Source organism: Ranitomeya imitator, chromosome 8 (genome assembly GCF_032444005.1).
Source record: "Ranitomeya imitator isolate aRanImi1 chromosome 8, aRanImi1.pri, whole genome shotgun sequence".
NCBI classification, from domain to species: Eukaryota; Metazoa; Chordata; class Amphibia; order Anura; family Dendrobatidae; genus Ranitomeya; species Ranitomeya imitator.
In genome coordinates, this window is record NC_091289.1 from 161,695,105 (window position 1) to 161,839,283 (window position 144,179).

Consider the following 144,179-nt stretch of genomic DNA (forward strand, 5'->3'; position numbering starts at 1 on the left):
AAAGCCTCCACTGGGGTCTGATGTTAGTAGAGAAAGTCTCCACTGGGGTCTGATGTTAGTAGAGAAAGCCTCCATTGGGGGTTTGACGTTAGTAGAGAAAGCCTCCACCGGGGGTCTGATGTTAGTAGAGAAAGCCTCCACTGGGGTCTGACATTAGTAGAGAAAGCCTCCACCAGGGGTCTGACGTTAGTAGAGAAAGCCTCCATTGGGGATCTGACGTTAGTAGAGAAAGCCTCCACCGGGGTCTGACGTTAGTAGAGAAAGCCTCCACCGGGGTCTGACGTTAGTAGAGAAAGCCTCCATTGGGGGTCTGACGTTAGTAGAGAAAGCCTCCACCGGGGTCTGACGTTAGTAGAGAAAGCCTCCATTGGGGGTCTGACATTAGTAGAGAAAGCCTCCACCGGGGTCTGACGTTAGTAGAGAAAGCCTCCACCGGGGGTCTGATGTTAGTAGAGAAAGCCTCCACTGGGGTCTGACATTAGTAGAGAAAGCCTCCACCAGGGGTCTGACGTTAGTAGAGAAAGCCTCCATTGGGGATCTGACGTTAGTAGAGAAAGCCTCCACCGGGGTCTGACGTTAGTAGAGAAAGCCTCCATTGGGGGTCTGACGTTAGTAGAGAAAGCCTCCACCGGGGTCTGACGTTAGTAGAGAAAGCCTCCATTGGGGGTCTGACATTAGTAGAGAAAGCCTCCACCGGGGTCTGACGTTAGTAGAGAAAGCCTCCATTGGGGGTCTGACGTTAGTAGAGAAAGCCTCCATTGGGGGTCTGACATTAGTAGAGAAAGCCTCCATTAGGGGTCTGACGTTAGTAGAGAAAGCCTCCATTGGGGGTCTGACAGTAGAGAAAGCCTCTACCGGGGTCTGACGTTAGTAGAGAAAGCCTCCATTGGGGGTCTGACAGTAGAGAAAGCCTCCACCGGGGTCTGACGTTAGTAGAGAAAGCCTCCATTGGGGGTCTGACAGTAGAGAAAGCCTCCACCGGGGTCTGACGTTAGTAGAGAAAACCTCCACCGGGGTCTGACGTTATTAGAAAAAGCCTCCATCGGGGTCTGATGTTAGTAGAGAAAGCCTCCATTGGGGGTCTGACAGTAGAGAAAGCCTCCACCGGGGTCTGACGTTAATAGAGAAAGCCTCCACCGGGGTCTGACGTTAGTAGAGAAAGCCTCCATTGGGGGTCTGACAGTAGAGAAAGCCTCCACCGGGGTCTGACGTTATTAGAAAAAGCCTCCATCGGGGTCTGACGTTGGTAGAGAAAGCCTCCACCGGGGTCTGACGTTATTAGAAAAAGCCTCCATCGGGGTCTGATGTTAGTAGAGAAAGCCTCCACTGGGGTCTGACGTTAGTAGAGAAAGCCTCCATTGGGGGTTTGACATTAGTAGAGAAAGCCTCCACCGGGGGTCTGATGTTAGTAGAGAAAGCCTCCACTGGAGTCTGACATTAGTAGAGAAAGCCTCCACCAGGGGTCTGATGTTGGTAGAGAAAGCCTCCATTGGGGGTCTGACGTTAGTAGAGAAAGCCTCCACCGGGGTCTGACGTTAGTAGAGAAAGCCTCCATTGGGGTCTGACAGTAGAGAAAGCCTCCACCGGGGTCTGACGTTAGTAGAGAAAACCTCCACTGGGGGTATGATGTTAGTAGAGAAAGCCTCCACCGGGGTCTGATGTTAGTAGAGAAGGCCTCCGCCGGGGTCTGACGTTAGTAGAGAAAGCCTCCACCAGGGGTCTGACGTTAGTAGAGAAAGCCTCCACCGGGGGTCTGACCTATAAAACCCTTGTGGAGAGAGCATACGAGGGACAAAACCGGAATGAAAAAGCAGCTGAATGAGGCACAGTCATACTCAATTATTATAATACTTTTCCTACATTTTATAAATTAATCTACAACCCTTAATAATATCATTAGTTTAAGTAATACCATTGGCCGATCCTCGACCATCCAGCAGCATTTACATATCCATCCAGACTGTGCAGAAAGTGCAGGAGGACCTAGGACACGTCAGATCAGAAGTGGCAGAAAATTGGTAAGAACATTTTTAGATATTTCAATAACACCAAATCAAATCATGTCTAAGCAAAATGTCCCAAATCACATGTGTTGATTCCAATATTTTATTCTAGATGGCTTAGACTTGGTGTGGCGCGAGTCCCAGCGATGGGAATCCCAGCAGTTATACATTTATCACTAATCCTTTGCATTGGATCTTGTAGGTTACCTCCTTTCAGTGGCTAAAAAATGCACAAAGCTTTTTTACTTCTGATTTTTAAATTAAACGTTAGTCCCAAGGTAGTAAGTTTTCCCATATCCAGGAGCGGATAACGACAGATGTCGGCTCCTGCGCAAAAACAGAATACGGGTCCTTTGCAATCCAATGTGACAGAAGCTGCATTGGAAGGGGAAGAGGGCCCCCTGCAACTGCATAGGCTGAACCAATGGTATGTCCTCTCCTGCCCCTAAGGGGTATCTTACAGGATCACTGGGGATCTGCTTGAGAACTAAACTCCAGAACCTCAAGACTGCACTCCAGAACCTCAAGAGTGCACTCCAGAACCTCAAGAGTGCACTCCAGAACCTCAAGAATGGAGCTTTACAGGGTGTCATCTTGATTGGAGTGAAAATTGACAAGCTCAACATTGGTTCCAATCATTGTATAGGGGACTGCTGGAGAAAGCAGAGCATATCAGACTATTTAATCCAGTCCCATAGACAATGACTGTAGTGGAGGTGGATCGTGTACCTCTCCACTCCATTCAAGACGTGGCTCTACAGAGCCCAGATACTGGTCCCAGATTCTCATTTTCAGTATCAGTGGGGTTATCCTCCATCCTACAGCTAGCGAATAATTTACTACCTTGGGAATAACCCTTTAATTGCTAGACATGTGGAGGTACAGTGGCGCTCCAATAGCCTAGAGTTGCCCTCGGCTCCATAAGTTTTGGAGATCATACCAAGCTGTGATATGGTGATGTGCACGAGGGCCTGGAGACTGCAATTTCAATTCACCCAATTTGACTTATGTAAAATTCATGTGATTTTCTTCTTCTGTTGCACTTAATGCACATAATTAAGTTTGTGATTTCAGCTTCCAGAGAAATGTCTTGCAGACACAGTCACCATCTGGCCTGTATCAAACTGTGAAAGGAGCAAAAAAAAAAAAACAACAGAAAGAAAAATGTTATCATAAAGGGGTATATGGAGTATTTTGCCAGGTTCCAATAATTTAGTGGTTGACGATATTTTAAAATATGAATAAATGACATTTAAATGTATTGGCTTTCAGAGATTATCTACTATGAGAATACACGAATAAATACATTTTGTGTGCACATGTCAGGATTTCTTGCAGAAAACTCCTGAAGAAAACCGGACATTTTCTGCAACGAATCCGCATGCGTTTTTCTTGCGTTTTGATGCGTTTTTTGCGCATTTTTGACGCTTTTTTTGTGCGTTTTTTCCAGAGCTCCCCAATGCATTAAATAGCAGGAAAAACGCGAAAAATCCGAAAAATTAATGAACATGATGCGTTTTTTACCGCGATGCGTTTTTTTGGCGGAAAAAAACACGTCATGTGCACAAAAATTGCAGAATACATTATAATTGATGGGATGCATATGTATGCGTTTTTTATGCGTTTTTATCGCATTTCTATAGCGAAAAAACGTGAAAAAAACGCAACATGTGCACACAGCCTTAATTCCCATTCCTACATAGTTTTATTCAGTTTTCGCTAATTCGATACAAGCTGATAAATTAATATTATCTACTTGTTTTATGTATTTTTTCTCTACTCTATTTCAGTACATATATATAAGGAGCTAATGAGGGAGGTTTATCACGAGGGAATTTTTTAGTTTTTCATGAGGCTGAATTACCGTTATTTGCTAAATATTTATCATGGTGTCGCACAATGTTAAATAATTTTGACTCATCACTGAATATAAAACTTCCATCTAGGGAGGTGTTTCCAATGTAACACCTCCTTCCCCTCTGGATTCTCAACTTTTTGTAACTCCTTTTAAAAAAGTCACCACAACTACTTTCCCATCCACTTTTTAAGTGCCAAGAGTGCTGTCAAATTGTAAAAAGGCCTTTTTTCACACACAAACTCTGAGCGCAAAAGCCTTGGTAAACTAAACGTCCCCCATTAACTCTTTTTTTGCTATAATGCACAGTATACTTTACAAAAGAAAAGATATTTTTTCTGGAACTCTAAAACCCCTTGAAGTAGGTAGCCAGTGTGCCTTTATGGGATATATTTCCTCAACAACACCACGCAGACCACTAAGTGACACATCGATAGGTACATTATTCTGCTCTCAGATTACATAACACAAACCTGCTGACATAGTCTCTCTAATCTGGGCCCATAGATCATATTCTGTTACTTTGTGCCTCATGGGCTGGATAGACATACTATGTGTAGATGGTAAGCGCAGTATAGCAATGCAATTTTTTATAACTATTTCTTTGCCACAATCACTACTTTTGTCATTTGATTTATTACACAATGCTCTACTCTTTTCCCTATCTACCTAATCCCTAAAGGTGTTTCTTTTTACTGCACTTCCTGTGACATCACAGGAAGCTGGGGCTGCACTCACTTCCTGCAGCATCAATCACCCCTCCTGAAACAGGACGTTACAGGGGGCATCGCTGCAGTTACTTAGTAGTTTTTTGCATCTCTGCCCCCTCTGAAGATGTCTTGGATCCTGGATGATGTACGCTGTGGCAGATGTGAGTGCAGCGCTAGCATTCTCTTTTGTCACTGCCGTAGCTTCCAACTGAAAGAAGACATTGTCAGGGGGAGGAGATAGATGCAGTGACACCAGCGCCACCCCACTGCTTCTAGCACCATCCTTAAAGGGAATCTGTCACCTGATTTTGGCAGGCTATGTAAATGCCCTATTTTCGGTCTGATTGGTGGTGTTTCTTCTTTTTTCCTCCACCTCATCCTTCCCCGCTGTCCGCAATATTTTCCATAATTGGAGTAGGTGTCCTCCATAGTTCGCGCGTGTGCAATGCAATTGTGTCTCGCACGCGCAGTATGCTTTGCCCATCTGTGGGCAAAGCTGAAAAGCATTACTGCGCATGCGCCGGTGCACTATGTTCCGGAAGTATTTCTCTGTGTTCCGGGACATAGTGCGCCGGCGCATGTGCTTTTCGGCTTTGCCCGCAGATGGGCAAAGCATACTGCGCGTGCACGAGACAAGATTGCATTGCGCACGTGTGAACTATGGAGGACATCTACTCCAATTCCGGAAAATATTGCGGACAGCGAGGAAGGATGGGGTGGAGGAAAAAAGAATAAACACCACCCATCAGACCGAAAACAGGGCATTTACATAGCCGGCCAAATTCAGGTGACAGAGTCCCTTTAAATGAATCGTAGAAGCAAAGCTCTGGAGCTGCACTCACATGTCACCCAAAGTCCATCACTTAGGACTCAGAACATCTTCAGAGGGGGCAGCGATGCAAGAAACTTGTGAGTAATTGCAGCACTGTGCCGTGTTCCAGGAAGAGCGGTGGACGCTGCAGGGAGTGAATGCAGCCCCAGCTTCCTGTGATGTCAAATTTAAGACTCCTCTCAAACAAACCGCCATAGGAAGGACATTAAAAAAAACAACACAGATTATCTGGACAGGGAAAAGTGTAGGGTATTGTGTAATAACGCAAATTACAAAAGTGGTTAGGATATAAGGCTATATATTTATACATTTTATACATTTAGGTACCCCTTTAATGGAGTAGGATAGCAGATACCGTTCCTATGGCTGGGGATCCAAGCACTAAGATCCCCACTGATCCCCAGAACCAGGGTCTGAAGAGCCCTATGTGACTGGGGCAGTAGTTGATAATGCGCACTGCCACTACATTCATTCTTATGGGAGTGCTGAGGACCAGCTGAAAGCTGCGCTTGGCTATCTTTGGTGGTCCCATAAAGAGTAAATGGAGCGGAGGTGGAGATGATCGACCACCGCTCCACAAATATTACAACTGTGTAGTGACCACATTATATCTCTATGTGGTGATTCTATAATACAATTCTATAGTATAGTATTCTATATACAACATCCCGTGTTTGAATAGCAGCCATTTCTGTGTAACTATAGAGAGAATAAATAATACAGCCATACCGTGACTGCGCAATACCACCATACAGTGAGTATAAAGTAATCATATGCAGTGACTGAATGATACAATGTCCAAATGATCCAATCATGCCTTAACCCTTTGAGGGTAAGTTGGGTTTCGAGGACACATTGTTTTTTTTCCGTAGTTTCGTCACCGCATTTTGAGAGTTGCAACTTTTCAATCTTCCTTTTCATAACCTGTAGATTTGTAGACCGGTTAGACAGGTGGTCTGTCCCAAGGGGGCTATCAGTCACAAGGGATTTAATGAGCTCCAGTCTGAAGGAGCCGCGTCCGTACATGATCTGCCCTTCTTATAGATTCTGGATCAGCACACGGAGCATGTCAGCCTGGACCTCCTCTGAAATCCCCTATGAGACCAACAGAATACAATCCATTCTCCGATCTCTCTTCTGAATAAACCACATGAACTTCAGAACAGACCTCTGATTTCTGAACCTGATACATAACGGATAAAGTCATCTCGGAGCCAGGAGACCTATTGACGTTAGCGGCCATAGTGACACGAGTGACATCCTAACTATCTATCCATTGATCAACGAGCAACCGGAGAAGAACATTGGAACATGTGTTACTGTGGCACTTACAATCCTTCAATCAGTGGTTTGTGGTTAGCTCGTGCCAATGATTTCCAACAAGGGTTTCCTAAATCTGTAGTCAGCGGCGGGAAGAGCTGTCACTTTTACAAAAATGGCAGAAAACCCAGACTGGTCACTTCTTTGGGGAAGGAATAGTAGTAGTTTCCTCCAGAAGTGAAAAAGTATCACAGGGAGCACAACGTTGAAAATAACATATCATTTTGTTGCATATTTGTAAGTTACGGTGATTTTTCTAGGACTATAACATCCATGCCTTTATTTTGATCATCAATATCAGTTCAGTGAGACTGAGAGCAATTCCCGGGATCACAGTTGATCATCTGATTGACCATAAGTACAGCGCCATGCATTCTCTAGTGGCTGTGCCCGGTATTGCAGCTCTGTCCTATTGTTTGTGGCGGGTAATGAAGGGCATAGCGCAATTACTGAAGAGCCACAGTCTTTTTATTCAGAACGGCAGAAGTGCTGGGCGTCAGTCCCCACCAATCTAATATTAATATCACGGCCGGCCATCAATATTATATTCCTGGAAAATCACTTTAATTACAAGATTACAAGCTCCATACACTGTGTAGTGGTCGTTTTCAGGTGCTGCAGCTCAGCGGCCATTCACTTCAATGGGGGTTCAAAGGTAGAAAGAGCTCATATGTTTGTGTCACTTGTGAAGACATTAAGTTTGAAAAAGGCTCAGTTAGAGCCGATACGTGTCATTGATGATATTGTATTGAATGGTACTGATGGAATAAACCTTTCAAACTTCTTTAACTACGTGAGTGCCTGTCTTTCTACCTTTGATTTCATATGGGACACCTTCCCTAGACATGAGCACCACCAACCTATTGATGTAGCTTCAGTAGGAGCTGAGGTGCAGTACCGAGAATGGCCACTAGGCGCTGTAGGAATCTGTGTTGTGCTGGGTCTGCACACTGTGGATTTCCAGATCCCTGTGAAACATGCAACAGCTCATTAGTAGGGGTGCTGAGGCTGAGTATCGGACCCTCACCAATCTGATATTCCTGAACCGTCCTGAGGATAGGACATCAATATTGTATTCCTTGACAGACCATTTATAATATTAAAGGCAAAATGTTGTAAATGGTGTGCTCTGAAAACTCATGAAAGTTTGCAGTGTACGAGCCTGATTCCTAGGTTGTTGGTAAAGATACAGAGGTTTTTAACATTTTCTTTAAAATAATGTCAAATACAGTACAGACCAAAATTTTGGACTCAACTTCTCATTTAAAGATTTTTCTGTATTTTGATGACCATGAAAATTGTACATTCACACTGAAGGCATCAAAACTATGAATTAACACATGTGGAATTATATACTTAACAAAAAAGTGTGACACAACTGAAATTATGTCTTATATTCTAGGTTCTTCAAAGTAGCCACCTTTTGCTTTGATGACTGCTTTGCACACTCTTGGCATTCTCTTAATGAGCTTCAAGAGGTAGTCACCGGGAATGGTTTTCACTTCACAGGTGTGCCTTGTCAGGTTTAATAAGTGGGTTTTCTTGCCTTATAAATGGGGTTGGGACTATCAGTTGTGTTGTGCAGAAGTCTGGTGGATACACAGCTGATAGTCCTACTGTTAGAATTTGTATTATGGCAAGAAAAAAGCAGCTAAGTAAAGAAAAACGAGTGGCCATCATTACTTTAAGAAATGAAGGTCAGTCAGTCTGAAAAATTGGTAAAACTTTGAAAGTGTCCCCAAGTGCAGTGGCAAAAACCATCAAGCGCTACAAAGAAACTGGCTCACATGAGGACCGCCCCAGGAAAGCAAGACCAAGAGTCACCTCTGCTTCTGAGGATAAGTTTATCCGAGTTACCAGCCTCAGAAATCGCAGGTTAACAGCAGCTCAGATTAGAGACCAGGTCAATGCCACACAGAGTTCTAGCAGCAGACACATCTCTACAACTGTTAAGGCTACGTTCACATTAGCGTTTTGCGTGTTTGCGTCGGGCGACGCAGCGGCGACGCATGTGTCATGCGCCCCTATATTTAACATGGGGGGACGCATGGACATGCGTTGTGCGACGCATGCGTTTTTTTTGCCGCAAGCGTCAGGCGCAGAAAACGCAACAAGTTGCATTTTTCTTGCGTCCAAATTTCAGCAAAAAACGACGCATGCGTCGCAAAACGCAGCGTTTTTGCGTGCGTTTTGGTGCGTTTTTATTTGCGTTGTGCGTTGCGTCGCCGACGCAGCGGCGCACAACGCAAATGTGAACGTAGCCTAAGAGGAGACTTTGTGCAGCAGGCCTTCATGGTAAAATAACTGCTAGGAAACCACTGCTAAGGACAGGCAACAAGCAGAAGACACTTGTTTGGGCTAAAGAACACAAGGAATGGAGATTAGACCAGTGGAAATCTGTGCTTTGGTCTGATGAGTCCAAATTTAAGATCTTTGGTTCCAACCACCGTGTCTTTGTGCGAAGCAGAAAAGGTGAACGGATGGACTCTACATGCCTGGTTCCCACCATGAAGCATGGAGGAGGAGGTGTGATGGTGTGGGGGTGCTTTGCTGGTGACACTGTTGGGGATTTATTCCAAATTGAAGGCATATTGAACCAGCATGGCTACCACAGCATCTTGCAGCGAGCTGCTATTCCATCAGGTTTGTGTTTACTTGGACCATCATTTATTTTTCAACAGGACAATGACCCCAAACACTCCTCCAGGCTGTGTAAGGGCTATTTGACCAAGAAGGAGAGTGATGGGGTACTACGCCAGATGACCTGGCCTCCACAGTCACCAGACCTGAACCCAAGGTTTGGGGTGAGCTGGACCACAGAGTGAAGGCAAATGGCCAACAAGTGCTAAGTATCTCTGGGAACTCCTTCAAGATTGTTGGAAGACCATTTCCGGTGACTTCCTCTTGAAGCTCATCAAGAGAATGCCAAGAGTGTGCAAAGCAGTCATCAAAGCAAAAGGTGGCTACTTTGAAGAACCTAGAATATAAGACATAATTTTAGTTGTTTCACACTTTTTTTGTTAAGTATATAATTCCACATGTGTTAATTCATAGTTTTGATGCCTTCAGTGTGAATGTACAATTTTCTCAAAAATGTGACAACTTTTTTTTTTACTGATAAACTCCAAATTTCCTGTATAGACAGTTTTAAAAGATGACATGCTTACTACATAAGGCCACCACTAGAGGGAGTATATTGTGCTACTATTGAGATCAATGTATAACGCTATACAGCAAGCTCCCTCTTGTGGTGGTTGTAGGAAGCAGCATGTTATCTTTAAAATGTAAGAAATTAAAAGTCCCACGAACAACACTTATTAATCAGTAGGACTGTCCAACTTTTGGGACCCACACGAGTCCAGAGAACAGGGTTCTCAAAGTCCTGTGTGAATGAACACGTAGTACACACACTTCAATTCTGCTCTCGCAGAGAATGAATTGAGTGTTTGTTGTGCACGGGCACAGCTGTGATAAGGGGGACAACCCCCCCAAAAAAAAACTACAATGCTACAGTGTGTCTTGTTTTGTTTTTATTTGTACATTCAATTTTTATTGTATCTGATTTGGTTCTGGTTGCTTTTTAATTAAACTGAAGAAAAGAAGAAATTTAGATCAGCAGCCGACCTTTACACAGGGGTGTGCATAGAAACCATGGTACTCCATAGCAAAAGTCCAAATTTTGTTATGCTAACACACCCCTTTAGCCCCTTCCGATCCTTTATGCGCATCCAAACAGAAATAGTGGGCTTTGATCGTCAGGCATGATCTAGCGATGTATTCACACCAGACTGATGCACAAGCTGAATAGTGGAGCTGGGAGCTGAGGGCTCCCTGCTCCACTATTGTCATGAAAATGATGTTCAGCTCTAAATACATGCAAGTAAGAAAAAAAATGGAGAAACCCTTTAAGTACAGTAGACCATCAATTCTTCATAGACTCTTCATAGACCACCAGGGGTGCAAAATGTGGTCAGATGGCTAAGAGATTCTATTGGTTGCTCTGAGATATCTGGGTGCTGCGATCAATACTAATCTGGAAACTTTCTAAAACTATTTATCTCTGGACGATGTGCGACAACTGTGCACCGTACGGAAACCTACAACAGGAAATATGGTCTTAGGGTGAAAACAACCAACACATGAACTGAATCCCAATCTTCAGTTTGTTTCTTTTATTTAGAATAATAAAATACATCTCTTACAGCCATTGTCATTATAGCAGGAGCCATTGTCTCAGGAATATAAAATTACATTCTGCCGTGGGCTATACAATAAGATGAAGGAACATGAAGGCTTTGTACTCACATTGTCGCCTCTGTTAAGAGATTTGTAGATAGTCCACCTGCATAGAACGTGTATCTCCCATGTGAGGGTAGTCATCCCCTATGAGGGGCTAGTCCTCCCCTGTGAGAGGCTAGTCCTCTCCCATGAGGGGCTAGTCCACTCCCATGAGAAGCGACTCCTCCCCCATGAGGGGTTAGTCCTCTCCCATGAGGGCCTAGTCCTCTCACATGAGGGGCTAGTCCTCTCCCATGAGAAGCTACTCCTCCCCCATGAGGGGCTAGTCCTCTCCCATGAGGGCCTAGTCCTCTCCCATGAGGGGCTAGTCCTCTCCCATGAGAAGCTACTCCTCCCCCATGAGGGGCTAGTCCACTCCCATGAGAAGCTACTCCTCCCCCATGAGGGGTTAGTCCTCTCTCATGAGGGCCTAGTCCTCTCCCATGAGGGGCTAGTCCTCTCCCATGAGGGGCTAGTCCTCCCCCATGAGGGGCTAGTCCACTCCCATGAGAAGCTACTCCTCTCCCATGAGGGCCTAGTTCTCCCCCATGAGGGGCTAGTCCTCTCCCGTGACGGGCTAGTCCTCTCCTGTGAGGGGCTAGTCCTCCCCTGTGAGAGGCTAGTCCTCTCCCATGAGGGGCTAGTCCACTCCCATGAGAAGCGACTCCTCCCCCATGAGGGGTTAGTCCTCTCCCATGAGGGCCTAGTCCTCTCACATGAGGGGCTAGTCCTCTCCCATGAGAAGCTACTCCTCCCCCATGAGGGGCTAGTCCTCTCCCATGAGGGCCTAGTCCTCTCCCATGAGGGGCTAGTCCTCTCCCATGAGAAGCTACTCCTCCCCCATGAGGGGCTAGTCCACTCCCATGAGAAGCTACTCCTCCCCCATGAGGGGTTAGTCCTCTCTCATGAGGGCCTAGTCCTCTCCCATGAGGGGCTAGTCCTCTCCCATGAGGGGCTAGTCCTCCCCCATGAGGGGCTAGGCCACTCCCATGAGAAGCTACTCCTCTCCCATGAGGGCTTAGTTCTCCCCCATGAGGGGCTAGTCCTCTCCCGTGACGGGCTAGTCCTCTCCTGTGAGGGGCTAGTCAGTGGTCTGTATACAGCACAAGAAGCTGCAGAACCTAATCTCTTCTCCATTCAGGCTAAAAAAAAGTAAGCGGAAACCCTTGGAGTTATTTATTTTCTTTGCCTAAATTGATGTATTTTTGGCTAAAACTCATTTTTACAATTAGGTTTCATTAAAAATGTTGCACAATTCGCCTTCCAGAGCCTCTGTGTTGGCTGCAGAATGAGTTAACTGAGGACCTCCTAGAGAGCTTATCCTGATGGAAGATTTTATAACTCTTATCTTCCTACTTCTGAGCTCATCTCGAGTAATATATTATTATGAAGTTCAACTCAATTTTTTTTGTGATCATAAACCAGCTGAGAGGAGAAGGAACAATAAACGTTATAAGATTTCCCATCAGAATGAGCTCACTGCCAGATCCTCAGTCAACTCATTCTGCAGCCAGGAATTTGATAGTGCAGCGCAGAAGCTCCAGAAGTCAAAGAGTACAAAATGTTTAATGAAACCCAGGTGCAAAAATGAATTTTAACCCAAAATATAAGCATTTAATCAACAGAATAACATCCAAAGGCGTCCACGTAACATGTTTCTACTACACTGGTGAAGGGATAGTGAGTGATATCTATTGCTATATTTTCAGGGATCACTGGGAAAGATGTGATCTGTGATCCTCAAATGATGCATTAACTAGTAGGGAATGGCAAATGCAGGAAACAGGAGGAGGGAAGGACGTAAATAGTTATTTTGGGGGGATATTGTTTTGTCGGAGGGGTTATTTTTCCTTTTCTAGATCTTAGATGCTACGTTGGAGATCTTGGTTATATATTCTTCAAGGCAATGGTGGTTTTACAATCTTGTCAAATGTATTTTGACAGTTTCCAAAAGTCACACTCCCTTCTAACCAAGTTTTCCATCCCGACTACAGGGCGCTCACATCCTAACATGACCTCAGATGGAGACAAGATCTGTCCATTTGTACCTCCCGCTGAAATGCAATGGGTCCAGGACTAGCGCCAGCGCAATTAGGTTCAATATTTACATGTGTGCATGTTCTGGTTCTGTTAGTGCTGGAGACTAGCACTGGTGCATTGTGTATTACTGGGAAGTGCCGATGGACAGATCACATCACACGCTCCTCCGTCATCAACTATTTAAAGGGATTGTCCACTTTCAAGAATGTGGACCTCAAACTCTGTAGCAAAGCTAAAATAGCAAAGTCAGCAGGTACTCACCCTCCCTGGGTCCAGTGCTGACTCCCTGACGGTATTTTGGCTGCAGCGGTAACGACGCATCAACACCATGCGTCACTGCTCTAGCCAATCACTGAGCTCAGCTGCACATGCAGTCAACCGTGGCACTGCTGCTGAGCTCAGTGATTAGCTGCAGTGGTGATACGTACTGTCACTGTATCCAAAACACAGAGACCGGAGCAGCAACAGCGCGGGACCCAGGAAGGAGGAGGAGGATGAGTACCTACTGTGATTGGTACAAGTCTGGAGCCCACTTTCCTGAAAGTGGATAAACCCTTTAAGGACAGAAAATTTGCTGAAAAAGGAATGATGACTCCAGGAACCGTCAAAACACATTTTCCAGAACTTTTAATAAAGACACATTAGTAAGTTGATGACATACAGGTTGATAACACAGGCTAATATGTAAAACAGCGCGTTCTTGTAACTTACCCACTGATCCAGGCGGTGTTTGTGAAAATTGTGCATTTTTAATGCCTTACTTATAATGCAGCACAGGGGATCACATAGATAAAAGCAGCACATTGGTGAACTCCGCGGTCACATGACAAGCGCCCCTCATTTATAGGGCCCCCGTGTGCACGTGAGTAGGGGCCTACCAGAACGTTTCTGCAGGGAGAGGAGGCCCAGGCACACTTACTGCACATGGTGTCAGCGGCCGCCCCTGGGTGACAGGCGACTAGGGATCATGACGAGGGGGTAACAGCTTCACCCCAGCAGCGCTTCTTTATTACACAGTTATTATCGCTATAGAATAAAAACTGTTATGAACAAATCGGAATATTCCGTCTAAACCATTGGCACACATTGTGGCCATCATTGGAGAACGTGATGAATTTGGCATTTGTGTATTTTCTGGTTTTTAAGGACCAGATCCAGATGACACATGGAGTTAAAGATCACATACATGCAGAAAAAATGTATAAAAACCACTGACATAGTGATGATGATTGGCTTTTAAGAAGAAAAAAGAACATTTTTAGGCCACGTTCAGTATTTTCCATCAGTATTTGTAAGACATAACCAGGAGGAACAATGAGAGGAGAAGGACAATAGAAACAGGTCACCGCTTCTGCATTTTTCACCCACTCCTGGTTTTGGCTTAGGGTTAGTGAACGTGGCTTTAGAATATGTTCACACATTGCGTTTTTGCAGCATTTTTCACCCACTCCTGGTTTTGCTTACGAATACTGATCAAATACTGAACGTGGCCTCACTCTCGTGACTCTACAACAGAGGTCCCCAACTCCAGTCCTCAAGGCCCACCAACAGGTCATGTTTTCAGGATTTCCTTTGCATTGCACAGGTGATGCAATTATTACCTGGGCAAGACTAAGGAAATCCTGAAAACATGACATGTTGGTGGGCCTTGAGGACTGGAGTTGGGGACCTCTGCTCTACAAGACCCGGTAATGACTAGTGTCTGTCTCCATCCATCGCCCCATTGAAGAGTAGGATGAATTAGGAAGAACTCGTGCACACTCCAAGGGGCGGACTAGGAGCTAGCAATGTCTCTGTGCCTGCTATGGCCTATAATGCCCGTAGTAATAGAAAAATAACATGTAAATGCTGCATTTTTCCGTTAGAATAGCACCTTCAATATGGTCAAGATAATGCAGCTGATTATTGACTCCGCCGTGGGCAATCTGTGGGTCTCTGGAGCTCCTGACCAGCACACGGAGAGGAGAAGATATACAGACATGGAGGATCTAGTGCAATAGAGGCATCGTATTCACATAACAGCAGGTTGGTGACTGCGCACCATAAAATTCTGTTAAAATAAAGAGGTAAAAAAATAACCTTTGCCAAACACACCTTGTACTACCATCTAATACACCTCAAAAGTGTGACAGGAGGGCTATCAAAATAGAAGCACTTGGCACCATCCATAATGTACAGAATTTACAAATGTTAGGGGCAAACACTTTAAGAGACTGTAGTCAGGAGGCTTTTCCCCCGCAGGCTCGGCAGCAGGCCTTCCGGTAATACCAGTGGGAGCACAGCTTCACCTTTAACACCAGGGAGCAGTTAGCGGTCGCCTTGTCTTCACAGCTTTCATCTGGATGGAAACAAAACAATCGGTTAGGACGTAACAGAAGGTTAATGTTAACTTTTTAAGTGAACAGGACATTCCTAAAGACCCTCAACCACATTAGATGAAAATCGGCAGCCAATTTCACTGGGATCGGCCCGCCAACCTGATGTGTTTGGGGGTCTTCTGGCTCTCCCCCAACAGATGATATGGGGGAAGAGACCAATCACGGAAATTCAATGTCAATGTCTGATCCTTTACTTTTCCCATTGGAAAAGCATTGCAGTGCTGATCATGGAAAAGAAGCTAATCTTTTTTTTTTCTAGTTCTGGACAACTATTTTAAATATGGGAACATTTTTGGGCGCTAAAACTTTTTTTTTTCTATTGGCCTGATCGTTGTATCCTTGGGAGGGATTTACTGTAGAGTTTACATTTGTTGTGTTTAGGTGCTATTCTATGTTCTTCTACCTTCATCTTTCTACCTTATGCCTATTGGAAACAGGTTAACTCTCGCCGGAGCCAAGCAATCAGACGAACTACGCCGGTTCTATAACTCCCATAGAAATGAATAGGGATTAACATGAATGAGAAATAGAGTAGCATATTGAGTACATTGAGGTATTCTGTTACCACAACTCCTAAGCAGCTCAGCCGTTTTCTTAGGCTCCACTTAAATGCTCAGAGCTGGACTTAGTTATTCCTGACTAATTGAGATGAGGATAACTCTTTAAAGTCATCCTTACCAAGCAGTCCTAGGGGTCTTCTCCATTAAAGCCCCCATAGACATTAGACTAACGTAGTCTGAACCCGCCTATAGCGGTAGAGTCTGGCAGTGGCTCTATCATAGTGAACACAGGAACATTGAGAGATGGCTGATGGCCAAACAATAGTCTGCAATGTTATCTCCTACACTATGAACTGCCACCAAACTGTAATTATCATTTATATGGTGCGAAAGTAAAATATTCATATTCTTGTAATGTCACAAGAGCTTTTAGGATACAACAGAAAAAGCCCAATCAACATTTTCTTGTAGAACGCACATTATTCCAGCCCTACACATTGAACTCGGTTCTGTCTGGTGTAAGGGAAACTATAACATCAGTAAAATAACAAGTTAGGTCTGGATCCACATTATTGTCTCTACACGAGGACATAACCTCTCTTACTACTACTCAGGTCATTTGTTTACAGCTGTCACTGATCACCAATTATGTTGTTGATGCTAATATTTACTTATGTGTATGTACCGTATGTCTTAGGCTACGTTCACATTCGCGTCTTTGGACGCAGCGTCGTCGCCGCAACGCACGACGGATGTGAAATGCACGCAAAAACGCATTGTTTTGTGACGCATGTGTCCATTTTTGGCTTGATTTTGGACGCAAAAAAAATGCAACTTGCTGCGTCCTCTGCGCCCTGACGCTTGCGCCAAAAATGATGCATGTCCATGCGCCCCCATGTTAAATATAGGGGCGCATAACACATGCGTCGCTATGCGTCGCCGAACCTGCGCCCGACGCAACGAAAATGTGAACGTAGCCTTACAAATTATGCACTGTAGCACATACTATGGATTATTGATTATCACATTATGTCTATGCCTTATGTATATGATTGGGATATAGCATAAAACTGTTGTAATTGCTCCTAAATACCTACTGTATGTAATTTGGTTGCCATAAATACCATGCACTTGCATTTTTGGATTGCTTGAAAACAGTCTACATCTTGGACCGAAACGTCGATGATGGGCCATTAAATTGCACGTGAATCTTTATCTACTGGTGTGCTGCCTTCATTTTTTCGATTTATTTACAAGGTTTGGTGTATGCCTGGGAGGCTTTTGCACCCAACAATCTATTTTTTTGTGCTGCTTTTTGTCTTTCTTCTCTCTCTATAAATATACCGTACATTATATATATGCACTGCTCAAAAAAAATAAAGGGAACACTTAAACAACAGAATCTGACTCCAAGTAAATCAAACTTCTGTGAAATTAAACTGTCCCCTTAGGAAGCAACACTGATTGACAATCAATTTCACATGTTTAAAACCTGGACGGTGCCAAGATGCATCTGTCAAGGCTGAGAACCACTGGGGAATGAGCTGCTGGTGACTAATGGTGATGTCATTGAGGTTACCTCAGGTCACTGAGGCTGCGTTCCCAGCCGGGTTGAACTGTGGTGACCTCGGTGAGATAACCGCTTGCACATTGTGCAAGCAGGGATCTCACCGAGGTCACCGCAGTTCAGGGGCCCGGTTGGGAACGCAGCCTCAGCAAAGGCTAATTCACACTAAGCGAGGTCCCTAGCGAGATAGCTGCTGAGTCACAAGTTTTGTGACGCAACAGCGACCTCAGTAGCGATCTCGCTATGTTTGACACGTAGCAGCGACCAGGCCCCTGCTGTGAGATCGCTGGTCGTGTCGGAATGGCCTGGACCTTTTTTTGATCGTTGAGGTCTCGCTGGGTAGCACACATCGCTGTGTTTGACACCTTACCAACGACCTCGTTGACGACTCAGACACCGACACATAGGCGTGCATTTGCGTTGCCTTTTCCCCACCCCTCCGCTCCGATTGGCGGTCGCTACTGCGTTCTGATTGGCGGTCATGCCTTCAACAGAAGGCGACATAGTAGCGCTTCCATCCTTTGTTCCTAACCGCGTGGTGGTTTGCAGATCGTTGTAGAGTTCTCCGGCCTGCGACTCCTCTTCGATTTATCTATTCTTCAACGGTTCTTCTGACACCTATATTTTGTGCACGGTAGGCATTGTTTGGGGTCTCAAATGCGTTTTCATTTTTCCTTAATCTGCAAACCACCACGCGGTCAAGAACAAAGGACGGAAGGGCTATTGTGTCGCCTCATAAGGCAAGGCCGCCACCAATCAGAACGCAGTAGCGACCACCAATCGGAACTGAATGGGCGCGGAAAAGGCAACGCAAATGCATGCCTGTGTGACTACAACATCACACAGGACGTCCCTTATCGAGGTCTGAATCGTCATAATAGCTGCCATGTGACAGGGTCACAACGACCAACGACATCGTTGTACAGGTCGCTACAGGTCACTGCATCGCTGCTGCATCGTTGGGAAGATCTCACTGTTTGACATCTCACCAGCGACCAAATAGCGACGCAGCAACCATCCCTGACAGGTCGTATCGTTGTCGGGATCGCTTTAGCGTCGCTAAGTGTGATGGGGCCCTAACCGGCGGTAATCTTGATGACGTCACTGCTAGTCTCTGACGCTGCACTCCCAGCAGCTCATTTCCCAGTGGTTCTCAGCCTTGACGGACGGGTGGGGGATTCAATGGAATGGGCGTTAGGTGAATATAACAGTGTTTTTTTATTTTTAAATAAAAAAGTAAAAGTGTACATGTGGCAAACACTGGATGTTCGCCCATCCCCCCCCAATGGGGTCTGTGTTCGGGTTCAGGGTCGTGTACTGTTCAGGTTCAGGTACTAGAACAGTACCCAGACCAGAATCCAAACCTGGACTTTTTATTAACTGTTAAGCTGAAGCTACCGGACCCAAACAGCCAGGGGTCCGCCCATCTCTAGTCAGACACAGAGCTAGCACACACACTTAACTTAAGCAAAGCTACAACTGACATTGGACTACAGACAGCAACCCCGCTAAATAGCTTGCAAATAATGAAATACCGGAGGCACCTGGGGAAATGTCTGCAGGCTAGACCAAATTGAGCAGCAGGACTGTCAATCAAAATGCTGACAGCCCAGCATGCCCCAGGAAGGAACAGACTGAATGACTGGACCGGCACTCACAGAACCGACAGTCCAGCACACTACATATCTCATAGTGCGGCTTAGCTGGCACTCAAGGAGTCCATAGGCCACAGTCAGATATGAAACAGTGACATTATCTTTACAGAGATATATAGAAGAATTAAATGTCTACATCCAGCATGCCTCATCCCTCTGTCCCCACATTATCCGATGGGTGAGATTTAAAGGTGATGAATAGAGACTGATGAGCTAAAAGATAAGCACTTGGATAAGAACTGCAGGCAAGACTGCAGTATATCAATACAAATGAAGATCAGAGAATGATAGAGCAGTGTGCCTGAAGACAAAGATGCTCATACAGGCATATAACTGATCCACGTGTTGTATTCCCTCTGGGATTTCTGTCTGTATGTTTGGATGTTTTCTGCCCACATTATCAGTATACAAACAGTTTACCTTATCTCCCGTCTACAGTGATGTAAAGCCGTCAAATCTGTTTCCTTGTACTGCGTTTCTTCTGGTTCTGAGTGGGTGTACGTTTACATACATCTCTCACCAGGCTCTGCCTAGGGCTTATCCCATTTTATACTTATGATGTGGGTTGTAGGACATCTCTGCCTCTTCAAGAATCAGCACCACTTTTGTCTACAGAGGAGTCAAGTATTGCAGCTCCGACCCATTTAAAGGGGACCTGTCAATTGCTATAAATATGTAATGGTTTTTTAACTGGTATAAATCCCACCGTTCTCCTGAATCTGATGTTATTCTTATTTTGTTTTTGTACCGCTCTGTTCCTGAGATATGGTCTCCTCTTCCCTGTATCTAGTCTATTTAGGCAACTGGGTGGGACCCTCAAGAAGACACTCACAGAGAAGAGTTGATTACCGCACCCCTTGGATAACAAAATTAGATTTACAGTAGATACATGAAAGAGAAGGCCATATAGGCACAGAAGAAGTCATCAGAAGAAAACTTCCTTTAGCAAAGGCATCAATTTAATCCGTGTAATAGCGCCATTATGGCCAAACCTTTATACTGATAAATCCTGCTGACAGGAACTCTTTAATTTTGTAAATCTCCCTCTATTTGTTTTGCAAAAGCTATTAGCGTTACAATTTTATATGCTTTTTTAAAGAAAGGAGATATTTTTATGCTGACAGGTTCCCTTTAGGGTGCCAAATATTCAAGAAGCGTACGTCAACTTCCTGCTGTAAAACTGCTTCACATATAGCAAGTTTTGCAACCTTTGGCGTTATGTAGTGCAAAGTAGGCACAGCTTCAGCAAGAGGGTATGGGGCAACAAATCTATGACAATTTATGCCGCAAAATTGACAGAAATTACGACAGAAATATAATACAGTCCCTGACTAGACAGCAGCTGAAAGATGTACCAAATTCATTAAAAAGCGTGCGCATCTTAAAGGGGTTGTCCAGGCTTGGGGTTCAAGTCTGCAGTCACTATATGTGACTGAAGACTTGTCAATCTTTACAGCATGCACAGTGCATGCTCTCAGGATTCTCCAGTGCCGGCACCAGGAAAGGCAGTCATGTGAGTGCGCGTATGTGATTTGCAAATTTCCAATCACATTCCAACTAGACGTGTCCAGACTCACTCAATTCACTTGTATTGAGTGAGACCATGTACGTCTAGTCGGCATGTGACCGCATGCAGGCAAATCACATACATGCACTTGCCCACTGTAAGTGGCTTGGATAATGCTTTAATGGATTTGATGCATCTTACTCAAGATCACTCTTCATCAAAACTGACATGTAAAACCCCGGTCTTAATTAATTCTGTGTCAATTCTTACAGTTAGGTCCATATATATTTGGACAGAGACAACATTTTTCTTATTTTGGTTATATACATTACCACAATGAATTTTAAACAAAACAATTCAGTTGCAGTTCAAGTTCAGACTTTCAGCTTTCATTTGAGGGTATCCACACTAAAATTGGATGAAGGGTTTAGGAGTTTCAGCTCTTTAACATGTGCCACCCTGTTTTTAAAGGGACCAAAAGTAATTGGACAGATTCAATCATTTTAAAAAATATGTTCATTTTTAATACTTGGTTGAAAACCCTTTGTTGGCAATGACTGCCTGAAGTCTTGAACTCATGAACATCACCAGACTCTGTTTCCTCCTTTTTGATGCTCTGCCAGGCCTTCACTGCGGTGGTTTGCAGTTGCTGTTTGTTTGTGGCCTTTCTGTCTGAAGTTTAGTCTTTAACAAGTGAAATGCTGCTCAATTGGGTTGAGATCAGGTGACTGACTTGGCCATTCAAGAATATTCCACTTCTTTGCTTTAATAAACTCCTGGGTTGCTTTGGCTTTATGTTTTGGGTCATTGTCCATCTGTTGTATGAAACGACGACCAATCAGTTTTGCTGCATTTGGCTGGATCTGAGCACACAGTATGTCTCTGAATACCTCAGAATTCATTCGGCTGCTTCTGTCCTGTGTCACATCATCAATAAACACTAGTGACCCAGTGCCACTGGCAGCCATGCATGCCCAAACCATCACACTGCCTCCGCCGTGTTTTACAGATGATGTGGTATGCTTTGGATCATGAGCTGTACCACGCCTTCGCCATACTTTTCTCTTTCCATCATTCTGGTAGAGGTTGATCTTGGTTTCATCTGTCCAAAGAATGTTCTTCCAGAACTGTGCTGGCTTTTTTAGATGTTTTTTTATTCTTGATGCTTATGAGTGGCTTGCACCGTGCAGTGAACCCTCTGTATTTACTTTCATGCAGTCTTCTCTTTATGGTAGATTTGGATATTGATACGCCGACCTCCTGGAGAGTGTTGTTCACTTGGTTGACTGTTGTGAAGGGGTTTCTCTTCACCATGGAGATTATTCTGTGATCATCCACCACTGTTGTCTTCTGTGGGCGCCCAGGTCTTTTTGCATTGATGAGTTCACCAGTGCTTTCTTTTTTCTCAGGATGTAGCAAACTGTAGATTTTGCCACTCCTAATATTGTAGCAATTTCTCAGATGGGTTTTTTCTGTTTTCGCAGCTCAAGGATGGCTTGTTTCACCTGCATGGAGAGCTCCTTTGACCGCATGTTTACTTCACAGCAAAACCTTCCAAATGCAAGCACCACACCTCAAATCAACTGCAGGCCTTTTATCTGCTTAATTGAGAATGACATAATGAAGGGATTGCCCACACCTATCCATGAAATAGCCTTGGAGTCAATTGTCCAATTACTTTTGGTCCCTTTAAAAACAGGGTGGTACATGTTAAGGAGCTGAAACTCCTAAACCCTTCATCCAATTTTAATGTGGATACCCTCAAATGAAAGCTGAAAGTCTGAACTTCAACTGCATCTGAATTGTTTTGTTTAAAATTCATTGTGGTAATGTCTATAACCAAAAGTAGAAAAATGTTGTCTCTGTCCAAATATATATGGAGCTAACTGTACATACATGCCATGCAACACAATTGCGTTTTGGGCTTTTTCTCTGTCTCGTGGGACAAGGAAATGTAACCTTGCGAAATGGGAATATACGTAATTACCATCACAAAATAATTCAACTAAAATAGATTTATTTACATTGACCCAATGGCTAGCTGATAACATTTCTAGGTGATATATACAACTAAAATGTAAAGTTAGACAAACATGTCTAAGGATTAGCCAAGTGTATCAAACTGCACAAGCTACTGAGATAACTTTGACTAAATTATGCAATTTTCAAAAATCTGCCACAATGTTCCCTGCGTGACGCTACAAACATGACTTTGCGCCAAGCCTACAAATAAGAAGAGGCGCCAGGAATACTGGCAAGTAGGAGGCATCTCGCAGGGTTCAGTGGCCGCGGAATACTGAATTGGCCACTGGACCACAGTCATGTAAATCGTTTTGCTCAACTCTATTCCGGGCATGTGTGGTTTAGTAAATTCTTGTACTCCCTGTGAAATAACAACATTGGTGGTTGTGTTGTACAACTCTTTATCCTTTGTTACTCCTCCTGTATATGTCTGAAAACATTGACAGCTACATATTACCATTGCTCTTGTTATTAAAGTATGACCCTGCTCTCGCTGACACTGTCAGCATGAAATGAGACAGTATCACAGAAAATAGCCAACAAGATGAATGGTAACACTTAATTTTCAATTAATTCACACGTGTTCAGAAGAAATGGCAAAAATAGAGCTCTAAGAAAAGATTTTTCCAGAACTGTTATTTCATAAGAAATGTAAGTATTTACTAATGCGGATAGGTCGGGAGGGTTGAGGAGTCCTGTTCAAGCAAAAAAATATTAATTTGGCCAGAGCAGAATATCGGTGCACAATCATACGTGCACATGCTTCTTACAATATCTAGAGAATTATAGCAAGGCTTCTTACCTGGGGCTTCAGTTGGACATGAATGAACTTGGCAGACCTGTCCACTTTCTGGCTTTGTAGACTGATCACATCCCTGGCTTAATTCTTCCCCTTGGTAACATTTCACTTCTCTAAGCTGGTGTCCTGCTCCGCAGGTCTTACTGCACTGTATATAAAAAAATATTTGGATGTAAAAAATATACATTCTTATTTAAATACAGTTTGAGTTTTAATATTGCCAGTACTGTGAAATCCCTGAAGAAGCCATATTTGGTTGTCTTGCCCCCTAATTCCCACTATTTATGTTGGTATGAGTGTTATATTTTGACATCTTTCAGACATTTATTACCTTGTTTCTCCCATTACTATAGGGTATATTTAGCCAATACATTATACAGACATGACTGAAAATGTTGGCACCCTTGAAACTGCTCCAGAAAATGAAGTATCTCTCCCAGAAAAAAAAACAGCGAAAAATACAAATTGGACATAATTTCACACAAAACACCCAACATAGGCTGGACAAAATTGTTGACACCTTTCCAAAATTGTGGGTAACCATCTTTGTTTCAAACATGTGATGCTTGTTCAAACTCACCCATGGCAAGTAACAGGTGAGGGCAATATAAAAATCACACCTGAAACCAGATAAAAAGAGGAGACGTTGACTCAATCTTTGCATTGTTTGTCTGTGTGTGCCACACTAAGAATGGAGAACAGAAAGAGAAGAGAGCTGTCTGAGGACTTGAGAACCCAAATTGTTCAAAAATATCAACAATCTCAAAGTTACAAGTCCATGTCCAGATATCTTGGAGTTCCTTTTTCCACGGTGTACAGCATAATCAAGTTTACAACCCATGCCACTATAGTTCATCTCCGTGGATGTGACCGTCAGAGAAAAATTGATAAAATGTTGCAAAGCAGGATAGACCTGATGGTGGATAAGCAGCCCCATTCAAGTTCCAAAGAAATTCAAGCTGTCCTGCAGGTTCCGGGTGCATCAGTGTCAGCCTGAATGATCCGCTGACATTTGAATGAAATGAAACGCTATGGCAGGAGACACAGGAGGAACCCACCGTGGACATAGAGACATAAAAAAGCTGGATTGCAGTTTGACAAAATGTATGCGAGTAAGCCAAAATCTTTCTGGGCAAACGTCTTCTGGACAGATGAGAATAATATAGAGCTTTATGGTAAAGCACATCATTCTTCTGTTTACCAAAAACAGAATGAGGTCTACACAGAAAATAACACAGTACCTTCAGTTAAATATGGTGGAGGCTCAAAGATATTTTTGGGTTGTTTTGCTGCCTCTGGCACTGGTTGCCTTGACTGTGTGCAAGGCATCCTGAAATATGAAGATCACCAAATGATTTTGGGTGGTAATGTAGTGCCCATTGTAGCTGGCCAAATATTATCATTTCCCAGGCCAGATTTGACCCGCAGGCCAGAGTTTGACACAAGTGATATAGAGAGATTACTTTCTGCAAGGAATAATATAAGCGCATTGGCAGCACATATCATATTTAAAGTGGGATAAATTATGGGATTTGAGTAAATTTGCAAATAAATTTTTGCAACTGTTCTATTTATTTGAATGCGGCATGAATAAAATCCATGTACCCGCTGCAGAATATTTTGGAATGGAAAGTTGTGAATCAAATCTGTAGTGTTAAAGCAGATTTGTGTAATTACAGTCGTTATTCCTTCCCCAAGTATTTACATTGCGGGAGGAGAATGACCAGATGTGAGCTACTGACCCCAATCCTGCTTTACTTGCATCTCCAGCAGGTGCTACTAGGGATGAGATTACAGTAGAGCACCTGGTCAGGATCTGTATGTTAGGTCTAAAAATCCTTACACATGTAGAAACTATGTGTATTTCTAAGAGCAGAAAGGTGGTCTTTTTTTAGAAGAAGGGGGTAGCTATAATTTTTTCTCCAAGGCAAAATGAAACATGGTTTCTATGAAGCTTTCATGGGGCCAGATGCTGTTACATATCTTGGATACAGATTTAGATTGACATTTCTTGACGAAGTGTACTTTATTCAGGAATGTTTGGCTCTAGTGATAAGCCAACGTGCTCGGATAAGGCATTATCCGAGCACAGTCGTGTGCTAACCGTGTGCTCAAAAAATATATTAGAGTCCTCGTGGCTGCATATCTTGTACCTGTTCAACAGCCGCAACAGATGCACGGATTGCCTAACAAACAGGTAATCCCTCCCTCCATGTGTTGCGGCTGTCAAACAGCTGCGAGACATGCAGCCGCGGGGACTCGAACATATTTTTTGAGTACGCTGAAGACACTCGGTTAGTACCCGAGCATGCTCAGGTAACACCTTATCCGAGCACGTTCGCTCATCCCTACTTGGCACCTCAGGGATAATGAAGTCTAAAGTGAGTAGTAAGTTGTCATGGCTTGTTTCCAAGATGATGTTTCATTTGACCCATTGTTGACTTTGTAGAAATGCAGTAGATTTTAAGAAATCTAGCAGAAAGTTGACAAGTGCTATTATGGAAAGAGTAACTAAACTTTTTTTTACCTATTTTTTTTAATCATTTAATTCAACATGGAAAGTTTCAAACTTTGCAAATCACTTTACTAGGAGATTATTCCTTATTTGTTCACAGGAATGAAGATAACTTCCTTAATAAAGTGATTTGCAAACTTTCAGAACTTTCTATGTTGGACAAAACTATTTTAAAAAATGAAAGTTTAGTTACTCTTTAAAACCCAGAAGAATCATATTATAGAACCAAGAAAGACTGCAAAGTTCTTCCTCACTTCTGTGAGATTATTATTATTATTATTTTCATTTATTTATATAGCACCATTGATTCCATGGTGCTGTACATGAGAAGGGGTTACATATAAATTACAGATATCACTTACAGTAAGCAAACTAAGAATTGCAGACTGATATAGAGGGGCGAGGACCCTGCCCTTGCGGGCTTATATTCTGCAGGATGGTGGGAAAGGAGACGATAGGTTGAGGGTTGTATTATTATATATATAGATGCTATTATAATACACATCATACAATCACCGATCAGCTATAACATTAAAACCACTGACACTTTAATCTTGTGACAAATGCACTTGACAAGGGGGGATATTTTGGCCATAACTGAACAGTCAGTTCTAGAAGTTCAGGAAAGCATGAAAATAGACAAGCATAAGGACCACAGTGACCTTAACAAGTTCCAACTAGTGATGGCTAAATGACTGGGTCAAACAACTCCAAAATTTCAGGTCTCGAGGGCTTCTCCTGGTACAGGGGTTAGTACTTACCAAAAGTGATCCAAAGAAGGACAGATAGGAAAGCAGTGTCAGGGTTATGGGTTCCCAAGGTTTACTGATGGAGGATTGAAGACTAACCCATCTGGGCTGATTATATAGGGGCGTTATGGTAGCGCAAATTGCTGAAATAGTTAATTCCGGCTGCCTGTGACAGAAAGCTGTCAGAACAGACAAAGCAATGTTTTTGGTTGAGTAGGTGCTGATCGGTCAGAGCGCCATTGCTGAGCCCTGTCCACTGCTACAGTGGTGGAATTCCTGAGATCAGAAGCTGATCAAGCATCTTATTTAGGCCGCACCTCCCGATTTATAGGACTTAAAATTTCTGCTGCCAAAGTCTTAGTTCCAGTTACCATAGGACACCTTCAACGTTTTTGTGGTGTGCCTGGCTCAACAGTTCAATGGTGTCTTGGCACCATATTGGGTCTGCACAATATTAGTGGGGTAGTTTTATTGTAAGGGTTGCGTTCGGTGTAAATAAATCCAAGAAAACAAAGTAGGAAACAAATTAAGAAGACACAATATACACCACCAGTACTGCAATAACACTCACTGGCCCCCATTCTGCTGTCGTCCAGTGATGATCACAGGGTGGGCCCAGGCATGTCTTCTCAGTCGGAGGCTTAACACTTTCATCACACTGGTTGGATTCTGCCGAGCATTTTACTTCCCTTTTCATTGCTCCCTCAGTTCCGCAGCCTGCAGAGCACTGAATAAATAGGAAAAACATATTATATGGTGAGGAGCGAAGAAAAGGGTAACCCTCAAGAAAGTGATGAAGTAATTAAAGCTGAAATTTCAAAACATATTAATTATATTAAGAGTGTGAGTCAGTGGCCAAAAGGGAAATAATTAACAAGAAAAAAATAACTTCTAAACAGCTCATCTACCATGTCTCCAGCTATCATGCCAACTTAGTGACCAAAGAAGAAAGAGGTTGTCTCATCACCAACCCTTTTCATTTCGTACTGACTTTGTTAAAGGGACTGAAAATGTAGGCATTCATGTCGTTTCTTTCGGAATTAATACATCAATCACCAATAGAGTTGTATGCAAGGTCCTAAACATACCTCTGACCAATCTGAGAACTCCCACTGAGGTCCACATGGTTTATTCTTGCATACTTTCTTCTGTGGTGGTCTTTGGAGCTGTGCACCTTCACATTGTTCATCATATACAGAACTGTCCAGGCCTGGCGCAAGCATCTTCCAACAGCGTACAGAGCGCACTTGGACTCCTTGACCACAGGTTCGCGAGCACTCGCTCCAACCACTTGACTCCCATCTCCAAGAAAGAATAAGAGACCAGAATATAAGGCAAGAAGGCAAGCATTCACTGTAGTTAGAAAGAAAGCATACTTTATAAACCAAAGGACTACATCTGGGTTTCACAGCTAGACATCTCCACTACAATGGAAGGAAACTTGGGTTATCACTATGGTGCAGTCCGGTGTCATATATGAGGCAGAAGGAAGATTGGAAACTGAGAAAATGGAAAGTGGGATAGAAGGGAAGAAGCCGATAAGATGGAATGGCTTTGTCCAATTGCTCTAATGTCAATCAATCATCAAAAAGAAAGAACTGTTTTGGTGCTGTTTTAGCCCATTGAAAGAAGATCAACGCTCTCAATAAGAGAAACAAAATCATAATATTGTAGATATGATACCTTTTAATTGCTAAAAAAATAGACAAACAGTGAGTAAAATAATTGATTTTATTTTTGCTAGCCATTAAAAAGTACCATATCTATAAGATTATTATTTGGTTTCAATCATGCCGGTACATTTGTGTTCAATCAGCATAGTATTTCATTTGGCTTTCATTGTATGAGCTGCAAGAAAGATGTACAAAATCAATTTACCAAAAACCTTTTGGTGAATGGGCCATTGAGAAGAGTCTTTGTGGGTATCCAAAGTAGGTTAAAATTCAAAGTATAGTAACTTTGAGGTATTGGGACATTGCCACTAGGTGTGATGAATGTAAGACACCTGTCCCCGGTTCCAAGCGTGGCCAGCCAGTCCTGTCTTCTGCCAATGTGCTATGATGATGTACTCTACTCACATCATTTTATATCCATCTAGTTGGGTTTTCCTGCTGCTGCACTGCATCACACCTGCAAACTCTGCTATTTGGGTCTTCATTTTGTAGAAACAGTATATGAAACCACCCCACTGTCCAAACTCGGTCTTCAATGGTTCCAGCACGGCTGCATTTTGCCAGAGTTTGCTGGACAACTCTGCTATTTCGTGGTTCCAGCACGCCTCCATTACAAACTCAACTCTGCTACACCCGTCCCTTATTGCTGTCTCAACATTGTTACACCATTGTGCTGTGTCTCCTAAATTGATGTTCCATTGCAAATTCTGCTCTACTACACTAATTCCTCATTGATGGGTCAACTCTGCTTCGGCACTCCAAACAGGTAAAATATCCAAAATTTATTTAAGCCATTTTAAAAGACAAACAAAAATTTAAAAAAAAAAGCTGACGCGTTTCTGGTCGCGGTAGTTGTACACTTAGTCAAACCTGTTTGGAGTGCTGAAACAAGTCCTTCTCCTTCTCTCTTCTCTTGAGGATCCACCTCTATAGATGAGACTTGAAGTTCCAGGAAATATTAATAGGTAGGCCAATGTTCCATGATGGGATGTTATAATTGTAAATGTTCTATCTAGCACCAGCATCCTCTAGTTTACTGATCCATCAGCTTCGAGATCCAAGTTATTTGAACATTGTGACTTTCATGTGTAACTATACTATTATTTTTCTTAGCAAAGTGAGAAATATGATTTATTTTTCACACATAAACTTTATCTAATCCAAAGTGAATGGCAAAGTACAGCGTGCCCTTCTCCCATACCTTGGCATACAATCTCGCCCTGCACAGAATTCCTGAGTAGGTTCTGGCCTCATCACCGGGTCACAATGTGACTCATCTACTTCCCTTCCATCATAACGGATGCATAAAGCATATGTAGAACTGAGACCTGAAAAAGAAGTAATGCAAACTGTTTCAGATGTACAGTAAAAATCAATAAAGTGTAGGGTATAGAAAAACCTGTAAATGAGTCAGTAATGTTACTGGCTTAGATCAAAAGGTGTTGTATATTTGTAATAAAAAAAAAAAAATTATCTTCACCCCCAAATTCAGACTTCGGGCAATTAGAAGTTTTGCCTTGGTGATTCCAATGTATATTTTTATACCAAGGAAACTCATTTCAATAAAGAATTAATCCAACATTACCGGAGCTGCAAGTGGAGCTGCAGGGTGAATAGGCAGAAACCTTCCAACGATACATATCGGCTCGGCTGACGTCATGACTTGATAATAAATCACTGCAATTAAAAATATACATGGAGGTCAGACCATGAAGCTTGTTACATCCTTGTAAATTAATGTAAAGTTTTAAAACTGAAATCTGTTCATGCCGGTACCCGTCCATCATTTGGGAGTGGAGAACCGCTCTACCACAGGCCACTTCTTCCTGCGTTATACTTAAAATGGGACAATATCTAATCCCAAATTATGAGAAGAATTTGGTAACCCAACTCTAATTAAAAATGACCTTTCACGTAATTATACAAATTATTACTTTACTGGCGCTTTCATATGGCTGCAAAGGCGGGCCGAAGAACTCAATCGTCACTGCCACCTCCATCACCGCAATTCTTTACACTTGCCCCTGTCCTACATTGCAAAACACATATTGAGCAACGGAAGTAGAACTTAAAGAGGACCTCTCTCCAGGTCAAAAGTGACCAGCTTTTGCTGCTCTTATTTAATTTCCTCTCCATCCCTAGGTAGTACCTTTAGGCTATGTGCACACGTCAGGTTTTTTTCCTGACAAAATCCGGAGAATTCTGGCAGAAAATCGCGGTTTTTTCCGCGCTGATTTTTTGCGGTTTTTGCACGTTTTTTGCGCGGATTTTTTGCGGATTTTTTGCGGATTTTTTTTTTCCTGAAAGTCATTTTGGCTTATAAATCCGCAAAAAATCCGCAAAAAGAATGAGCATGTCCATTTTTTTTGCGGAATGCGTTTTTTTTGCGGTAAAAAACGCATCCATCTGAACAAAAAATCCGGAATACATTCTAAATGATAGGATGCATATTTTTAGCGTTTTTGATGCGGAATTATAGTGTTTTTATAGCGTAATTCCGCAAAAAAACGCTATAAATCCGGACGTGTGCACATACCCTTAATACGGCGTTGATTAACAGCAGAAAAAAAAAAAATAATAATTAAGAGTATACAAATTTGTGTCCAAGTACACAGTGCACAGAGGCGTACCTGCTGAACCCGGGTGCTTGGAGCGGCTGTGTCATGGAAACTGATCCAAGATGTTCATAAGCAGCTGGCAACATCAAACTGTCCCTGAGTTGTTCTGCTTCCTGTGTGGACTCTGCCAGGGTCGGACCCCCAGGACTGCCACCAAAGAGAGACTGGCAGAGAACAGAGTGGCTATGCTGATCACAAATTCTCCATAATTCACTCTGCAGTAACCCCTGAGGAGCATCTGTGCTGGGCTGGAGGCCTGAAACAGGGAAATGGAGCAGTGATGACATTTACACAACATTTGACATTGCATATGGAGAAGGGTGAATCATTCCGCAAAAAAAAATTTAAAAACCCAAGAAGAACTTTAAAGCTGATGTCTTAAAGCAAAATGTGCTTAACTACGCAAATGTATCAGCATGTGTGTTTTATTTCTTGCAGAGGAGCTGAGATACACAATTTGGTTGGGCTTGCAGATAAACATGTGGATATATTTATAATAGCATTGCTGAAAGAACTTAGTCCTCACTTAACAATCAGTCAGAAAAGATCTCACTTGAAGTGGCAGCATGTTGAAAATGCTTCATTTGAGCAATGTCTTACAAGTCATGTGAGGCTTGATTTGCATTGCTCAACCCAGAAATTTGTATGTGGGTCCTTGTACACGGGCAGATAACTTACCCGCAACGAGAGATGATTGTAGATTGTAAAGTGCTGCGAATTTGTTGGCGCTATATAAATAAAAGTTATTATTATTATTATTATGATCAACAAGCTGATCAATGATATAGCAAGTCAATCTGCAGCCCATTGATGACTCAATTTGGGGTTTCCGTCGTAAATCCCCCCAAAAACATGTGCCCAAGATGGAGTCATTGAGATGATTCAGTTAAACGGACTCCAAAGCATAAAACTTTGAACTCTGTTTCATCTTCATTCTGGTGGTGTCCGTCTTGTCAGACGGACTCAATAATGTAGTTTATTACCCTATTGTGTCTTCCTGGATAGGATGGACACCACAATTTGATGTGTTAAATGTTTTTCTGTGTTGAGATAATCTTATAAATGAACTGTGTAATGGCTGTGTCTTACCATGCAGAGCTGCTCCAGTACATGGTAGTTAAAATACCATAACTTCTGGACAGGGGGAGGCATAAGTCCCTAATGATAAGTGAGTATACAGACAAAATAGCAGGGGCTTGCAGCTGATGCTTTTTGAGGTAATACATTTTCCTGCCTGAGGTAACACATTTTCCTGCCTATTTTATCACAGGAGAGAGTGTTTCTGCCACCTCTCTCCAGCCCTTTAAGCTCATCATAAGTGAAATTAGTGACATAGTCACTCCAGTGACCACTGAGCTTATATGTCACTGACTCGATTTATGATGAGCTCACAATATTAGTCACATGGCAGAAACACTCACTGTGAAAAAACCAGCAGGGAAATGTTTTACCTCAGAGAGGAGCAGCTGCGAGTCCCTGCTATTTTGGCTGTATACTCACTTATCATAAGTGACTTATGCTTCCTCTCCTAACTAGGAGCTGTTATATGAGCCGGCCATGAACTGGAGCAGCTCTGCATGGCCAGACATAGCCATTACACAGTATATAGTAGCGGTCTATTAATTAGATTAACCCAATACAGGAACATTTTTTTAACACATCTAATTGTGAAACGTATTATTATTTCACGATCTATGTACCGTACTTTGTTCATGGACAACCCCCTTAAGTTGTCTGTACACCACAGCCATGGTTCCTGAGTCCCCTATATGCATAAACATTCAGCCCGGCTGAGCATGTATTTGTTTTTAATGGGCTACCAGACATTTCTGGCACTAAGTTTATCTTCTGGGAAAAAGGATCTGGTGGTGTAAATCAACATGCCTGATCCTTCTCTGTCCCAGCATTATATGTCAGGAGATAGTTTTGACGCCCCTATACATATTATATAGTTCTGCTGAATTGAATTGAATTGAGTCAATTTTAATCTATTTTTTTCCATTTAGCACCAGTTTGATAATAATTTACTCAATCCAAACTAGAGGGTTCATCAATTAGGTAACAGACAATAAATCGAGAAAATCTATGTTCCAATATCTCCAGGTTTAGCAATCTCCAGAAACATCTACATTCTCCATTATAGCACCACTGAAGGATCAATGGACATTGAGCTTACTGTCTGTTTGGTCTTCTACAATCACTTGTTCTTTTGCAGCGCCATCTTGGTGTACAAAGGATCTTTCTGTGTCCTCAGCGTTTTCCCAGTTAAAAGTGTCCATAGACTCAGACTCAATCTGAGCTCCACTTTGCATATTACTTGGAGCTTGAAGAATAGGTTGTATTGGTTCGGAAAGAAGAGGCAGCGGTGCTTCTGGGGCACGAGGTACTGTGTATTCATAGGTAATGTGTGGGATCTTTCCGTTGAAATTATAGTACTAAAAAAAATAGAAGAATAAATTATTATTTCTAAGAACATTGATGATAGCAAACATTTATCAAACACATTTGTTTTTCTACTGCAAGATATTGAGCAGGGGGCGGACCCGATGACCCCGGAGGTCCCATCCAACTCTAACATTCGATGATTCTACGATGACACAATCAAGTTACAGATAAGTGCGGGCTGGACCTTTTCATCGATTATTTGAGATGTAAACCTACTGCCATATTTTATATAGCAGTTATAGAAACTTGATTCCAGCTCACCCAGTTGCTCTATGCTCATCCACCTGGGGCTCAGACACCGGCCTCAGCCAAGGATAATAGAAAAAATTGAAGTCCGGCTCAACAGGACTGGATTTTCCTTTTCTTTTTCAAAAGAATATATGGTGCATACAAAGGAAAAATTGACATGGCCGACATGACCCAGTCGACGCTTTTCAACTGCACTAGGCAGTCTTACTCATGAGTAAGAAAACGAAAAGTGTCGACTCGGTCATGTCAAGTCGACCATGTAAATGTTTCTTTTGTATGCACCATGTTTTCTTTTGAAAAATAAAAAGAAATGGAAAATCCAGTCCTGTTGAGACGGACTCCAATTTTTTATATTTTACATAGCAATTGATACCACCTATCCCTATATGACTATACGTGCTTGGCTAAACCAACAATTTATAAGCGATTATAAGAGAGTGTAAAAAAACAAACAAATAAGAAGCATAAAAACAGTACTGAACTCTTTAGCCCCTCACCAATCTCAATACCCCCATATACATTAGATTTAATTATCCCGAACCCACTGACTTGTATTTGATGTGCATGGGGGTCTCCCGACTCTCCCCTGACAGATGATTTTGAGGGAATGAAGAATGGGGGCAGTTGGAATTTCAACAGCCAATATTTTCATTTTAAGAGGAGATAAGCCACCGCCAGAAGTCTTGTGTCAGCTTTCTCCTCTCTCCTCATTGAAAAAAGCATGGAGGAGTCAGGAGAAAAAGTCTGCTAAGGTCAGCACACTGACAACTGTAACTCACCAGGTGAAAAATATTTTCGCAGCATGCACTACTCTTTGCTGTATCTCGGACAAGACTTGACCATTTAAGTCTATGGGTGCTCAAATTTTTTTTTATCCCATATGGAGCCTTCCTTATGGTATCCGATTTTTATGGATAGATTGCCATTATTAACCTAGGAAACTGTATTAAAACATACAGTGAAGAGCAAAAGGGTAACAACATTTTGAACTTTTGACTTTCAGGCTCCATATTTCATTATCCACTTCAGCTTTGAACTTGAGACTGCCATCATTTTATAGACAATCATCTTGGATATCTCATACATAAATTTGTCTTGCAACTATTTAGCATATGATTAGTTATCCAGATTCTTGCCATGTCACAGCATTGTTACTGTTTTTCTCCTAAAGATATAAATTTAATTTTTATTATTTTGTTAGTATTTTGTAAATCCACCTTTAGCTTTCAACACTGTCTGAATCCTCTGCTCGCAATCAGATTTAAACATGTGTAGACCGAAATATGATCTCAGGTCTCTTCTACACTTTCCCAAGGTTGGCGCATACTGGTCAACTCAGTTGGGTATGTATACAGATTGTTCTTCGATTGTACCCACAAGTTTTCAATTGGGTTGAGATCTGGGGACTGTGTGGGCCAGTCCAGCACCTCTACTTCACTGTCATTGAACCATTTCTTTGCCAATCTCGACATATGCTTTGTGTAATTGTCCTGTTGGAACACTACGTCGTTCTTTTCATACCCATAGTACTTGAGTGTATGAAGTAACTCATCTTGTAGGATACTCACATATATCTCAGCATTGAGTCCACCATCGATCTTGATCAAGTATCCAATGCCTTTGACTGTGAAACAACCTCATATCAGGCTTCCTCCACTGAACTTGACATTTCCTTCAATTTCTCGATCCGTTAGCCCCTTTTTCCCTTGTTTCTTAAAGACCCATTTGCACCTATCAGAGCCTAGTCTACTGACTTTCGTCTCATCGCCCCAACTCACTCTTTTCAAATCTTTGAATGTCCACTTTTTATACTTGTGTGCAAACTCGAACTGACGCTTCTTATGACGATATTGAAGTTGAGATTTCATCACCTTTTTTTCGTGCCACCATTCCAGACTTGTGAAATGTGCGTCGCACGGTGCTTGCATTGACATCTGTGATCTCATTATTATGAAGTATACGAGCCACCTCCAATGCCGTGTTTGTCGCACCTGAACTGACAGACCTTGTAATGAGCTGACTTGAAAATTGGATGATTTTTTATATGCTCATCCGACCCCGGCCTAACGCAAGTGTTCCAATGGTCAACTGCCATTCTTCATTTATAGGCTGCCAGTGATAACGTACTATACCGATATTTGAACGCTGCAACCAATCACTTGCCTCATTGGCCAGGCGTTATATTTACTGATATGTCATGTCATCACAGGTAGCCTGTAGACAACAACAGGAATTTGCAGTGAAGCAATTTGTCTGTTTTTAACTTTATGATTTGGTTCTTTTTTTTTGCATCTTTCAAAGTCTGCGGAGGTAAAAGACACCAGAGCGGCACCAGAGGATTCTTTATGGGTTGATCTCCAAAAAAACTATTTTGGTTGGGAGCTCAGAATCATTTCCTCTGGTATGCAAGATGCTCATAGTCCAACACTAAAGTTATGGCTTAGTTGAAAAACTCATAGTCCCAGATTCATGATTTGCAATTCTTTTAAGTCACTTTTCTGTTTTGTCTTGTGGTATTCGTTGTAGTTTTTGGCACCAAATTCTTCAAAATGGCTTCACGAATTTTGCACACAGACAAAAAAAATATATTTATTTTTGTCTTTGACCTGTTTGGTGATGTTTAGTAGAAACTGTCGCACATTTCAATAAATGGGGTAAACATTGTGCCAAAATATCTGATGTATATAAGATAACTTCATGGGAAGACTAAAGTACATTTGCGATAAATTTTTGAAAAAGTCATTAATAATGAATCAAGCAGAAACCCTAAACTATGTCCACAGTGGTGAACATAAAAAGAACACTACATATTAAATAGACCTAAAAAAAGGTGCAAATTGAAAAAATTAATATGGGGCAAACAAAACAAAAGGAACAAAACACTAAAAACGTTTGTAGAAAAAAAACAGGCACAAATGCAACAATGAATAAATCCCATAGTTGTGATATGACCCGTTTCTATATGCTACATGTATATTTTTTCTATCTGTTTTATGACAGAAATTCTAAAATCAACATATATAAGGTATAAATCTAAGATATCTCACAAGACACAAAACTACCGTATATAAAGAAAGCACAAAAACAGCACACTAATACAACTTTATGGATACACAAGAAGTGTGAGCCTACTCAGTTTACTTTCTACTGACAGAATACCAAAACCTAAGAGCACCAAGTGTCAATTCTTAATTATGGCACTGATCAGTTCAGTTCTTTTTAAGGCCACCTTTATGCAAAGTGTCTAAGAGTAAAACTGGCTTTGTTGCCCATAGCAACCAATCATAGTTAAGCTTTCATTTCATAAACTGCTCTGGGAAAATGAAAGCTGCTCTGTGATTGGTTGCTATGGGAAACAAAGCCAGCTTTACTCTGTTTTGATAAATGCCGCCATTACTCGCTCGCAGCATCAACATAAAAGAATGCAAATTATTTTAATAACTAATTTTTCTGATGTCACAAGGAGGTTCACAAACTTTAACGCTTATTGAAGCACCAAGAAAAGTTAGAAATTAATCTGTGTGCTGTGGGGGGAGCATAGATGACCTTTTTTTTAATGTTTTGCAGTTTGTAAAAAAGTACCAAGAAAATAACCATTTATGTCCATAATATACAAGACAACGTAGGCCCACTAAGATTTATCCTTTATGCCCTTTAATCCTGGGCTACCTGTGATGTCTGTATCTATAAATGTATAACTACATGATGTTTATAGGCATGCAGATGGGCTGGGGTCTCACACACACACCATGACACTGAGGGACTGGTTAGTAGGTCCTGGCGTAGTTAGGTATTCCAGTCCCTCACTGTGGACATTTGGGGGTCGTCGATACTTGACCAAGGTCCCAGCAACACGAAAGTTCTGAGGATTATCCATCATCATGTTTCCATTAATGTAGAAATTCCCGGCGGAGTCTGCAAGAGCTAGGGAGAAATAAAAAGGATATGAAATAGAATAAAAATGGGAAAATTATATCTGTTATAAAAAAAAGAATCAGTAACTGTAACCAGTAACCGGCTCAGAGTTTATCCTGTGATGCACATTTAGGATTATGGGGGGTTTTCAAAGACATTCATTTAAAGGTCTTGCCCAGTTAAAAACAAGTTATCACCTATCCATAGGATAGATAATAACTTATTGATCAGTGGAGGTCCCAACACCAGTTACCAGAATGGGGCACTTTTATCCCCATTAGAATGCAGCAGCAGTGCAAATGCGTCACTACAGCTCCATTTATTCCCTATGAGGTAGAATGAACGAATGAAGAAGCAGTTGGGCATCTAACTTGCCGCTCTATTTTGTAATGGGGACAAAAGTGTCCTGTTGGGAGAAAAAAATTCCCAATCTGCCGATCAGTTCATTTTCCAGAAATTGGATTGCCACTGATCGGTAAATTATCACCTATCCCAGAGGTCTGCCAGGTTAGGGACCCACTGAGAGGTTCGCTGTAATGCAGTGGGCTTACACATTCTGATCAAAATGTTAACTAAGAAATTTGGCTTATAAATTCTGATGTAAAATACTGATCAAATATTGACAGTGTGAACGTGACCCAAGAGTTTTAATGCTTTTGTCCATATAGCTCATATATAATGTGACTCTGTTCACGCCAATCATTTTAAACTACGGCATACTGAATCTTTGCATGTGAAGGATAGCCTGCCTACAGCTTTGCTCTATATTCTTAGAGGGTTAACTTTTCTGTACTCTTTGTGCTAAAATAAATATGAGATATTTTGGAGCCATAAATAACACCTTCTACCAAGACAATAAACGACTAAAACAAATGGCAAATATGTATATGTACATCTGCAAAGAGTTTGTATGTTCTCTCCGTGTTTGCGTGGGTTTCCTCCGGGCACTCCGGTTTCCTCCCACATTCCAAAGACATACTGATAGGGAATTTAGATTGTGAGCCCCATTGGGGACAGTGATGATAATGTATGCAAAACGGTAAAGCGCTGCGGAATATGTTAGCGCTATATATAAATAAAGATTATTATTATTATAAACTCCTTCAAACAGTTTAATCTAATTTAAATTTCTTATCATCACATACGTTATCATTTTATTCACAAAATGTGATATAGGACGCACCACACCGATAATTGGATAGTTCATACATAGATATAAATCTGTATAGGAGAAACATCTTCACCTCTACATTTTCACTATTTTTCATTAACAGATAAGGAGATATCAAAATGCATACTAATATGTAGCCAGAATGAACAAAAGACTTTTTATTAGGAAATGAGCAAAGGACCGTAGTTTCTGACTCTCACCTAGAATATTTTCAGTATTTCTTTTTTCTGTGATAAGGATGTCAAACGCCTTTGCGGGAATTGTTGTGATAAGTGCATAACCTGGAATTTATGAGAAAAAAATGACATAAATAGAATGAGATGGCATGTATGTTTAAATGAAGAAAAAAAAACAAAACCCTTTCTTAACATTATATGACTTGTATTCTGCATTTTTAGTTAGCACTTTTACCTCTCTGAAATCTATGACTATCATCTGTCCCTGAGCTCAGCTCGAAAGCAGGCAGAGACAAGATTCTATGATATCCCCCATAAACGGCACACAAAGAAAAAAGAAAATCTTGCTCCCCTATTTCTCTGTAACACACCCTGAAAAAAGAAATAGAACCGAGGACATTAAGAAACAGTACTGAGCAGTCTAGCTGTGAATCCATCTGTTGCGCCAAGCAGGGCCGGCGTCAGCACCCGGCACACCTGGGCAAATGCCGGGGCCCTAGAGAGAGAGGGGGGCCCACTCACGCTGTCATAGATACAGCTGGGAGAGCAGAGCAGGAGAACATGCTCTCTCCGCCCACAAAGTCACTGCTGGCTGCGTTCTCTTAACCCCTATGTGCCAGCTCTGACACAAGCATCTTCTCACTCAGTCAGTGCAGCCAGGCAGGCACACATAGCGGTTAAGAGAAGGCAGCCAGTGTGACATTGTTTGTGGGCAGAGAGAGCACGTTCTCCTGCTCTGATCTCCGCCCCTGGCTGGCTGCAGTGCTGCTGAACTTATCAGACAGATTCCGGAAGAGCTCCTATCAGTGCCTGAGTGAGTGGCACTTGTTGTGAATTCCGCTCTTGGGCTCCCTCCGGTGGTTGTAAGTGGCACTTTTGTGAGTTCTGCTCTTGGGCTCCCTCCGGTGGTTTTAAGTGGTATGGCTGCTCCTTGGATTTAGCAGTCTGCTGCTGCTTCCACTAATTGTCTTTCTGCTCGGCTATTTATGCCTGGCTCTTTCCTTCAGCCAGTGCCACTTGTCAATGTTTCCTGGCTGGATTCACATCTCTGCTTGGATTTTCCTGGTTTCCTGACCAGTTCAGCAAAGATAAGTTCTGGCTTTGCTCATTTCAGTCCACTTGTTGTGGACTTATTGTTCTGTGCATTCTACATTTGTCCAGCTTGTCAGTATGGATTATTTCTGTTAGCTGGAAGCTCTGGGAAGCAGATTTACCCTCCACACCTTTAGTCAGGTGTGGAGATTTTTGTAAACTCTGTGTGGATTGTTTTGTAGTTTTTATACTGACCGCACAGTATCCTTACCTGTCCTATCTATCAAGCTAGACTGGCCTCCTATGCTAAAATCTGATTTCATTTCTGCGTATGTTATTTTCCCCTCCTCTCACCGTCAATATTTGTGGGGGGCTATCTTTCCTTTGGGGATTTTCTCTGAGGCAAGATAGGTTTCCTGTTTCCATCTTTAGGGGAAGTTAGATCTTAGGCTGTGCCGAGGGGTCTAGGGAGCGTCAGGTACCCCCCATGGCTATTTTTAGTTGCGCTGCTAGGTTCAGGGTTTGCGGTCAGTACAGATACCACCTCCTTCAGAGCTTGTCTCATGTTGTTCCTAAACCACCAGATCATAACAGTAAAAACACAGCCTATTCTGACGTCTGAATTCCTGCCGTTCTGTTCTAGTCAAAATCCTATCACATTGCATAGGCTCAGGACTCTGCTCAGAGGACACTGCCATATGGTGCACAGCTTTGCGCTCGCGCAGACGCCGATCAATCTGAATGGCTAGAGACATAGATTCGCTCAAACCGACAGGCGTAGAGAAGCCCACTATAACATCTTTAAGGGCTTCAGAAAGACCTTTTCTGAAAATAGCAGCCAGAGCCTCCTCATTCCATTTAGTGAGCACAGACCATTTTCTAAATTTCTGGCAGTATAATTCTGCCGCTTCCTGACCTTGACACAAGGCCAACAGGGTTTTTTCTGCATGATCCACAGAATTACATTCGTCATACAATAATCCGAGCGCTTGAAAAAATGCGTCTACATTCAATAATGCCGGATCCCCTGATTCAAGAGAAAAAGCCCAGTCTTGAGGGTCACCCTGCAGCAAGGATATGATGATTTTTACTTGCTGAATGGGATCACCAGAAGAACGGGGTTTCAAAGCAAAAAACAATTTGCAGTTATTTTTAAAGTTCAAAAACTTGGATCTGTCCCCAAAAAACAAATCAGGAGTAGGAATTCTAGGCTCTAAAGCCGGAGTCTGGACAACATAATCTTGGCTACTCTGTACTCTTGCAGCAAGTTGATCCACACGAGAAAACAAACCCTGAACATCCATGCCAGAGCATAAATCCTGAACCACCCAGAAATCAAGAGGAAAAAAGAGACAAAACAGAGCACAGAAAAAAAAAATGGTTCAGAACTTTCTTTTCCTGCTTTTGAGATGCGTTTAATTCATTTTTGGCCACTTGTACTGTTATGATCTGGTGGTTTAGGAACAACATGAGACAAGCTCTGAAGGAGGTGGTATCTGTACTGACCGCAAACCCTGAACCTAGCAGCGCAACTAAAAATAGCCGTGGGGGGTACCTGACGCTCCCTAGACCCCTTGGCACAGCCTAAGATCTAACTTCCCCTAAAGATGGAAACAGGAAACCTATCTTGCCTCAGAGAAAATCCCCAAAGGAAAGTTAGCCCCCCACAAATATTGATGGTGAGAGGAGGGGAAAATAACATACGCAGAAATGAAATCAGATTTTAGCATAGGAGGCCAGTCTAGCTTGATAGATAGGACAGGAAAGGATACTGTGCGGTCAGTATAAAAACTACAAAACAATCCACACAGAGTTTACAAAAATCTCCACACCTGACTAAAGGTGTGGAGGGTAAATCTGCTTCCCAGAGCTTCCAGCTAACAGAAATAATCCATACTGACAAGCTGGACAAATATAGAATGCACAGAACAATAAGTCCACAACAAGTGGACTGAAATGAGCAAAGCCAGAACTTATCTTTGCTGAACTGGTCAGGAAACCAGGAAAATCCAAGCAGAGATGTGAATCCAGCCAGGAAACATTGACAAGTGGCACTGGCTGAAGGAAAGAGCCAGGCATAAATAGCCGAGCAGAAAGACAATTAGTGGAAGCAGCAGCAGACTGCTAAATCCAAGGAGCAGCCATACCACTTAAAACCACCGGAGGGAGCCCAAGAGCAGAACTCACAAAAGTGCCACTTACAACCACCGGAGGGAGCCCAAGAGCGGAATTCACAACAGGCACTGCTATATACTACATGGGCAGCTGGGCTGCTATATACTATGTGGGCTGGGCTGCTATATACTACGTGGGTTGGGCTGCTATATACTACGTGGGCTGGGCTGCTATATACTATGTGGGCTGCTATATACTACATCTGCTGCGCTGCTATATACTACGTGGGCTGGGCTGCTATATACTACGTGGGCTGCTATATACTACGTGGGTTGCTATATAGTACGTGGGCTGCTATATACTACGTGGGCAGCTGGGCTGCTATATACTACGTGGGCTGGGCTGCTATATACTACGTGGGCTGCTATATACTACGGGGGCTGGGCTGCTATATACTATGTGGGCTGTGCTATATACTACATGGGCTGCTATATGCTACGTGGGCTGCTATATACTACATTGGCTGCTATATACTACGTGGGCTGGGCTATATACTACATGGGCTGCTATATGCTACGTGGGCTGCTATATACTACATTGGCTGCTATATACTACGTGGGCTAGGCTGCTATATACTACGTGGGCTGCTATATACTACGCGGGCTGCTATATACTACGTAGGCTGCTATATACTACATGGGCTGCTATATACTACCTGGGCCAGGCTGCTATATACTACGTGGGCTGGGCTGCTATATACTACGTGGGCTGTGCTATATACTACATGGGCTGCTATATGCTACGTGGGCTGCTAAATACTACATTGGCTGCTATATACTACGTGGGCTGTGCTATATACTACATGGGCTGCTATATGCTACGTGGGCTGCTATATACTACATTGGCTGCTATATACTACGTGGGCTGTGCTAAATACTACATTGGCTGCTATATACTATGTGGGCTGTGCTATATACTACATGGGCTGCTATATGCTACGTGGGCTGCTATATACTACATTGGCTGCTATATACTACGTGGGCTGGGCTGCTATATACTACGTGGGCTGTGCTATATACTACATGGGCTGCTATATGCTACGTGGGCTGCTATATACTACATTGGCTGCTATATACTACGTGGGCTAGGCTGCTATATACTATGTGGGCTGCTATATACTACGTGGGCTGCTATATACTACGTAGGCTGCTATATACTACATGGGCTGCTATATACTACATGGGCCAGGCTGCTATATACTACGTGGGCTGGGCTGCTATATACTACGTGGGCTGTGCTATATACTACATGGGCTGCTATATGCTACGTGGGCTGCTAAATACTACATTGGCTGCTATATACTACGTGGGCTGTGCTACATACTACATGGGCTGCTATATGCTACGTGGGCTGCTATATACTACATTGGCTGCTATATACTACGTGGGCTGGGCTGCTGTATACTACGTGGGCTGCTATATACTACGTGGGCTGCTATATACTACGTGGGCTGCTATATACTACATGGGCTGCTATATACTACGTGGGCCAGGCTGCTATATACTACGTGGGCTGGGCTGCTATATACTACGTGGGCTGCTATATACTACGTGGGCTGTGTTATATACTACGTGGGCAGTGTTATATACTACGTTGGCAGTGTTATATACTACGTGGGCTGCTATATACTACGTGGGCAGTGCTGTATACTACTATGTGGGCAGTGCTGTATACTACTGTGTGGCTGTGCTATATACTACTATGTGGGCAGTGCTGTATACTACTATGTGGGCAGTGCTGTATACTACTGTGTGGGCTGTGCTATATACTACTGTGTGGGCTGTGCTATATACTATTGTGTGGGCTGTGCTATATACTACTGTGTGGGCTGTGCTATATACTACTGTGTGGGCTGTGCTGTATACTACTGTATGGGCAGTGCTGTATACTACTATGTGGGCTGTGCTGTATACTACATGGCTGTTCTATAAACTATGTGGGCCGTGTTATATACTATGTGGCTGTGCTATATACTATATGGGCTGTTATATGATACGTGGGCTGTGCTATATACTACGTGGCTGTGTTATATGCTACGTGGGCTGTTATATACTACATGGCTGTGTTATATACTACGTGGGCTGTGTTATATACTACATGGCTGTGTTTATATGCGATCATGAATCGTGGTATGTGTTAAAGGGGGGGCCCACTGAGACTCTTTCGCCCGGGGCCCTCAAAAACCTGGAGCCGGCCCTGGCGCCAAGATAAAATACTTATAACTAGCAGCAGCATCTGCGTGAATGTCTCCGCCTCTGTCTCTCTCTACTGTAGTATGTCCCTCTTCCTCCTCTTTTCCCTCCTAATAGAATCTATGGGCATCACCTCTAATCTGATCCTTCCATGTATGAACTTCTTTGTATAGATCAGGAAATTTAGACAAAGTGAATAGTGCAGGAGGGAGGGGAAGAGTTTTTAAGTGGAGATAAAAAGCATTTTTCTGCAGTCAGCTATACCATCACACTCTTACCTTTGAGTGTATCATTGACTCTAACAATATTTTTCGCCTGAAAACGAGTCCTCGTAGGCTTACATTGTAACAGGGTATTCCAGCTCACATAGACCCCCATATGAGCCAGCAATTCGAAAAATAAGTCATGTGACATATATATCTGTGTAACCTAATTTTTGCTGATCCCACTACATTTACAAACAGAACAGTATGTAGTAAGCTCCTGAAAGTGCAATTTTTGTGGTTGAAAGCAGAGAGATTTTAATATTTTAAAGGGTTCATCAAGATTTTTTTTTTAAGTTGATTGGTGGTGAATGGTGATATAACTCAGCACTGAGGATGATCCGTTGGAGAACCATGTATCAAACTTGCAATGATCTAATATAACAGTAGTGATTTATTCTAAGGATAGATCATCAGTTTTAAAAACCTGGTTCACCCCTTTAACATTATGTCTATGAAGGAGATTTGGGGCTGTGTATAAGAAAACATGCTAGTAAGACTAGAAATAGATATTCAAGGAATCATTCTACTTATCAGTGAAAGTCTAGATCAGAACCAATGTGCCAAATGTATTACTACATCACAGCCCTTAAAGGGAATCTGTAGGCAGGTTTTTGCTATGTAATCTGAAAGCAGAATGAGGTACGGGTTAAAACGCAGATTTCAGCGATGCCTCTTATCAAGCTCTATGGCACCTCACTGTCTATGGAAATTGTATATACAGAGTCTGGTGTGGGCGGGGTTAGCTGTGGTGTGGGCGGGGTTAGCTTCCTCAGCTCTGCTGCATTGCTTAACCCCTTCATGACCTTGGGATTTTCCGTTTTTCCGTGTTCGTTTTTCACTCCCCTCCTTCCCAGAGCCATAACTTTTTTATTTTTCTGTCAATTTGGCCATGTGAGGGCTTATTTTTTGCGAGACGAGTTGAACTTTTGAACGACATCATTGGTTTTAGCATGTCGTCTACTAGAAAACGGGAAAAAAATTCCAAGTGCGGTGAAATTGCAAAAAAAGTGCAATCCCACACTTGTTTTTTGTTTGGCTTTTTTTGCTAGGTTCGCTACATGCTAAAACTGACCTGCCATTATGATTCTCCAGGTCATTACGAGTTCATAGACACCTAACATGACTAGGTTATTTTTTACTTAAGTGGTGAAAAAAATTCCAAACTTTGCTAAAAAAAAAAAAAAAAAAAAAAAAAAAAGAGCCATTTTCCGATACTCGTAGCGTCTCCACTTTTCATGATCTGGGGTCGATTGAGGGCTTGTTTTTTGCATGCCGAGATTACGTTTTTAATGATCGCATTTTGGTGCAGATACGTTCTTTTGATCGCCCGTTATTACATTTTAATGCAATGTCGCGGCGACCAAAAAAACTTAATTCTGGCGTTTCACATTTTTTTTCGCTACGCCGTTTAGTGATCAGGTTAGTGCAATTTTTTAATTGATAGATCGGGCGATTCTGAGCGCAGCGATACCAAATATGTGTAGATTTGATTTTTTTTTATTGATTTATTTTGAATGGGGCGAAAGGGGGGTGATTTAAACTTTTATATTTTTTTTATTTTTTTCACATTTTTTTTAACTTTTTTTTTTTAACTTTTGCCATGCTTCAATAGCCTCCATGGGAGGCTAGAAGCAGGCATAGCACGATCGGCTCTGCTACATAGCAGCGATCATCAGATCGCTGCTATGTAGCAGAATTGCAGGTGTGCTGTGAGCGCCGACCACAGGGTGGCGCTCACAGCTGCCGGGGATCGGTAACCATAGAGGTCTCAAGGACCTCTATGGTTACTATTCTGAAGCATCGCCGACCTCCGATCATGTGACGGGGGTCGGCGATGACGTCATTTCCGGCCGCCCGGCCGGAAGTGGTAGTTAAATGCCGCTGTCTGCGTTTGACAGCGGCATTTAACTAGTTAATAGGTGCGGGCAGATCGCGATTCTGCCCGCGCCTATTACGGGCACATGTCAGCTGTTCAAAACAGCTGACATGTCCCGGCTTTGATGCGGGCTCACCGCAGAGCCCTGCATCAAAGCAGGGGATCTGACCTCGGACGTACTATCCCGTCCGAGGTCAGAAAGGGATTAATCTAAAAACTCCGATTGCATCAGAACGTCAGCACCCAGAAAACTAAGTGATACATGGCTGGATTCAGATTCTCTTTGCCTACATCAGGCTGCTCTCAGATGAGGGAGCCAAAACCTGCTGACAGATTCTCTTGAACTACTACTTTATGGTGACATGATTACAAAACGTACCCAAAACACATTTCCTGAAGCTTCCAGATACCCTATAGCATGTACTACCATCACCACCGCAAACACCACATCTGTCTGGTGATCTGGATGAATACAGATTTCCATCACATCCTACTGGCTGCAAATAAAAATATACATTTATTGGAGGCAATAAAACCATAAAAAGCATAATATTAACAAGAATATAGAGCAATACAACTAAAATATAGAAATCAGCTTTGGTAAGGAGTTTAACATATTTTACAACCCCCTACCCTTTGAGGGTCATTTGGATTTGTAAATGTATAAATATATTGTGGCTGTCACTGACGAATGTGTACGGCCTATCTGGGAACAATTGCTAGTTGGTACAACTTGGTGCCATTGCTTCATCTATGTTCTAGACTTGTTTATGACACCATATCTATGCAGTAATTGCATTTTTGCACTGCACATTTACACGTCTCACTTACATTTGCAATTAAAATTATTCAACCCCTTTTGCAAGTTAGGTTTATTAGTAAAATTTTACAAACCTCCTGCTGTTTTCACTAAACCAGTCAAACAAAAACTATTTAAATTGCTCAACAAAACTAATAAAACAACAGGCATCTACAGATTCAACACAAAATACCACTTTTAAATGACTACTGCAATCTCACGGTAAATATATATATATAACTTGGCACTTGAAGAGGTAACGTGAAGCAAGAAAATTATATGATTCATGCTATCCACAAAATATATCCAGCATATTATTTAACGTTTCGACCCTGAGTCTGGACCTTCATCAGAATGGTACTGAATGAAATGTAGAACAAACATGTAAGTGCATAGATATATACAAAATAGAACAAAAAAAAAAGAAAACAATGGAATACTTTAAGAAACAAAACAAATGACAAATCTTTTTGTTTCTTAAAGGATTACGGTACATTGTTTTCATTTTTTTTTCTTTTTTGTTCTTGTTCTATTAAGTATACAGCTTTGCACTTATACGTATGTTCTGCAGTTATATTTACAGCACCATTCTGATGAAGGTCCATGTCAGGGTTTCCATCCCTCAGTGTGTCTGGGATGCAGTTACTGACGGCTCAGCCATACAATCTGGTACAGGGACAAGCTGAAGCTGTCAGTACTTTCATTGACAGACAGGGTGTCCAGTCTGGTGCAGGTGCGTGCTGATTTGTCGGCATTTTGATTGACGGCTTAGCCATCCAATCTGAGACTTGGAGGTACTGTCTGTCTCCAGGTGTTCATTGCCCCAGGTGATTGTCCAGCTTTTTAGCTGGGCTGTTAGGCGCAGCTGTCAGATGTAGTTTCAGCTAAGTGTCGTTGGTTTTCTCTGTGCCTAGTGTTTTGTTTGATGATCTTTCATTGCCTAACCTTGGACCTCGTTCTGGCTCTCAGTCTGCTTAACTCCTTTGTTCTGATCTTCTGATCCACTATCCTCTTGGTATTTTGACCTTGAACCGTTACCTCACTATACTTTGTCTCTTCCCTCTGTTTATGACATACCCTCCTGGATTTTGACCTCAGACTCCATGACTATCCCGACTAACGGCTTGTCTGTGAGAAGTGACTCAGCGTCACAGTCCAGATTCAGGGTCGCAACGTTAAATAATATTTTGGACTTATTTTCTGGATTAAACGAATAAATATTTCTTTGCTTTACGTTATCTCTTTGAGTGCCGAGTTTTTCATATATTTATCTACATGGATTGCCACCCTACTTGAGCACCAACTGATCAACATGGAGTCACATATATTACCACTCAGAAATATTCACCCCCCCTGAATAAAATCCCTAAAACCACTGCAAATTTGTAAAAATAGATGTCTCAAACACCAGATTCAGCTAATCAAGAGACTAACCAATCATGAGAAAAAAATACACATGAAATATCTGGCCTATCTAAGGGTTTGTGGACTATGTGCCAACAGTAAGGATACAAGCAGCGCTGAGTATATAGGATGCACTGTCCAGTCTGAAAATTACTTGAAAAGCTTTTGTGCCAATTTTAAAATATTGGAATCTTCATAAACATTCAATATACAGAAAGGTTGTACTATATGGATGTATAATACAAGAATGATCATTTACAAAATATACATGTGATATACACAGCCACAGAGGTACCTCACATTTGCCGTTGATACAAACTCCCTGATATGTCCTGTCTCTACAGCTAGTTCCATCATGGGCCGGTACCAAGAGTTGCCTCTCTCTGGTTGTACTGGTGCACTGAAGATCACAAGGTTTACTGGAAATGCTGGTATAATCATCTAATAAAGAGAAAATTATATTATTAAGATTCTGCAAATTAAAGTGATTACCAATAAAAACTGCAACTGAATTTTAGTGGGTAAAATATTAACTGGAAAATAAAATCAAGAAAGACTCCACCAAGATCTATCCACCAGTACTAGGATCTCACTATCATTATGTAATAGAAGGAACAAGTGCTGCAGATAAAACTAATTTTTGCCTGAAAATCATAATCAGCAATAATACAAATTTGTCTTTATATCAACTATTATACATAATAGCCAATATTTATCAAACATGATGTAATTCGCTGCAAATCCTAAGTGTACTCACTTCAACTCCCCCACTCTATATGACGCACCTTACTTATAAATTTGGCACAAATTGCTCAAATTGAACTTTTCAAGAATAGTTATACGCTTCCCAATGTCCGATAAGACCCAGAAATCCCCAAATTGTGATTTTTTTTATGCATATTAAAAATAAATTTGTAAAAATAAATATAAATACATAAATAAAAATAAATATATTTGTTCTATTCCTTTTTAAGACAGCTATGACCTCTCTAGAGAATGCAACTTTTTCTGACTTTTATGTAGAAATGCATTCATAAATATGCCATACTTTATGAAAAAAGGTTAAGCTCCCTATACATACTACAATGCCGGTCCAACTGGGAATGCTCGGACCTTAACTTCTAGCTATATATACAAGTATATGCCTACAAGGCTGATAGTTCAGGTAAGGAGATCATTGGTCAATACGAGCATTGAGACCAAACTCAGACCATGAAACATACCCATCTAAGTGTTCCCGTTTACTTACCAGGGTATAGTGGTACCCAACGGTGATACATTTTCCCAAATGCCTTAGCATTAAATGCAGAGCACTGATACTGTTTGAAACTGGCAGATCCAGCTGGACAAAACTGAAGAGAAAGAACAAAATATTTTTTAGCTCTATGTTGTCATTACTGACATCTGGACCTTTATATTCAGGGATTCTTACAAAAGATAAAGCACAATATTCTTTTGAAAAAGTTATAATCTATTTATCTAATCAGTACATATGACAAATAAAAATATGCTGGACATATTAGTTAGAAGAAAAATGCAAGAAGTTGATGACAGATGAAATAAGACTTTTTTCAAATGTACAGTATATCATACCAAATCAGAAATTTTCCTTGAGTTTTAGGGACATAGAATTTACTTTCACAATGAAACGTGGCCAATGGCAAAGTTCAGCTGATTTATATTTTTTTATTTTAGTCCTGTGCACTAATTTCCTAGCTTACGCAGAATTTGATTTTATTTATTAAATGGCCTTCAACTCGGTCCCGAGCCATAATGTCTTGATGAATGAACGATCTGTAGGAAGATCAGTCTCGCCCAAGCCTAGCTAGGTCCACCAGGGTCTTCTCCACCATTATCTTGATAGTATCAAGCCATTGGGTTGCTGGTCTACCTCTTCACTTTGTTCCTCCTACTCTTCCGACCATGATGTCCTTGTCAAAGTGATTCCTCTCTTCGTATGATGTGTGTGATGCTAGTCTCTACTCAAGGACAAGCTGTGAGGCAGGGTAGTCAAGAATACTAGAGTCAGATACCAAGAGGGCTCATCATAAACAAAGGCGTAAGGCAAAGGCATAGTCAGGTCACAGTATGAGGTCAGAATTCCAGAAAGGTAGCGGATCAAGATGAAGGAGCAAGGTAAATGGATGGTCAAAGGCAAGGTCCAAGGTCACACACCAAAGAGCAAATACAGGAACAAACAGTACACAGCAAGAGCACACCACTTAAGCTAAGCTACAACTGGCAGTAATTGGAGGCAGAAAGACAGCTAAATAGCTAGGTAATTACTCTGAACAGGAGACATATAGGAAACCCTGACATGCCCTGTCCCTGATTGGACTGAACTGTCACCCAACACAATGACAGCTCAGCACATCCCAGCCCGATTGGATAGCTGAGCTGTTCATCACCATACTAACAGCCCAATACGCCTAGATTGGACAGCTGAACTGTCACTTGCTGCATCCAGACACATTGATAGGCAAAATTGTGACAATATGCCCAAAGTCAGCAAGTCGTAGCTTGGTCATTCTTGCTTCGAGTGACATGTCAGGCCAGATTTGATCCAAAACTGATTTGTTTGTTCCTCATGGTATTGATAACATCCTTCTTCAATACTACATTTCAAAGGAGTTGAATCTGTCTTGTTTCTTTATCGTCCAGGTACAGCATCCATATGTTGCCACAGAAAAGATCAAACTATGTACGAGCCACCTATTCATCGCCAGTGAAATGTTCCTTGATTTGAAGGCCTTGTCCAGTGACTTCATTATTTATTTGTCCATAGCTATTCTCCTATTGACTAGGTATTGAGTAGGTGAAAGTCCTTTGCAATGTCCAGTTTGTCGCCATCCATCTCAAAAGTGTCTCAGTCATTCATACCTGGCAGTAGTTAATATCTTTGCCTTCGTTGTATTGAGTAGCAGTCCCATGTTCAAGCTTTCTTAAATTGTTGCTGTCTTTTTAACAACAACTTGTATAAATGAAAACCACAGTTATATAAAAACTTTGTAATATCTTATAACAGAAATATGACTTTTTTTCTCCATTTATGAGACACTTTAATCTCCACCTCACTCTGCCTCAAAAACGTATAAAATCCATTTTTGTCCTAATACGATCCCAGACTTCCGTTCTTTCTTTTAGTTTACAGCTGGCTATGGAAGTTTATGGAGAAAAACAGAAAGGAAGCGGATTGAAAAGAAGAGGCACAAACACATAGACCCATTCTCCTTTCTTGTATGTGTTTTATTTCACCCTAAAGCTGGATTCACAGTTACACTGTTCAGTACTGCTGTATAATGTCATCCATGTTGCTGCTGCTCCTGATTATGTACTACATAAATACAGGAGAGGAGGAATCATGTGTGTGCTTTGTATGTGAGACATCATAGCAGCTAGTGCACTCTCTCTAGCTCAGAAGAAAATTAGAGATAAAGCCTACAGAAAGAAAAACTGGTGCAAAAAGACAAAATACAGGCTTGTATGGCCAGAAATAGTGGTCTTCCTTATGTAACCACGCATAACAACCTATTTTTAAAAGTCATTAAATTTCTGAATATTGGGGAGTACTATACCCAACATTTGGAACACTTTACAGCTCTGACCATAGCAAAAACAAATCAAGAAATTAAACAGCACAAAAAAAGAAACAATTGGGGCATATTTATCAAACTGTAACTCTTATCCCACAGTCTTAAGACCGATTTGTAAGGAAATTGGTATTTATACAGTCTAATAACAATCATATACTAGCTACATATGCCTGCTGCTCTCCCACAGCCGCAGACGGACTATAAGACACCCCCACACACAGTTTCCTCCAAAATTTTTCAGGAAAAAGTGCATCTTACTGTCACGCCGTAAACGTCGATAGAGGGGTAGGAAGGCGTACTGGAACCCGCACCTGTCCCTACCACTTAAATGGGGCCCTAGCTTTCCCTTATCTCGGGGGTACCTATGATGGTAAAGAGGCCCGAGCCGCCAGCGTATCCCTGTCTCCTGTGCAGGCCCTATCAGGGGCCCCCTCTCCCCCTAAAGGAGGTGGACTGCACCAGTGTAATAATACAACAAATAACAGTGTATACAGACAAGGTAACTAAAAGTCTCAAAACTCACCAAATGCTCACACAACCACGGAGGAAACACAGAGAAGGGAAGAGAAGGAATAAACTAGGAAGGAAAACAGGTTTAAACATGCAACCAAAACTGCAGACACCAATCTCTGTAACTAAACCTCCAACACCAACAATACGCTCCTTCAACCTCCAAGCCAGGCAGCAGAACTGATCACTGACACTAGCTGAAGTCTGGACTGGGTCTATATAGAGGATCAGATTACAAAATCCACTTCAGCTGAGAGAGACCCAGCTCTCAGGCACTTAGTAATAAAGTTAACTCCTGCACTGCTGGCACAAAGCAGCTAGGTCAGAATACAGGTGAAGAGCTTCTGTTCACTGTGTGTGAACGAGGCCCAGAGCGCTGCGGTTCTCTGGAACCTCTCTGTCGCGGTAGCCCCATGACACTTACAGCCTGAAAAATACCGTACATCATAATCCTATATCCTGCATGAAAAATCAGTCTGATTTTAAAACAATCTAGTATAAATTTGCACCATCTATTGACTTTGTACCAGAGATGGCTGCCAAAATTTTGGTGCATTTTTTTTTACTCATTATGTTACAAATTAAGCCATGCTACTTTTCATTGAGGTCACGCCCGCTAGTGGGACAAGCCATAAAAAGTGTTTAAAAGACACCATAAATATGGTAAAAGCACATTTTTTTGGAACAAATGACACCATTTAGCTTGATAAATATGCCCTATAGTATTAAAAGGTGGATATTTATTTAAAAAAAATAAAAAATTAATGCATGCAAAAAGGCAAAGCAGACATGCTACCACCATTATACAGGTTTTGGTACCACACAGTTTGCTATTCTGTAAAAGGGGGGAATTAATACAAAACATAGTCCACTTCAAAGACCCCACAGAGACGTATGGCGCGCCTTCAGGCTACACATGCTTGTGAATGAGCTAGCCCTAGTTATGTGGTGTCCGGAGAATGATATATGACTTTGGCAGGATCCTATGAGGGTAATTACATGCTTTACGTGGAGTAATGACAGGGCGATGTGTGGATAATTACAGGCTTCTGCATCACAGTTCTGTAGTAAGTGTAACGGGCAACAATCACATTACATTGGCCCATTCATTGTACCGGGTGACAATGATCATGTACAAATAGCTGTCTGCAGTTTACATTGGACCCAGACTGTTTGCTTATTTAGTGATATATGTAACTCCTGCACTGTAATATCGCTCACATTTCAATATAACCACCCAACGTCCAAAACACTACTCTGCAGAAAAGTTTAGCACTTACAAAAATAACTCTGTTTTGGGTGAACAGGAATGCAGCCCACGCTATGTATAGTTTATATGTGGTCGGAGGGGTCATAAAACAAGTATAGAGATACTATAAAGGGGCACATGACTGTCAGAATACACAGGCATTTTCTATATTTTGAAGAGACACTATTACCATTGAACTGGTGGGCGCAATAATGGGTGAAAGCAAAAGAGATCACACCAGCAAAGATCAATTACGATGATTGCCAATGGGGTCAAATTGCGACCTACCACCTACTGCGTTTCATCTGCAGCAGAACTCGCATGCCACCTGTCTGCAATTCGGCTGTTTTGGCACAATAAAATTTTGAGTCCCTAAAATGACTACACAACACCATGTCACAAACAAATTCCACAAATGCTTTTGGTAGAATGACTCACTTGTCTAAGAATGTGTAAAGTACGTCATTTTTAACTAACTTTTTGCTATCGTCATTTTTTTTTTTAAAGAGATGTCTTTTAGAAACAGCACCCCACCAGTTTGCGTTTCGTATTGCAGCCCGGCTTCATTACAGAGAATTGTGTGGAGCTACAATATGACATCCACCCTGTGGACAGGTGCAATGCTGTTTTTGGAAGAAGGCAGCTATGTATTTATAAAGTATTCATATTTATAAAGTATTCATACCCTGTGAACTTTTTCACATTACACCCACAGACTTAAATGTATTTCATTGGGATGTTATGCGATATGCCAACACATAGCAGCAAGCATCTGTGACGTGTAAATAAAATGATACATGGTTTTCTAAATAGTTTAAAAATATAAAACTGAAAATTGTGATGTGCATTTGTATTCACTCCCCCTGAGTCAATACTTTGTAGGACCCAGTGGCGTAGGAAGGGGGGTTTGGGGGGGGGGGCGGTCCGCCCCGGGCGGCACAATGCTGGGGGCGGCCGGCGCTGCAGGAGAAGAAGATAAAAAAAAAAAAAAAAGACGCCCCTTTAAATCTTCGGGCGGCGCCGTCCGCCGCCACGACCAGGGCCAGCTCCCCCCACCACCGGACCCCGCCCCCCGCTCTATACTCACCTCTCCTGGTTCCTGCGGCGCCGGCAGCTGCAGCGTCCTCTGACTCTGCGACGTCTCAGAGCAGAGGGCGCGATGACGTCACTACTGTGCGCGCCGCTCTGCCTCTCTGTCCTGAGCGTCGCAGAGCCGGAGAGACGCTGACTGCACCGGACCTGTGCTGGGAACGGGAGAGGTGAGGATTTTACTTTTTTTTTTTTTTTCTTTATGTCTGACTGTCTGGGGCTGGGGCAATGCTGGAGACCATGGGGCAGATTGCTGGACACACTGGGGCAGTACTGGAGACCATGGGGCAGAATGCTGGACACACTGGGGCAATACAGGAGACTATGGGGCAGATTGCTGGACACACTGGGGCAATACAGGAGACCATGGGGCAGATTGCTGGACACACTGGGGCAATACAGGAGACCATGGGGCAGATTGCTGGACACACTGGGGCAATACAGGAGACTATGGGGCAGATTGCTGGACACACTGGGGCAATACTGGAGACCATGGGGCAGAATGCTGGACACACTGGGGCAATACTGGAGACCATGGGGCAGAATGCTGGACACACTGGGGCAATACTGGAGACCATGGGGCAGAATGCTGGACACACTGGGGCAATACTGGAGACCATGGGGCAGAATGCTGGACATACTGGGGCAATACTGGAGACCATGGGGCAGATTGCTGGACACACCGGGGCAATACTGGAGACCATGGGGCAGAATGCTGGACACACTGGGGCAATACAGGAGACCATGGGGCAGATTGCTGGACACACTGGGGCAATACTGGAGACCATGGGGCAGAATGCTGGACACACTGGGGCAGTACAGGAGACTATGGGGCAGAATGCTGGACACACTGAATACTGGAGACCATGGGGCAGATTTCAGGACACATTGAGGCAATGCTGGAGACCCTGGGGCAGACTTCTGGACATACTGGGGCAATACTGGAGACCATGGGGCAGATTGCTGGACACACCGGGGCAATACTGGAGACCATGGGGCAGAATGCTGGACACACTGGGGCAATACAGGAGACCATGGGGCAGATTGCTGGACACACTGGGGCAATACTGGAGACCCTGGGGCAGATTGCTGGACACACTGGGGCAATACTGGAGACCCTGGGGCAGATTTCTGGACACATTGAGGCAATGCTGGAGACCCTGGGGCAGACTTCTGGACACACTGGGGCAATGCTGGACACTGGGGCAGATTGCTGGACACACTGGGGGTAATATACTGGACACACTGGGGGTAATATGCTGGACACACTGGGGCAGACTGCTGGACACACTGGGGAAAGGCTGGACACTGGGGCAGATTGCTGGACACACTGAGGGCAGATTGCTGGACACACTGGGGGTAATATGCTGGACATACTGGGGCAGATTGCTGGACACACTGGGGGTAATATGCTGGACACACTGGGGCAGATTGCTGGACAACATGGGGGTAATATGCTGGACACACTGGGGCAGATTGCTGGACAACATGGGGGTAATATGCTGGACACACTGGGGCAGATTGCTGGACAACATGGGGGTAATATGCTGGACACACTGGGGGCAGGACTTGAGGCATGGGCAGAATGTAGATACGGGGCATGATTGGAGACACGGGGCAGGATTGGATCATGGGGCAGGACGGATACGATGGAGGCTGGTGGGGCAGGATGGGGAGATCATATGGGGTAGAATGGATACTCATGAGGGCAGGATACGACAACATATGGCTGGAGCCAGGAATGAGATAAACGGGGCCAGGGTGGGGAATATTATTACCATAGGGGATAATTAAGGGATATTGTTACTGCAGTGATGTATTTATTTTATTTTTTGAGTATACTGTTTTAAATGGGGGGGCGGTCCTGTTACTGTGCAGAGTGACACTATATCACCTTTTTTTCTTCATGTGGTGTAATGTAGAAGTTGTGAAAAATTAAGTAATGTGTTCTGCAAGCGGAGCTCGAGATAACTGTGTTATTTCCTGCAGAAACGAGTCCTGGCTGGAAGGAATGATGGCGGTCTGTGCTGGATGAAAGATGAAGGACTTCACCTAGAGACGTCACTGGTGAGTCAGTGTTACCTATACACTGACACTATACACTGTATACTATATAGAGGTCCTGTGTATAATGTCACCAGTGATCTCTGTATTACCTCTACACAGACACTGCATACTAAGTACAGATCTCCTGTGAATACTGGCACTTATGGTGATAGTATTGTGGGGTTTTTTTTATTACTGATCAGTATTGTAGTATTCAGTCACTATGTGGTGGTAATATGTGGTCTGGAAATGGTGCGGTGGTATTTGTCCCTTGTATGTAGTATTATTCGGTCACTATGTGGCCTGGTCATGGTGTGGTGGTATTAAGTCACAGGTGTGGCATGTGGGGGTGACACCATTAGGCCCAGTTTAAGTTCTACAAAACAGGAAAACCATTTTTGGTAACCTTTGTGTGTATTGAGCTGGGGCGGGGGGGGGGGATGGGGGGGGGGGGCGCCAAACTCGGGATCAGCCCCGGGCGGCAAAAGCTCTAGCTACGCCTCTGGTAGGACCACCTTTCGATGCAACTACTGCTGCAAACCTTTTGGGCTATGTCTCTACCAGCTTTACACATCTAGAAGTTATATGTTTGGCTCATTCTTATTTGCACACCAGCTCTAGCTCAGTGAGATTGGGTGGATAGCATCTGTTTAACAGCAATTTTACCACAGATTCTCAATGGGAATTAGGTATGGACTGTGACTGAACCATACACACATGAATATGCTTTGATCTAAACCTTCTATTGTAGGTCTGGCAGTATGTTTAGGATCCGTGTCCTGCTAGAAGATGAACTTATGCCCCAGTCTCAAGTCTTTTGCAGACTGTAACAGGTTTTTCTCCAGGATTGCACTGTATTTAGTTCCATCCATCTTCCCATTAACTCTGACTAAAGCTGGTTTCACATTTGCGTTTTTTGCCGCTGTGTTTTAGCGCAAAAAAAGCATGCGTTTTTTTCCTATACTTAACATTAAAAACGCATGCATTTTTTGCATGCGTTTTGCTGTGTTTTGCGGCCGCATGCGTCTTTTCTATGCATGCGTTGTGTTGCAGAAATGCAATATGTAGTAATTTCTAGCGGCGTTTTTTTGCCGCAAAAAAACACATGCGTTTTTTTGCGGCAAAAAAACCTATTGCTGTCTATGTAAACGCATGCGTTTTTAAGCACATGCGTTTGCATGCGTTTATTAACGCATGCGTTTTAATAGAAAAAGACAAGAATACACACTGATAAACCAACTCCAAACCCTAACCCTTACCCTAAGGGATCCTAACCCTAACCCTCAGGGTTAGGGTTAGGATCCCTTAGGGTTAGGGTTAGGGTTAGGGTTAGGATCCCTAGGGTTACTAGGGATCCTAACCCTAGCTATTTCTGTTTAAAGTGCATTTCCTTGTTGATTTTGATGATTGGCAGCTGTCACATACTTCTCATCATGCGTTTTAAAAACGCAAACGCAGGAAAAAACGCATGTAAACACGTCAAAACGCCGCGTTTGTATTAAAACATGCAAAAACGCATGCGTCTAAAAAACGTTTACATGCGTTACATGCGTTTTTTTCACCACATGCGTTTGCGTTTAAAACGCTGCATTTTTAAACGCAAATGTGAAACCAGCCTAACTTGGCTGTCCCTGCAGAAGAAAATCATCCCCACAGCATGATGCTGCCACCACCATGATTGATGGTGAGGATGGTGTTTTCAGGGTGAGGTGCAGTGTTGATTTTCCACCACGCATAGCGTTTTGCATTTAGCCCAAAAACTTCTATGTGGGTCTCATCTGACCAGGGCACCTTCTTCCACATGCTAGCTGTATCACATACATTGCTTTTTGGAAACTGCAAATGGGACTTCATATGGTTTGCGTTTAAAAATGCCTTTCTTCATGGTGCTCTTCCATAAAGGCCAGATTTGTGGAGTATACAACTAATAATTGTATTGTGGATAGATTCTCCCACCCGAGCGCTGGATAATTGCAGCTCCTCCAGAGTGACAATGGGCCTCTTAGCTGCTTCTTTAATAACTGATCTACTTGCTTGGGAAGTCAGTTTATGTGGACGGCCATGTCTTGGTAGGTTTTAAGTTGTGCCATATGTCTTCCATTTTTGGATGATGGATTGAACAAAACTCTGGGAGATGTTCAGAGCTTGGGCTATTTTTTAATAACCTAACCATGCTTTTCTCTTCTCCACAACTTTATCCCTGACCTGTCTGGTGTGTTCCTTGATTTACTAATTTTATGACTTCTGGAGGCAATTAGTCACTCAGGATTTTATTTAGGGGCATCAAACTGCAGGGGCTGAAAAGAAACACAAGCTGCATCTTTCAGATTAATATTTTTAAAATATTTAGAAAACCATGGATCATTACCTTTTCAATTCACAAATGCTTGCTACTTTGTGTTGGTATATCACATAAATCCCAATAAAATACAGATACGTTTGCTAGTGTAACATGAAAAAATGTAGAAAAGTTCACGGGGTATGACTATTATACAAATATATATATACACACTCAATATATATACAGTTGAAACCAGAAGTTTACATTCACTATATAAAAAGACACATTTGCATGTTTTTTTCAATATCTCACAAGAAATCAGAATAAACCTTTCCCGTTTTAGGCCAATTAGCATTACCATATTTATTAATAATTGCCAAATGCCAGAATAATGAGAGAGAATGTTTTAAGTCATTTTTATTACTTCCTGCAAAGTCAAAAGTTTCCATACATTTCTTTAGTATTTGGTACCATTTTCCTTAAACTGAATGACTGGGGTCAGACGTTTGGGATGTCTTTCCACAAGCTTGTCACAATAGTTGGTCAGAATTTGGGCCCATTCCTCCTGAAAAAAAACTGGTTTAACTGATCCAGCTTTGTAGGTCCCCTTTTTCGCACCTGCCTTTTCAGTTTTGCCCATAAATTTTCAATTGGATTGAGATCAGGGCTTCGTGATGGCCGCTCCAAAACATTGACTTTGTTATCCTTAAGCCACTTTGTTACCATTTTGGCAGTATGCCTTCAGATGTTGTTTCAGTATTGCCACACAATCTTCTTTTCTCATGATGCCATCTATTTTGTGAAGTGCCCCATCCCTCCTACAGCAAAACAGCCCCACAATATGATACTGCTGCCCCCATGTTTGACAGTTGGGATGGTGTTCTTTGGCTTCCAAGTTTCTCCCTTTTTCCTCCAAACGTAACAATGGTCATTATGCCCCAAAAGTTCAATTTTAATTCCATCAGACCACAATACATGTCTCCAAAAATTAAGGTCTTTGTTCCTGTGTACGTTTGCAAACATTAATCTGGATTTTAAATGTTTCTTTTGGAGTAATGACTTCTTCCTGGCAGAGTGGTCTTTTAGTCCATGTTGATACAGTACTCGTTTCACTGTGGATATTGACACAATCTTACCAGCTTCTGCCATCATATTCACAAGCTCTTTTGCTTTTGTTCTTGGGTTGATATGCCCATGTCAGACAAAACCACGTTCATCTCTGGGACACAGAACCCGTCTCCTTCCTGAGCGGTATGATGGCTGGAAATTCCCATCTTGTTTGTACCTGCACATAATTGTTTGTCCAAATGAATGAGGCACCTTCAGGTATCTTGAAATTGTACCCAAGGATGAGCCAGATTTGTGCAAGTCCACAATTCTCTTCCTGATATCTTGGCTGATTTCTTTAGATGCCATGATGCTACACAAAAAAACAGTATGTATCAGGTGTGCATTAAAATGCATCCACGTGTGTCTCTTAATAACTGAGATGGTACCAAAAAACCTACCAGAAGCTGCCAAACACATGACATTATCATATGGGCAGTTCAAAATTGTTTAAAGGCATAGTAATCTTAGTGTATGTAAAAATTTGACTTTGCAGTAAGTAATGAAAATGACTTAAAACATTCTCTCCCTCATTATTCTTTAAAGGGACTCTGTCACCTGAATTTGGCGGGACTGGTTTTGGGTCATATGGGGGGAGTTTTCGGGTGTTTGATTCACCCTTTCCTTACCCTCTGGCTGCATGCTGGCTGCAATATTGGATTGAAGTTCATTCTCTGTCCTCCATAGTACACGCCTGCGTAAAGCAATCTTGCCTTGACAGGCGTGGTGTACTATGCCAGCTGCCCTTGTGGCAAAATTTATGTGGGCCTGACATCTAGGCCACTTAGAGTTCGTGTGAGAGAGCATTACAGAGACATTATAAATGCAAAAGACGCAACCGATATGCTGACATTGAAGCCAGTAGCGAGACATTTCAAAAGACATCATGATTGTGAAGCCAAATTACTAAGGGTCTCTGGCATAGACAAGGTGTTCATAGATCAGAGAGGTGGAAATTGGAAAAGAACACTAGCGCAGCTAGAAACCAGGTGGATCAAAAAGATTGATTGCATACAACCAAAAGGATTGAATGAGAAGCTCAGTTTTGCCCCTTTTCTTTAGGTATTTATTTGTGTGAGTTTTTGTTTTGTATCTTGTTTTTATGGTTATTGTTCTTTAAAAAATTTTTAATCTGTATTTTAACCTGATTTTCTTTAGTTTATATTTAGATTCCTACTGATGTATGAGTGTCTGTGGGGTGGTCCTGACCATCGGTATCCTTGGGTAGAAATAGGAACAAAATATCAACTTCTAGTCTGACATGAAGAGGAACAACAAAGAAGAAAGAAAAAATAAGAAATTAGCTCTACACTGACAGAGGAAAACCTATGGGGACGTTAAATGTGATGTCACTTAGCTACTATTTTTCACTTGGTCCTATGTGTATTCAACTTTTAAAGGATTTAGTCCTTTTTATGTACATATATATTTTATATAAATGTGTATTTGCACCGCTATAGAGGGGGGGCTGTATGGGGCGCAGCTAAAAGGAGGCCCCCACATGACTGCGTTGCCTTGGGAGCAGTGCAGTAGGTTTTTAAAATAAAGAAGTTATGAGAAAAGGGGCCCGGGGATTGGAAGAGTAGGATTGGGGGTGGGGATTTATGCAAAAAGGGAGGTGGGGGCTTGGGAAAGTGCGGGAAAAGGGAGATCAGTCACCTTAGACGGGCGAAGTGAGTCCCTCCCACCCTCCCTGTTTTTAGTGGTACTATGAGGCAACGTAATTTTAGTCGAGATCGGCGAGTTCGTCAATTCTTAATGTAAAAAAAAAAAAGAAAAAGAGGGGGTCTTTTAAATTATATTTTCTTTTCTGTTTGATTTATTGAAGGCAAGAATTCTGTATTATTGTCACAGTGGCGTTGGCGGGGGGTGGGGTTCTTGGAGTTGGTGATGATGCTGATAGGGTTGATCTGGCTTTTGGTACGGGCTCTGGACGGGGTGTTTACCTCGGGAGCTTTGTGGTTGGTTTGCCCGAAATGGGTTACATGGTGCCCTCGAGCTGGTGGTTACGGCTGAGGGTAAATACGTGTTTTTTGTCAAAATTTTGGGTAGGCTCTCTGCCTATTATGAGCCAGATTTTTTAGCTCCAAGAGCCCCCCCCCCTCGAGGTTTTATATTTACTGTTTACATGTTGTTATTTATGTATTTGTTTGTTAATAAAATGGCCGCTGTGGCCAAATTATCCAAAAAAGAAATTAACGTGGTGGTGTGTTTTCTTGGGTAATAGATGGAGGGGTTAAGAGGGGCAAGGTAGTTGGGGGTGGGGGATGCTTTACGGAAAGGATCCTTTATTGGCCATACGCGGTCATGTACTAATGTATTTATATTTCTTCATTATACCTCATGGTTGCCTGGGCACCGATTAGCATAGTAATTGTTAGTGGGTGATATGTGACCTGGAGCTTTCAAATTTATCACTACATTTACCAGGTAGTTACACCACTTACAGACACATTCACATGCCCCGTGCTCACCACGGATATTTTTGACACCAGTGGTTGTCACATGGAACTCTGCACTATTTGCACTTTATATTGCAATAAGGATCATACACTCTATGTACACCGAAATTCAAAATACACTTTCTTTATTATATGATGCTCTATCGCTCACCAACTGCCCCCTATTTCTTCCTGTTCTTCTTTTTTCCTTCCTGCTCTGTCTCTCGGAGCTTCCCATACCCACAAACACCTCTACACTCCAGTGCGGTGAGTGCGCTCTGCCTCTGGCTGATTTCTTGCGCTGCCGTGGCAACGCGTCTGTTACGTCGCTGGCTCCGCCCCCCGCCTTGACGCGTCAGACGGGGAAGCGGAACAGTGACGAGGACGCCGAGCTGCGCATGCGCCGGGACCCGGCTCAGGGACGCGAGCGCCATTACCACGCCGCACCCACCAATGAAGGTACAACTATATAAACTCTGCACTTTAACACCCACAATAGCAACCCCCGGACGAAGCTAACGCGAAACGCGCGTTGGGGATCCTCACAGCTCGGACAGGTCATGTATCACTCTGATTAATTTACCTTTCTATGTATTACGGAGGTGGGCTTAGTTGGTCATTATATATGTGGCAGTGATGTTTTGACTTCCTTTGAATGACTAGCCACTGACAGGACACTGCAAGGAACTTGTTTAATGTGCATTTGCACTTATTATTGTAGTAAGCAGTTGTGTCATTACTGTACTGGAAGCCGCTGCTTTGGTATTTCAGCTAGATCTACTGACCACTATAGATATATGAAATAGCCCTATGTAAACTCCCTATAAGGTTTGAGATGTACTCAGAGAGATGTATTCAGAGAGGTGATGCTGTACCTGTACTTTGCTGTGATCTTGCATGTGCCTCTTCATTTTTATACCTTGTTTTCTATTTTTATTATGTATGGATAATATGTGTTATCCTTTAATAAAGTATTTATGTATTATACTAGTGACGTCTGCTTCCACATCTTCATTTTTTGGATTTCCTTGCTAACTCTAAGTGGGCTGATTCCCACTAATGCAAGTTCTGTACCTAGCAGGGCCGTATTTAGAGTTTCTGCTGCCCTAGGCACTTTTAGTGCTGCCTCCCCCTTTGGTTAGTATGACACTATCGGCAGTGACTTTGGCAAGAATCGCTGTTGTGAAAGTCGCCTTTTGCAGCAGATCCGGCAGTTTTTCCGCATCTGCTGCGTAACGGATCACTTACGGCAACACTGCGTTTGGCTTCATTCATTCCCTATGGGATTTGCGGCACTTGCTGTGATCTGGCAAATGCAGTACGATACCTCCCAATTTTTGAAGAGAAAGAGGTATAAAGTTTGCGGCGCCTCTGACCACACCCATTTCACAACTAGTAACACCCATATCCACGTCCCAAACACACCCATTTAGCACTGCTGATCACACTGTTTCATATACAATAATTATAACCAAAAAAATATGGCCACATGGTGCTCCATACTGTATAATGGCCACACATGATGCTCAATACTGTATAATGCCCCCATCCCATCCTGTATGCATGGCTCATATCCCCCCTCCTGTATGCATGGCTAATATCCCCCCCTCCTGTATGCATGGCTCATATTCCCCCCTTCCTGTATGCATGGCTCATATTCCCCCCCCCCCTCCTGGATGCATGGCTCATATCCCCCCCCTTGTATGCATGGCTCATATTCCCCCCCCCCTCCTGGATGCATGGCTAATATTCCCCCCCTTGCATGCATGGCTCATATTCCCCCCCCCCTCCTCCTGGATGCATGGCTCGTATTCCCCCCCTCCGTATGCATGGCTCATATTCCCCCCCCTCCTGGATGCATGGCTCATATCCCCCCCCTTGTATGCATGGCTCATATTCCCCCCCTCCTCCTGGATGCATGGCTCATATTCCCCCCCTCCCCCGTATGCATGGCTCATAATCCCCCCCCCGTATGCATGGCTCATATTCCTCCCCTTGTATGCATGGCTCATATTCCCCCTCCTCCTGGATGCATGGCTCATATTCCCCCCTCTGTATGCATGGCTCATATTCCCCCCCTCCTGGATGCATGGCTCATATTCCCCCCCCTCCTGTATGCATGGCTCATATCCCCCCTTCCTGGATGCATGGCTCATATTCCCCCCCTTGTATGCATGGCTCATATTCCCCCCCGGATGCATGGCTCATATTCCCCCCCTTGTATGCATGGCTCATATTCCCCCCCCCCCCCGGATGCATGGCTCATATCCCCCCCCGGATGCATGGCTCATATCCCCCCCTTGTATGCATGGCTCATCTCTCAACGCTTCTGCTCCTCCTCCCCGTCATACTCACCTTTCCCACGCCGCGCCGACGCGCCGAACATCCCTCTGGCTCTGTCCCGACTCCTGATGCAGCACCTTTTTCCTGAGTGAGCGGTCATGTGGTACCGCTCATTAAGGTCATGAATATGCGCATATTCATGACCTTAATGAGCGGTACCACGTGACCGCTCACTCAGGACGAGCTGCAGACGCTGAGACCAGGCATCGCTGGAGCAGGGTGAGTATGACGTCTTCAAGGAGGGTGGGAGGGAGTCAGGCAGGCGGGCAGGCAGCCGAGGGAAGGGCTGGGGGCGGTCGGTCAGGAGGTGACCCAGGACTTAAATAAAAAAAAAACCATTGCTCAGGTGCCGCCCCCCGCATCGTCCCGCCCTAGGCACGTGCCCTCAAGTGCCTAGTGTCAAATACGACCCTGGTACCTAGTGCTACCATTTTATTTTGCTGTTCTACCCAGCGGGCCATGTTTATTTTGTGCTTAAACTTGGTTTATACCGTATCTAATAAACTAAGTGCATCCTTAAAGCTGCAGTGTTCCCTTGTCTACCTTTGTGTGCAGCTGAGTGAGTCGATCTATCACAATATATAAAGTCCATAAAACCACAATTAAATCAATATAGGACTCCACTATGCATTGGTATTAAATGTCAAATAAAGAAATATAATAAGAATAACAAATCTGTAAAAGGCAGGTTTGTTATTGTGTTTAAAGCTAATAAAAGAGAAGATTATAAAAAAAATCAAAACCATAACAGTATAATAGTGGTTCTACCAATCTCCTATTGATTTTATGTGACATGTCAGGTTGTTAATTTACATAACTGCCTTCACAATTATTAGATGTTGGACCAGTGAACACATTTACAGACACTTTTCTTCCATATTAGCTGAGATTCTAGGATTTTTTGACATCTGATTGCTGTACAGTGGCTAATTATTATTATTATTTATTATTAGAGTGCCATTTATTCCATGTGAGTACATGTGGCTGATGTAAGAGAACGCTTTCCAGAATTCAACTAACCTGTCCCAGTTCTAGGAAGAAACAGATAAATGCACAGGAATCCGTGCTCAGCAGTCTATAGAATGATTTCTGCCATAATCTTCGTCAATTAATGAATGTCTGTTACTTACCTGTTTCTGACACAGCTGATATTGTTTGGCCTGACCCCGGCATACAGTGTTATCCAGTCCTGCAACTGTCTGGAGTCTGTGAAGAAAAGAGACATCTTCAGACCACATACATAAGCAATAGTGATGAGAAATAAGGTGTTATCTGAGCATGCTCGAGTGCTAACCGACTGTATTCGGTGTGCTCGAAAAATATGTTCCAGTACTCGTGGCTGTTCGACAGGCGCAACACATGCAGGGATGGCCTAACAAGCAGGTAATCTCTGCATGTGTTGTGGCCTGCCGTCTAATATGTATGGGGGCCTCAAGACTCTCCCCCAACAGATAATGTTGGAGGGGAGAAGTGTTGTGCACTCAGAATTTCAACCCCCCCAATCCTTTCTTCTGTCTCCGGGGAAAGTATGCCGCTGCCAGAGGAGTCTGCCAGCAGCTTTTTCCACTTTCCACAGGAACGCTCGTCTGAGCTGAGAACTTATGAGTCTGGTGGAGTCGGTAGAGGTAGCGGCTGCTGAATGAACATTTGGCCGACAGTTTAAACTATAGGGACATTTTTGATTGATGATTCTATAATGTCTTTGATCAGGTTAGATGACAGTATAGTAATTAATATACAATATACTAATAAAAAAATGCAACAGAACGTCCTGGTCAGCTTGTGATTGTCATCACTGGACCAAGCACAGTCCCAGAGGTACCAATGCAATATATCTATACTCACCTGTAGCACCTACGTACGAGCGCCCAGCTTTATTTTCTGGTCTACATTATAGTATTTAAAGCCATTGCATTAGTTTAGATAATATTTTTGGTTTATTTTTTTTTTACTTTCAGAAATACACCACTCTTGTTTGCATCTGGGATTGCAATTTTTCCTCATTCACTTATGGGTAACTCAAAGGGAATCTGTCGCCAGGTTTACGCCATGTTATCCAAGAGCGGGGACATGTGAGAGAATTGTTTCAAGGGAACCTGTCATGTGAAAAAACGCTATTAACCTGCAGATATGGGGTTAATCTGTAAGTTAATGGCGTTGTGGACCTGCCCGGAACTTAGACCTCCATTGCCGGGAGGAAATTAACTGTATTCCTCCCGTCCGAGGGTTAACGACTGTGAGCCCACCGACGACAGTCTAAACTTCAACTGGATGTGCACCCTCGGAAAATATTAAAAAAAGGAGACAAGACTGGGGACATTATTACAGGATGGGGGCCAGGAAAGGGGTCATTAGTAAAGGATGGGGACATTATTATAGAATGGGGCCAGTCCAGGGGACATTATTACAGGATGGGGATGTAATTACTGTATGGGTGGCCAGATTAAGGAATAAACCTTATTAGTTTATGGTACTAAGTGTGGCACATAGCAGGAGGCCAGTTGGGAACAATATTACTCTATGGGGACAATTATGGGGCAATATTACTGTATGGAGGCCAGAATGGAGGGCACTATTACTTCACAATGGAAGACATTAAGAATATTCCACATTGGGGTCCAAGGAATATTAATTAATGGAGACAAAATATGGGATGTTACAACTGTATCAAGGCAACAAAGATGAATGCTATTACTGTGTTGGAGCAGATATGGTGTACATTACAAATGTATTGATGCCAATGGGGAAGGGGCATTACTGTTGTACACTATTTGAGCACAAAAATAGATTATTTTGACATCAGGGCATAAAAAGGAATTTTACTATTGCACGGGGGCCACAAAAGGGATCATATGCATTAATATTGTATAGGGGCCACGGAGAGGGACATTTCTACTTTGAGGGGGTCTCAAAGGGAGATATCACTACTGTAATGTATTTTATGTTTGCGGATACCGTGGGAAGTACTATTACTGTGCAAGTTTCTTCTTCATCTGGTGCAGCGTAGAAGTGGGGGGAAAAAGTGTTGATGACATAGAAGTGATCAATCATAGGTGTATGTGTTATTTTCTGCAGATATGAGTCATGGCTGCAAGAAATCACAGCAGTCTGTGCTGGATGAATAAGAAAAGTGAAAATGAATAACATCAATTGGAGGCATTACTGGTAAGACACTGGGTTTACCACGTACATTATATGCTATACAGAACACTTGTGTACAATGTCATTGGTGGTAATATTAGTGTTAGCACTGTGGTTTTTGATAATGATCAGTATTGTGCTATTATATAGTTACTATGTGGTGATTATATGTGGTCCGATCACGGTGTGGCGATATTTTTCCGCTGTATGTCAATCATCTTGGCTATCTAATACTTAAATTTGACTTGCAACTATTTAGCATATGATTAGTTTTGCGGATTCTTGTCATGTCACTGCATTGTTACTGTTTTGCGCCTAAAAATCTAAATCTTAGTTTTTATTATTTTGTTAGTATTTTGTAAATCCACCTTTGGCTTTCATCACTGCCTGAATCCTGGTGGTCTTGCTCTCAATCAGTTTCAAATATGTGTCAATCAAAATTTGATCTCAGGTCTCTTCTGCACATTTCCAAAGTTTGTGCATACTGATTGACTCACTTGGGTATGTATACAGATTTTTGTTCAATTCTACCCACAAGTTTTGATTGGATTAAGGTCTGGGGACTGTGGGGGCCAATCCAGCACCTCTACTTCATTGTGATTGAACCATTTCTTCACCAATTTTGACATATGCTTCGTGTTGTTCTGTTGGACACTATTTCATCCTTTTCTTACCCATAGTACTCGAGTGTATGAAGTAACTCATCTTGTAAGATACTCACATATATCTCAGCATTGAGACCACCATCGATCCTGGTAAAGTATTCAACGCCTTTGGCTGTGAAACAACCCCATATCATCAGGCTTCCTGCACCGAACTTGACAGTTCCTTCAATTTCTAGATTTTTAGAAGGGTCCTTGCTTGGCTGAGTCCCGAACAATCAGAAACGCTGTCTTGAAGATCTTAGGGAATGCCAATCTCTCCAACACAGGGCTTCCTTAAGTCCTTAGAGATAAAGCCTCACGTGGCCTAGCCCAAGATGCTGTGTACTAGGTTATCCTCACAAGATGGCTCATGTCAAACCAAACAATGTGTCTAAGAGTCACCAACAACAGATCCAGAGTCACTCCACCCTATCCAGACTTTTTCCAAGGATGTGCAGCTTCACTTTCACCAGACTCCCCTTCAACTCCTCCCAACTGTCCACCAGCTGCCAAAAACCCCCGCGCTCCAACTCTGGTCTCTTGTTGCTGTCCTCTATTGGCCAGATCAAATATCACATCACAAATCTCCAGCAATATAGTAAACTGTGATTAACCCTTGCACGAGCCACCTCCAGTGCCATTTTTTTCCCCGACCGGAACTGTTAGACCTTGTGAAGAGCCGACTTGTTGACTCTCGATATTTTGCCTGCATGTCCACCTCTTGGCTTTTGAATGGATGGACAGACTTAATGTTGTATTCTTTTGTCTGTCATGGCACTCACATGATGTAGTTTGTCAATTTTCTTGGCTGAAAAATGCTATCGATGAGCTGCATGATGCTGTTTCTCTTTTCTTGGGAAATCGTCTTCATGGCTGCTCCTCGATTCAAACCAGTGACCTTTCGGTTGGGAAGCAATCTAATAACACACTGAGCTATTGGGGAATGTGAGAACAGGTTGTATTTTGTAGTATTCAGAACTAATATTTTTCCACCACCAGGAGCAAAACAGTAACAATCCACTGATATGACAAGAATCTGCATAACGAATCATATGCTAAATAGTTACAAGTCAAATTTATGTATGAGATATCCAAGAAGATTGTCTATAAAATGATAGTAGTCTTACATTCGAGGCAGTAGTGAATGGTGAGATATGGAGCCTGAAAGTCAAAAGTTCAAAACATTGTTAGCATTTTGCTCGTCAGTGCATTCGTATTGTTATACAATATGGCAATATTTCTTATTTTGTAACTGTATGACTACTATTTACAAGTATTACTTGGTAAATGATCTTATTAAAAAAGAAAAAAAAAAGAGCATGAACCGCACATCCCAAAATCATACGTTGATCTAAAGCCGCTAGGCAAAAATTAATATAACTGAATATGAGGTTTTCAGTTTAACATTCTGATCAGACTGTATGAAGCCCACTGCCCCTTCACGGCAAACCTCGTAGTGGGTCCTATCGCCCTAACGGAGCGGAGCCGTGCGGCGCCCACCGCCACAGCGGCCATGCACCAGCAGGGCGGACGGCCTGTTGCCCCACAGCACCCATGCTGCAAGACTGAGTCCCCATGACTCCAGACCGCGCCGCCCCACCAGCACAAAGCCACAGCAACAATGGCCGCCACACAGCACCAACACCAAAAAGAAAGGAGCACTTAAACTCACCTTCCTACAGCTCTTCAGTGAGAGCCAAAATGGGCTAGACCCCTTACTTTGCAGTCTCCTGCTAATTAAAATCACCTGAGCCAAATGGGAGGAGTGCTGGTCCAAGAAGAAGACTAGAACATGCTTTGCAAAAAAGAAAAAAAAAGAGCATGAACCGCACATCCCAAAATCATACGTTGATCTAAAGCCGCTAGGCAAAAATTAATATAACTGAATATGAGGTTTTCAGTTTAACTGGCTGGTGCGTGGCCGCTGTGGCGGTGGTTGCCGCACGGCTCCGCTCCGTTAGGGCGATAGGACCCACTACGAGGTTTGCCGTGAAGTGGCAGTGGGCTTCATACAGTCTGATCAGAATGTTAAACTGAAAACCTCATGTTCAGTATATAAATTTTTGCCTAGCGGCTTTAGATCAAAGTATGAATTTGGGATGTGCGGTTCATGCTCTTTTTTTTCCTTTTTGCAAAGCATGTTCTTGTCTCTTTCTTGGACCAGCACTCCTCCCATTTGGCACAGGTGATTTTAATTAGCAGGAGACTGCAAAGTATGGGGTCTAGCCCATTTTGGCTCTCACTGAAGAGCTGGAGGAAGGTGAGTTTCAATGCTCCTTTCATTTTGGTGCTGGTGCTGTGTGGCGGCCATTGTTGCTGTGGCTTTGTGCTGGTGGGGCGGCGCGGTCTGGAGTCATGGGGGCTCAGTCTCGCAGCATGGGTGCTGTGGGGCAACAGGCCGTCCGCCCTGCTGGTGCGTGGCCGCTGTGGCGGTGGTTGCCGCACGGCTCCGCTCCGTTAGGGCGATAGGACCCACTACGAGGTTTGCCGTGAAGTGGCAGTGGGCTTCATACAGTCTGATCAGAATGTTAAACTGAAAACCTCATGTTCAGTATATAAATTTTTGCCTAGCGGCTTTAGATCAAAGTATGAATTTGGGATGTGCGGTTCATGCTCTTTTTTTTCCTTTTTGCAAAATAAATGATCTTATTGTTGTGTTTTCTATGAGATTTATATATTTCATGTCCAGCCTTTTTTTAATTGGGGGGGGGGGGAGGCACATATGTCTTTATAAGATCAAAAAAGTTACAATTGTCCGTACATCTGACCAACACACTGGTGGGGGCCCAAATCCAAATTATGCATCGGGGCCCATCGGACTCTTGTTATTCCACTGTTTATCTTGCCAGAAAGGAACTTCAAATTGAGAATCTGAAGTTCCTGCACCTTGATCTCACTTGGTAGCAAAGATAGCGCCATCCCCTGGATCTCCTTTCTGGAATCCATGCTGTGGGATACTTCTGTCCCAGGGGGCTAATCCCACCCTACCAAATTGGTGGCCTGAGCACCAAAAAAAAGACCTGCCCACAGGCCGCCCCGAAGCAAGAGCATATCATTAAGGCTGGTTTCACACTAGCGTTTTTGAACGCATGCGTTTTTACAAAAAAAAACGCATGCGTTTTTTTCCCTATATTTAACATTAAAAACGCGTGCGTTTTTTGATGTCCGCGTTTGTCCGCGTTTGTGAACGCATGCGTTTTTTAACTGCATGCGTTCACTTTCTAAAATGCAACATGTAGTATTTTGCAAAGCGTTTTTTTTTTCCAAAAAAACGCATGCGTTCACATGCGTTTTTTTTTGGCAAAAAATTGCATTGGAGTCAATGGAGACGCATGCGTTTTTTTGGACATGCGTTTGCATGCGTTTTTTTTTACGCATGCGTTTTTTTGAAGCATGCGTTTTTTTTGGCACCATAGTTAAGATAAGGTTGTCTAGACACTGATAAGGCTCCCCCATAGCTGAAGGGTTATAAAAGGAAGGCTGGGGGAAGTTTCTGGTCACTTCTCATCAGACTCCAAGGAAGACAGCACCCTGCCCGGACGCATTGTTGGACAAGACACAGAGCAATGTGAGTATATCCTTGCCAATGCATTATTCTTCAATTTTTTGGATCTACATGTCCTAATTTTTTCAATGTTTTTCTTTCAACACGCATCAGAATGTCTTCTCCGGTTTCTTCGTCTGATGATGAATTCCAGCCACGGCAATCAGAAGTGGATCACGTGAGCGAGGTAATTTTTTGTTCCGTCAGCTTGGTAAGTATTGACTGTCACATCGACACGAGGCAATTATATTTTTTTTATTCTATAGAGCACTTCAACTGAGGGACAGAGAGGTACGGAGCAGCGGAGTCAAGGTCCAGGTGGAAGACGGCAGCGGGTATGTATACCAGGCAGACTGTCCTTATTTAAGTTGTCTTTCATATTTCTGCCCTTTCTCATTTTTTTTTTTTTTTTTTTTAAATGTGGTTGAGCAAACTTAATTTTTTTTAATTAAATTTTAGGTTTCACAACGGGACGATGACCACATCGATAATGACCTGCTAATCACTCTGGTACAGGAGCGAGTCCCGTTGTGGGACAGCCGGGATCAACAGCACTCCGTCAATAGTGTTATCCGTCGTTTGTGGAGTGAGGTGGCCCAAGCGTTGTGGGATGGCTGGGAGAATTCAACGCCACGGGTCCGTAATGCATTTGGTAAGTATTGCACGATAGTGTGAAGAAACAGACCTTGGCCATGCTCTCTTGACTGTGTGTGATGACAGAAACTTTTCGTAGTTTCTGTCATCACACACAGTCACGAGAGCATGGCCAAAAGTCCTGATTCTGACCATTATATTTTATTGTTATTTCACAGTGGACAAAGTAAGAACACGTTGGCGTTCCATGAAGGACCGCTTCAACAAGGACCTGCGTGCAGAGAAGAGTGCAGCTAGTGGTTCCGGAGCAAGGCACCGGCTGTACAAGTACCACCGTGTGCTGGCCTTCCTGAGACCGGTCCTTCTCTTGAGAACGTAAGTATTTGTCACATGCCTCCGGTTGTATTGCATTGACATAATCTGTCATTTTTAATTCCATAGGATGTACCGTCTTGTTATCGTTTGGTATTAATTTTCTGTTTTATTTTTCACAGCACACACTGCACGACTGTCGCCACAGGTTCTGGAGCGGTCCTTCAGCCGACAGCCACGGACCCGTCCCAGCCATCCAGCAGCGCAGCACCAGGTGGGTCTTCCACGGTCACTGGAGACCAGGGAGCTGGCCCATCAGGTCTTCCCCTTTCGCAGTCCTCTTTCGCTGCACCCATTTTTGCGGGCTCATCCCGGCAGCGACAGAGGGCTTCGGATAGGTCCCTCATGCCCGAGTTTTTGCACTTGAGCTCGGTTTTACACGAAGCTATCAAGGCTTTAAGTGACAAAATGGATGTGTCCCATAACCTGTTACAGTGCCGCATCCAGGATGTCGCTAAAAGCCTTGATCAAGTTAAAGCCGACCTCCAGAAGCCAGCTCATCATTTTTTTAATAAAATCCACCAGAGCATGTCGGAACACCTTAGCCCTGATCTCCAGCTGAGTGTGATGCAGGCCTGCAATGTTGCTTTGGGGCAGGCTATGCAGCAGAGTCAGAGTCGTAATGTGGCGGCATATCCAACTGTGCCGTCACTGTCCGAAGTAAACACCATTCCTACCTCTGCTGCATACCACTGCACGGCCACCTCTATTCCCTCAACAGGTGTTCTCCAGTACAGCGCCAACACGATGACGAGTGCTGTTGGACATCCCACCGCCACCACCGTGACGACCGCTGCTCCGGCTTGGACCTCCTCCGCTGACACCTCTATGACGCAGGACCCTGGCGTGGCTTATCGGCCCGGCAACCTCCCGATGCAGCAGGACCAATCCATGCAATATCGGACCGGCCCACCCCCGATGCAGCAGGACAGAGGCCTGGCATATCTGACCGGACCCACCCCGATGCAGGAGGACCGAGGCCTGGCATATCGGACCGGACCAACCCCGATGCAGCAGGACCGAGGCGTTGCTTTCCGGGCAGGAAACCCCCCGATGCAGCAGGACACATCCATGGCGTATCGCACCGGGCACCCCATGATGCATGACCAAGCCATATGTTTCCGGGCAGGACCCACCCCGATGCACCAAGAACCATCCATGGCTTTATGTTCCCCCCCACCAGCAATGCAGCAGGACGCTGGTATGGGATTTGTTTCCCCCCCCCCAACGAGGCACCAGAATCCTGGGAAGGTTTTTGTTTCCCCCCCCCCAACGAGGCACCAGGACCCAGGCGGGACTTTATCTTTCCCCCCATTGGACTCAGAGATTGCCGAGCGCTCCACAATGGAGACTGACTGTGAAATTGTGGAGCCGGGTCCTGACGTGTCTCCCACCCAAAGTTTACACCCTAGCCCCAAAAGACTTCCCCCAACCCGGAAAACACAGAAAACTGGCAAAACCCATAAGAAACAGAAAACTTTGTTTATTCCTCCCCCATCACCTTCCGATGTGTCTCAAGCCCCTCATGTTTTAAGCCCCATCCCCGAACTTCCAGACCCTTCAAGTTTTGTTGCCCATTCTCCTGCAACCTCTGCCTCCTCCACGGTGAGCCAGGCTTCAGTTCTAAATACCCCCCAGTTACGGCACTCAACCCCAAGCCGGCGTGGTTCAACCCGGCGCGGTAAAAAAAAATAAATTTGTGTTTTTCCCCAATAAAAAAAAGTTTATTTTCAACAATTATGTTTGGTTTATTGTGTCTTTCACCGCTCTAAATACACACCAATAAACTGCGTTTACACACTTTTATTCTTTTGGCCTACACATATCTCCAGTAGTATAAAATACCAGACAACATCTATATGTGTTTCTTTAGTATACAGATATGAGTTGGCCAAAAAAATAGTAGTTATTTCCATACTCTTATTTTTAATTTTTAACTGGTGTAGTGTCACTGTACAAAGAGAAAATGGTGTAAATCAAGTTCAGAACTCAACTGAACCGGTCAGATGTCAAAATAGACACCTGACCTGTTTAGTTGATTACTGACTTGTATATTCACCATATTCTATATAGCACATTATGTGACAATGTTTGTCAAACTGATGGGACAATGGTTGGCACACGCTAACTATCTATCCTCACCTTGGCAGGTGTAAAAAATTTTGAATTCATGATCATGTTTATGTTCATCATGAATTCATTATTTCTTACACTTGACTTGACGGGAATAGAGAGCGTGCCAGTCGTGACGCAATGACGTCAAGAAGATTACCAATAAAGAAATTTAAATCTGGTTACATTATAAGTATGCGTGTTTATATCATTGTTTGTAAACCAAAATAGGGAGTGCAACAGAGGTCAATTATGATTAAAAAAATCAAATTATTACCTCATCAACTATCACCCACTCCTTGTTTTGGATTACAAATTATGATATACTACTACTGCCCATCTTTGTTCAACCTTTAGAGAGGAAAAAGACAGGAGACCTGGTGAACACAAAAAAGTTTATTAATTTGAAAAATTGGTATCAGTATTTAATATTTGGTAAACATTAACATACAACAGGACATTTAAACAACATTGTCCTGCCATGAAACCCGTCCAATATCGGACACAAAATAGGCCGCAAATTGGTCACGCATAAGACCAACGGCTGCAGTTGACCTCATCGGGTGATGATGAAAATCGGGCAATGGGTGTGAAATTGGTTCATCAAGTTCAATGTGGGGTCGCTCCTTAGCCATTATATAATTGTGTAGAACCACACAGGCTTTGACCACCTCGTCCACTGTTTCCACTTTTAGATTGATGGCTGTTGCGAGAATGCGCCATTTTGCAACCAGAATGCCAAAGCTGCACTCTACGGTTCTTCTTGCCCTTGTCAGTCTGTAGTTGAATATTCTGCGAGTATGGTCCAAGTCCCTACTAGAATATGGCTTCAGGAGATTTTCACACATCTGGAAGGCCTCATCCCCAACCATAACAAATGGCAGCGGTGACCCTTGAGTGTTGGGGAGAGGCTGTGGAGGTGGGAAATTAAAATTGTTGCCATACACACGGCGGCCCATATCAGAGCTCTTGAAGGTCTGGGAATCATTGCCACGGCCAAAAGCTCCAACGTCCACGGCGATGAAGCGACACTCCGCATCCGCTATTGCCATGAGCACTATCGAAAAATATTTTTTATAATTAAAAAACTCAGATCCGGTTCTTGCAGGTTTAACAATGCGGATGTGCTTCCCATCCACCGCCCCTAAACAGTTTGGAAAATCACACACGTTCAAAAATGTTTTGGATATTTCCCGCCACATGTCCACGGTGGGTACGGGTATAAACTCCTCACGGAGTACATTCCATAACACACGACAGGTGTCCACAACAATTCCGGACAGGGTTGAGATTCCAAGGCGGTATTGGAAGTGCAGGGAAGATAAACTCTCTCCTGTGGCCAGAAATCTAGAAGGAAAAGAAACCAAAAAAAACATTATAAAACGGCTCTTATTTTATGTTGTTTTTCAATAAGAAAAATTTTAAAAAAACAACCCAAAATACATGTCATAACCCCAAAATTTGACTATCATTGGTTTATTTTTGGAACGTACCGTAATGTCACCAACAGACGTTCCTCGGGTGGAATTGCTCTACGGAGCCGTGTGTCCTGTCGCCGTATGGAACCTTCGACACGAGACAGTAATTCACGGAAAGAATCTTGCGACATTCTGGTGTAATCCTGGAATTTCTCCGGGTTGGCATTCAGCTCCGCATACAGGGTGTGATATGCTCCGCGGGTCTCACGCACTTCAATGATGGGGTGCCTCCAAAAACGCCGACGCTGTCTCCTTCTCCATCTTTGGCGTTTTCGGTCTTGCTCCCAAGCAAAAACACAGGCAAGGAAAATCTTGAAGCTGAACTCCAGTTGGAAATTAAAGTTCGCTATTGAAAGATCCATCGTGACACCGGAAACAGTAGCAAGCTCTGAAACTTTATGTACCCCTAGGGTCTATATATTGAGTCCCAATCATGTACGCCCTCTCCAGCCCACTCTATTCTCATTGGTTGGTTATTGTAACCTTTTTTTTTTTTTTTTTTTTCCAAAAAATGCACAAAAAACGCAAACGCATGCAAAAACGCATGTAAACGCGTGTAAACGCTGCGTTTTTTTGACGCACGCGTTTAACGCGTGCGTCAAAAAAACGCAGCGTTTACACGCGTTTACATGCGTTTTTGTACCATGCGTTTTTTTAAAAAAACGCATGCGTTCAAAAACGCTAGTGTGAAACCAGCCTCACTCAAAACTTCAAACACAGATTAAACAAGAACCACAAGACGGATTTCTTCAACCCAGGTATCATTTTAATCAGAATAACAGCGCCAACCTGACAATGCATGTAGTTATCTTAGCAAAATCTTGATGACAGGTTCTCTTTAAGAGAAAGAAAACTTTTTTTTTAAATTAAAATTGGAACCAAAATCCATTATATGGAGGCAGCATTGTAAATATACGGTAACTAGAGTACTAATGTAAGATCACCTACCGTTGACGTAAGCAGTGCCTTTCTCGAGACATTACTCCACCTCCACAGGTTCGAGAGCACGTGGACCACGAACTCCATTCTCCCCACCATTCGGTCACATCTTCATCCCACACCTCACTGCTGTCCTGACAAGACCAGAGAACGTCAGCAAAGAGAACAGCCACGCTACACTACAAAATTATTAATTGTTCGTTACTATTAAGTAACGTAATTTATAATGACTTTTTTTATATAAAAATAAAGATTATTATTATTAAAAGTGTGATATAACAAATTGTGTTTTTTTGTGTAATTGTGAAATATATACATTTTTTATGACTGCTCTTTTATAGTCTTCATCTTTTAAAAGAACATTCCCAATTTGCAGTAGATCTACGATCTCGTAATTCCGCTGACTTCATCAGATACCTGATTAGGATGTAGCTCAATCTGTATATTTCTGTGGTATTTTATTATACAAAAGTAATGAAAAGAATACAAAGTAACACACTTTTTACTATTCCAAGATTGCAAAATGCAGCTGGTATATTCTTATTATTAGATTGTAGCCATCTTGTATAAATACAGGACAGTGGCGAAAATACCAAACTCCTTGCAGATCTGTCAGCAGAATACAAAGTTTCAGCAGAATACAGTGCCACAGTGTTGCCCGGGAGTTGCGCCCCCAAAAGGACTTCCCGCTTCATCACCTGACCTATCTAAATGTCAGCATTTCCTACAGGAAAATAACAGAAGTCCCATACAAAAATTAATTCATACTATGAACCCATAAGACCAAGTCACTCCATAAACATTTCCAAAATGTCAGCCAATATATATGGGCAAATCATTGAAAAAAGAAGGTTGGACATGTTTTGTCTTCAAATTTAATATGTTCAATCCATTGTTTCGCAATGAAGTTTAGTAAAACGTTGCCACAAACCTGCACAGTATATTCCAATAGTGAGAGAGTGAAGCTGCTGTCAAACATCTTACGGGGTTTTTGCAGCGGTTCTCTCTTCCACCTGACCTGACATTGGCTTGTGGAGTCACCACAACATGCAGAGGCAACCATGAGATGCCAAGGTATCATACACATAACCAATCTTCATTAATAAGACCCATAAGGAATTGGCTTTATCCAGATCAAGGTGTTGACAAAAGGCAGTTCCGTTCACCTGGTGGGGTTGCGTGAGACACAACACTTACTGTAAATGGTATAAACATGGTTCCAGCTGCTGGTTGGTATGTCCACCGTGGTAATGCAGGTAGTTTGGAGATAGGGGGTGACCTGCACTGTTGGTGTGTATCCAATCAAGGAGTCAAAATCAGGTAAAGATTTTTTATGTCTAGTTTATTCTCTATGCGTTTCAGGGTATTCCAGCTTCTTCTTTAGGTTCTCCTGTGGTCCTCCTCAAGAAGAAGTTGGAATACTTCACAAACGCGTCGAAAATAAACTGCAGTACCAATACTTTGGCCTGATTCTGACTCCACATCAGAAACGCAGGTCACCTGTTATGATTAGGCAATTCAGTACCACAGTGAACATAGAGGTCAGAGCACATACAGTGATCTGACAATAATCCAAAAACATAGAACGAGCTCTGAGACGTGGGAACTCTGTTGACCGCAATCCCTAATCCTATCCAACAACACTAGAGGCAGCCGTGGATTGCGCCTAACGCTACCTATGCAACTCGGCACAGCCTGAGAAACTAGCTAGCCTGAAGATAGAAAATAAGCCTACCTTGCCTCAGAGAAATACCCCAAAGGAAAAGGCAGCCCCCCACATATAATGACTGTGAGTAAGATGAAAAGACAAACGTAGAGATGAAATAGATTTAGCAAAGTGAGGCCCGACTTTCTGAACAGAGCGAGGACAGGAAAGGTAACATTGCGGTCAACACAAAACCCTAAAAACCACGCAAAGGGGGCAAAAAGACCCTCCGTACCGAACTAACGGCACGGAGGTACACCCTCTGCGTCCCAGAGCTTCCAGCAAACAAATAGATAAGCTGGACAAAAGAAAAGCAAACAAAATAGCAAAGGAAAACTTAGCTATGCAGAGCAGCAGGCCACAGGAACGATCCAGGAGGAAAACAAGTCCAATACTGGAACATTGACAGGAAGCCAGGATCAAAGCACTAGGTGGAGTTAAGTAGAGCAGCACCTAACGACCTCACCACATCACCTGAGGGAGGAAACTCAGAAGCCGCAGTACCACTTCCCTCCACCAACGGAAGCTTACAGAGAGAACCAGCCGAAGTACCACTTGTGACCACAGGAGGGAGCTCTGCCACAGAATTCACAACAGTACCCCCCCCTTGAGGAGGGGTCACCGAACCCTCACCAGAGCCCCCAGGCCGACCAGGATGAGCCACATGAAAGGCACGAACAAGATCGGGAGCATGGACATCAGAGGCAAAGACCCAGGAATTATCTTCCTGAGCATAACCCTTCCACTTAACCAGATACTGGAGTTTCCGTCTTGAAACACGAGAATCCAAAATCTTCTCCACAATATACTCCAACTCCCCCTCCACCAAAACCGGGGCAGGAGGGTCAACAGAAGGAACCATAGGTGCCACGTATCTCCGCAACAATGACCTATGGAATACTTTATGTATGGAAAAAGAATCTGGAAGGGTCAGACGAAAAGACACAGGGTTAAGAACCTCAGAAATCCTATACGGACCAATGAAACGAGGTTTAAACTTAGGAGAGGAAACCTTCATAGGAATATGACGAGAAGATAACCAAACCAGATCCCCAACACGAAGTCGGGGACCCACACAGCGTCTGCGATTAGCAAAACGTTGAGCCTTCTCCTGGGACAAGGTCAAATTGTCCACTACCTGAGTCCAAATCTGCTGCAACCTGTCCACCACAGTATCCACACCAGGACAGTCCGAAGACTCAACCTGTCCTGACGAGAAACGAGGATGGAACCCAGAGTTGCAGAAAAATGGCGAAACCAAGGTAGCCGAGCTAGCCCGATTATTAAGGGCGAACTCAGCCAAAGGCAAAAAAAACACCCAGTCATCCTGATCAGCAGAAACAAAACATCTCAGATATGTTTCCAAGGTCTGGTTGGTTCGTTCGGTCTGGCCATTAGTCTGAGGATGGAAAGCCGAGGAAAAAGACAAGTCAATGCCCATCCTACCACAAAAAGCTCGCCAAAACCTCGAAACAAACTGGGAACCTCTGTCAGAAACGATATTCTCTGGAATGCCATGTAAACGAACCACATGCTGGAAGAACAATGGCACCAAATCAGAGGAGGAAGGCAATTTAGACAAGGGTACCAAATGGACCATCTTAGAAAAGCGATCACAGACCACCCAAATGACTGACATCTTTTGAGAAACGGGAAGATCTGAAATAAAATCCATAGAGATATGTGTCCAAGGCCTCTTCGGGACTGGCAAGGGCAAAAGCAACCCACTGGCACGAGAACAGCAGGGCTTAGCCCGAGCACAAATCCCACAGGACTGCACAAAAGTACGCACATCCCGCGACAGAGATGGCCACCAAAAGGATCTAGCCACTAACTCTCTGGTACCAAAGATTCCAGGATGACCAGCCAAGACCGAACAATGAACCTCAGAGATAACTTTATTCGTCCACCTATCAGGGACAAACAGTTTCTCCGCTGGACAATGATCAGGTTTATTAGCCTGAAATTTTTGCAGCACTCGCCGCAAATCAGGGGAGATGGCAGACACAATTACTCCCTCTTTGAGGATACCCACCGGCTCAGATACACCCGGAGAGTCAGGCACAAAACTCCTAGACAGAGCATCCGCCTTCACATTTTTAGAGCCCGGAAGGTATGAAATCACAAAGTCAAAACGGGAAAAAAACAACGACCAACGAGCCTGTCTAGGATTCAACCGCTTGGCGGACTCGAGATAAGTCAAGTTCTTATGATCAGTCAAGACCACCACGCGATGCTTAGCTCCTTCAAGCCAATGACGCCACTCCTCGAATGCCCACTTCATGGCCAGCAACTCTCGGTTGCCCACATCATAATTTCGCTCAGCAGGCGAAAACTTCCTGGAAAAGAAGGCGCACGGTTTCATCACTGAGCAATCAGAACCTCTCTGTGACAAAACAGCCCCTGCTCCAATCTCAGAAGCATCAACCTCGACCTGGAACGGAAGCAAAACATCTGGTTGACACAACACAGGGGCAGAAGAAAAACGACGCATCAACTCTTGAAAAGCTTCCACAGCAGCAGAAGACCAATTGACCACATCAGCACCCTTCTTGGTCAAATCGGTCAATGGTTTAGCAATACTAGAAAAATTGCAGATGAAGCGACGATAAAAATTAGCAAAGCCCAGGAACTTTTGCAGACTTTTCAGAGAGGTCGGCTGAGTCCAATCATGGATGGCTTGGACCTTAACAGGATCCATCTCGATAGTAGAAGGGGAAAAGATGAACCCCAAAAATGAAACCTTCTGCACACCAAAGAGACACTTTGATCCCTTCACAAACAAAGAATTAGCACGCAGGACCTGAAAAACCGTTCTGACCTGCTTCACATGAGACTCCCAATCATCCGAGAAGATCAAAATGTCATCCAAGTACACAATCAGGAATTTATCCAGGTACTCTCGGAAGATGTCATGCATAAAGGACTGAAACACTGATGGAGCATTGGCAAGTCCGAATGGCATTACTAGATACTCAAAATGACCCTCGGGCGTATTAAATGCAGTTTTCCATTCATCGCCTCGCTTAATTTGCACAAGATTATACGCACCACGAAGATCTATCTTTGTGAACCAACTAGCCCCCTTAATCCGAGCAAACAAATCAGATAACAACGGCAAGGGATACTGAAATTTAACCGTGATCTTATTTAGAAGGCGGTAATCTATACAAGGTCTCAGCGAACCATCCTTCTTGGCTACAAAAAAGAACCCTGCTCCTAATGGCGACGATGACGGGCGAATATGCCCCTTCTCCAGGGACTCCTTCACATAACTCCGCATAGCGGCGTGCTCAGGCACGGATAAATTAAACAATTGGCCTTTTGGGAACTTACTACCAGGAATCAAATTGATAGCACAATCACAATCCCTATGCGGAGGTAGGGCATCGGACTTGGGCTCATCAAATACATCCCGGTAATCAGACAAGAACTCTGGAACCTCAGAAGGGGTGGATGACGAAATTGACAGAAATGGAACATCACCATGTACCCCCTGACAACCCCAGCTGGACACCGACATGGATTTCCAATCTAATACTGGATTATGGACTTGTAGCCATGGCAACCCCAACACGACCACATCATGCAGATTATGCAATACCAGAAAGCGAATAACCTCCTGATGTGCAGGAGCCATGCACATGGTCAGCTGGGTCCAGTACTGAGGCTTATTCTTGGCCAAAGGCGTAGCATCAATTCCTCTCAATGGAATAGGACACTGCAAGGGCTCCAAGAAAAACCCACAATGCTTAGCATACTCCAAGTCCATCAAATTCAGGGCAGCGCCTGAATCCACAAATGCCATGACAGAATACGATGACAAAGAGCAGATCAAGGTAACGGACAGAAGAAATTTTGACTGTACTGTACCAATGGTGGCAAACCTAGCGAACCGCTTAGTGCGCTTAGGACAAACAGAGATAGCATGAGTGGAATCACCACAGTAGAAACACAGACCATTCAGACGTCTGTGTTCTTGCCGTTCAACTCTGGTCAAAGTCCTATCGCACTGCATAGGCTCAGGTTTAAGCTCAGGTAATACCGCCAAATGGTGCACAGAATTACGCTCACGCAAGCGTCGACCAATCTGAATGGCCAAAGACATAGACTCATTCAAACCAGCAGGCATAGGAAATCCCACCATGACATCCTTAAGGGCTTCAGAGAGACCCTTTCTGAACATAGCTGCCAGCGCAGATTCATTCCATTGAGTGAGCACGGACCACTTTCTAAATTTCTGACAATATAACTCTATCTCATCCTGACCCTGACAAAGAGCCAGCAAATTTTTTCTGTCTGATCCACAGAATTAGACTCATCGTACAGCAATCCGAGCGCCAGGAAAAACGCATCGATATTACTTAATGCAGGATCTCCTGGCGCAAGAGAAAATGCCCAGTCCTGAGGGTTGCCACGCAAAAAAGAAATAATGATCAAAACCTGTTGAACTGGATCACCAGAGGAGCGAGGTTTCAAGGCCAGAAATAGTTTACAATTATTTTTGAAACTCAGAAACTTAGTTCTATCACCAAAAAACAAATCAGGAATAGGAATTCTTGGTTCTAACATAGATTTCTGATCAATAGTGTCTTGAATCTTTTGTACTTTTGCCGAGAGCTGATCCACACATGAAGACAGACTTCTAATGTCCATTGCTACACCTGTGTCCTGAACCACCCAAATGTCTAGGGGAAAAAAAAGGCAAAACACAGTGCAGAGAAAAAAAAATGGTCTCAGAACTTCTTTTTTCCCTCTATTGAGAATCATTAGTACTTTGGCTTCCTGTACTGTTATGATTAGGCAATTCAGTACCACAGTGAACATATAGGTCAGAGCACATACAGTGATCTGACAATAATCCAAAAACATAGAACGAGCTCTGAGACGTGGGAACTCTGTTGACCGCAATCCCTAATCCTATCCAACAACACTAGAGGCAGCCGTGGATTGCGCCTAACGCTACCTATGCAACTCGGCACAGCCTGAGAAACTAGCTAGCCTGAAGATAGAAAATAAGCCTACCTTGCCTCAGAGAAATACCCCAAAGGAAAAGGCAGCCCCCCACATATAATGACTGTTAGTAAGATGAAAAGACAAACGTAGAGATGAAATAGATTTAGCAAAGTGAGGCCCGACTTTCTGAACAGAGCGAGGACAGGAAAGGTAACATTGCGGTCAACACAAAACCCTAAAAACCACGCAAAGGGGGCAAAAAGACCCTCCGTACCGAACTAACGGCACGGAGGTACACCCTCTGCGTCCCAGAGCTTCCAGCAAACAAATAGATAAGCTGGACAAAAGAAAAGCAAACAAAATAGCAAAGGAAAACTTAGCTATGCAGAGCAGCAGGCCACAGGAACAATCCAGGAGGAAAACAAGTCCAATACTGGAACATTGACAGGAAGCCAGGATCAAAGCACTAGGTGGAGTTAAGTAGAGCAGCACCTAACGACCTCACCACATCACCTGAGGGAGGAAACTCAGAAGCCGCAGTACCACTTCCCTCCACCAACGGAAGCTTACAGAGAGAACCAGCCGAAGTACCACTTGTGACCACAGGAGGGAGCTCTGCCACAGAATTCACAACAGTCACCCACAAACTACTGGTAACAAGACACATTCACAATATCAGACGAGCGCCAGATAGTTGTCCCAGCAAATGTCCCACCTGATGTGCAGCGCTGACAACCCATCAGAAGCAAGTGAATGGTGCTCCACAACGATTGTGGAGAGTCACTGCAATATGCAGGGGACAGTTGCAGAGGTAATCATGGGTATCCTACACATATTCTATTTTGATTAATAAGGCAAATGCAGGACACCTGATTGGTGCCAGATAATGGTCTTATTAATTGTCCTGCCTGATGTGCAGCAGTGACTCCCCATCGGGCACAAGAGAGTTGTGCTGAACAACCCCTACGAACAACAGCTTGTTTCCGCCAGGAGAAACGCTCCCCCTTAGACTCTCAATTTAAAAAAATTGAAGTTACATGTTCATTCCACACAGGAATAGACTTAATCTATGTAACTACTGTTCACTGGGGTCCTGAACACTAAGAGACCCCTAGTACCATCTTATAAACAATAACATGCCTTATTACGCATGTGTTGCAATACAAAATAAAAAGTTGGAACCCCATTGAAGATCCTAATCCATATTGCATACATCACTTTGTATGCTATAGGGGCGGCCATATTGGCACCCTTTGGTTCTTCTATCTGCCCTCCATGCCATATGGATAATGCAGAACAGCTATTGACTGGTATACAACGATAAAACCAATGTGAACGACTGACGCAGACAAGGGTCAATTCTTGATTGCAACAGTTGAAGGTTCCAGTTTGCCTCCGGACATTAACGTGTCTAAAGAAGAATTTCACCAGCACCGTCTTTAATTTGCGCCTCTACACATAAAGCCATTTCAAATAGACCCCTATATGCAGTCACCCATCGTTTTATTCATCTGACCTATTGAAAACTTTCAATGATACTTTTCAGTTTGAGATCACAAAATAACTTCATAATCCAAGTAGGGACTGTAACAAACCATTGTTATAGCTCTTGGATGGAGACCCTCACGAAGAACCCAACCCAACCTCTACCTCTTTTCTTCTGCTGCTTTCATGGTGAGAAGGAACTGAGACATCCATAAGACATGCCAAGAATTTAGAAAACAATTATAGGGGGCTGAGAGACGTATAAAACACAGGATTCCCAGAAAGAACATAATATTAAGATTTGTGAAGGAGAAAAGCTGGCTAAGTGTAGGTCATCTGTCTTCTCCCTCTTCTCTTCCTCCACTACCCCCAGGCCTGGTGGTGCTAGAAGCTGTAAACCTCTCCTCTAGCAAAAGCGTTTGATCTCCTACTTAAAAGGGACGCCAGCAGAGTTAGAGGTTCCACCCCTGGAGTGCTGGAGGGGCAAGAGCAGAAGGAAAGGATTAAGAAGATGGTGTGAAGTGATAGATGGGGGGATGAGAAAAAAAAATGAAAAAGATGCTTAGTAAATGCTGACAGATGAAGCACCGATGCCACAGCTGGGTTATGGGTGCTCCTTCCAAAATAATGAAGAAAAGTGAAATATTTCAAGTTTAAAAATGAGAAAGAGTTAATGCATGCATCTTCAGTGCAAAGTAGCTGAAATCGAAGGGGGGGGGGGGAGGCGGGGGTCTGCAAAAAAAAAAGTCATGTGACTTCTATGCCGAGGGTAACCTGAGGTCTCACAATTCACAAACCACTGATTTTGCAAATTCCATCATGATTTTGCACAACATATAAGAATGAATATCACGTGGCTCAATAGTGCAGAACCTAAAACATTGCTGCCCCCCGGCCAAGTGAGTCATTTTCTCTCTTTTAATGAATGTAATTTACATGGTTTCTGAGGAATAGAAGTACATACTGCACCGAAGGGATTAGTGTTGTCATTTGAGGATAGAATCTCATTACTTCTGTGCAAGAAACAGGTGAAGTGTGATCATCCAGAGAGGGGTTAAGTGTAATTCGAGCATAAGAAAGAAAAGACCCTATTATTATTATTATTATTATTATTATTATTATTATTAAAAGCCCCCAAAAAATAATACAAAAAAATTCTAATTCCAAAAAATATTTAAAAAAATAATAATAATTTTTATTTATATAGCGCCAACATATTCCGCAGCGCTTTACAAATTATAGAGGGGACTTGTACAGACAATAGACATTACAGCATAACAGAAATACAGTTCAAAACAGATACCAGGAGGAGTGAGGGCCCTGCTCGCAAGCTTACAAACTATGGGAATGAAAACATTTCTGCATAGCATGAATAGCACAGTTTTTTGTGCAGAAAATATTCTGCATTTACCCATCTAAGTACAGTGGATCTGATTTCATGAAAAGCCTCTCCACAAAAACTGCGTTTTTTCTATAGGCTTCGATGGGAAACAAAGACATATGTAGAAAACAAAGTTGCATTTATAAGTGCAGAATTAAAGCTTTTCTGTACAAAAAAAACTGCTTGAAATCTGCACCAAAAATGTGTAAGATTAACGATAAAGCACATGAAAAAGAAGTAGCAAAAACGTAATAATTAGTGATGAGCGAGTATACTCGTTGCTCGGGTTTTCTCGAGCACGCTCGGGTGGTCTCCGAGTATTTGTAACTGCTCGCAGATTTAGTTTTCATCGCGGCAGCTGATTGATTTACAGCTACTAGCCAGCCTGAGAACATGTGGGGGTGCCTGGTTGCTAGGGGACCCTCACATGTACTCAGCCTGGCTAGTAGCTGTAAATCATTCAGCTGCCGTGATGAAAACTAAATCTCCAAGCAGTCATAAATACTCGGAGACCACCCGAGCGTGCTCTAGAAAACCGGAGCAACGAGTATATTCGCCCATCACTAGTAATAATCAGTGCCCTTCACCTCGCCAAACAGACCTACTTCACCACCCTGATCTCCTCACTATCCAACAACCCCAAGAAACTTTTTGACACCTTTCACTCCCTCCTCAGGCCAAAAGCACAAGCCCCTATCACAGATATTTGTGCTGATGACCTGGCCTCCCACTTTATAGAGAAAATAGACAATATCTGTCAGGAAATCCGCTCCCAATCACCAAGTTCAGTGACTCCCATCCCTCCCTGCATCTCCCCTGGCTCACTCTCCACATTCGATCCCATCACAGAAGAAGAAGTCTCCAGGCTCCTCTCTTCTTCTCGTCTGACTACATGCACAACCGACCCCATTCCCCCACATCTCCTCCAGTCTCTCTCTCCAGTTGTCACAACTCATCTAACTACAATCTTTAATCTCTCCCTCTCCTCAGGCATTTTCCTCTCCTCCTTCAATCACTCTATCATTACTCCATTAATAAAGAAACCCACCCTCGACCCATCCTATACAAACAACTACAGACCTGTTTCCAATCTCCCCTTCATCTCTAAACTCTTGGAGCGCCTGATATACTCCCGCCTCACCCGTTACCTCTCCACTCACTCCCTCCTAGACCCTTTACAGTCCGGTTTCCGTCCGCTACATACCACAGAATCTGCACTCATCAAAGTGACCAATGACCTTCTGACAGCAAAATGTAACGGTGACCACTCTCTGCTCATTCTCCTTGACCTTTCTGCAGCTTTCGACATTGTTGACCACCCTCTCCTTCTCTCTAGGCTCCAGTCACAAGGCATTAAGGACACTGCTCTCTCCTGGTTCTCCTCCTATCTTTCTGACCGCTCCTTCAGTGCTCTGTTCTCTGGCTCCACTTCATCTCCTCTTCCTCTCACTGTCGGGGTACCTCAGGGCTCAGTCCTTGGCCCCCTTCTCTTCTCTCTCTACACGGCCCCAATTGGACAGATCATCAGCAGATTTGGTTTTCAGTACCATCTTTATGCTGATGACACACAACTATACACATCCTCCCCTGACCTTACCCCCGCTGTACTACAGAACCCCAGAGACTGTCTGTCCGCAGTCTCCAACATCATGTCCGCTCTCTATCTGAAACTCAACCTCTCCAAAACTGACCTTCTTCTGCTCCCGCCATCTACTAACCTCCCTAAATCTGACATTTCCCTCTCTGTGGGTGGCACCATAATAACACCCCGGCAGCAGGCGCGCTGTCTGGGTGTTATGTTTGACTCTGATCTCTCCTTCACCTCCCATATACAATCTCTTGCCCGCTCGTGCTGCTTACACCTAAAGAACATCTCTAGAATCCGCCTTTTTCTCACCATGGAAACAACAAAAACCCTCACTGTCGCCCTGATCCACTCCCGCCTGGACTACTGCAATGCTCTATTAATTGGCCTCCCCCTCACATGACTTTCCCATCTCCAGTCCATCCTTAATGCGGCAGCCAGGGTTGTCCATCTGGCTAATCGTTACTCAGATGCATCCGCTCTTCGCCAGTCATTACAGTGGCTGCCCATTCATTACAGGATACAATTCAAAGTACTTGTCCTAACCCACAAAGCTCTCCACAGTGTGACACCCCCATACATCTCCTCCCTCATTTCGGTCTATTGGCCTAACCGACCGCTGCGCTCTGCAAATGACTTTCGACTAACCTCTGCACTAACCCGTACCTCCCACTCCCGACTCCAAGACTTCTCCCGTGCTGCGCCAATCCTCTGGAATGCTCTACCCCAAGATATTAGGACCATCCAAAATTTGCATAGTTTTAGGTGCTCGCTCAAAACACATTTGTTCAGAGCGGCCTATCACATTCAGTAATCAAAGTCATTTTATGTGTGTGTGTGTAGCCCATTCACTATCTCCATCTATCCCCCACCCCCTGAAGATGGCTGGACCATCATTGTAAAAACATCATTGTAAATGCACACCTGTGCTTTGTATCTCCCCCACCTCATTGTAGATTGTAAGCTCTCACGAGCAGGGTCGTCTTATTTCGCTTTAATTATTGTATTGCTAACGATGTTACTTATGACTGTTGTGTTTGAAACTGTAAAGCGCTGCGGAATATGTTGGCGCTATATAAATAAAGATTCTTATCATTATTATTATTATTGTGTATTTTGGTACAAACACCTGCTGAAAACATGAAGATAAAAAGCAGAAGAAACAAAATGCATCATTCATGCTGTGCGTGAACACAGCTCTTTCTACTAACATTATCCAAATGTGACAATTTTAGATGGAACAGCCGACCATCTAATGATAATTCAGCAGATGTCAGGGAGAAATAGGATCAGGCATGCTGAAATCCAATATGCCCGATGCTTTATTCTCAATGAGTTTTATATGGAGCGGTAGGTCGCACATACACTCTGCCTCAATATTAATTGTGTATCAGAGTGACAGTAAGGGTAGGGTCACACGGCCGTTTTCTCCACATCCGAGAAAAATGGTCCCCTTATTCTGATCAGAGTTTGATCAGCGTGGCATCAGTTTTTTTAGGACATGGAGAGATTTGCTGATTTTGATTGGATCAAAATTGGACATATCTCCGATTTTCTCCATGGACCACTCCGTCCGAGGAGGAAATCAGACATGTGCACAGCCCCATAGAATGTCATATTCCCATGTGCTACCTGTGAAAATCATGGATAGCACGAGCCGTAATGTCCGACCACAGCATTCAGCTACACTCCTTTTGCCATTGATAACTGTGTACGCTCCTTGTCGCTCCATTGAACTTAGTCCCTTGATTTGATGATCAGTGATTTTTCATTTTGCTGGCTGAATACCCCTTAATACGTGTCTGAAGTACGTCACATTTAAACTGCTGAACTGATTCTGATATAGGAGAGGCGCCAAGCACTGCGCCAGCCGCACGGAGCCACATTACAACTTCCAATTTTTATGGCTACATTGCAATACTGTAATGTAGGAAACTGTAAATGGTTAATAGCTACTGTTTTTAAAAAAACGGATTGTACACAGATGACAACAGAGAAAACAAAATTGTCCATGTTTTCTGGAGGAAACTCTGAACGATTTTTTTATACAGTCCTAAATGTCATATTTTTGAGTAGAGACCCTGATTCCAGCGATGTATCACTTATATTACTTGGTGAAGCAGTTGTGATACCATCAGAGTTTTCTCTGCTGTAGATCTAGCAGAGCTCAGAACTGTGACCGTGACCACACCGCAGCTTTCTGTGTACACTTTATATTGACAGTTTGCTGCTAGTCAGTGGTGAGGGCGTGCTTGGACCAGGAGGCACGAGGCAGTTAGTCCGGCAGTATAAAAAACACTTTATCTCCTGCTCATAAAGAAGTCGTCCACTACTTGGACAACTCCTTCTTATACCCCACGCTTGGCCCTGGTAAACTAAAAAAGCTTATACTCACCTCCCGTGCCGATGCCATTCCTGTGGTGTCAACACTCATGATCCCGGGGCTCTCGTGCGGTTGATGTGACACGTGACGCCGGCGACCAATCAGCGATGGCATCACTGGCCCCGCCTTCTGTCGAATTGAACATGAACAGGAAGTCAGACATCAGCTACAGCCTGGACTTCCTCTTCACGTTCAATCCGGCAAAAGGCGGGGACAGTGGCGCCAGCGCTGATTGGTTGCCAGGGTCACATGTCTCAACAACCGCAAGAGAGTCCAAGGACCGCGAATGCCAACACCGCAGGAATGGCTCCGGCATGGGAGGTGAGTATCAGCTTTATTATTTTATGGGGACCAAACATTTAGAACAAGAAGATGTTGTCCTAGTAGTGGACAACCCCTTACACAGTTATTGTATTGAAAGAATAGCACACAGCCTAATAAGTAACACATCACTGAGTTTATTGTCCCAGATTACATAGCAAAAATCTGCTGACAGATTCACTTTACCCATTAAGAACAAGGGTCTTATCTGGAGTCATATAAAAACTACTTCTAAAGTTATGAAGTTCTACTAAATTATTAGTACAAGCAACTCATTGATATTATGGACTCGTGGAATCTATGGAGACTCAGAGAGTAGAGAAGTACAACACCAGAAAAGCCACTGATTTTGGTGATGCTATAAGGCCCCGTTCACACCTCAGATTTCATTTCCGCATCACACTAAGACGGCATTATGTATCCTATTTATGTGAATGGCTTTCTGCCTCCCCGTTCACATGCACTGGAACATCTCAGCATGGACATTCATCTGTGCTGCTGAAAAAAATGCACCGCGGAAATAAGTAATAGGTTACGGTACTTATTTTCATAGATTCCACATGGAAAAGCTAAAGAGTGGCCCTAGTGACCGACGATACAGCTATCCAAAAAGCACGCAATACAGTAATCAGCTGCATGCAAACTCATTCCCTCATTCATCAAACAGTTTGGGCCAATTTTCTGGTGTAAAACTGCTTGAAATGTCCTAAAATTTTGCCTCAACTCATAATTGCGCAACATTTTTGCCACTTTTGTCTTTCATCCTCTAGTCCTAGACAGGTTTGCCAACTGTATAAAAAGAGGGCGGATTTTAGCTAAGAGGGAGCGTGGTCAATCACAGCCAACAAATTCATCATAAGCCAAAATATTGGCGTAAATAACAAGAAAAATGTCCACCGGTCCCTAGCTAGAATATTTATTGCGGTGACAAATCAGTGCTAAAAAGTGCACTAAATTCATTAAAAGGGGCACACCTCTTAAAGAGTAATCCTCCTCTAAATTTTTTTTTCATGAAACAATAGTTCACGTAAAAATATGACTCTCTAAAATATATCTTATTAGTCAAATGTGCTTTTTTTCTCTTCTTGAATTATTCTTTCATGCTCAATTGGTGGGTAAAATTTGTGTCTAGTGAAATCACATTTTGACAATACTGAGATAGGAGATGACAGTTGGAGCTTATAAAATTCTATGTGGATGGGAGGAGCTAGAGGCCGACAGTTACTGCTCTCCATGCAACTTTATCAGCACCAACTGTCATCTCCTATTTCAGTAACGGGAAAATCTGTGTTCACTGAAGAAAGATTTTACCTGTGAATGAAGAATCAAAACTCCGTCCAGGAGGAGAAAGAATTGGATATGTCAGATAATATATATTACAGACTTTCTCATTTACTGGTGTGCTTCTGATTTATGAAATAAAAATTAAAATGATGGTTGTTCTTTAAAGAGATTATTTTCATTTTATAGATCAATAGCACACCTGAAAGAAAATAAGCACCTTTGAAATATATCTTATCAGACAAATCTACATCTTTCTCACCCTGGATAATTTTAGAAATTCTCAATTCCTAGTTAACATCAGTATTGAGTGAAGGCGGGTGGTGACATTACTGAGATAGGAGATGGCCCCATAGGAGATGACAGTTGGTGCTGATAAGATTCTATGTAGATGGGAAGAGAGAAGGGAGGAGCTACAGGCAGAGCTCCTCCCACCTCCCTTCTACATAGAATCTTAGAAATACCAATTGTCCCTTCTCAGTAACATAAAAAGCAGCCTTCTTATTCTCTATATAATGCCATGATCAATATTATTAATGTGGATATAATATTTACAGCAGCGGCTCAATCTGGACATCCATCAGAGAAACCCAAACACTACCCTCAGATTTCTAAGGCAGATTCTCTAGAAAATACAAGTTTGAATAAATCAGATAGATGTGAACATGGTGTAGATGACAGACGGATGGATGGATGGATGGATGGATGGATGGATGGATGGATGGATAGATAGATAGATAGATATGAGATAGATAGATAGTAGATAGATAAAAAGAAAACAAAGGGTGCAAAAAATCCTTCCAGGTATATACCAAACCTCATACTACAGTCCAAAAAATGAAGGCAGCACTCCAGTAGAAAAAAAGAAAGTGATTTATTGGCCCATGTGCGACGTTTCAGTCCAGGATGTGGACATTTCTCAAGCAATGAGAAAGGTCCACATCCTGGACGATAGATAGATAGATAGATAGATAGATAGATAGATAGATAGATAGATAGATAGATAGATAGATAATAAATATAGTTGGCTAGATAGTGTGGCCTGATATAATTACATACTATACAGATATAGAGTCAGTGTACTATATATACGGCCAGATCATTCTAGGCACTTACTGAGCAGACATATGGCTATATAAATAACACTCGGCATGTGCTTTATAATATATCATGTCATATTCTGCTTGTGATGAGCTGTAGACCCTATATCTACTCATTGCGCCATTCTTGTAGCATGTCCACTACAGAGAGATGAACAGAAATATATAAATAGATAATGTGATAGATAACAGATAGATAGATAAATAGATAGATAGATAGATAGATAATATATGGATAATAGGTAGATATGTGATAGATAGATAGATAGATAGATAGATAGATAGATAGATAGATAGATAGATAGATTATAGATAGATATGGGATAGATAATATATAGATAATAGATAGATATGTGATAGATAATAGATAGATATTGGATAGATAGATAGATAGATAGATAGATAGATAGGTAGATAGATATTGGATAGATAGATAGATAGATAGATAGATAGATTAGATAGATAGATAGATAGATATTGGATAGATAGATAGATAGATATTGGATAGATAGATAGATAGATAGATAGATAGATAGATAGATAGATAGATATGGAATAGATAATAGATATTGGATAGATAATAGATAGATAATAGATAGATAATAGATAGATAGATAGATAGATAGATAGATAGATAATATATGGATAATAGATAGATAGATAATAGATAAATAGATAGATAGATGATAGATATGTGATAGATAATAGATATGGGATAGATAGATGATAGATAGATAGATATTGGATAGATAGATATTGGATAGATGATAGATAGATAGATAGATAGATAGATAGATAGATAGATAGATAGATAGATAGATAGATAGAAATAGGATAGATAGATAGATAGATAGATAGATAGATAGATAGATAGATAATAGATAGATAAATAGATGGATGACTGGCAGGCAGACATGTAGCTGTATATTTGCCCCTGTGGCCATGGATGAGGTGGGATACAGTCCCCCCTGCTGTCACGTCCTGTATACCGCCAGGTGCCTCTCGTGTCCCCCATCGCCGGACTGCGGGGACTCTGCCCTCCTCCGTGGCGGGTCCCTGCTCCGGCGGCCGGGCGGGCACTGCAGGAGGCTGTTACCTTAGAGGTGGAGGCTCCGGGGCTCCGGCACAGCAGGATGAGCAGCAGGATGAGCCCGGGGGGGCGGCGGCGCGGTGCACACATCCCTGTACTGCAGCTGCGGCAGGAAAAGCCTCGGCACCGGCTGCCCGCTCCCTCCCCGCATGGCCAAGTAATTACAGGCTCTGAGCTGTGTGAGGCTGGGGGAGCTCCGAGCCGGGACAGGGGGAGGGGTGAGGGGCACAGGAGGGACAGGAGAGGGAGAAGACGGGGTCAGGGGAGGGGTGCAGAGATAGGGACCGGGGGAGGGGGCCGTGGGAGAAGCGTCACCCCCGGGTCACTCATACAGAACATGTAGCTTATAGATTAATGATTCCTTTATTGACAGAGCAGTATGGTGATTGCCTATATCAGGGTTTATCATCATAAATGTATGCTTGTACCGCTGAGAATCCCTCCTGTTATCCCGAGGACGGGGGTCCTACAGTCCCCTATGGCTCAGCAGTGTGTATGTGAGACCACCGCTCCATACCCTGCTGTGGGGCTGATACTCCCACGGTATCCAATGGACCCGCAGTGATGGAGTCCCTCCCAGGCCATGCAGGTATTAATGAGGGAAAACAATTGGTAGGATTTTTTTTTTCCCTTAGTTTTAAACCCTGAACTTGCGATTGTCAGATATAATGCAATATACAAGATGATGTCAGTAAAGCGATGTGGAGCTATATCAGGAAGTACAGTAAATACAGGAGTATGGCAGTATATAGAGGGGCTTCGCCGGAGGGCGACATGCCAGGCACAGGGGCTGGTAACCCATCAGCACCCAGCGACCGCGTCACAGGGAGCCGATGGGCATATGCAACGGCTCGCCCCCTTACCTGCCACTGTCAAAGATTGCTGGCGGCACTTAAGGGGTTAACAGCAGTGATTGGACATTGAACTTTGATCAATGCTTTTAGAGGCAGGTGACGGCTGGTGTAAGGCTGTGTGCACACGTTGCGGATTTGCCTCTGGAATTTTTTGTGTGGATTCTGCATCGCTTGGCAGAAAACGCAGGTGCGGATTTGACGCGGTTTTTATGTGGATTTACTGCGGATTTCATGCGTTTTTTTACCCCTGCGGATTTCTATAATGGAATGGGTACAAAAACGCTGCAGATCCGCACAAATAAATGACGTGCTCCTTCATTTGATCCGCAGCGTTTTCCATGCAGATTTTTCCGCACAATTAGCACGGCATTTTTTTTTCCATTGATTTACATTGTACTGTAAATCACTTGCGGATCTGCAGCATTTCTGCGCGGTAAAAAAACGCTGCGGATCCGCAGTAAATCCACGACGTGTGCACATAGCCTAAATCAGCTCCGGAAGTTTGCGGATTCTTTCCTGTGGAACCCCATTGATCTTTCATGAGATTTGAAGAAGGCGGGTGCAGCAGGCAAACCCAGGAATACTACTGAGTGTGAGTCCATAGTCCATGAGGAATGGGCTAAGAAGCTGGTGTCTGCCTATGCATCACGCCTGCAGCAGGTTACAACAGCCAGAGGTGATCTACCAAGTACTGAACGCTTGTCATTAGAGGCGGTGAATTATTCCGAGACCGCGGGAGTGAAAAAGTGGCAACATGAGTTGAATTTGGAGAAACCCCTTGTGATATTAGTTGTGTTGCGTTTTCCGTTGTTCTTTTCTGCTTTATTGAAAACAGCAGAAAGATTTGTACATTTTGCTATTAAAGCTCATTTGGAACTGGGGTTAAATAATTTTGATTGCAACAGTAGATATAGAGGAGAAGATGTGAAATCATCCTGAGCCCTGTGTTCTGCCCACTGCTCAGGGCTCTATGTGCCTTTCACAAATGAGGATAGTAACAATTCTATTTACAAATACAGAACGTTTCATAACTTTAAATAAATAAATAGGAAAAGTGTCTTGTTTTAATCTTGCAAAATGTAACTTATTTCTTTTTTATTGTCAGATACATAGTCGCAGCCAAGGATATATGATCTGAGATCTGTATGGTTTGGGGGTTAGCTGCCTCCTCCCACAGGTTTTCCAGCCTGTCTATAAGCCCCCAGGTCCTCTGCTTCCCTCTCCAACATCTTCCCAGGATCAGCAGAGGCTCAGGGGGCTGCTGATGTGACTTCCCTCTGTCAAGATTTCTTATAAGAAAAAAAAAATCTTCCAAGTCATGGACAAGTAGCTTATAGTAAAGGGTGCTTAGTGGACTTGTTAAAGTAAGCAGAACCTCCAAAGTACCCCCTAGTGATTAACTACTGCAGGGGAGGGGGGCTTCATGAGTGGGAGCCCCCTGGTAGCAAATCTCCCATCCACCTCCCTTCTGACCAAAGAATTATTTAAAGTGGAATCAGGTGGCTGACACTAAGCTGTAAGGGGGAGGCCTGCGGAGCACATGTGTCCAGCTGATCTGAGCCCTCCATCCCCTGCAGATAACTGGCTTCATCTGTTCCATCTCAGGCATCTGTCCTGGGACCATTTCCATATGGCTGGAGTTTCTATACACTTGTGAACACAATCGGGGCAGTACCTACAGCGACAGAACCCATGTCGTGTCACCCCGCGCGGATTTTATTATATCATAAACATATGAGTGACTACATCATGGAGCACAGTATAGAGCATTGTCCGAAATGGAAAAAAAGCAGTAAAACAATTCATCCATTAGTTTTTTAGTGAGGGCTGATGCACACACTTGCATTATAAATACATGTTGCATCCACAATATGGCATCCAAGACCTGATAGTGCACACCTCTATGTTATACATAGACATACACAATTTTCCTGTACTCAGGTGTTTATCTATCTATCTATCTATCTATTTATCATCTATCTATCTATTATCTATCTATCTATTTATCATCTATCTATTATCTATCTATCTATCATCTATCTATCTATCTATCTATCTATCTATTATCTATCTATTATCTATCTATCTATCTATCTATCTATCTATCTATCTATCTATCTATTATCTATCATATATTTATCTATTATCTATCTATCTATCTATCAATCTATCTATCTATCTATCAATCTATCTATCTATCTATCTATCTATCTATCATCTATCTATTAATCTATCTATCTATCTATGATCTATATATCATCTATCTATCTATTATCTATCTATTATCTATCATATATTTATCGATTATCTATCTATCTATCTATCTATCTATCTATCTATCTATCTATCTATCTATCTATCTATCTATCTATTATCTATCATATATTTATCTATTATCTATCTATCTATCTATCTATCTATCTATCTATCTATCTATCTATCTATCTATCTATCTATCTATCTATCTATCTATCTATCTATCTATTATCTATCATATATTTATCTATTATCTATCTATCTACCTACCTATTATCTATCTATCATCTATCTATTATCTATCTATTATCTATCATCTATCTATCATCTATCTATCATCTATCTATCATCTATCTATCATCTATCTATTATCTATCATCTATCTACCTATCTACCTATCTATCTATCTATCTATCTATCTATCTATCTATCTATCTATCTATCTATCTATCTATCTACCGATTTTTGCAGTGTTTGCGGTTTTGGCATGCTAGATTTGTCTCTCCTGCATGCTGATAAAGTTTAGTGTTGAAAAATAAAGTCCTATTCTATAGAATCATGTTTTGGCACAAAAAAACGTAGCAAAACCTAATACCTGTGTTTTGTTGCATTTTTTCAGTGTTTTTTTCACTACCCATTCATGTCATTGGGTGAAAAATGCTGGAAAAAACGAAAGAAGTGACACGCTCCATTGTGCAAAAACGAACATGCAAAGCACAAAATACTGATGACAAAAAAAACCAATGTGCGTGCATGAGATTTCTAAAATGTCATAGGCTTTACCGGTACAGTAAAATGCAGCTGAAAATTGGTATTAAAAAAAAGCAGCAAAAATGGCCAGTGTGAACTTAGACTTAAGTTTTTCTACATTTTTACTAAAATCTGCCACAAAAAAGTAAAATAAAAAGTTATAAATTTATTACATATTTTTTTTACTTGTTTTTTTTTTAAACTATTTTATTACACCTAGGGCTCTCTTACATGAGCGTATAACATGGCTGGGTGGTATCCGATGTTTTACCAATCAATTACCAATGTTATCCTATGTGGCAGAGCAGATCTGTGATCTTTTTCACTTTTTTCTCATCCTGATTCAGCATTGGAAAACTATTGCAGAATGCTGCAATTGCCTCTGATCATTGGATCACGCGCACCCATACGAGTCTATAGGTGCGTGTGAAACTTTGTACTGCACTCGGATTTCATCCGAGTGCAGATCGACATCTGCGGACACAGAGAATGGAGAAATTAAGTTTTCCATCTCCTCCGCACCTGCGATTCTCTTATGTGAGAAAATTGGATCGCACTAAGCTGACGCTCGGCTAAAACTCTGACACAGTTTGAGCAGAGTGTCATTAGCATAATCGAAACTAGGAAAGATTGGAGTCTGGCTCAACAGGACAGGATTTTCCTTTTCTTTCTATTTTTCAAAAGAAAATATAGCGCATACTGTGAGATAGCGCTCCCTGAGTGTGTAGGGGGACACTTGCTTGGCAACGGGATTAAAGCACTCAGGCACGGTTTCTCACAAAAACAGTCTATTTCGGTTTATTAAACATCATAAACCGCATCACTAACAGTTCATTATATACATGAATGGAACGTCATAAGCATTGACAGTCTGTTCCAGTGGCAGATACTTCTCTGTCCGTTACCCCCTTTATCTGGAGTTTCCTTACAGGAGCTCCTGCTTCACACACTGACTCCTGTCAGTCCTCTCTCCCTGGGAAGCTGCCTCACTGGGATCACTGTCCTTGTGACCAGGGCACTTCAGACAATCCAGACTCTCCGAAAGTCAGTAGCTTCCCAACACAGGGCCGTCACCGACTCTGCTCACACGTGGCCTCTCCGTGCGCTCTTCAGGACGTCCGTCCCAAGCTGGGACCGTCCAACACACAGGCCACTCAGTGCCAAAGCCCCACCTCGTGCTATTCAGGGAGATATCACTCCCAACACCTAGGCTTCCAGGACCTTGCACATGGACCAAACACTCTCCACCATGTGGCCACACCATTATGTACCAGTAACCCCTCCCCTTGTTGGAAGGTGTGTGTGGTTAGTCAGACCCGCCCAGCTCTCCAACTAACCCTGCAAGCCTCCCTTTACAACTATACAAACACTTGTGGAACTACAGGTCCCAGAACAACAACATTACTGGCTTACGGCGCAGACCCCTCTGCGACACATACCGGTTATTTACAATAATGCCAGTCGCTATCTCATCACCATTACAGATATGCCTCCATGCGTATCTTGAGGAGCACATACAGTGCCCCCTGGGTGTAACATGGGTCACTGCATCACAATACAAAAGAAAAATTTACATGGTTGACATGACCCAGTCGACGCGTTTCGACTGCACTAAGCAGTATCACTCATGACATGTCAACATAAAGATATTAAAAAAAATCACATTCATATCAATTATTTAACCCATACTGTAAAGATAAAGGGAAAAAAAAGTAAAGAAATTGTCGCATTCTGCTTGCCGCCAAAATTCAGTTAAAAACAATGGAAACATCATATGGACCCCAAAATGTCATCAATAAAATTATCTGTCCACCACGCAAAAACAAGGTCTCACACAGATCGATGGAACAATAAAAAATGTACCGGGCTCAAAAAATTGCAACACGCAAACTATTTTTTTAGATTTTTTTTTTACAAATTCAAATTTCTGAATTTTTTTTCAACAATAAGGTAAAAAAAGATATATTATTTTTGGTATTGCATGTTGGCCGGTCATTTTTGCCATCTCACACAATGGACACTGAAAGAACAAAACACAATTTAAAAAAAATGTTTTTTTTTCCCATTTTGAAGTGCATTAGGCCAGCGTCACACTAGCGAGTTTTACGGACGTATGAGCGCATAAAATACATCCGTAAAACACGCATTACACACGGCCCAATGATTCTCAATGGGTCAGGTCCTATCAGCCGTATATTATGCATCTGTATTATACGGCATTCTACGGCCGTACAAAATCGCAGCATGCTGCGTTTGTCACCGTATTGCGCAAATAATACGCCAATGAAAGTCTATGGGGCGAGAAAAATACGGATTACACACGGACCAGCAGTGTGACTTGCGAGAAATACGCAGCGGTGTTAGAGAGAAAAGCCGGCAATTCAGTGCGGTGTACAGTAAAATCACACTGACCGGTTAGAATAGAATAGGTAGAATAAATGTGTACACATAGAATAGGTATATATATATATATATATATATATATATGTCAGTGAGACACATATATGTATATATATTAATATTTCATTTAGCGCTAGATAGCAGAAAAATCGGTAATTCAATTGCCGGCTTTTGCTATCTCCTTCCTAAACCCGACATGATATGAGACATGGTTTACATACAGTAAACCATCTCATATCACCTTTTTTTTGCATATTCCACACTACTAATGTTAGTAGTGTGTTTGTGCAAAATGTGTGCGCTCTAGCTATTAAATTTAAGGGTTAAATGGCGGAAAAAATTGGCGTGGGCTCCCGCGCAATTTTCTCCGCCAGAGTAGTAAAGCCAGTGACTGAGGGCAGATATTAATAGCCTGGAGAGGGTCCACGGTTATTGCCCCCCCACCCCCCCGGCTAAAAACATCTGCCCCCAGCCACCCCAGAAAAGGCACATCTGTAAGATGCGCCTATTCTGGCACTTGGCCACTCTCTTCCCATTCCCGTGTAGCGGTGGGATATGTGTTATGACCTGGTGGTAAGTACAATAATGGACCTAGTGGTTAAGAGCACACGGAATGACCTGATAGTTACTAATAATATAGGACGAGCTCTGAGACGTGGGAACTCTGCTGACCGCAATCCCTAATCCTATCACACACACTAGAAATAGCCGTGGATTGCTCCTAACGCTCCCTATGCAACTCGACACAGCCTAAGAAACTAGCTAGCCCTAGAGATAGAAAAATAAAGCCTACCTTGCCTCAGAGAAATTCCCCAAAGGAAAAGGCAGCCCCCACATATAATGACTGTGAGTAAAGATGAAAATTACAAACACAGAGATGAAATAGATTTAGCAAAGTGAGGCCTGACTTACTGAACAGACAGAGGATAGGAAAGGTAACTTTGCGGTCAGCACAAAAACCTACAAAAAGACCACGCAGAGGGCGCAAAAAGACCCTCCGCACCGACTCACGGTGCGGAGGCGCTCCCTCTGCGTCCCAGAGCTTCCAGCAAGCAAGACAAAAATCAAAATAGCAAGCTGGACAGAAAAATAGCAAACCAGAGAAAAACAAGCAGGAACTTAGCTTCGGCTGGGAAGACAGGTCACAAGAACGATCCAGGAGAGAACTAGACCAATACTGGAACATTGACAGGTGGCATGGAGCAAAGATCTAGGTGGAGTTAAATAGAGCAGCCAGCTAACGAATTAACCTCGTCACCTGTAGAAGGAAACTCAGAAGCCGCAGCTCCACTCACACCCACCAGAGGAAGCCCATGGACAGAACCAGCCGAAGTACCATTCATGACCACAGGAGGGAGCTTGACAACAGAATTCACAACAGATATGGGGTTATGAAGGGTTAATGTCACCTTGCTATTGTAAGGTGACATTAAACCAGATTAATAATGGAGAGGCGTCAATTATGACACCTATCCATTATTAATCCAATAGCATGAAATGGTTAAAAAACACACACACACACACACACATTATTACAAAGTCTTTTAATGAAATAAAAACACAGGTTGTTGGAATATTTTATTATCCTGGTAATCCACCTGAAGACCCTCGCTCTGTAACAAAGGAAAAATAAAAAAAAAACAATATCCCATACCTTCCGATGATCTGTCACGTCCCACGCTGTAAATCCATCTGAAGGGGTTAAATAATTTTACACCCAGGAGCTCTGCTAATGCAGCTGTGCTCCTGGCTGTAAAACCCCAGCGAATGAATGTAAAGTAGGTCAATGACCTGTAGTTACCTTCATTCGTGGTGATGCGCCCTCTGCTGGATGTCGTCATATGTACTTGAGCCTGGGAACTTTTCTGAATATTTTCCCACGCTCGAGGGACATCCAGCAGAGGGCACATCACCGCGAATGAAGGTAACTACAGGTCATTGACCTACTTTACATTAATTCGCTGGGGTTTTACAGCCAGGAGCACAGCTGCATTAGCAGAGCTCCTGGGTGTAAAATTATTTAACCCCTTCAGATGGATTTACAGAGTGGAACGTGACAGATCATCGGAAGGTATGGAATATTGTTGTTTTTTTATTTTTACTTTGTTACAGAGCAAGGGTCTTCAGGTGGATTAAGAGTCTAATAAAATATTACAACAACCTGTGTTTTTATACCATTAAAAGACTTTGTAATAATGTGTGTTTTTTTTAACCATTTCATGCTATGGATTAATCTGGCTTAATGTCACCTTACAATAGCAAGGTGACATTAACCCTTGATTACCCCATATCCCACCGCTACACGGGAATGGGAAGAGAGTGGCCAAGTGCCAGAATAGGCGCATCTTACAGATGTGCCTTTTCTGGGGTGGCTGGGGCAGATGTTTTTAGCCGGGGGGAGCAATAACCGTGGACCCTCTCCAGGCTATTAATATCTGCCCTCAGTCACTGGCTTTACTACTCTGGCAGAGAAAATTGCGCGGGAGCCCATGCCAATTTTTTCCGCCATTTAACCCTTAAATTTAATAGAGCGCACACATTTTGCACATACACACTACTAACATTAGTAGTGTGGAATATGGAAAAAAAATGGGGATATGAGATGGTTTACTATATGTAAACCATGTCTCATATCATGTCAGGTTTGTGAAGGAGAAAGAAAAAGCCGGCAATTGAATTACCGGCTTTTCACATATCTCGCGCTGAATGAAATATAAATACAGTGTATATATATATATATATATATATATGTGTCTCAATTACATATATATATATATATATATATACTGTATATATGTTTTAACGAACATTTGAGCCCATAAATCCATTAGATGTCAGTTTTGCAAGCCTGCGAGAAAATATCGCAGTACGGATGCCATACGGATTACATACGGAGGATGCCATGCGCAAAATACGCTGCCACACCCTGCCTACGGATGACATACGGATCACTATTTTGGGAAAATTTCTGCGTATTACGGCCGTATTACGGCCGTAAAATACGGACCGTATTGTCTTACGCCGAGTGTGACGCCTGCCTTATATGGTAAAATGAATAGTGGCATTCAAATCAACAACTCGTCCCACAAAAAAAAGCCCTCATTCAGCTAGGTCAACATATAAATAAACAAAAAACAAAACTTATGACTCTGGAAAGCAGGAGAGGAAAAAACAAAAGCACAAAACATAAAATTGGCAATGGCGAAGAGGTCAATAGTGGATACAGAAACAGCCGTCCGTCCCTGAAAAGGACTCAATAAATTACATTATACAAATTTTCTTAGAAATAAATATTCCTATTATTATTTATTATTATAAATGAGAACGCTTCAAAGACACATGGCCCTATTGTTTATGCTCAGCTGGTTCTCAGAAACTATAAGTCTGTACTTTTCCATAAACTTTAACAGCAATTCACAGAAAAGATCATAAAATCCACAACACGGTATTGAATAAAGGCCATTCTAAACAATACATGGGTAGAATTTACAGGATGTGGACAGGCCCCAATTGTATATGATGGAGGGAAAACAGGTGCAAAATACTGATGAACATCATAAACTACGCTGCACAATAACCTACATGTGTCATCATGACTGAATGATCTATGTGACAGAATATGTGGTACTACAGATGGACATATTATCTATCATGTAAACAGTACCAAAAAAACCCACAGCAAGTTTACGTCACAGCAAGTGTTTTAATTTCCAGTTGACTCTGAGCTGGTGGATAGAAACTAACTGCTATGATGTTGCCCATACACAGCTCAGAGAGGGATTTCTGCTCTTCATTGATTTGTTGTAACAGAAAGAAGTGTCAGCAGCATACAGGAAATTGTACAGCAGTACTGAGCTGTGTGGCTGTGAAACCAGCTCTGAAGTGAGGGATAAAACGTGTTAGAAAGCTCGGCAGAACATTCTATGTCTCGGTCTGTTCATTCTCTTACTCTGCCTCCTTTACCATAGGGAAAAAATAAGGATCTGGCAGTGCATGTTGTCTTCAGCAAAACAGGTTCGAGTTGTTTTTTCTTTTTCAGAGTGGATGGTGAGTTCAGGATGCAGGGGAAGAAGTGGCTCATACGTGGAGAAAGAAGCAGATTTCTCTGCCGAAAAATGTTACAAAGTTTCTTATATTCACCTATGCTATTGATTTATGCAAGGTTTCGTCAAGTACAAAGTCCTTTTCTAATCCCCTACATGAGTCATCCGATCTCATCCATTTCTATATATGTGCTGGATGCAAAACCCACGCCTGAGACCCGAATCTCCCCTGAATGGGGCTCAGTAGTGCACCACTGTCTTCGGATAGGTGACCGCACATACACTGCTCTTCTGGTTTATTTGTATGGGAAGTTAAAAAGTGAACTGCACACCACTGGGCTCGTTCTCAAAAAATATTGAAGGGTCCCAGGATATGCCATAAATGTAACCAGAGGAATACCACTTCCAGATGGCCTCACACATTAGATAGAGGATGACAGATGAATGAGCTGTAATCTGGTGACCAGTTATGTGGATCCAACCATACAATATAACCCACACTGGCGATACAGTAAAACTGTCAAGAAGAAACTAAAAGGCAAAGTAAAGAGGTGCTGATGGCATACCACTCTGCGAAATGATGATAGATCTATCAGGGGTAAGGAAACCCCCTTGCTATTTGCACTCATGATCGTGGGGGTGTAAGTGCAGTGCCCCTGGGTCCTGGTCGTTCCAGTAATATCATTCTCCTCTAGGGGGGAGTGATGTTACATTTGGAGGCAATAAAGGAGATTTCTTTACCAGGTACCACAAACATACACCACATTTCATACTCCAGTCCACCAGGGGGAGCTATGCTCCTATTTATTAGGGCACTCTTCACAATTAGGTAAAACTGGTGGCCTGGAGAGGAAGTTATGCAGTTGCTGGCTGAGATTCGCTCAGGTAGTTGGTCCCTGACAGGGGTGGGATCCTGTCAGAGGCTGAGACAGAAGGTCACAGAGCTGCAACTGCCCCACGTGCGGCAGTTCCTAAGAAAGGACATGACAAGAGAACTGTATTGTAGAGAAGATGAAGAAGTCATAGCAAAGGGTGGATACCAGAAGGAGTTCTGCCCTTCACAGGCTACCTCCTTCTGAGGCGCAGGATCCCGGTAGCCGGAACACCGAGGGAGCAACAGTCCTTTATGCCTTGCTCCAGAGACCGGCAGGACAGCTAATTGCAAGTTACTGATCTGCCCCATACCCAGGAGGCAAGGTGGCACCCACGAGAGGCCGGGGCATGATAGAGTCCCTGTAAAAAGCCTCAAGCCACTGGTCATACGGGTTTGTCCTATCCATCTGGGGGATAGAGAGGGAGACATAACATCTGTAACATCTTCAACAGTTGTGAGGACCTTATGAGAGGCTTAGCAGTAAGGTACTACAACACCCAGGCACTAGAGAAAGGCTACTGATTTCCACCTGGATAAGGGGACTCTGGATTTGCCTCCAAACCGGCCGGACTCTGCCTGCCCTGTGATCGGGTGCCCTGGACTGTGGCTGCTGAAACCAACAGTAAACAAGGTAAAGAGACTGCAACCTTGTGTCCTCGTTCTTCAGTGCACATCTCACCATCCACCATCTACACACTGGGAAGCCCTGGGGATACACTTCACCTGTGGGAAGGTATACCATCTAGCTGCCATAACATCAGCAGCGTCGGTCACCCTGACCGAATACCACAGGTGGCGTCACAAACATTTTCCCTTTTAAGACCAGGTCAGCCACCATGACATCCCCCTTGAGAACTGAAGGACCCAGTACCGAGTACCTATGGGGGCAGTCCATAAGCACTACTGCTGCTGACTCCGATATGTCACTCAGAAGTGACATGATGGTGGTAGTCAATGGGAGTCATGCAGGCAGGCTGTCATCTGCGCTCCCAGTTCACTGGATAGTTAGGAATACAATATGGTTATAGGTCGGAACATTTCATTTCAGATCTACGCGTTTCAGGTTTGGACCGACCCCTTCTTCAGGACAATTAACTGAAAAGCGTAGACCTGCAATAAGATATTCCTATCTTGATTTTTGTTTCCTGAAGAAGGAGTGGGCTACACTTTGAAATGTGTAGAAAAATAAAAAAAATCTTTTTTGACATTATCTCTGGCATTTGATGTTTCTTCATCACCTGAAAGCGCGGATACAGACCACAAACTTTCCATTTGTTACATATGTATACGGACACCTGAATGTGTCATATGTGTATGGGCACCTGAATGTGGCATGTGTGTATGGGCACCTGAATGTGGCATGTGTGTATGGGCACCTGAATGTGGCATGTGTATATGGGCACCTGAATGTGTCATATGTGTATGGGCACCTGAATGTGTCATATGTGTATGGGCACCTGAATGTGGCATGTGTGTATGGGCACCTGAATGTGGCATGTGTGTATGGGCACCTGAATGTGGCATGTGTATATGGGCACCTGAATGTGGCCTGTGTGTATATGGACACCTGAATGTGGCGTGTGTGTATGGGCACCTGAATGTGGCATGTGTGTATGGGCACCTGAATGTGGCATGTGTATATGGGCACCTGAATGTGGCCTGTGTGTATATGGACACCTGAATGTGGCGTGTGTATATGGACACCTGAATGTGGCATGTGTGTATGGCCACCTGAATGTGACGTGTGTATGGGCACCTGAATGTAGCATGTGTGTATTGGCATCTGAATGTAGCATGTGTGTATGGGCATCTGAATGTGGCATGTGTGTATGGGCACCTGAATGTGGCATGTGTGTATGGGCACCTGAATGTGGCATGTGTGTATGGGCACCTGAATGTGGCATATGTACATGGGCACCTGAATGTAGCATGTGTGTATGGGCACCTGAATGTGGCATGTGTGTATGCCCACCTGTTATGTAGGCAATCCAGTGACACAATGTGCCAGCAATCAGAGCACATACAGTGATTTGATAATAACCCAAAAACAATAGAACGAGCTCTGAGACGTGGAATCTCTGTAGACCGCAATACCTGAACCTATCCTAAACACAACTAAAGGCAGCTGTGGATTGCGCCTGTCACTACCTATGCAACTCGGCACAGCCTGAGGAGCTGACTAGCCTGAAGACAGAAAAACAAGCCTGACTTGCCTCATTGAAATACCCCAAAGGAAAAGGCAGCCCCCCACATATAATGACTGTTAGCAAGATGAAAAGACAAACGTAGGGATGAAATAGATTCAGCAAAGTGAGGCCCGATATTCTAGATAGAGCGAGGATAGCAAAGAGAACTTTGCAGTCTACAAAAAACCCTAAAGCAAAAAACCACGCAAGGGGGCAAAAAGACCCACCGTGCCGAACTAACGGCACGGCGGTGCACCCTTTGCGTCTCAGAGCTTCCAGCAAAAACGAATAGACAAGCTGGACAGAAAAAGTAGCAACAAAAGCAAAGAAACACTTATCTAAGCAGAGCAGCAGGCCACAGGAAAGATCCAGAAGCTCAGGTCCAACACTGGAACATTGACAAGGAGCAAGGAAGACAGAATCAGGTGGAGTTAAATAACAAAGCAGCCAACGAGCTCACCAGAACACCTGAGGGAGGAAGCTCAGAAGCTGCAGTACCACTTGTGACCACAGGAGTGAATTCAGCCACAGAATTCACAACACCCACCCGAATGGAGCATGTGTGTATGGGCACCTGAATGTGGCATGTGTATGGGTACCTGAATGTGGCATGTGTATATAGCCACCTGAATGGAGCATGTGTATGGGTACCTGAATGTGGCATGTGTATATGGCCACCTGAATGTAGCATGTGTGTATGGGCACCTGAATGTAGCATGCGTGTATGGGCACCTGAATGTGGCCTGTGTGTATGGGCACCTGAATGTGGCCTGTGTGTATGGGCATCTGAATGTGGCATGTGTGTATGGGCACCTGAATGTGGCCTGTGTGTATGGGCACCTGAATGTAGCATGTGTGTATGGGCACCTGAATGTGGCCTGTGTGTATGGGCACCTGAATGTAGCATGTGTGTATGGGCACCTGAATGTAGCATGTGTGTATGGGCATCTGAATGTGGAATGTGTGTATGGGCACCTGAATGTGGCCTGTGTGTATGGGCACCTGAATGTAGCATGTGTGTATGGGCACCTGAATGTGGCCTGTGTGTATGGGCACCTGAATGTAGCATGTGTGTATGGGCACCTGAATGTAGCATGTGTGTATGGGCACCTGAATGTAGCATGTGTGTATGGGCATCTGAATGCGGAATGTGTGTATGGGCATCTGAATGTGGCATGTGTGTATGGGCACCTGAATGTAGCATGTGTGTATGGGCATCTGAATGTGGAATGTGTGTATGGGCATCTGAATGTGGCCTGTGTGTATGGGCACCTGAATGTAGCATGTGTGTATGGGCACCTGAATGTAGCATGTGTGTATTGGCATCTGAATGTAGCATGTGTGTATGGGCATCTGAATGTGGCATGTGTGTATGGGCACCTGAATGTGGCATGTGTGTATGGGCACCTGAATGTGGCATGTGTGTATGGGCACCTGAATGTGGCATGTGTGTATGGGCACCTGAATGTGTCATATGTGTATGGGCACCTGAATGTGGCATGTGTGTATGGGCACCTGAATGTGGCATGTGTGTATGGGCACCTGAATGTGGCATGTGTATATGGGCACCTGAATGTGGCCTGTGTGTATATGGACACCTGAATGTGGCGTGTGTGTATGGGCACCTGAATGTGGCATGTGTGTATGGGCACCTGAATGTGGCATGTGTATATGGGCACCTGAATGTGGCCTGTGTGTATATGGACACCTGAATGTGGCGTGTGTATATGGACACCTGAATGTGGCATGTGTGTATGGCCACCTGAATGTGACGTGTGTATGGGCACCTGAATGTAGCATGTGTGTATTGGCATCTGAATGTAGCATGTGTGTATGGGCATCTGAATGTAGCATGTGTGTATGGGCACCTGAATGTGGCATGTGTGTATGGGCACCTGAATGTGGCATATGTATATGGGCACCTGAATGTAGCATGTGTGTATGGGCACCTGAATGTGGCATGTGTGTATGCCCACCTGTTATGTAGGCAATCCAGTGACACAATGTGCCAGCAATCAGAGCACATACAGTGATTTGATAATAACCCAAAAACAATAGAACGAGCTCTGAGACGTGGAATCTCTGTAGACCGCAATACCTGAACCTATCCTAAACACAACTAAAGGCAGCTGTGGATTGCGCCTGTCACTACCTATGCAACTCGGCACAGCCTGAGGAGCTGACTAGCCTGAAGACAGAAAAACAAGCCTGACTTGCCTCAGAGAAATACCCCAAAGGAAAAGGCAGCCCCCCACATATAATGACTGTTAGCAAGATGAAAAGACAAACGTAGGGATGAAATAGATTCAGCAAAGTGAGGCCCGATATTCTAGATAGAGCGAGGATAGCAAAGAGAACTTTGCAGTCTACAAAAAACCCTAAAGCAAAAAACCACGCAAAGGGGGCAAAAAGACCCACCGTGCCGAACTAACGGCACGGCGGTGCACCCTTTGCGTCTCAGAGCTTCCAGCAAAAACGAATAGACAAGCTGGACAGAAAAAGTAGCAACAAAAGCAAAGAAACACTTATCTAAGCAGAGCAGCAGGCCACAGGAAAGATCCAGAAGCTCAGGTCCAACACTGGAACATTGACAAGGAGCAAGGAAGACAGAATCAGGTGGAGTTAAATAACAAAGCAGCCAACGAGCTCACCAGAACACCTGAGGGAGGAAGCTCAGAAGCTGCAGTACCACTTGTGACCACAGGAGTGAATTCAGCCACAGAATTCACAACACCCACCCGAATGGAGCATGTGTGTATGGGCACCTGAATGTGGCATGTGTATGGGTACCTGAATGTGGCATGTGTATATGGCCACCTGAATGGAGCATGTGTATGGGTACCTGAATGTGGCATGTGTATATGGCCACCTGAATGTAGCATGTGTGTATGGGCACCTGAATGTAGCATGCGTGTATGGGCACCTGAATGTGGCCTGTGTGTATGGGCACCTGAATGTGGCCTGTGTGTATGGGCATCTGAATGTGGCATGTGTGTATGGGCACCTGAATGTGGCCTGTGTGTATGGGCACCTGAATGTAGCATGTGTGTATGGGCACCTGAATGTAGCATGTGTGTATGGGCACCTGAATGTGGCCTGTGTGTATGGGCACCTGAATGTAGCATGTGTGTATGGGCACCTGAATGTAGCATGTGTGTATGGGCATCTGAATGTGGAATGTGTGTATGGGCACCTGAATGTGGCCTGTGTGTATGGGCACCTGAATGTAGCATGTGTGTATGGGCACCTGAATGTGGCCTGTGTGTATGGGCACCTGAATGTAGCATGTGTGTATGGGCACCTGAATGTAGCATGTGTGTATGGGCACCTGAATGTGGCCTGTGTGTATGGGCACCTGAATGTAGCATGTGTGTATGGGCACCTGAATGTAGCATGTGTGTATGGGCACCTGAATGTGGAATGTGTGTATGGGCATCTGAATGTGGAATGTGTGTATGGGCATCTGAATGTGGCATGTGTGTATGGGCACCTGAATGTAGCATGTGTGTATGGGCACCTGAATGTGTCATGTGTGTATGGGCATCTGAATGTGGAATGTGTGTATGGGCACCTGAATGTGGCATGTGTGTCTCAACCCTACCCTCAACCTACTGTCTCCTTCCCCATAATCCTGTAGAATGTGAGCCCGCAAGGGCAGGGTCCTCGCCCCTCTGTATCAGTCTGTCATTGTTAGTTTGTTTACTGTATGTGATATCTGTAACTTGTATGTAACCCCTTCTCATGTACAGCACCATGGAATCAATGGTGCTATATAAATAAATAATAATAATAATGTGTGTATGGGCACCTGCATGTGGAATGTGTGTATGGGCACCTGAATGTAGCATGTGTGTATGGGCACCTGAATGTGGCATGTGTGTATGGGCACCTGCATGTGGAATGTGTGTATGGGCACCTGAATGTGGCATGTGTGTATGGGCACCTGAATGTGGCATGTGTGTATGGGCACCTGAATGTAGCATGTGTGTATGGGCACCTGAATGTGGCCTGTGTGTATGGGCACCTGAATGTAGCATGTGTGTATGGGCACCTGAATGTGGCATGTGTGTATGGGCACCTGCATGTGGAATGTGTGTATGGGCACCTGAATGTGGCATGTGTGTATGGGCACCTGAATGTGGCATGTGTGTATGGGCACCTGAATGTGGCATGTGTGTATGGGCACCTGAATGTGGCATGTGTGTATGGGCACCTGAATGTGGCATGTGTGTATGGGAACCTGAATGTGGCATGTGTGTATGGGCACCTGAATGTAGCATGTGTGTATGGGCACCTGAATGTGGCATGTGTGTATGGGCACCTGAATGTGGCATGTGTGTATGGGAACCTGAATGTGGCCTGTGTATGGGCACCTGAATGTGGCATGTGTGTATGGGCACCTGAATGTAGCATGTGTGTATGGGCACCTGAATGTGGCATGTATGTATGGGAACCTGAATGTGGCATGTGTGTATGGGAACCTGAATGTGGCATGTGTGTATGGGCACCTGAATGTGGCATGTGTGTATGGGAACCTGAATGTGGCATGTGTGTATGGGCACCTGAATGTAGCATGTGTGTATGGGCACCTGAATGTGGCATGTGTGTATGGGAACCTGAATGTGGCATGTGTGTATGGGCACCTGAATGTGGCATGTGTGTATGGGCACCTGAATGTGGCATGTGTGTATGGGCACCTGAATGTGGCATGTGTGTATGGGCACCTGAATGTAGCATGTGTGTATGGGCACCTGAATGTGGCATGTATGTATGGGAACCTGAATGTGGCATGTGTGTATGGGAACCTGAATGTGGCATGTGTGTATGGGAACCTGAATGTGGCATGTGTGTATGGGAACCTGAATGTGGCATGTGTGTATGGGAACCTGAATGTGGCATGTGTGTATGGGCACCTGAATGTAGCATGTGTGTATGGGCACCTGAATGTAGCATGTGTGTATGGGCACCTGAATGTGGCATGTGTGTATGGGCACCTGAATGTGGCATGTGTGTATGGGAACCTGAATGTGGCATGTGTGTATGGGCACCTGAATGTAGCATGTGTGTATGGGCACCTGAATGTGGCATGTGTGTATGGGCACCTGAATGTGGCCTGTGTGTATGGGAACCTGAATGTGGCATGTGTGTATGGGCACCTGAATGTGGCATGTGTGTATGGGCACCTGAATGTGGCATGTGTGTATGGGAACCTGAATGTGGCATGTGTGTATGGGCACCTGAATGTAGCATGTGTGTATGGGCACCTGAATGTGGCATGTGTGTATGGGAACCTGAATGTGGCATGTGTGTATGGGCACCTGAATGTAGCATGTGTGTATGGGCACCTGAATGTGGCATGTGTGTATGGGCACCTGAATGTGGCATGTGTGTATGGGAACCTGAATGTGGCATGTGTGTATGGGCACCTGAATGTGGCATGTGTGTATGGGAACCTGAAAGAGTGCCGTCTCACAACAGACATTTATGGCACATCCATAATAGTATTTGCAGTTCCTATAGCAATGAATGGAGAAAGCCAGCTCATGCACTACCACCTCTTCAGTCAAGGGTGGTCGTATGTTGCCTGGAACGGGGGATTGGGAGACCCCTGATATGGAGATATGTGAGGGTCCCGTAGGATGTACTATACATGTCCCATGTGAGACAACCCTACAGTATAGCAGTTGTATATGGTGGTGCACGGATGGTTTTATAAAAGTTTACATTCTTCTGACTGCCCTGATATATTTCCAACGCATTTTGAGCACCGATGTGGATGAAACGTTGATTATTGTTTGGTTATCACAATGATGCTTCATATTTTTTCCATAGATGCCTCTGGTCCTGTAAGTTCAGTTCCGGTGAATGGCGCGGGCTCTGGGCTTTATATCTGTAATACAGACTGTTATCTTGGGTAAAATACGAGAATGAAGCCTAAACACTGCAGAATTTGTACGTTGTGTCTCAGGAAGTTAATATTGTCTCTTGTTCTGTTGTCTCCTTGTCTTTTGTATTTTTGTGTTTCTTATCTCAGAAAATAATTTCCTTTAAAATGTCTCTTCTTCGTTTTGTGTCCTGCTGCCTCTTCCTGTGCTTCTTTCTCCAGATGGCCATTGCTCCTGCACCAGATGTCTCTGACTGAAGATCTCCATCTCCTGATGTTCGGCTCTTGTAGCACAGCTGATAAATCCATCATCATCATATTGGGAGTTGGGATTTCTCCGTTGATAGCTTCTCCATGTGTGGCCAAGGAAACTGTCTGGAAGACGGTGTGGAAGGAGGTGTTGCGATAATTTCCAAAGATATGACCTTCCTTCTGCGTCTCACCAGATCATTGATGCTTCCTGGACTGTGGGAAATCAGACAGTCCTGAGGACTGAGGAGCATGAAACCACAAGAGCCAAGAAAACCAAATATTCACTGTCTGTGAGGAGGGAGGTGGGCACATTCAGAAGAGGGGCCGCGTGCAATGTTATTTCCAGTAGCTCATTATGAAGCACTTGCCTATACCTCTAACCAGGGCCGGACTGGTCGTGGGCTGCCTTGTCTGCAACGTTAACAGAATCAGTGTTCTCTAGACACCCATACTGTTAAAAGTTGTGACGGAGCACAAAATCGCTGACTCCATCACTTACCCCAGCAGCCACGGGTATCATTAGACATATTGGTCTTGTAGTAAATCTTCCTTTCCTCCATCCAGGGTAATATTAGTAATATATCCCATCTGGTTCATGGGGACGGGGACAACATGGGCCTGTGGAACTTCACATGCCAGGACTGAATTTCAGCCCCTTCCGTACCTGCCTCTAACAATCCAATTAATTACTTGGCTAAGTCCTGAGCATGCAATCTAAGTCCGAGACCACACATTACATGAATGCCGGCTAAACATGCTGATATTGACCATCTAATGTGTATGTGGTTTTCCGACTCATCCCGGTAGTAGATGATGGGAGAAAGAAGGGTCAGGCATGTCCGTTTTCAGCATGTCCAATCCTCTCACAAACATATCGGCACAGAAAATTTCAAAAAGTTCTCCATGGGAAGAAGGTTATTGGGAATATCATCTCACCCTACCATCAAGACCAGACATGTTTCATGGGACTTATATCAGGTGACCCACTGGCCCAAGGAAGATTCCAGACTTTTTTTTTCACTCTGCCATCCTGAGGTTTAGCTCAGCAGCCCAAGCTGAGGATATTGGAAGAATATTCATATTGTTGACTGATGAGTAGAAATGAGCGAAACATATTAAGGCCAATCGAACTCATCTCGCATTTTATGAAAAAATTGGATTAGCCAAAATACACATTTTTACCGATTGGTTTTGGTTAAATCAAATTTATGGCAAAATTCAAGCAAATCTACCAAATTAGAATTTTTGGCCTAACAAACAGACAATCCCTGCAAGTGTTGTGACTGTCAAACAGCTGACGGGACCTGAACATATTATTCCCGCACACTGAAGTCACTCTGTAACCACCAGAGCATTTCGCTGATCACTAATGGCTAACGTATGGCCACCTTACCAGGCATTAAGAGCTGCCATTAAAGCAGCCACCTATTGCACCCATGAGTTACTGCGCGGATATAAGGAGAGCTCTATTAATGCATAGAAAAGGGGAAAAAAAAGCAGCATTAGGCCGGCGTCACACTAGAGAGAAATACGGACGTATGAGAGGCGCAAAAACAACACATTGCACTCGGACCAATGTTTCTCTATGGGGCAGCTTCCATCAGCTGTATATTTTACAGCCGTACTTTACGGGTGTAGAAAATCACATCATGCTGCGTTTGTCAGCGTATTGCGCAAAAAAATCCGCCAATGAATGTCTATGGGGGCGAGAAAAATACGGATTACACACAGACCATGCGTGTGACTTGCGAGAAATACGCAGCGGTGTTCTATAGAAAAGCCATCAATTCAGTGCGGTGTACAGTAAAATCACACTGACAGGTTACAATAGATAAAATAAATGTCTACACATAGTATAAGTATATATAGATCAATATATATAATTGTCTAAGGGGTACTTCCGTCTGTTTGTCTGTCTGTAACGGAAATCCTGCGTTGCTGATTGGTCGCGGCCGGCATCTCTGGAAACTCCTTCAAGATTATTGGAAGAGCAGTCACAGTGACTACCTTTTGAAGCTCATCAAGAGAATGCCAAGAGTGTGCAAAGCATCAAAGCAGTCATCAAAGCAAGTATAAGTTAAGTATATAATTCCACATGTGTTAATTCATAGTTTTGATACCTTCAGTGTGAATGTACAATTTTCATAGTCATGAAAATACAGAAAAATCTTTAAATGAGAAGATGTGTCCAAACTTTTGGTCTGTACTGTATATATAGTACAGACCAAAAGTTTGGACACACCTTCTTCGTAGACTTGCGGTGCTGCGCCCCCTGCTTGCATAAACTCATATGAACTGTAGCGTGGGAAAATATTCAGAAAAATTCTCACGCTAGAGTTCATATGAGTTTATGCCAGCAGAGGGCGCAGCACCGTGAGTCTACGAAGCTACGTTCCCCTGCATTCTATTCATTCCCCAGTTTTTACAGCCAGGGACAGCTGCATTAGCAGAGCTCCTGGTTGTAAAATTATTTAACCCCTTCAGATGGATTTACAGCGTGGGACATGACTGTACGACGGACAGGTATGGAATATTGTTGTTTTATTTTATTTTTTAACAGAACGAGGGTCTTCAGGTGGATTAAGAATACAATAAAGATTTTAAAACCCCATGTGTGTATTTATTTCAGTAAAATACTTTATTTATAATGTGTGAATTATTAACCCTTTACTATTGGATTAATAATGGATAGGTGTCTTATTGACATCTCTCCATTATTAACCAGGCTTAATGTCACCTTACATTAGCAAGGTGACATTAACCCCTTATTACCCCATATCCCACCGCTACAGGGGAGTGGGAAGAAAGAGGCTAAGTGCCGGAATAGGTGCATCTTACAGATGCGCCTTTTCTGGGGTGGCTGGGGGCAGATGTTTTTAGCCGGGGGGGGGGGGGGGGGAAGGGGGGCAATAACCACGGTCCCTCTCTAGGCTATTAATATCTGCCATCAGTCACTGGCTTTCCCACTCTGGCCGCGGAGAAAATTGCACAGGAGCCCACGCCAGTTTTTTCAGTGATTTAACCCTTTATTTTAACACAGCTCCCAAATTTTGCACACAGACATTTCTAACATTAGTAGTGAGGAATATGTAAAAATATGATGGATATGAAATGGTTTAATGTACGTAACCATGTATCATATGCCGGGTTTGATAAGGAGATAGCAAAAGCCGGCAATTGAATTACCGGCTTTTAAGCTATCTAGTGCTGTGTTAACTATGAATATATATATATGTGTCTCACTGAAATATACAGTATATATGCAGTCTATATATATATATATATATATATATATATATAGAGAGAGACTGTATATACGTTTTCACGAATGTTTGAGCCTATGGATCCATTCTATGTCCATTTTGCAAGCTGGCGAGAAAATCTTGCCGTATGGATGCCATACAGAGGTTTACATGCCCAAAATACGCAGCCACACCTTGCCTACGGATGATATACGGATCACTGTTCAGGGAACATTTCTGTGTATTTGGTCTGTAAAAAACGGACCTTATTTTCATACGTTGTGTGTGACTCCAGCTTTAATCTTATTGTCTCCTAAGGATTTTTTCTTTTCCCTCCACCTTTGTCAGGCTTCACATCTGCAATGCGGCATCTGTTTATAATGAAAGCCATAATGCTACGAGAAATCTGCTGCTCGTTGTACCCTATGGGGTCCATCAGGTTACTCTATTTTTTGAGAAATAGCGCTCAATGCATGGGATTGTGGGACGGAGGCTGCTGGTGGGGCAGATGTGGACAGAGCCCAAAATCCAGAGGTAAAAGCATCCAAGTGTGCGGCTTCTTATACTGCTCCAAAGACAAGGTGTGCCCTCTGGTGGTGAAGTTTGGTATTGCTTCAGAAAAAGCCGTGCAGGTGACTGATAAATAAATTGGCATTGACAACATAAGTGATTATTAAATGAATTGAGCCAGATGTGCGAAGATCATGTCCATTTGTGGCCCGTATGGCAATATTTATACAGCTGTATGATATCCATTATTATGTCCACAGAATGAGGTCCACTTTGGTATTGTGTATCATCTTTACAATGGATTTTTGCAGTTTATATTGCAGAAAAATCTTATGAAAAACAGGGTAGAGTAGGGGAGATATAAAAACTCTTCTTATATCAGTGCAATTGACCCCTCTCTGCACAATAGGAGGGTATTTTCCCTGTCCAGTGTAAAGCAGCTGTGACTTAATTAAAGGGGGTCCGTTGCCCCAATTAAGCTGCCTACACAATGCTTGGCACAACTAGCAACTATTTCTATCATTCTAGGCAAGTATCACTTAACTTTATAATTAAAAATCGACTTTGATATTGAAATGCGGGTGCTTTGGTGCATCCCTTGGCGTGGCCTATGGCTTGGTGCACCGTCACGCCATCCTGTTCGCACAATAAAGCCGATACCTCACTTTAATAGACTTGTCTATAACACGAGCGAATGCAGTGTCTCCTGTCTGCGCTGCCGCACACTCATGGTGTCAGTGCAGGCACGCACACAATGGCTGCAGGTGCGCTCTGATGGCTGAGAGTGCGCCCGTAGATAGAACACCCCAGTAAGGGCGCAGTCAGATGGCTGAATAACACGGACAACGATCGCATCGCAGTGCATGGACTGGCCCGAGCGCGACAGCTGCATAGAAATACATACGGTCACACTCCGGTCAGGAGAGCCGCCGGCCAGTCTCAGCATTGCGAGGTGATGGTCATCTGTGGTATATGGGCGTCTGACTGCGCCCTAAGGGCTCCTTCGCACTTGTGAGAAACACGTGTGAGTCTCGCAGGTTAAAACCCAGCTCTGGCGCTGGCACTTGGGAGCAGAGCGTGCAGCTCCATGTATTGCTGTGCGGCCGCACGCTCCGCTCTGGAGTGCCGGCGCCAGAGCTGGGTATTAACCTGCGAGACTCGGACATATTTCTCGCAAGTGAGAAGGAGCCCTTAGTCTGAGATCAGGGCTTCAATCTGGAACGCTGAAAAGAGCAGAGATGTATATGCTTGGCCTCCGCTTTATTCATGGTCTATGGAATTGATGGAAATAGCTAAGCGCTGTTCTTGGCTGCCACACAAATAGGTAACGGCCGAGCATTCTCAGGGTAAGCCCCCCCAGTCTCAGGATGCCCGAGAGTCTCAGAGTTATTCCCTAGAATTTTTTTTTTTTAAGGGGGGACCCTTTAAACGTTTTTTTTCCTTCTCAGCTTTTTAGAAAAGACTCGAAATGCATCCATGTCGGAAAATGACTGTACAACACCCTCACCTACTGTATCCTCACCCATCCCTTGTAGATTGTGAGCCCTCGCAGGCAGGTTCCTCTCTCCTCCTGTACCAGTCAGTGACTTGCATTCTTTACGATTACAGTACTTTTTTATGTATACTCCTCACATGTTAAGCGCCATCTAATAAATGGCACTATAATAAACATGGTGTCAGTCATGGGCCATGTGACCCTAGTATCCTTTGTGAGAGAACAGAATTCATTTTGAGTCAGTGGTATCTATTATGAATTGTAACTTCTGTGTAATGGTGATCAAGTAACACTGACGGGCAGGAAGGGGAACAAGTAACACTGACGGGCGGGAAGGAGATCAAGTAACACTGACGGGCGGGAAGGAGATCAAGTAACACTGACGGGCGGGAAGGGGAACAAGTAACACTGACGGGCGGGAAGGAGATCAAGTAACACTGACGGGCGGGAAGGGGAACAAGTAACACTGACGGGCGGGAAGGGGAACAAGTAACACTGACGGGCGGGAAGGGGAACAAGTAACACTGACGGGCGGGAAGGTGATCAAATAACACTGACGGGCAGGAAGGAGATCAAGTAACACTGACGGGCAGGAAGGAGATCAAGTAACACTGACGGGCGGGAAGGAGATCAAGTAACACTGACGCGCGGGAAGGGGAACAAGTAACACTGATGGGCGGGAAGGGGAACAAGTAACACTGACAGGCGGGAAGGTGATCAAGTAACATTGACGGGCGGGAAGGAGATCAAGTAACACTGACGGGCGGGAAGGTGATCAAGTAACACTGACGGGCAGGAAGGGGAACAAGTAACACTGACGGGCATGAAGGTGATCAAGTAACACTGATGGGCATGAAGGGGATCAAGTAACACTGATGGGCAGGAAGATGATCAAGTAACACTGATGGGCAGGAAGGTGATCAAGTAACACTGATGGGCAGGAAGTGATGGGCAGGAAGGGGAACAAGTAACACTGATGGGCAGGAAGGGGATCAAGTAACACTGATGGGCAGGAAGGTGATCAAGTAACACTGATGGGCAGGAAGGGGAACAAGTAACACTGATGGGCAGGAAGGTGATGAAGTAACACTGATGGGCAAGAAGGTGATGAAGTAACACTGATGGGTAGGAAGGGGATCAAGTAACACTGATGGGCAAGAAGGTGATGAAGTAACACTGATGGGTAGGAAGGGGATCAAGTAACACTGATGGGCAGGAAGGGGAACAAGTAACACTGATGGGCAGGAAGGGGATCAAGTAACACTGATGGGCAGGAAGGGGATCAAGTAACACTGATGGGCAGGAAGGGGATCAAGTAACACTGATGGGCAGGAAGGGGATCAAGTAACACTGATGGGCAGGAAGGGGATCGGGAGTAACACTGATGGGCAGGAAGGGGATCAGGTAACACTGATGGGCATGAAGGGTTACATGTCTCACTCCTTTTATTTACCGAGCGATGGTCCGGTTGGCGACTATTTCTCCGGACTCCTCCATACAAAGCTGAGAGATGTTGTCTGATTCCACTGTCAGCAGCACACGGTGCCTCCTTATCTCCTCTAACCTCACGGGTCGGGCCCCCATGCACACTATTGGCGGGTTCGGCTGACAGTCAAAGGTGTATAGGGGTCTTAATGATGACCATATAAGTAGTCAACAAAAAGCAGCAGCGGTCCCACATTACTGAACTTAGCCGACGTACTGATCTATAATTATAACTCGATCACAGACACATCACAATTAAAATTCTTATTTACTTTAAAATTACAACAATTTACAAAACAAAATTAAAACATTTCAGTTTTTTAGGATTTTTTACATATCTAAAAGTGCATCTAAAGCCGTTTTGTAAATGTTTAACTCTTACTGCGGGATAAGGGGACATGTGGACCACCCTATCCATAGCCACTGTGTATAAGCAGGCCCCCAGGAGAGCAGCGAACTGTAATAAGCTGTACATTATAAAGGACACCACTTACTATACAAATTACATAGCATCCTCCGACATCAGCCACTGAATTACAGCAGATCTCAGATTTAGATAAAAGTAGGGGTCCCATAGTCGCCCCCAATACTTTACTTTTTCAAAGTGATTTTCCAAGATATTAAAATTATTTTTTATAAAATCATCGTAACAGTAAAAGATCACTGATCATATAAAACTGAACGTTCATAATTCCTATAGATTGATAATTAAAGAATGTCTCCCAATTCTACTGATAAAATCAACTTTGGAGCATGTGATGAAGGTGATGAAGTAACACTGATGGGCAGGAAGGGGATCAAGTAACACTGATGGGCAGGAAGGAGATCAAGTAACACTGATGGGCAGGAAGGGGATCAAGTAACACTGATGGGCAGGAAGGGGATCAAGTAACACTGATGGGCAGGAAGGAGATCAAGTAACACTGATGGGCAGGAAGGGGATCAGGTAACACTGATGGGCAGGAAGGGGATCGAGTAACACTGATGGGCAGGAAGGGGATCGAGTAACACTGATGGTCAGGAAGGGGATCACGTAACACTGATAGGAAGGGGATGAAGTAACACTAATGGGCAAGAAGGTGATGAAGTAACACTGATGGGCAGGAAGTTGATCAAGTAACACTGATGGGCAGGAAGGGGATCAAGTAACACTGATGGTCAGGAAGGGGATCAAGTAATACTGATGGTCAGGAAGGGGATCAAGTAACACTGATGGTCAGGAAGGGTATCAAGTAACACTGATAGTTAGGAAGGGGATCAAGTAATACTGATGGTCAGGAAGGGGATCAAGTAACACTGATGTTCAGGAAGGGGCTCAAGTAACACTGATGGTCAGGAAGGGGATCAAGTAACACTGATAGTTAGGAAGGGGATCAAGTAACACTGATGGGCAGGAAGTTGATCAAGTAACACTGATGGGCAGGAAGGTGATAAAGTAACACTGATGGGCAGGAAGGGGATCAAGTAACACCGATGGGCAGGAAGGGGATCGAGTAACACCGATGGGCAGGAAGGGGATCGAGTAACACCGATGGGCAGGAAGGGGATCGAGTAACACTGATGGGCAGGAAGGGGATCAAGTAACACTGATGGGCAGGAAGGGGATCGAGTAACACTGATGGTCAGGAAGGGGATCAAGTAACACTAATGGTGAGGAAGGGGATCAAGTAACACTAATGGTGAGGAAGGCGATCAAGTAATACTGATGAGCAGGAAGGGGATCAAGTAATACTGATGGGCAGGAAGGCGATCAAGTAACACTGATGGTTAGGAAGGGGATCAAATAATACTGATGGGCAGGAAGGGGATCATGTAACACTGATGGGCAGGAAGGGGATCAAGTAACACTGATGGGCAGGAAGGAGATCAAGTAACACTTATGGGCAGGAAGGGGATCAAGTAACACTGATGGGCAGGAAGGGTATCAAGTAACACTGAAGGGCAGGATGGCGATCACGTAACACTGATGGGCAGGAAGGAGATCAAGTAACACTGATGGGCAGGAAGGAGATCAAGTAACACTGATGGGCAGGAAGGAGATCAAGTAACACTTATGGGCAGGAAGGGGATCAAGCAACACTGATGGGCAGGAAGGGGATCAAATAACACCGATGGTAAGGAAGGTGATCAAGTAACACTGATGGGAGGGAGGAGCTCAATTAATACTGATGGGCAGGAAGGGGATCAAGTAACACCGATGGTCAGGAAGGGGATCAAGTAACACCGATGGTCAGGAAGGGGATCAAATAACACTGATGGGCAGGAAGGCGATCAAGTAACATTGATGGGCAGGAAGGGGATCAAATAACACCGATAGTAAGGAAGGTGATCAAGTAACACTGATGGGAGGGAGGAGCTCAATTAATACTGATGGGCAGGAAGGTGATCAAGTAACACTGATGGTCAGGAAGGGGATCAAGTAACACCGATGGTCAGGAAGGGGATCAAGTAACACTGATGGGCAGGAAGGAGATCAAGTAACACTGATGGGCAGGAAGGGGATCAAGTAACACTGATGGGCAGGAAGGAGATCAAGTAACACTTATGGGCAGGAAGGGGATCAAGCAACACTGATGGGCAGGAAGGGTATCAAGTAACACTGAAGGGCAGGAAGGCGATCAAGTAACATTGATGGGCAGGAAGGGGATCAAATAACACCGATAGTAAGGAAGGTGATCAAGTAACACTGATGGGAGGGAGGAGCTCAATTAATACTGATGGGCAGGAAGGTGATCAAGTAACACCGATGGTCAGGAAGGGGATCAAGTAACACCGATGGTCAGGAAGGGGATCAAGTAACACTGATGGGTGAGGAAGTTTTACATTTCTATTCACGCCATTAGGGTATGTGTCCACGTTCAGGATTGCATCAGGATTTGGTCAGGATTTTCCATCAGTTTTTGTAAGCCAAAACCAGGAGTGGGTGATAAATACAGAAGTGGTGCATATGTTTCTATTATACTTTTCCGCTAATTGTTCCACTCCTGGTTTTGGCTTACAAAAACTGATGGAAAATCCTGACCAAATCCTGATGCAATCCTGAACGTGGACACATACCCTTAAAGTTTTTATTGGCTCATAGTTCAGAGGAAGCGTTTCCTTTTTCTGTGACCATGTAAAGTGCCTACATGTGCTAATAAATCAGAAATTCTGAGTACACCATACAAGGCTGTGTTGTATTAATTTCCCGAGCACTTGAAAACATCTTATTAAATTTGAGTTTGAGAATGGATTTTACTCACTTTGGTGACACTCTTTTCAGTAAATTAGTATTGTGAGCTGGTAGTTGTAAGAATTGCTGCTTTTTTCTGTGCAGTTCTTTTGGGATATAGAGGATACATTTATTTTGTTCCTTTTTAAAGGATAAACGCTTTAATGTTTTTTTTTCCCCACATTTTGTTGAACAGTAGTCAAAATACCTTCATGTTACTGCTTAGAGCACTAGGGCTCTGGGTTGAATAGTGGATGCACATATTCATTCTGTATGTTACCTGCATCTCCATTATGACCTACGAGGAGCAAAAAACACAAACTCTTACTGTGGTGAAATATGTGTATATATTGTATAAATATATATATATATACATATATATATATATATATATGTGTGTAGGGACATATGTCTAGGGTTATATGTGTGACTAGTGATAATGTAACATCTGTCCTGAAGGCAAGTCGCACCTAGGTGTTAATATGTACTTCCTTGGCACAAGTAGAAATTCTGTCTCCATATCCCACCAGGAGGTCTGGCTAAGGCCAAGAACAAAGGAACCCTTGACACCTCTGAAGTCTTGGAGGGGAGATGCTAAATTGCGGCCTGAGGTAATCTATCCCTGCGAACCTTTCCACAAGAGAAAATAATATATTCATTGGGGGCGCGGCCGTGGCCCAATCAGGCAGCAGTTATGATATTGGCCTGAGGGGCCGGTCTAGAAACCTGACCTCAGACCAAAGTTATAAATTTAGGCTGCAGACAGAGAATTGTGTTCACATGTGAGGGCAGCCTGAGAAGCTGATGTGATCCCATCTACATCCTTCTTTCCTCAACCACCAGTTAAATAATTTCTGTAAGTTTTCTCCTGTTTATTTTGACACTGTTTTGCATAAGTTGTATGTCTTGTTATTATCATATTTTTATACCTTTTTCTTATTGTAAGCATTGAACTTTTTATATTAAAGTATAAAACTTTAACAAGTTGAACCTTGAATGTTCTAAAAGAATCCATAGCCTAAAGGTGTGTGAACCTTATGAGTGATAGACATATTTTTATTAGTATTATTGTTAGTTCCGGGACTCATCGCCCGTGTATTCGATGAGTGGTGGCAGCGCGTATGAGCGGGTGTGTGGCCTGGGTCGGTGTGGGATTTATGCTCCCATTACAGCATAGGACAGAGGTTGAATGCTGGATTGACAGTGGGGAGATAGATTAACCCTTGCAGGCACAACCCCAAGTCACGTGTGAGAGTAGGCACGTGACGAATAAGTGACACCATGGAGAAGGGATCCGTGACACTTACAAACTATAATATACTGTCCAAAATAACCCAAAGTTTAGCATTTACCAGAGTGGTCAGACTGTGGAACGTTATCAGCGGTGAACATCACGTATAATCGTAGTAGGTCGCTGTGATGTTCCCTGCCCGATCCATTATAACAGAGGCTCACACGGGTGAAATCTTATAAAAGTCCAAACAGACAAGCTGCGTCGTAGTTTGGTAGAAAAAGTAGCATCTTTTCATACGGCACTGCTCTTCTCAGGAAACAATACCATCAGATTGGTAATAATCCAACATTTCCAATTTCAGAGGTTAGGCCTCATTCAGACGTGTTTTTCTCATGTCTCCTATCCATGTTTTTGAAGGGTCACGTATTCATTACAATCTATGGGGCAGTTCCCAAGTCCATGCTGATCAAGTAGTCGGCAAAAAAAAAAATTACCGTATATACTCGAGTATAAGCCGAGATTTTCAGCCCAAATTTTTGGGCTGAAAGTGCCCTTCTCGGCTTATACTCGAGTCAAGGTGGATGGCAGGGTCGGCGGGTGAGGGCGCTGAGGCATACTTACCTAGTCCCAGCGATCCTGGCGCTCCCCCTGCCGTCCCACGGTCTTCTGTGCTGCAGCTCTTCCCCTCTTCAGCGGTCACGTGTGACCGCTCATTAGAGAAATGAATAGGCGGCTCCACCTCCCATAGGGGTGGAGCCGCCTATTCATTTCTCTAATCAGCGGTAACGGTGACCGCTGATAGAGAAAGAAGCTGCGGCACCGAAGACCGTGGGACAGGCAGAGGGAGCCGGACGTCGGGACCAGGTAAGTATGTAATATTCACCTGTCCGCGTTCCAGCCGCCGGGCGCTGCTCCATCTTCCCGGCGTCGCTCCGCTCTGACTGTTCAGGTCAGAGGGCGCGATGACGCATATAGTGTGCGCGGCGCCCTCTGCCTGATCAGTCAGTGCGGAGACGCCGGGACCGGACGCTGGGAGCTGCAATCAAGAGAGGTGAGTATGGCTTTTTTTTTTTTTATTGCAGCAGCGGCACAGATTTATGTGGAGCATCTATGGGGCAGTATGAACGGTGCAGAGCACTATATGGGGCACAGATATGGGGGCAGTATGAACGGTGCAGAGCACTATATGGGGCACAGATATGGGGGCAGTATGAACGGTGCAGAGCACTATATGGGGCACAGATATGGGGGAAGTATGAACGGTGCAGAGCACTATATGGGGCACAGATATGGGACAGTATGAACGGTGCAGAGCACTATATGGGGCACAGATATGGGACAGTATGAACGGTGCAGAGCACTATATGGTGCACAGATATGTGGGCAGTATGAACGGTGCAGAGCACTATATGGGGCACAGATATGGGGGCAGTATGAATGTTGCAGAGCACTATATGGGGCACAGATATGGGGGCAGTATGAACGGTGCAGAGCACTATATGGGGCACAGATATGGGGGCAGTATGAACGGTGCAGAGCACTGTATGGGGCACAGATATGGGGCAGTATGAACGGTGCAGAGCACTATATGGGGCACAGATATGGGGGCAGTATGAACGGTGCAGAGCACTATATGGGGCACAGATATGGGGGCAGTATGAACGGTGCAGAGCACTGTATGGGGCACAGATATGGGGGCAGTATGAATGTTGCAGAGCACTATATGGGGCACAGATATGGGGGCAGTATGAACGGTGCAGAGCACTATATGGGGCACAGATATGGGGGCAGTATGAACGGTGCAGAGCACTATATGGGGCACAGATATGGGGGAAGTATGAACGGTGCAGAGCACTATATGGGGCACAGATATGGGATAGTATGAACGGTGCAGAGCACTATATGGGGCACAGATATGGGACAGTATGAACGGTGCAGAGCACTATATGGGGCACAGATATGGGACAGTATGAACGGTGCAGAGCACTATATGGGGCACAGATATGTGGGCAGTATGAACGGTGCAGAGCACTATATGGGGCACAGATATGGGGGCAGTATGAACGTTGCAGAGCACTATATGGGGCACAGATATGGGGGCAGTATGAATGGTGCAGAGCACTATATGGGGCACAGATATGGGGGCAGTATGAACGGTGCAGAGCACTATATGGGGCACAGATATGGGGGCAGTATGAACGGTGCAGAGCACTATATGGGGCACAGATATGGGGCAGTATGAACGGTGCAGAGCACTATATGGGGCACAGATATGGGGCAGTATGAACGGTGCAGAGCACTATATGGGGCACAGATATGGGGGCAGTATGAACGGTGCAGAGCACTATATGGGGCACAGATATGGGGGCAGTATGAACGGTGCAGAGCACTATATGGGGCACAGATATGGGGGCAGTATGAACGGTGCAGAGCACTGTATGGGGCACAGATATGGGGCAGTATGAACGGTGCAGAGCACTATATGGGGCACAGATATGGGGGCAGTATGAACGGTGCAGAGCACTGTATGGGGCACAGATATGGGGCAGTATGAACGGTGCAGAGCACTATATGGGGCACAGATATGGGGGCAGTATGAACGGTGCAGAGCACTATATGGGGCACAGATATGGGGGCAGTATGAACGGTGCAGAGCACTGTATGGGGCACAGATATGGGGGCAGTATGAATGTTGCAGAGCACTATATGGGGCACAGATATGGGGGCAGTATGAACGGTGCAGAGCACTATATGGGGCACAGATATGGGGGCAGTATGAACGGTGCAGAGCACTATATGGGGCACAGATATGGGGGAAGTATGAACGGTGCAGAGCACTATATGGGGCACAGATATGGGATAGTATGAACGGTGCAGAGCACTATATGGGGCACAGATATGGGACAGTATGAACGGTGCAGAGCACTATATGGGGCACAGATATGGGACAGTATGAACGGTGCAGAGCACTATATGGGGCACAGATATGTGGGCAGTATGAACGGTGCAGAGCACTATATGGGGCACAGATATGGGGGCAGTATGAACGTTGCAGAGCACTATATGGGGCACAGATATGGGGGCAGTATGAATGGTGCAGAGCACTATATGGGGCACAGATATGGGGGCAGTATGAACGGTGCAGAGCACTATATGGGGCACAGATATGGGGGCAGTATGAACGGTGCAGAGCACTATATGGGGCACAGATATGGGGCAGTATGAACGGTGCAGAGCACTATATGGGGCACAGATATGGGGCAGTATGAATGGTGCAGAGCACTATATGGGGCACAGATATGGGGGCAGTATGAACGGTGCAGAGCACTATATGGGGCACAGATATGGGGGCAGTATGAACGGTGCAGAGCACTATATGGGGCACAGATATGGGGCAGTATGAACGGTGCAGAGCATACAGGGCACAGATATGGGGCAATATGAACGGTGCAGAGCACTATATGGCAGAGCTATGGGGAAATATGAATGGTGCAGAGCACTATATGGCACAGCTATGGGGAAATAATGAACGGTGCAGAGCACTATATGGCACAGCTATGGGGAAATAATTATCTATTTTTATTTTTGAAATTCACCGGTAAATGCTGCATTTCCACCCTAGGCTTATACTCGAGTCAATAGGTTTTCCCAGTTTCTTGTGGCAAAATTAGGGGGGTCGGCTTATACTCGGGTCGGCTTATACTCGAGTATATACGGTATTTATTTTTTTCTGAGTCACAGCTCGAGCTCAAGCATATAAGTCTATGAGTGTGATTCATCATTTGCGATTTAATGAGGTCACTTTCATTTTTTCGTGATACGTGCCGGAATTTTTTTTTTTTTAATGCCCAAAACATCAAAATTGTTCCATATAAAATTGTTCCTGAGGTTCATGAATAAAATAAAAAATGCTCTTTATTTTTGTTCTCAATTGTTTTTTTGTGACTTTTTAGCAACAAGAGAATCGGGATAATTCAAAGTTGTTAAAGAAAATCTGTCAGTAGGATGAACCCGCCTAAGCCGTCTATATGGACATGTAGGTCATAGGAAGCTGAATAACATGATACCTTAATCTAGAAAATGCTACATTTTTCTTAAGATGTAAATAAGCTGTTAAGATCTATGGGCTGGACATAGATCTCCGTGAGAATCTGCCATCAAGGATTATTGTAAGTGAAAGAGGACGGTACCAGTGTGAGACATGTAGATCAGGAGAGCAAACTGTCAGTCATTACATGTCTCACTCCTTTTATTTACCGAGCGATGGTCCGGTTGGCGACTATTTCTCCGGACTCCTCCATACAAAGCTGAGAGATGTTGTCTGATTCCACTGTCAGCAGCACACGGTGCCTCCTTATCTCCTCTAACCTCACGGGTCGGGCCCCCATGCACACTATTGGCGGGTTCGGCTGACAGTCAAAGGTGTATAGGGGTCTTAATGATGACCATATAAGTAGTCAACAAAAAGCAGCAGCGGTCCCACATTACTGAACTTAGCCGACGTACTGATCTATAATTATAACTCGATCACAGACACATCACAATTAAAATTCTTATTTACTTTAAAATTACAACAATTTACAAAACAAAATTAAAACATTTCAGTTTTTTAGGATTTTTTTACATATCTAAAAGTGCATTTAAAGCCGTTTTGTAAATGTTTAACTCTTACTGCGGGATAAGGGGACATGTGGACCACCCTATCCATAGCCACTGTGTATGAGCAGGCCCCAAGTGGTTTTCCAAGATATTAAAATTATTTTTAAAAAATCATCGTAACAGTAAAAGATCACTGATCATATAAAACTGAACGTTCATAATTCCTATAGATTGATAATTAAAGAATGTCTCCCAATTCTAATGATAAAATCAACTTTGGAGCATGTTTTCTCAGGAAGTTGCATTGTGCCGATCCTCTGTTACTCCTCTCGGAAATAAACTTGTGTGTTACCATTCCTTCTGCCCATCCATCGCATGTTGGATGACGCCAAGAGCAATAGTAACACTTAGTTATCTATTTATCAATATAGTTACAGAAGGAAAGAGAGGAATGGTAAAATGCAAGCCTTTTAAAAAAAGCTCCAAAATCATCATTTCATGGAGGATACAAGTATTTTACCAAAAGAGACAGATCAGCTCATGATTAAACCACCTTACAGCCCTCGAGAAAATTTCCATTACTTTGTATTCTCCATTTTTGCAAACCGGGATTGCATTATTCAGATATATGAAAGGCACGTTTGGTGACAGCGAATGTAAGGTCATCAAAAGCTTTAGTCTTCAATCTTAGGACAGACGCCATTCTCTATGGATTCCACGGGGAGTACGGGAAGAACGACGTGAGAGATGCGGCTCCACACCCCGCTCAGCTTGTCCACATCCATTTCATTGTGCGCACTGACTTCTGAGCTGGCGAACCGTTCCCAAAGGAAATCCTTCACCTTCTCTTCTACCTCTGAGAACGAAAGGTCGGTCTGTAGAGACTGCTCCTCCAGGAGTACAGTGAGCACCAAGGCCACATCTTTGAAGGCGGCATTTTCGTGATCACAGTATTTATAGAGGATGAGTAAGGATCCGGACGGTAATGTTTCTAAGCGGTACAATACGGCTGCCCGACTGTCGGACTGGAATCCTACGCTCAGTTTATCATCCATCTTCATTTTGCTGGTGGCACTGTCAGAATTCGACTCATCCGGTCCATATACCAATATCCACTTGGCGCTCAGGGAGTCGGCGTAGGACTTGGCCAGACGTTGGCTCGCACAAAGTAAGGTCTTTTCCCCATCCCGGGCGGCGGTGAGAATCAGTATAGAAGGTGTGCTGTGTTCAGACATGTTTAGGTGTTTCTGCAGTAGTTTTTGACTTCTAAACCACAAACCATCATACTGTCCAGGGAAATCCTTCTTGAGACTTGCAAATTCTTTTAAAAAAATGTCAAGTGCGCTGTCACGGGGGATTGGTTGTCTGCTCTGTGTCAGGAGAGAAGGTACTAAGGCCAAACCTAATGCAAAAACTACACAGCCACCTAGATGGAGAGGAGAGAGAAGAAAGTACATGTTAGTATGATCAGAAGAACGATACGTAATGTCGCCTATTACAACAAGGTGGACTTGTAACCATGCTAGGAATAATTAAAGGAAGGTTTTCAAAGTAATTTAAAAGAGGTTGTCCACTACTTTTTCATGGATGACCTATCCTAAGGATAGGTCACCAATGTCTGATCGACCGGGGTTCGACACCCCTGTCGATTAGCCATTATTGGTGGCAGCGGCCGCAAGCACTCACTTGCGGATCTGTTCCGTGTTCTCATAGTAGCCGTCACGGGGTACTACACCACTGCCTCCTACTTATTTGAATAGGAGGCAGATGTGCAATATCCAGCATCGGCCGCTATGAGAAGGCGGCCAGCTCTGCAAGTGAGTGCTTACGGACGGTGGCCTTCAACACCGATAACAGCTGATCGGCGGGGGTGTCGGATATCGGACCCCAGTCCATCAGACATTGATAATCTATCCGAAGGATAAGTCATCAATAAAAAAAAAAGTAGTGGACAACTTCTTTAAAGGGGTTCTCTGATTTAGCTCACCTTCACATCTGGAAGCGAGTGGCAACAATGATGGTGCGTTGGCAGATGCCCGCCGGTATGCGAGCACCATTGCACCAGTCTTACACACGAATTTGATGACGCTAAGACATTGGCGTTACTCACGTCCAGCTGTGAAAGTAAGTGGCACAAAAAAAAAAAAACTTTTTTAAACCTAGACATCCTCACTATTAAAAGTGGTGTTTTACCCCAGTCATAACCCTTGATTATGAGAGCAGCTGCAGCGAACGATCGATCACTGTGCCGCCGCTTCCCAAGAATTCTGATAAATAGCTCATTTTGCCAGGGATAGGCATGGCCATCCTGACAATTCAGGGAAAAAGTATTGTTAGGACTTTATCACACGCAGCATTTTTGCAGATTTACAGTACCAGCAAAGTCAGTGATATTTCTCCTTGCAAATTTGAACCATCAAAGTGTTTCCTAAAATCTGCATGGAGTCAAATTCTTTCAACGTTTTTCTTCTATTCAAATGGATGGAAAAAAAAATGCAAGCACAAACAAGCATATTTAGGCAGCATTTTTTTCTGCCAACGCTCTGGTTTTTGCTGCAGAAACATCTGCTGCATATACTCCATGTGTGCACATAGCCTGACATTCACCTAATTGGCCATCTACAGACTACTGTCAGGCGTATAATACTGCCCATAGAGGAGACCCATGTAGACGACACCCATCGGTCCTAGTAGGACTATCGGCTGTAGAGCCAGTACACGGACATAACAACTGGGGAGAAACAATCAGGACTCACTTCTGGGACATGAGAACATTAATACTTTACATTCATCTGTTCATTGTCATCTCGTCACTCAGTGTAATAACATTAGGGGACATTTCTTACCGATTATCACCCAAAGATAATTTGTAGCAGCTCTCTCTTTAGTGTCTGACGGTGGCTCTAGATCACCAGACTCCACTGTGGTGATTTGCTGTGACTCCTGCTGACCAGAGCTCGATGGCGATTTAGATCCTGCACCAGAATGTGTCAAGAGTCTTCGCTTTAGCTGCGGAACAGGGGGGCTCGACCGCGACTCTTCAGCCTCAGAAGGCTTCGCTGGGGGGCTCGCCTGTGACACGTCAGCCTCAGAAGGCTTCGCTGGGGGGCTCGCCTGTGACATGTCAGCCTCAGAAGGCTTCGCTGGGGGGCTTGCCTGTGACACGCCAGCCTCAGAAGGCTTCGCTGGGGGGCTTACCTGTGACACGTCAGCCTCAGAAGGCTTTGCTAGGGGGCTCGCCTGTGACACGTCAGCCTCAGAAGGCTTCGCTGGGGGGCTCGCCTGCGACACGTCAGCCTCAGAAGGCTTCGCTAGGGGGCTCGCCTGCGACACATCAGCCTCAGAAGTCTTCGCTGGGGGGCTTGCCTGTGACACGTCAGCCTCAGAAGGCTTTGCTAGGGGGCTCGCCTGCGACACGTCAGCCTCAGAAGGCTTCGCTGGGGGGCTTACCTGTGACACGTCAGCCTCAGAAGGCTTTGCTAGGGGGCTCGCCTGCGACACGTCAGCCTCAGAAGGCTTCGCTGGGGGGCTTGCCTGTGACACGTCAGCCTCAGAAGGCTTCGCTAGGGGGCTCGCCTGTGACACTTCAGCCTCAGAAGTCTTCGCTGGGGGGCTTGCCTGTGACACGTCAGCCTCAGAAGGCTTCGCTGGGGGGCTCGCCTGTGACACGTCAGCCTCAGAAGGCTTCGCTAGGGGGCTCGCCTGCGACACTTCAGCCTCAGAAGTCTTCGCAGGGGGGCTCTCCTGTGACACGTCAGCCTCAGAAGGCTTCGCTAGGGGGCTCGCCTGTGACACTTCAGCCTCAGAAGTCTTCGCTGGGGGGCTTGCCTGTGACACGTCAGCCTCAGAAGGCTTCGCTAGGGGGCTCGCCTGTGACACGTCAGCCTCAGAAGGCTTCGCTGGGGGGCTTTCCTGTGACACGTCAGCCTCAGAAGGCTTCGCTGGGGGGCTTGCCTGTGACACGTCAGCCTCAGAAGGCTTTGCTGGGGGGCTTGCCTGTGACACGTCAGCCTCAGAAGGCTTCGCTGGGGGGCTCGCCTGTGACACGTCAGCCTCAGAAGGCTTCGCTAGGGGGCTCGCCTGCGACACTTCAGCCTCAGAAGGCTTCGCTGGGGGGCTCTCCTGTGACACGTCAGCCTCAGAAGGCTTCGCTGGGGGGCTCGCCTGTGACCCTTCAGTCTCAGAAGGCTTCACTGGGGGGCTCGCCTGTGACATGTCAGCCTCAGAAGGCTTCGCTGGGGGGCTCGCCTGTGATATGTCAGCCTCAGAAGGCTTCGCTGGGGGGCTCGCCTGTGACATGTCAGCCTCAGAAGGCTTTGCTGGGGGGCTCGCCTGCGACACGTCAGCCTCACAAGTCTTCGCTGAGGGGCTCGCCTGCGATACTTCAGCCTCAGAAGGCTTTGCTGAGGGGCTCGCCTGCGACACTTCAGCCTCAGAAGTCTTTTCGAAGGCGTTCTTCTGCAAAAATTCACCTACAGAACACTTGTCTAGGGGGCTGTCCTTTGAGACTTCAGCCTCATAAGATTTTTCTGGAGGGGTGAACTTTGACTCTTCTGCCTCAGAAGACTTGTCTAGGGGGATTTCCTGCGACACTTCAGCATTTGAAGTCTTTTCTTGGGGGATCGTCTTCAACACTCCAGCTTCAGAAGTCTTGTCTGGGAGGCTTTCCTTTGACACGCCAGCTTCAGAAGTCTTGTCTGCGGGGCTCGCCTGTGACACATCAGCCTCAGGAGGCTTTTCTGGGGTGCTCTCTTGTGTCACTTCTGCTCCAGGAGAGTCGTCTGTGCTGCTTGTCCGGGACTGTGCCTCATCCGACCCTCTGCCTGGGTCATTATCCTGCGACTTCTCTCTAAGACACTTGTCTGTGGTACTCGTCTGTGACTTTTCCACCCCAGAGGACTTGAATATGATAATTGCATCTGAATGTTCCTCACCCGATGACTTATCTTCGGAGCTCGCTGGTGATTGTGTCTGATCTGAGTACTTCCCCGTATAATTCAATTCTGTCTTCTTATCAGCTAAACTCTTAGTTGTGGCTCCCAATTGTAACTGTGGTTCACCAAAAGAATAACTTGCGGTGTCAATCTGTGATTCTGGATGACCAGCTATGTATGTGGTTCCCACCTGTGACTCTGCCTCAACTAAAGAATTGTCCACAGTATTCACCGGTGGCTTTTCCACACCAGAAGACTCATCTGCGCTGCTTGCATATGGTTTTTTCTTGCCAGGAGACATGTCCATGGTGCTTGCCTGTGACTGTAGCTCCCCCGAATTGTCTGTCTGGGATTCTAACTCAGCAAAAGATTTGTCTGTGGCATTGACCCGTGGCTTTCCATCTCCAAAAGACTTGTCCATGATGTCCACTGATGATTCTTCCCTATCAGAAGACGTCTCTGTAGCTTTTACACGTGTCTCTGGCTCGCCAGAAAACTGTTCTGTGCTGCCCACCGGTGACTTTTCCTCTCCTGAAGACATGTTTTTCCCGCTTATCGGTCACTTTGACTGACCAGAAGGTTTGTCTTCAGCATCCACGTGTGACACTGCGGTGATTGTGACGTGTAATGGTGCACGAGTATCCAGAAAATAAAAGGAACTTTGTTTATGGGGAATAAACTTCCAATCTGGTTCTCTATTTCATTATAGACGCCCATGCAATGGAATCTATGTAAGGGGAACAAGAAGAAGGAGAAAAAAAAAGGTTAGAAATATTCAGTTGTGAAATTGGCGGTGTTAACAAATCTCAACTTTCATTAATACTGAAAACTTTGATCCCTATGAGCTATAACCCTTATTTGTGTTAGAGGAAGTCTGCTGTACGGGTCGCTGTATGTTCTCCCCAGGATGTGTACGGAGGCGTATTGAGGCCATGAGGGTGCACTGCAGTCACAGGCGGGTCATTCCATGTCAAGTGAACCAATGATTTTTACCTCTATATTTTTAATTCTTTTGAGATTTTGTCATTTGGTAATAGTGTGTCAGAGAATGCAAAATGTGAAGAAGAAAAAATTCTAGATATTTTTTTTTTAATTGATTTTCAAAGTTCGGAAAAAATTTCGGTGTTGCCTGCCTTTACATTTCTCCCCATAACTCTGTCATCCCGTGTAGTGACACAGAAATAAAAACAAGGGTTTTTTCATTCAGCAAAGACAGTGAAGTCCATGAAGTAGCAGAAGGCGGCACAAGATTGGCAATGAATGGCATAACTGGTGATGTGACCTGTGAATATGATCGGCGCTGGTGGCGGCTACTGGACTCTCCAAAGATTGTGAAAATTAAGACGTAGAAGTGACTTTTCTGCACCTTGTGGTCCAGCGCCGTCCTTTGTGTATCCAAGAAAACCAGACATTGTAAAAGTTACAAAAATCAGATATAACTCAGGTGGCGCCGAGCACCATGACCGGCCGCACATACTCTGACACAGAAGGAAACGGCCATTGCAAGTAAGCGCTTATGGACAAGATGACATTTCACCCACTGGATGGGACACATTGATGATAAAAGGCCAGTGTAAAAACCTACTATTAATTGTTTGATTAGTTCATATTTTATAGAACGAGGATTTAACTACTGTACTATTCTTCTTAAACACTTCATAAATGACATGTTTAGTGATATAATAGAAAAACAAATTGTTACATGTATAAATAGGTGGTAAAAATATTGGTTCAGATGGGTGGGCAGCCACGAACGGTCGCTAAACCCTGTCAATGTACTGTACACCCCCACGTTCTGTATGATAGCAACTATGTCTGACAATATTGGGCAGCCCTTAAGTGGCTCCAGGCCCTTGTGTATTTTAGGTAAGGCATAAAACATGGGGCTGGTAGGCCCGGCAGGGACGAGGAATTTGTACTCATTCTCAGACATGAGCAATTTTCCCTGGCCACTTTGAGAATAGTCATAAGGTCTTTCATGAAAGTATGTGTGGGACTTGCAGGTAACACTACATATGAGAAATGGTCACTCAGGATCGATTGGCACTTATCCAAGTACTTTCGGTGATCCAATAGTACAAGGATGCCCCTTATCGGAGGGCTTAATGATTAGATTGTAATTCCTTTCAAGATTGCTAAGATAGAGTGGACGTCTAATTGGGGTTTTTCCGTGGAATTCTACACAGGTCGTCTTCAACCAGCTTAAGGAATATGTCGATGGCAGTATAGTCCTTATTTTGTAGGCATCTGTGTGCTTCTCGTTTTGAGGTTGGTGAAAGGACCATCACCTATACATTTTTGGTTCTCCTATAGTAGTCCCAATAGGGCTTGATAGCCCTCAATGTCCTTATCTGAGAGACCTAGTTGGTGACACTGTTCCCTATTATGATTCTGAAAGAAGAGTTTCCATTTTAGATTCCTACAGAAAATGTTCAAAACCTTAACCCTTTTAAAGCAATCATAGTCATTGGTAGGTACAAAGTTGAGTCACTTAAGTAGTAACCAATATTCCTCCTTAGTCGGATTATATGGTGTTAATCACTTGCCCCTGAGCTACCGCTGCCTTTGCCTCAGGTCATATTCTGATGGGGCTCTCTGCTCTAAAAAAAGAGGAATGTGAGGAAGAAAAAGGTGGAGATAGGGATCCGTTTCCATTTGAAGGAAAAAAGGGATCCCATGTTCCTCCTTGTCTGTTGGGACCTCCTGGATGCTTCCATCTGGGTTTGGAGTGTCTACCCCTGCCACGAGGGTCCCCCCTAAAGTTTGCCTCCCCTTGTACGATACCATACACTTTATTGATCCCTAGGGAAATTAAGGTATTGTCAATGTCAGATGTATCAGCACCTGACGATGACACCTCTGTCGGTGACGTTTGAAAATGAAATCCCCGATTCTCTGTGAATTCTGTCAGATCCCTGGAAAACTGAGGGTGTTTTCTGTCCTTAATTAGTGACTGAAATTTCTTCACTGATGTTTGCAGTAAACTTTCATGTCTACTAAAGTCAGGGTCTTATTTGAGTTTCAAGAGTTTTTCAAATTATTCGTTAAGTTTTGTACCGAACGTTTCTTCCTGGTCATTGTTGCTCCGGTCAAATCACAGCGTATTTGTGCAATTGAATCCTTTTAGGTCGGGAACAGGGACCATCCACCTGCAGCACCCAATAGTCGCAAGTCTACAAATCCCACCCATGTCCTGACAAGCTGACAGTACCAGGATCATGCTGAGAGCTGTCGTTTTACAGCAGTCGGACATCACTTGTTGCTGACCTCCGGTCTAGAGGATTATTTACACAGTGCTCACATACAGATACAATGTACTAAGGTTACAACGAGAAAGTATTCTTATTTTTCCTTTGCAGTCTAATAAGAGGACGTCTCATCATGACAACACTTTGATCCTATAATGCGCGATTGCCCCAAGTTGTGACAGCTAAGATTGCTAGAAGGAATTGATGGTGGCCATATATATCCCCTGCAAAGCTGTGCTTGGTCTTCCAGGGCAATGCATACTATACGTACACCCCTCTGGTGATATCACTGCAGGACCAGGCGTAATTGTCATGGGGAACACAACATATAATAGTGATATCAGAGATTGATTCCTACCTTTATATACCAGGAGCAGACACACATCAAGCAACCCTCCGTGCCGTGAATACAAGGCGTAATTATGCAGACTTGTTGTACAAGATTCTTGCGTCTCTGCAGCTTCTGAAACAGAAACAAAAGTAATGCAAGAATAGGAGAAGCAGAAAGGTGCAGTCTGACCTTCAATCTAACGTGTGGAGGTAAAAAAGGGAAGGGTGGGATGGGAGACCAGCAATAGATGATATAGCTGGTAACACTGATAGCAGGTGACAAAGCAAACAGGCTGAGAATATGAGAAAAAAAACTGCAATAATATCCAATAAAAAAAAGCATCAAACAAAATGCACAAACCATATACTGCACGGTATCACGCTCCTTGCAGGGTGACGTATATTGGAATATGTAGTCACGTACACATTGCAAAATAATAAAAATAAAGGTATTAACACATACACTCTGTTGGCGTACGTCTGAGCCAAGAGCTATGGATATGGGTGTGAACATGACTTTATAATCCAGTACAGATTTTACTGGCGTAAGAGGTGGCATAAAGTCTGGGCAGTTCATGATCGGCAATGGGTTATCTTAGAAAGCCAAGCCCGTTGAGGAGGAACGAGGCGCCATTGCATTGCAAGAACAGACATGTATACCATGTATATACATGGAGGATGTTCTGCGGTCTCATCTGCACAAGGGTCTGTAGGTATCTGGACATGTGTAAATGGGGCAATGATATGGAGGATGTGGTTAATCAAGGATATCATGTGCCCACTGCCATGCTGGTGCAGCTCAGGCTCCATAAAAGCATAGCGAGGGCAAAGCTCACACTCTTTGGAGTTGTCATCAGACATGGATTTTTCAAAACAATCTAAAGCTGAAATTTGAGGCCGATACTTGGATTTCAACCAAAGGACCATTGTAATTCAGTGGGGTAGTCTGAATTTTCTGTGCAGAAATCACGCAAATAATGAACAAGCGAGATCACTACTCTGCACTGATTTTTTGAATGTATGTAAATGGGGAATTAAATAGCTATTCCCTTGGAGCCCTGAGAACCTTCTTCTGCATGCCGGAATCTGCACCTGCTCTTTTAATAAGCCGTCCTGGCATTATGTCTTGTGTGTCACACTGCAACAGTGATACAGCAGCAAAGAAGGTAAAAAAGAAACAGATGACGAGTAGAAGATGGTTCTCATGCCTCCTGCCCAGAAGCAGGAGTATTGAACTGGCCACTGGACTGGATCTTGTGAATTTATTGGTATAACTATATTGATCACTTATCCTTCACATAGGCCATCAATATCAAATTCCAGGGAACCCCTTAAATAAAAGTGGCAGCACATCAGCATTCTGAGCTGTCATTCTGTATCAGGGACAGAATAAGTTTATTCATGCCAGGGACGGATGGGTGACATGATGGACACCGGTGCCAAATAGATCTCACTTAGGCTGCCGTCACACTAGCAGTATTTGGTCAGTATTTTACATCAGTATTTTTAGCCAAAACCAGGAGTGGAACAATCAGAGGAAAAGTATAATAGAAACATATGCACCACTTCTGCATTTATCACCCACTCCTGGTTTTGGCTACAAATACTGATGTAAAATACTGACCAAATACTGAGGTAAAATACTGACCAAATACTGCGAGTGTGACGGCAGCCTTATAGTGCCAGTCATGGTGGCCATCATATACCTGACACAATAGTACAGCATGGATGCTATAAATTATGGAGTAGCGGCACAGATGTGAGCGCTGCCCAATACATATCCCAAGCGCACCTTTTTTTAAAAGGTGAGTCCGGACTTTTGATCCACAAAATTTGTAGATTTTCTTCATAAATTGTCAGTCCGATTACTGAATGCATTCTCTGCGGCCTGCAAAGGGTGTCTGGTATATCGCTATTCTGTACATATATGCAGGACAGAGACAGACACCCCGCCGACACCAGGTCACGCGAGTGACAGACACCCCGCCGCCACGGGTCACGCGAGTGACAGACACCCCGCCGCCACCGGGTCACGCGAGTGACAGACACCCTGCCGACGCCGGGTCACGCGAGTGACAGACACCCTGCAAACACCGGGCCACGCAAGAGACAGACACCCCGCCAACACCGGGTCACGCGAGTGACAGACACCCTGCAAACACCAGGTCACGCAAGAGACAGACACCCCGCCAACACCGGGTCACGCGAGTGACAGACACCCCGCCGACACCGGGTCACGCGAGTGACAGACACCCTGCAAACACCAGGTCACGCGAGTGACAGACACCCCGCCAACACCGGGTCACGCGAGAGACAGACACCCTGCCAACACTGGGTCACGCGAGTGACAGACACCCCGCCGACACCGGGTCACGCGAGTGACAGACACCCTGCAAACACCAGGTCACGCGAGTGACAGACAACCCGCCAACACCGGGTCACGCGAGAGACAGACACCCTGCCAACACTGGGTCACGCGAGTGACAGACACCCTGCCAACACTGGGTCACGCGAGTGACAGACACCCTGCCAACACTGGGTCACGTGAGAGACAGACACCCTGCCAACACCGGGACACGCGAGAGACAGACACCCTGCCAACACCGGGACACGCGAGTGACAGACACCCTGCCAACACTGGGTCACGCGAGTGACAGATACACCCCCCCCACCGCCGGGTCACGCGAGTGACAGACACCCTGCCGACACCCGGTCACGCGAGTGACAGACACCCTGCCGACACCGGTTCACACGAGTGACAGACACACTGCCAACACCGGGTCACGCGAGTGACAGACACCCTGCAAACACCAGGACACACGAGTGACAGACACCCTGCCAACACTGGGTCATGCGAGTGACAGACACCCCGCCAACACCGGGTCACGCGAGTGACAGACACCCTGCCGACACCAGGTCACGCGAGTGACAGACACCCCGCCGCCACGGGTCACGCGAGTGACAGACACCCCGCCGCCACCGGGTCACGCGAGTGACAGCCACCCCGCCGCCACCGGGTCACGCGAGTGACAGACACCCCGCCGCCACCGGGTCACACAAGAGACAGACACCCCGCCAACACCGGGTCACGCGAGTGACAGACACCCTGCAAACACCAGGTCACGCAAGAGACAGACACCCCGCCAACACCGGGTCACGCAAGTGACAGACACCCTGCCACGCGAGTGACAGACACCCTGCAAACACCAGGTCACGCAAGAGACAGACACCCCGCCAACACCGGGTCACGCGAGTGACAGACACCCTGCAAACACCAGGTCACGCAAGAGACAGACACCCCGCCAACACCGGGTCACGCGAGTGACAGACACCCCGCCGACACCGGGTCACGCGAGTGACAGACACCCTGCAAACACCAGGTCACGCGAGTGACAGACACCCCGCCAACACCGGGTCACGCGAGAGACAGACACCCTGCCAACACTGGGTCACGTGAGAGACAGACACCCTGCCAACACCGGGACACGCGAGAGACAGACACCCTGCCAACACCGGGACACGCGAGTGACAGACACCCTGCCAACACTGGGTCACGCGAGTGACAGATACACCCCCCCCACCGCTGGGTCACGCGAGTGACAGACACCCCGCCAACACCGGGTCACGCGAGAGACAGACACTCTGCCAACACCGGGTCACGCGAGAGACAGACACCCTGCCAACACCGGGACACGCGAGAGACAGACACCCTGCCAACACCGGGACACGCGAGAGACAGACACCCTGCCAACACCGGGTCACGCGAGTGACAGACACCCCGCCAACACCGGGTCACGCGAGAGACAGACACCCTGCCAACACTGGGTCACGCGAGAGACAGACACCCTGCCAACACCGGGACACGCGAGAGACAGACACCCTGCCAACACCGGGACACGCGAGAGACAGACACCCTGCCAACACCGGGACACGCGAGTGACAGACACCCCGCCAACACCGGGTCACGCGAGAGACAGACACCCTGCCAACACTGGGTCACGCGAGAGACAGACACCCTGCCAACACCGGGACACGCGAGAGACAGACACCCTGCCAACACCGGGACACGCGAGAGACAGACACCCTGCCAACACCGGGACACGCGAGTGACAGACACCCCCCCCCACCGCGTCACGCGAGTGACAGACACCCTGCCGACACCCGGTCACGCGAGTGACAGACACCCTGCCAACACCGGGTCACGCGAGTGACAGACACCCTGCCAACACTGGGTCACACGAGTGACAGACACCCCCCCACCGCCGGGTCACACGAGTGACAGACACACTACCGACACCGGGTCACGCGAGTGACAGACACCCCCCCCACCGCCGGGTCACACGAGTGACAGACACACTGCGGACACCGGGTCACGCGAGTGACAGACACCCCCCCACCGCCGGGTCACACGAGTGACAGACACCCCCCCACCGCCGGGTCACACGAGTGACAGACACCCTGCCGACACCGGGTCACACGAGTGACAGACACCCCCCCACCGCCGGGTCACACGAGTGACAGACACCCCCCCACCGCCGGGTCACACGAGTGACAGACACACTGCCGACACCGGGTCACGCGAGTGACAGACACCCCCCCACCGCCGGGTCACACGAGTGACAGACACACTGCCGACACCGGGTCACGCGAGTGACAGACACCCTGCCGACACCGGGTCACACGAGTGACAGACACCCTGCCTACACTGGGTCACGCGAGTGACAGACACCCCCCCCCACCGCCGGGTCACACGAGTGACAGACACACTGCCGACACCGGGTCACGCGAGTGACAGACACCCTGCCGACACCGGGTCACACGAGTGACAGACACCCCCCCACCGCCGGGTCACACGAGTGACAGACACCCCTCCACCGCCGGGTCACACGAGTGACACACCA

At 44.2% G+C, this 144,179-nt stretch overlaps 2 protein-coding genes across 2 annotated transcripts in view; both read right to left on the reverse strand.

The window, feature by feature from the left end:
- Window positions 1-14,676: 14,676 nt before the first annotated feature.
- Window positions 14,677-95,629, reverse strand: LOC138648195 (ADAMTS-like protein 2). Its single transcript, XM_069737705.1, has 16 exons — window positions 95,498-95,629; window positions 78,214-78,338; window positions 66,511-66,586; window positions 49,971-50,073; window positions 49,017-49,162; window positions 46,898-47,015; window positions 39,002-39,082; window positions 37,464-37,639; window positions 33,198-33,456; window positions 31,034-31,277; window positions 29,989-30,080; window positions 29,605-29,731; window positions 27,819-28,032; window positions 27,302-27,457; window positions 23,470-23,614; window positions 14,677-15,376 (listed from the first exon to the last, which is right to left on the reverse strand). Exons 1-16 carry the CDS (start codon window positions 95,579-95,581, stop codon window positions 15,258-15,260), a joined length of 2,265 nt encoding a protein of 754 aa, XP_069593806.1. The 5' UTR covers window positions 95,582-95,629; the 3' UTR covers window positions 14,677-15,257.
- A 35,076-nt stretch (window positions 95,630-130,705) lies between these two features.
- The window catches only part of LOC138648196 (torsin-1A-interacting protein 1-like), a 14,173-nt gene continuing 699 nt past the window's right edge, over window positions 130,706-144,179 (reverse strand). Inside the window, exons 2-4 of the mRNA XM_069737706.1 lie at window positions 139,307-139,411; window positions 133,613-136,427; window positions 130,706-132,192 (exon numbers count right to left, since the gene is read on the reverse strand). Of these exons, the coding sequence (XP_069593807.1) occupies window positions 131,441-132,192; window positions 133,613-136,241 (3,381 nt within the window). The 5' untranslated portion in view covers window positions 136,242-136,427; window positions 139,307-139,411 and the 3' untranslated portion in view covers window positions 130,706-131,440. The remainder of the gene's footprint in view (window positions 132,193-133,612; window positions 136,428-139,306; window positions 139,412-144,179) is intronic.

What these genes read in the sequence shown, in the direction of transcription:
- LOC138648195 (XM_069737705.1), bottom strand. Translation starts at nt 95,581, where the DNA reads ATGTGTGCACCGCGCCGCCGCCCCCCCGGGCTCATCCTGCTGCTCATC. An exon ending in AGGCACTGCTTACGTCAACG is followed by an intron (nt 66,587 to 78,213) that starts GTAGGTGATCTT and finishes TTTTCTTCACAG; the next exon opens with ACTCCAGACAGTTGCAGGAC. An exon ending in AAATACTGAAAATATTCTAG is followed by an intron (nt 37,640 to 39,001) that starts GTGAGAGTCAGA and finishes ATTTCTCCCTAG; the next exon opens with CTCTTGCAGACTCCGCCGGG.